The 144,179-nt window shown below is 40.2% G+C and overlaps 4 protein-coding genes and 1 non-coding gene across 5 annotated transcripts in view; 4 read left to right on the top strand and 1 right to left on the bottom strand.

Moving 5' to 3' along the window:
* Nucleotides 1-9,833: 9,833 nt before the first annotated feature.
* myrip (myosin VIIA and Rab interacting protein) lies at nt 9,834-111,033 on the top strand. Its single transcript, XM_022766265.1, has 17 exons — nt 9,834-9,943; nt 52,637-52,858; nt 82,559-82,695; nt 95,101-95,187; nt 96,955-97,052; nt 97,368-97,448; nt 98,237-98,398; nt 100,273-100,441; nt 100,925-101,451; nt 102,581-102,730; nt 102,930-103,709; nt 104,013-104,075; nt 108,501-108,692; nt 108,800-108,961; nt 109,199-109,282; nt 109,500-109,603; nt 110,853-111,033. Exons 1-17 carry the CDS (start codon nt 9,834-9,836, stop codon nt 111,031-111,033), a joined length of 3,309 nt encoding a protein of 1,102 aa, XP_022621986.1.
* A 4,512-nt stretch (nt 111,034-115,545) lies between these two features.
* On the bottom strand, nt 115,546-118,065 carry prlh (prolactin releasing hormone). The gene is made up of 3 exons (XM_022766338.1): nt 117,917-118,065; nt 117,158-117,341; nt 115,546-115,946 (listed from the first exon to the last, which is right to left on the bottom strand). Exons 2-3 carry the CDS (start codon nt 117,318-117,320, stop codon nt 115,741-115,743), a joined length of 369 nt encoding a protein of 122 aa, XP_022622059.1. The 5' UTR covers nt 117,321-117,341; nt 117,917-118,065; the 3' UTR covers nt 115,546-115,740.
* A 2,826-nt stretch (nt 118,066-120,891) lies between these two features.
* trnar-ccg lies at nt 120,892-120,964 on the top strand. Its single transcript has one exon. It is a non-coding gene; the product is annotated as a tRNA-Arg (tRNA).
* Nucleotides 120,965-121,920: 956 nt separating this feature from the next.
* On the top strand, nt 121,921-133,376 carry LOC111237288 (ranBP-type and C3HC4-type zinc finger-containing protein 1). The gene is made up of 14 exons (XM_022766325.1): nt 121,921-122,603; nt 124,061-124,235; nt 125,255-125,329; nt 125,570-125,711; nt 125,827-125,917; nt 126,037-126,358; nt 127,231-127,331; nt 127,449-127,619; nt 129,049-129,209; nt 130,092-130,203; nt 130,714-130,893; nt 131,237-131,335; nt 131,611-131,754; nt 132,012-133,376. The coding sequence occupies exons 1-14, from the start codon at nt 122,328-122,330 to the stop codon at nt 132,090-132,092; spliced, it is 2,130 nt and encodes a 709-aa protein (XP_022622046.1). The 5' UTR covers nt 121,921-122,327; the 3' UTR covers nt 132,093-133,376.
* A 7,207-nt stretch (nt 133,377-140,583) lies between these two features.
* The window catches only part of oplah (5-oxoprolinase, ATP-hydrolysing), a 34,814-nt gene continuing 31,218 nt past the window's right edge, over nt 140,584-144,179 (top strand). The window contains exons 1-5 of the mRNA XM_022766238.1: nt 140,584-140,690; nt 141,526-141,745; nt 142,342-142,533; nt 143,140-143,254; nt 143,863-143,986. Coding sequence (XP_022621959.1) covers nt 141,575-141,745; nt 142,342-142,533; nt 143,140-143,254; nt 143,863-143,986 — 602 coding nt within the window. The 5' untranslated portion in view covers nt 140,584-140,690; nt 141,526-141,574. The remainder of the gene's footprint in view (nt 140,691-141,525; nt 141,746-142,341; nt 142,534-143,139; nt 143,255-143,862; nt 143,987-144,179) is intronic.

The raw sequence follows: 144,179 nt of genomic DNA on the forward strand, positions 1-144,179 counted from the left end.
ATGCAAGCTGAAAATCCTGACTTGGCAGCCCCTCTGAGTGGGTGTGCAGGCAGGTGAACTGGGCTCACTGCAGTTTATTTCAGTTGTTTTGTTCTGTGGTGATGACTTGTCACCTGTTGACAACAATACCTGGTTGGCTAATCTTGGGAGACTTTATAGGGAGACACCGGGAATACATTCACCCACATACTTGATGAATCAGTCTGCTATTCTGAGTAATTCATTCAAGGAAAATAGAGCTCACTCAGCCAGAATTACAACCCATTCTTAGTATTTGTGTTACAGTAGTTCTCAACACTGTCACATGCACAGTGACTCAGAGGCAGATTCAATTAGCATCTGTTTTGATTTTAACACCTCGGATCAAAATGTGTTTGCATGTACATTATGCGGCGCGTGTGTGTATCAGCTGCAGCATTCTCACCTTGCCAGCCTCCACTCTTGCTCTGCATAGAGTGGTAATTGGGCAGGTAGTGATGGATGTGACACAGCAGGTGGATGTCAAACAGTGACAAATGATCAAGGGCTCTTCCTCATACTGAGTCTCCGGTGAGGATTTTAAATGTTCCCACTGTCTAATATTTGGGTACAGCAGTGGAAGTAAGAGTCTAGATTTGGTGTGTCTTCACCAAATATGATGTCTGTCACGCCATGCAAGTTGAAAGGCCCACTGATGATGATTTTTGTGCATAACCTAAGCTTGTTTGTCAGCCACACGTATCCATTATTTTGTAGTCCATATTGATGTAAGATATACATTTTTGGATTTTGGTACATCTGTAGATGCAAAATGTTATTTTTTTTTTTAACAGCAATCATGTTAAGTTGCAGTAGGAAAAGCACAGGTGTACGTAATAACATTAATGGGGGGCTCTGCTCTACTCCAGTGACCCAGTAGGCGATGACAGCGTGACAGTGGCCTATTGTTCAAATTTTAGCAGTAGAAATTGTATAAAGGGCGCCTCCATTTGTGGAAATTGCCACTCACACACATTCAGTGTCTCAGGGTACATCGACATACGACAGCTGGTACAAAAAATTGGATTTTGAATGAGTCAATTCTTTTGAAAATGCTTCATATAAACATGTTGTCTTTAACTCTGTTTATGATGGTTTCGTGTACTTCCCATGTGTTAAAATAAGGTGCAGGCTATAGTCCACTGGCTGTCTGGTATGTAGTACAGGTCAACAACTGCAGTAACTAACTTTAAAGGAGCTCTTTGGAAGTTTTGCTAGTGCTACATAGCCAACGTTAGCGTTAACAGCCCTTCACTTAACAGTCTAGAACAAATGTTGTAAGTTCAGCATCAAACTTCATTCCTTTACTCACCAAGAGCTTTCTCCAGCGATGGAAAACAAGCCTTTTGTTTTGCTTCTATTTCTATCACTTCTTTTCTTCTACTGCAGTTAGCATGCTAACCACCTAGCCCTGTCCCGGTTGTCTTGTCACTTTTCGATACCAAGTCGCTAGTGTCCTGTCTGCCCTGAAGAAGTGGTACTGCTCAGAGGATGTATTATAATCTCTTGTCTTGTAAATGCAACAAAGGCTGAAGCTCTCAGTAAGACTGTTAACTAGATGGATGGTAATGCTAACGTTAGCTGCGAAGTAGTAGTAAAACTTTCAAATAGCTCCTTTGACCGTTTTCAATACATTTCTTGTTCTTGTTTTTATTTCCCAATCCTTTGAAACCATTGCAGGTTTGTTTCAGTGATGATAAAGAAGTAAAATAGTGATGTCAATGCATACAACCTGTTGGACTGATACCAAAATTGCTTATTTAAAAGGGATATCAGCCATCATTATACTAAGACTGCTCTAGCCTCAAGGATGTTAAGCGTGAATAAGGTTCCTTGGCTAATTGATTATTCTCATAAATTCATTGCTCATGACTGGCCTGTTCACACTATGTGCTGTGCTTCTTACTTTACAGGCAGTCAGATGGTGGAACAGTTGGAGGAATAGAAATCTTGAATGCAGTATATGTGCCCTTAACTGAAAGCTGAACTGCACCTATAGTCCACATTCTTGTTGCTTCTCTTTTCTTTTGTGAATCCCCCTGATGTCATCTTGACAGATAGTGGTCCAATCCCAGATTGTGAAAAACTTGAGCGCCTATGTTTCTGCTGTCATGTGGTTGTTGGAAGACAAATGACCAAAGACTTACGATAACCTATTCCCACATATTTTCAAGAATGATATATGACAATATCACACACACTCTCCAATGCAGAATACCACAGACAGTCATAAATGCAGATATGCAAAGTCAGTTCACTGTATTCACCTTTAGTTCAAATAGTCATTTCAGTGAAGCCGTTCTCAATCTCCTTCCCTCTGGCTGTGACGAAACGCTGATCCAATGGAGAGTGTCTAAAACAAGCAGTTCATTTAGCGCTTGGCTGCACCTGCCCTTTTAGTGCTCCAACAGGGCCTTGTCCTCAGCTTGCACATCCTCTGCTACCTCTCTGAGGTGATAGACAGCAGCAGAGCCAAGTCCTCTGTAGCATGACGTAGGATGTGGTGTTTTTATGAGTGTTTGAGTGTACTTTGGATGATTTAGTAAGAGCGTATACGTATTTTCATGGAAGTTGTTGTTGATTGATACATGCTATGTCCTTTGGGGAAAAGACAGGTTTCTGTTATTCCTCCTGAGAGATGCATCAGTGTGACCTATTTTCCCACTGAAGCCATTCTCTCTTTCTCAGCACTTAGAGTGTCAGTCTGAACATGTTGCTCTTGTAATCTGACAGTATTACATTGGTAGGTTTCATTGTAGTGCCAGTCAAAATGTGGCAGTAGTGACCGAAGTTAAATTTTTTAAATTTGTAATAGTTGTTGTGTGTGTTTCAAGTTTTAAGTAAACCGCTTGTCTGCAAAAGAGCATTTTACAACTCTCATTTCCAGTTATCTGGCTGATTGGTACCTGTAGTTGAGTGTAAATTTACAAAGCGAATCAAAATCGTCATAGTTCCCTGCATGCAGCTCTGAACTGCCAGACTGAAATACCAGATCCTTGTGGAGAAAATGAGTTGTTGCAGCTTTAACTATCAGAAAAGTTTACATTATTATTGTATTGATTATAGAATTGTGGTTGTAGTGAACCTAACTGAGACAAAGAAAAATAAAATGAAAAGAAAAAAGTGTATCTAGAATCACAACTATGTGAAAATAATAATACCAAATTATATGTGTAAGAGTCATGTCATGTTGAAATATATGTTGTATCAGGTTTATCTTATATTAGGGCAAATGTGGTACAACACACAATATTTACATGCAATGCCAAAATTCTGTGTCAGTTCAAGAGAAAATGTACCCTAAATTTAAGGTGGAAAATGGGGGTTTGGAAATCTGTGTTGTGGATGTGTGGAAAGTGCATACAAGTGTTCTGCGGGTCAGTGACAGGTGTTACAGGTGTTTGCCTCTGGTCATTCTTCTTCCTTGTGAAAACCTGGCACCTACGTTACCCACAATGCTATAGCCACAGTCTTTTTCTAAACCTCACTGTACTGTAGTTGCCATGTGCAGATATTTGAGAATTTGAAAAATGTAGAAAATGTCAGCGCTGAACATAATGAAGGTTTTGCAGAATTGTCCAGAATTTATATTTTTTGTCTGGCGATAGAGTTAAATGTATTGAGACATGTTCACATGCAGACAAAGTGTACTGATCAGAGACTGTGTGATCAACAGTAATGTAATATTCCAGGGTGTAATTCATCAATGTGAAGCAAGGCTTCTGTGGCTAAAGTTATGGCTTTTTGGCAGTCATGTACTACACAGTCCACACAGACAGCTTTAAACTATGAGAGGTAAATGTGTAGCTACAGCTTATTTTTACATCACTCTACCAAGACAGTGTTCAGTTAAGCTTACAACTTGTCTCCACTGAGAAGACTGAGCAAACTGGTGAAGCACTGAACCACTGAAGCAGTCTCAAATCAGCATCAGTTAAAGTGGATTTGTCTGTTGGAAATAGTCCACACTCTACTGTGTATAGACTGATAGCTCATCTGTGCTGTTGTTGAGGGAGTGTTAGTGATGTTGCAGGGTGGTGAAACTGTCTGGATTTGAGACATAGTGTGCATCTGTTTTGTGTGTGTATACATTCATGCCTATATGTTTGTGTGCATCTTGTGTGCAAATTGTCACAAGTGAAAATGGATTTGTTGTTGGTACAGTGTTTGTTTCTGCCCCCAAGTCTGTATGTGACTGAAGCTTCTGAGGCAGACACTCTCACAGACATTGAGACCTTGACACTATAAAAAGAAGGCCTGAATAATTGCCTTCCCTTGTGGCTATACAATAATGGCCACTCAGTAATGGTGCATTAATCTCCTCTATACATTAGGAGAGAAACGGGGACCAAAGACAAATACTGTGTTAGACTAGCCAGTTGCAGTTGGTGTTGTAATATGTTACAGAGCAGATATGTTGTTGGATTATTCTAAATCCTTAAAGACATAGTTCAATATTTAGATGTTATGAGAATGATACCACTCTAATATCTGATAAATATAAGGCTACAGCCAGTAGCTGGTAATCTTAGTTTAGCATAAAGATCAGAAACAACTAGCAAGTCATTGCTTCTGGCCAAGAAATACTCAGGCACATAGCTACTTATAAAAACTACAATGTCGTTTTTTCTTTGCAGTTTTTGTATGAATCCAACAAATGAGATATAAAGTAACGTAACTAAGCTAACAAGCTGCTGATTTTGGCTTAATATGAGAGTGGCAAAGACATTATGTTTTCGGGTTGTCCGTCTGTCCGTCTGTCACATTCACTTGGACTCAAGGATGAAGTGCACTTCGGTACTCAAAGGTCAAGTTTAAAGTGATCTCACAAAAAGCGGTTTTGGCCTTGTGAACTTGATATCTTGGGAACTCCTTGAAGGAATTCCTTCAAATTTGGCACAAATATTCACTTGCACTAAAAAAAACGGATTCGATTTTGGTAGTCAAACACTAACAGGACATTGATCATCTTACACACCAAACAACTGCAAATGCACCAAATATTGACATCATTTTGTTCCTCCTGTCTAATTAATATGCTTTTTACTATGCAAAGATAAGGAACAGGGAACAGGTTTCAGTCAGTTGAATGAGACATGAAAAAGCCTGAGCCTTAAATGACTTTTTTATTGTTAACAACCCTCAAATTTTAAGTGTGTGCACTGAGAATAATATACATCTTCCTGTTAATGAAAGTGTCATTATTACACTTCATATGAGCACAAAGGTGTGCCAACACACAGCTTAGGTGATACAGACAAATCCATTGCATGTGATATGTAGAATGATTTATATGTGGTAAAAGTAGAGGATGGGCCACCCAGAAGTTTAAGAGAGCAAGGGACTGATGCATTGCATAATTAAGAATAGGGTAAATAAGTAAACAATAGTACAAAAAAGGTGAGAGCATAACTAAAGGAGGAGAACAGGGCAAAATGAATGCTGCTTAAATCTAAAACAAAATATAGCTAAAAGAGGACTCTACATTATATGGAGTTGCAAAACTCAAAATGAAATGAAATGAACCAAAAGAGCCTGTCAACGCTCATTCTAAAAACCAAAAACACATGAAGCAGCACCCCTGTCCCTAATGCATCTTACAGTGTGTAAATCAGTATTCTTAAACCTAGCCCAGTCCCCAACAATCAATACTAGTACATCAGACAAAATCACAAAGTACACAAAAGAGGTACAGAGGCGAGCTGCCTGTCTGAGTCAGCTGCCAGGAATGACATGCTGACCACGCTTTTAAACTCTTTCCTCTTCAGAATGCCAGAATGGCTGCAACTGTGGTGTGGACTGGCAGGATCATTGCCACACCAATACGGAGAGCCGACCACGGAATTGGAGGCTCCTCCCCTCGGCTCTAACCGATCCCGTCACGGGGTCCACGTAGCCCGATTTGCATACTCTCAAAATGGTTAACAGACGGGGAGGACGAAGGCAGCCGCAACGCGATTACAGATATTGCAATTCAGATATAAGGCACGATTTCAGTTGGAAGGGTAATTTTTGCATTTCAATTTCAGTGAAAAAGTAAAAAATTATGATAATGTGATTTTTGTTGGGGCTTGTACCAAATAAACATGTTCCTTTATGTCTGGAGAGTGTCGGATATGAAGGCTGGAATCACGATGCTTCATTTATGGTGTGTTGCGACGCACTTTACTTTTATCATATCAATTGCAGCTCATGCGATTTGGATATTGCACTATTGCTATTTTGATAATGCTTTGATTAATTGTTCAGCATTAGTGCGCACATGCTGGCACATACACATATGCTGTCCACATGTAGTGTGTGTGTATTTTAACATTTTGTGTGTAAAATATGATTCTGTCAGACATGACAGCAAGGTCTCTTATCACACTGGCTCAATGAGGAGCGTTTGTGAATGGTATTGTGACAGTCTGTATTGCACTGTGTGATACCAGATGTCTTAGCCTGGGAGATTTTACAGCTTTTTCCACTGTCGCTGAGAATGTGACAAAAGCTCTTTCTCACACTTACACTTGTGTGTGTAATTGAGTGTGTGTGTGTGTGTTTGTGTGTTTGTGTTTGCATCCCACTGATACAAATGACTCTGCCAGCATCTGATGGAGATATCTGTATGGATGAAATCAAATGATAATTTAAAAAACAATATTACTCTGGTTTCCCAGAAGCTTTAAATCAAAACGACAACCACCAAAAAGTAGCATACACATGCAGCAAGACAAACATGCAAGATCAAGCAAGCGCAGCAACAAACTAAAATAAATAAAAAATAAAACAAAAACGCAAAGCAAGAAGCAAGCAAGGCAAAAAACAAAAAAAACAATTGCTTCCTAATGTTTGAAAGATAATACATAATAATTCAAATGTAAAATTTGACAAAGTTGAACAGCAGTCTGGTACATGGCAGTATCAATGAGTGATGAGCTGAGCGAGAGGAGAGGTGCTCTGTCGATGAAGCTATTGGCCCAATAATAGAACAGACATAATTGTCTGGCCTTCTGAGTCATCATTGCTCACCCCACTGCCAGTGCTCTCCCATCTTGTTTAGATTCTGCAGTTAATGGACCTTCTCCTTCTGTCCATCTCTCCATCTTTGTCTGCTTCTCTCCTCCTCCTGTCATCCCTCTGTTTTATTTTTATGGGCCACCCTTCGATCTTGCTCTCTCCATCATCCACCATTCTTTCTCCCTATCCTTTCTTTACCTCCTCCTCTGTCTGAATTTGCCTATATTTGTCACACCCCACAAATAACAGGTGTCAGGCTTGTTTTTAAGTTGGTTCAATCGCAAAGTAAATGTACTGTATCTATAAAATATGAAACCACTGTACTGTACTGCAAAACTTTTATTAAATGGGATTTACAGTATGGTCCATTAAAGTCGTTGAATATCTTCTGTGGATAAAGAAAACGCACCAGTTAATGTTGGATATGCAACTGTATGCAACTGTATTAGTTGTGTAAACAGTATGTTTATGGTAGAAAACTCATGGTGTCGCACGCCACACAAGATGATGGATTTAAAAGAAAAAATGCTTGTAAGTTACAGGCTGCTGCACAGAAGCATGACATTTGTTATCATGTAAATATCATGTTTGTGTTTGTTGACAGAAGACAGACTTGTGCTCTTCAGAGCTGTCTGCTTGCTTTGCATGTTGCATGCAAAAATAAGATCTTATCACGCTAACGACGGTTGGTGACTCAAAGAATTGGGCAAGACAGGATGAAAAACAACCCACAGTGTCATGTTGGCTACTTAATGAAAAATTAAGCAATAAAACAATGGCTTACAAGATTTCTTGTGGGCTCTGGATGGGAATGAACCTGTGTGTGCACAAAGTATCACTAGAAAAACAAAGCAAAAATAAAGTGTGTTATAAGTTCTTCTGTCTGGGAGATTATCTCCATACCTGTTGTTGCACTTCTTTACCTGATCTCCTTGCACTTATTGAATAGATGTAGTAATTAGTTCTTACACCAAGGTCTCTTACAGCACTAAAGCATAGGGTCATTCCTCATTTGTAAGTTGCTTTGGATAAAAGTGTCTGTTAAATGAGTAAATGTAACTGTAAGAGAGAAATAAAGGCTGGCTGTCTTCTTTTGATCTTGTAAGGCTGACTTGAATGTCCTTCATGCCGTGCAGCCCGTACAGCAGTTTGTCAACCGTACTGAGAGCTTGTATATTTTTTTAAACTGAACTCATTTGGAAAAATGATAGCCCATCGTCCTCTGCCCCATACCACCACTTCATTACAGACTGCACTTGCCCCTCTTACCTGCCCTGCAGGTTTCACTGTTGAATCATTTAAGCAGAATTTCAATAATGAATGACAAGAGAATATTATTTGTATAAATGAGATTTGTTTATGGTTTTATTGCAACCAATTATTCTTGTATATATTTGATCCCCTTCTTGTTTCTCAAAAATAGAGGAGGAGCAACCTTGGACAGATACAAAGGTGTAATTTGAATGTCTACGATCTGGAAAATAAAGCTACTTTACACTGCAATTTGTGGCAATGCTGAAGTGTATTGCATTATGCTCAGACATGTTTCTAATTTCCTCTTTTTCTTGCCACTAGGTGCTAACCTGCTACTAGTGCTCCCCTTCATCTAGCGCAATCATCAAGTCAGTTTGTCCAGGCACCATCATTGTACTTTGTGTTTGGTGCTAATTATGAATAGTTAACATGCAAAACTAATACGGTGACCATTACAGTGTGTCTGCTAAGCATCAGTATGTTAACATTGTCATTGTAAGCATGCTAACACATTAAATTAAGATGGTGAACATCAGCAAGTTTGTATTGTCATAGGGAGCATCTTAGCATGTTAACGTTAGTATTGGCTTATAGGGAGTGTGTTAGAATGCTGACATTAGCATTAGCTCAAAACATTGCCTAAATAGAGCCTCACAAAGGCAATAGCACGGCTGTCGACTCATATAGTATTGTTTATATATCACCAGAAAAGGGCACGTCTCTAAAAACAGGTTGAACAGGAAACTAATCATTATAACCTTCATTATGGTAGAATTAAATGCAGGGCTGTTGTATTAGACTTCAATCACATTTTAAAGATCATGTTTATAGCAAAGAAATAGCCAGAAGGCACCCTACAAATATCAGAACATTTTGAATCTATTTACTCTGACAGGACAGCACAAGTAACATTTTTACAAGTTCAGTTTATTTCCTCCTTCCGGGGCTTGTTCAAGTATCAAATTAGCAATGACCTGAAACAGTGAAAGGAAAAAATCTTTGCAGGCACTACACTTTTGGTTTGGAAACAAGCCCTCATCCAATTTTCAGCCGCTAGGATATGGAGGTTCATGCTGCAGGCAGGCAACTGCATGGCGCCACAATATATTTTGTGCACAAGTCATAAAAGCAAACATTGCAGCATTATTTGCATGGTGAAATAATGCCTTTCAGTGTACCTTTTTATGTTGGATCTGTAGTCTAATGGGCTTGCTGCCGTGAAAATGTGAATGTTCATTATATTATAAGCTGTTCCAGAGACCTATTGATGTTGTAATTTCTCGGCTAATAGAGGTTGATGAAAGTCATAAATTACTGAATGTCAGGTGTATGAGAGCTCTTTCAGACATACTGACAAGTGAAGTGTCAGACCTACTAATGTTTAGCTCAAAAGGAATGAATTGATTCCACGAAACCACATGCTGAAATTTCTCTATCTGTGTCTCATTCTCCAGGGTTTTCCCAGCCTCGGCCCCCAGAGCAGCAGAGCCCGTGCCTCTCCTGCTCCTCCTGTCTTGGACCACCAGCAGCAGAAGCTCAGTGTGGTGAGGCCGGGAACAATGGGTCGGAAACTGGACCTGTCGGGCCTGACGGATGACGAGGCGGACCACGTCTTGAAAGTGGTCCAGCGGGACATGAAGCTGCGAAAGAAGGAGGAGGAGAGGCTGAGGTGAGATGGGATTACCCTGCCAGCACTTTTTTCTTATACTTTCACACATTTGACACACATGGTGATTTGAGAGGAGATGATGACATTTGCCTGTGAGCAGAAATGACCAGATATAGTGGTGTACAGCTGGCTCAGCTGTCAGAGGCACCTACCATGTATTGCCAGTGTTGTTTAGGGTTCAAATAAATCTCCTGCATGAATATTTTATTACTTGAAGTGATCTAATAAAGCAAAATGATCTAATAAAGCAAAGACCTGTCAAGCTTTGGATTTCTCCACATGCCAAAACTGTGTGTATGGGGTTATAGGGCAGTGCGCACCTGAATGGCAGGCACACAGAAAAGGCTGGCAATTAGCCAGTGAATTTGTGACTCATGACTAAAAACATGTCTTGTTAGGTCACAGGGACCTTTGACCTTTGCCCACCAAATTTTAATCAGTTCATTTTCGAGTCCAAGTGAATGTTTGTGCCAGATGTAATGAAATTCCCTCTGGGTGTCCCTGATATATGGCATTCACAAGAACGCAAGGACACCGTGACCTTGGACTTTGACCTTTGACCTCGAAAATCTAGTCGGTTCATCTTTGTTTCCAATTGAATGTTTTGCCAAATCTGATCAAATTCCCTCAACGTGGTGTTGAGATATCTCATTCAAGAGGCCAAAAGTGAATTTTGTGAGGTAACTGTGACCTTGACCTTGGACCAACAAAATCTTATCAGATTGTCAATTATTTGCCTGTCCAAAATTTGAATAAATGCTCTCAAGGCGTTACTGAGATATCGCGTTCATGAGAATGAGACAGACGGACGGACAACCCAAAAACACAATTCCCCAGGCCCTGACTGTCGCTGGCGCTGAGGCATAACAAAACATCTGCAAGCATTAAAAAGTCAGCTGATGGAGTTTACAGAGCCAACTCACTGAATTTTAGAGTTAGAATTATCTGGCCAGTCATTCTAGCAACAAATCCAGCAATGATTATAATGACATCTCCATGGATTTGTAGTCAAGATTTCAGTGAGCCAAAACACTCCTGTCTGTAATAAGTTTATTTATACTATAGGCTCTGGTTGCCATTTATAATTCATAATATTCCATTTATTTATAAGAGCTTGGACTGGAATTCCGTTGTTGTGACATCTGATTGAAAGACGGAAGCATCTAAATTAAGCTGCTATGCAGGTTTGAACTGCAGTGAATTCATGGTTTATTACGACAGGCTCTGACGCTGTAAAGAGGAAGATGCTTGTCTTGTGTTTTCAGCTTGTGGGCTGTCAGGTCTGTAGGGTTCAGCTGGGCCAGGCCTCAGGGCTCTACTCCCGTGTCACAGCTTCTTACTTAACATGCGACAAGTGCTGGCTCATTCCTCCTCCTCACCTCCTGTCCTTCACTCCCTCCATCCCACCCTCCCTGCCCCTGTCACAGCCCACAGTTTGGCTGTGACAAGACAACGTGGGGGTTTGGCCATCAAAATTAGTGGTGATCAGCATCTCTGCCTTGTGTTGTTTGAGCAGGACATCAGGGGGAATTTTTTTGTATTAAAGCTCCAGTGTATCTAATGTCACAAAATCCAAAGTATGTTTTTAAGTGTGGTTGTACCCTATAATTTTGTAAACGCAAGTATGCTCCTCTGTGTACTTACCAGGCCCCCGCATCAGTTATTTTGTTGTGAAGTTTGATGTCTTTCTTCAGATTTGAACGGTGATCCTCAGTGGTTTTGTGTTCTTGAGTGGATGCCATGAGTGATTAGGCTGCTTTACTTCGAGCGCAAAACATCTTAGCTGTACTCTGAGGACCATAACAAAGTTGCTTCACGAAGCGGAAAGCAGCCATTGGTCTGTGATGCTTAAAAGTAGACTTATTTTCCCAGAATCAGTTTTCGAAACAAAGACGGTGTATTCCCAAATTACTGGGCTGTAAAATGTTCTCCCACCAAGCTGTCATGAATGATCAAAAAGAAATTTATGCCTCTCAGGCTGTTGTTACTGCTGTTTACCGCAGAAAGATGAGCAGATTAATGTTGATGTAATCACAACAGTTCTTCATAAAACCAATCATGTTCCTAATTTGCAGCCTTTTCAAGCTTTTATGTCTTATTAGATGCTTTAAAGGCAAAGTTTCCAAAGCAGCTATTAGATGATGCAAACTGAAGTGATGTGCAAGCTGATGTTTTATTTGATGTTCTTACTGTTACATTTCATTTGCTTGAGGAAATATGAGTTTCCTCAGCATCAGTGTTTGTCACACTTCTGCTTTCTCACTATTCTGCTTTTGCAATTTATTCAACGATAAAAGAAGTAATCTAATCCTTTTACTAAGTATATATAACAGACACTCAAGTACAAGTTCTGCCTCCTAAATTTTACTTGAGCAATAACTTTAAAAGTAAAAGACCCCAGTGAGAATATGACCAGTTAAATCAAGTGGGATTTGTGTGTAAAATTTTTATCTGCATCACTTGTGACTCTGGAAAATTATGATGGGCATTTTTTTTAAACTGTTTTCTGATATTTTACAGACCATAGGATTATAATTATTCGTAATAAGGAGAACATTTTGATTGGCACATTAATCAATAATGACGTTAGAAGTTGAGTTGAACTTTCCATCAGTTTTTTTTTCAGTATCACAAACTGAAATAACATTTTTGTAAGTATTCCTATAACCGCTTGGCAACCAGAATCAATACACTGTGTTTTAACTAATGACGCTTTCCTAGTGGAAGAGCAGTGTATGCCTGTTCCATCTCTGATGTTATAACCTCATTTAATTCCCTTGCATTCAAATGGATCACTGGACTAATAAGCTCAAGTGCATGAGATTCACTTGGAGATTTGAAGTAGTACCAAGTACTTGGTACTACTTAATATTCGTACTCCATTTCATCTTCAGAATAAGGACATGTCCTCGGTCAGTTTCAGGCTTCCTGTGAATTCTTTTCTCTTTTTTTTTTTTGCGTTATTCACATTTTTCTAATGTAGCTGATCAAAGGGAGAGTGTTTGTGTGACATTATGCAATGCAGCTCGTTAGGACAGCTCAGAAGAGAAGAAAATTGCTTACCTCTCAGCGTACACTGCTCAGCCACAACTGGTCACGTTACAGAAAGAAAAAGCGAAAAACCCATTTGCCTTTCATATGAAATGCAAAGTGCTTCACAGTTTACAGTATATGAATAGGAATATGAAGGATGTTTACAGCAGATGGTAGTGGAGCTTTTCAGCAGGTAGCGCTCTCCCTATGAGGTTTTCTCTTCTATGCATGGCTGACATTTGTTTTTCTTCCCTGATTGAAGTCAGCCCTGCAGAGTTGTAAATTAACCTGTTGAAGGATTCATGGGATAATTTATAAGCCTCAGCTGGCACTTTAAATGCTCCATTTTAATTTTACCCCATGCTGAATAATAATAAATATTGAAACACTTAACTGATATTACCTTCTGTCTCATAAATAATGCAATAAATATTTAAATAAAATGATGCACATAGCTATGAGCCTTGTTAAGGACAATCTGTTTTTTTTTTTTTTGTAGTTCACCTAAAGTTTTAATGAGGGCAACTGCAGCTTGTTTATGATGTTGCTACACTTTAATGCTTCTATCACTGTGTGAGGGACATTTTATCGCTATGCTGTATATTATTATTATTATTATTATTATCATTATCATTATCATTATCATTATCATTATTATTATTATTATTATTATTATTATTATTATTATATAAACTGTACAACAAATAAAAAAATTTAGCATGACATTTGAAAGATCAATATTCCTCCATGAGAACATGCATTAACGGGGCAATACAGGTTTAAAGGCTTTAGTGGTGTTTGAATTTTCTTTTAGAGATTTGGATTTTGCATGATTAGGCTGGTACAGTATTATATAGTGTTTGGACAGTTGGCTGGCCTGTCTGGAGCTGTTTCTAATTGGTCTGATCTGATGTATCAGACGGTCCTCTTTGGCCACTAGCGATGAGCTACCTGATTTTGCTGCTCATCTTCCATGTTCCCACTGGGTCTTTTAATTTGACATTTAGTCTACTTTTTTACTTTTATGCTGATAACACACCGCTGTACTCTACTAGGTTTTCTGTTAAACCTAAATGATTCCTCTGTTCTATGGGAGACCAGAAGTTATACACTTTTTTAATTAAATGATGAAAAGCCTTTATTATTGGCCATAAAGCAATTAAAAGACACTGCAGCAGGGATCCTTAGCCTATAACTTCAAATGTTAATATAAGAATATAATTGATATATTTGGTTCTTGTCTCAGTTTTCCTCATATTAAAATGCCTTGCATATCGTTGATGCACCAACAGAGGTGTTTTCACATACGTTCCTCGAATAACCCTCCTCTTAGGTGTGGGTGTGTAAAGGCTGAGCTCGACTTTCACCTTTTGAGGGCTGCTAGCAAGCAAACATGTATGTAATCAATGTAGATTTGTATGTTTCCTATTAAAATAAAAAATATAATAAAAAAAAATAACAAAAAACTAGGAAAATAAATCTGCACTGAAAATGTTTTATGATGCATTTAACACTTTTATTAGGCGTCAAAAATACACAGAATCAATTTTGCTAAAAAACGATGACAGTAAACATGCACTTGTTTACAAAAAAAAAGGAAAAAAGTACATTTCTTCATTGTTATGTCCATGTTCACACTCGGTGCATCTCATCTTTGGATGTCTCAAAAGTTTGGCTTAAAAAAGAATGAAACTGTGCATGAGCTCTCTTTTCCCCTGAAGTTGGAACAGCACCTTTTTTCACTTGTAGTTCATCAGATTTTACAGACTGAAGTGTTGGCTCTGTTCGTTATGTTTTGTCTTGATCAGTTCTCCTTTGTTGTTTTCATTCGTCCCTGTTATTATCCTGCATGTTTGATGTTTTCTCCTAATGGCTTTAACTGTGAAGCACTTTTTGGAATATAAAAATCAATCTTTAGGAACTTTAGTAACTCTTTGCACCCGTGTTTGCTCTGCAACTGAAGGGTGAGAGCATGATTCAGCCAATTAGAGAGGGTGAACAGCTCAACCTCTGGCCTCCACTGTCTCAGTGGCCATCCAGCTGGAGAGGCTCATTATGAAGCAGCAGGAAGCTCAGGGGAGCACAAGCGTGGGTCTACTTAACAAACAGCACAAGCACTCCCAGGGGAAACAGACAGGGAAATGCTCATAGACAGAAATAGCTACCCACCATTGCCTCTTTGTGAGCAGTGACAAGATGGCTGGAGCTCCAGCTACTGGTGGCTCTTATGGGTAATTTGCTTTCAGTGTTAGGAAGGATTCCCTTTACACATGTGTCTGGCAAGTCCTTGTATGGATAAGCCAATTACTGTTCCTGTAAAGCTCACTCCAAAACTCATGTCAGTTGCTGCTGTGACAAGTATATCCTTCGTATAAAAGGCCAAGCTTCCTTGTGAGTGTTGAATAAGGCAAAAAAATTAAATAATAATGATTTGGACACCGAACAATGCTCCATGGTTAAGTTTCAATTATTTGGGAAGCTGTGGGCCGGTACACTCCGTAGTCGTTCTTTCTCTATTGTAATCTTTCTCTCTTTCTTTGTATGTGGAGTAATTCCTGCCCAAGAATGCAGCTCTGCCTCCTGTAACAATTGTACCCGATTATCAGAGGGTGATATATTGCATCAGCCGTTTTAATTTGTCAGTAAAATGTGAATGTTTTGCAAATAAAGTTGTGATGTTGTGTTCAGACAAGTGAGGCTGAGCACTAACCACAGACATTTTTTTTTTTTTTTTTTAGATGTTATAGCTTTAATCAAACCATTTGCAGCCGTTTTATCATAAGACTGACTTGTACATAGTGTTTGAATCTGTACGCTATTTATTTTATCAGTTTTCTCCAGTGGGTCTAATTTGTCTTATGCATTCAAAGGCTTCAGCTTTTTTCTTTCTTTTTCTTTATGTCATTTCTTGTTTATTTAAGCTGGTGAAATGTGACAGTGGCAGGCAGGTACAGGGAGCAGGAGTCGCACCAGGAGGCCAGGATCTTTTTTGAAAGAAGGTGGCAGAGGATGTCACTCTGTCAGGAACGGAGCTGACCTCTATTTCCCTCCTGTATTTATCCTCTTGCTTTTCTGTCTGGAGACACACGCACAGAGCTAGCAAGAGGGCGACTTTAAAAAAAAAAAAAAAAAAGAAAGAAAAGGATGATTTTTGAGCCGAGGTAAAAGTCAATCAGGTTCTGCTTCGGCCCAAATGGCTCTTTATTCACGGCGATCGATAAATTGGTGTAATTGAATTTCAGAGCAGAAGCAGTCGGAGGATATTGCCCTTTGTTGCAGGGCTGTCCCTTTGGGCTGCACTGCCATCTTCTCTATTAAAGCAGCGCTAAATGGGGACAGATCAACCTCCACTTTCAGGTCTGAGGTTATGTCAGGCCGAAGGTCATGTCCTTTCATAGTGTCAGCTCAGATTTCATCTTGGGGCTTCATTTATTAAACAAATACAGTCAGCAGACAACTGCAGAATGTTTTATAATCTATTGTGTTTTGGTTCGATGATGTGTTTCTTCAGTGAGGCCGGTTTCCCAGACTAGTGAACTAATGACCCCAACTTCTCTCTGAGGGGAAAATCCAGAAATCATGTAACTAGTCCAGTGCAGCTTTATGGGTGTTGAATAGCTCCATTGTTTTAAACAGACATGTATTATTCCTTTCTTCACAGTGTCTAAGGTGTTTATTCTGTGCCATAATCCAGTGTCGGTCGGGTCCTATGTTAACATGTGATGTTCTTTCACATGAAACAGGCCAAAGCTGCAGGGATGTAATGTGCAACTTCACTTTCACAGAAGACCTTTTAACCATAAAACAGCTTTGTATGGCTAATTGCCTCACCTCCCTCCCATCTTTAGCATGAATGTATCTTTATGTCAGGGAGAGCAGGTCTGGATGGAGTTAACTTCAGCGTGCCTGTTGTTGTGGCAGTTGTGATCTCTTGGCTGCGGTTCTGTTTTGGTGGGGATTAGATGCGTGGTGTGTTTGGTGTGGGTTATTTGTCTGAGTCATGTTGATGTGGATTGTTTTTGATGTGGAAGTGCTGTGTACGTACACACTGATCTCATCAGCACTGAGTGTGTACGTGTGTTTGTGCACAGTGAGCAGGAAGGACAAACCTTTCTGACCTTTTTTTTCTGTAGCCACATTGGCAGGTGTAGTACCAGTATGGTGAGTCATCACATTTTATGGTCTGCCAGGGATAACATTATAATCGATACAGTACCCATAATACCCATTTACGCTCACAGTGTGTAAATGGGTATTATGGGTACGTAACAGCTGCTCGGCTAATTCTGCTTTATTTTTAAATCTTGTTTAGTTGTTTCGACTTTTGACAAACAAAGACAACAAACAAGGAAAACCTTCATAAAGAGTTTTATGTGAAAACCTACAGCAGTGAATAGATGTTTTTATTATTTCATCAGAGCTGCTGTATGACTGTCGTGACATGACTTTGATACATGTGATGTTTTAATAATATCACCCTCTCCTGTGAGACAGGACCGAGTATTCTGGCGAACAGGAAGGTGAACTGATTTATAAAGGTCAAAGTAAATAACCGGCAACAGGAAATGTTTATTTGAAGTTGTTGGCATGTTTTTTAATAAATCATATTTCAAATGACAAAATAAAGAAGGAAGGGGGAGGCCCTTCTACTCCCTTCGCTGTTTTGAAATGAGGATTTGAAATCAAATGGAAACAGAGTGAGTTTCCTTGCTGACTTGTGATCAGCGCGGTTATGCTTTAATTTGCTTTCATGTGTTCAGGGCTGTTGAGGTGATCTGTACAGCTGCCACAGACTGTGTGATTTCTAATTAGTTTTTAATATGGCCCTTAGTAGATGATATTTGATATAATTAAACTTAATTAGCAGACAGAAATATAGCCCCCCTGACCATGGTAATTATACATGGGCATGCTTACGCATACTGTGTTCAGTGTCTCAGTCTCAGTCTCTCTCTCTCTCTCTCTCTCTCTCTCTCTCTCTCACTCACACACACACGTCTGAGGTGCAGTAGCTCTTAGTAAAAATACATTTCTTACAGGAAGGAGCTAAACATCGTAACTCCTAAAGTTCAAACATATTTTTTACCATCCATGTATGAAATATATGTTCTATATGAAACAGCTTAGCAGTGCAGCAAAGTGTAAGTAAACTAAGCCTCTCGAGTGTTGGAATAATATATCTGATTAAATACTTATTTTAGTGATGTAGCATTGGTTTATTATTGGTTTATAGATGCTGTTGCAAATTGAGTTTCCACTTTATAGCCAACATAATCAAATTCAAGATACATTTTAAGATCATTTAGGCGGCATAATATATGTAAATGTGTTATATTAAATCTAACTCGCGGGGAGACGTTTGGTGGGGAGTCTGCACCAACTGTACCAAGCTTGTAAGTCCTGTGGATAAGTTGTCACACAACCCACTTTCACTCGGGCATAAAAAGAGGTTTGCTCCTCAAAATCCCTAAAAAACAAACGTGTGCATTGTGTGAACACATCAGTTTGTGTGTGCCTTTGACTCTCCCCCGAGCGAAGCGTCCCGAACATACGGTGCTTTACGGCGTCTGATGGAGGAAGATTCTGATTTCCCCTGAGTGTGACAAATCAGCAGCTGCACAGCGCCGCCCGTCCTCTGGAGCTGCTGAGCCCACGGGATCGGCTGATGAGATAGTGAAAAATAATCCACCCCAGCTACTTGTGGCACAGTCGCTTTCATAGCTCATACACCGCTTTAGCGTTTCCAGCTGACTGATTAGATAGGGTTCTCCTCAGTAACCTTGCCTGCGTGAATGTGTAAGTGGCGTTTTAGTCTTTGCTCACTGAGGGTCAAATGGAGGTGAACGGATCACTGCTTAACCTTGTCTTCCTCCAGATGAACCTGTGTACATTTCCACCTAGATAAAGTCCGGAGTTATCGTCAGGAAGACGACGACAGACTCAGAGAAATCATCTGAGCTGGTACTTTTGCATCTGTCCAGGTCTGCAGTGATTTCTTCTGCTGCTGGCCAAATGTCAAGTGCTGTTTTGAGTTAGAGGAAAATAGTTGGTTGGGACAGGAAGATTGTTTTATCTCACCCCCTACCTCCTGAATCTATCTAGTTTACCTCTCCCGCCTTTTTCTATCTACTCTATGTCAACGTCTGCTGTATCCTCTCCTTTTTCCATTCAGTTGTCATGTCCTACCTTTTATAGATCCTCATTAGCAGTAGCCAGGTTGTGTTGAGATTGAGGTCAGTATTGGATGAGCTGCTCTCCATCCAGGGGGAGTGAGTGATGCTTGGCAAAGCAGCAGGAAGACTTTCCTTTGTCTGAGTAATTGCCGCACTTTTCTCGCCCAGTCTGGCTCGTCATTATTGCCCAGGCCAAGAGACACAAGACTCATTCATCCCGTTGGCCTTATCTTCCTGCGTGATATTGAAGTGAATGAACTTCGCCAGCCGTGTTAATTTGAAGGGTTTGTGCTGTTTGCAGGGGTTTGGCAGCAAGGCACGGTTCAAGTGCGTAGGCACAGTCATTTACCCACAGCCTCAGAGAGGGACTGTCTTTGTGGGAGAAAGTGAAGGATCCTCTGTGGGATTACAGTATGGGGGGGGGGGCAGAAAGTACACTCTGTACAGGTGCAGTCGGGCTCATTACAGAAAATGAATCCTCCTCTACCTTTTGTATCACCGGTGCACTGTGGAGTTCTTTAAACCTCTCTGTAATCTCAGGTAATATTCTGTCTCTGTTCCAGTTGTCTTGTTCTTCCACTCAGGTGTGTTTTCTGGCGTCATTCACTCCAAACATTTTAGTATGGTAACGCTGAGGAAGTGTGTCTCTTGTGGGGAAGGAGAAAATGGAAAAAACTTTGCATGTAGCTGTATCAAGAGTTTTAAGATATTTGTTTTTATTAGCAAATAGCCTGTGTGTGTGTGTGTGTGGGGGGGGGGGGGGGGGGGGTTCATATTACTCTCACTTTTTCATTACCTCCACCAAGGTTATGTCTTCAGCCATGTCTGTTGATTTTTCAGCAAAAGGATATGCACTGAACTCGATGGAAAGATGGGGCTCGGGCAAATTTGGAGCAGATCAAGATTGTTTACTGTGAATTAGAATTTTTTTTTCTCTGTAACTGGTGAATGTTGTTTGACATTGGCCTTGGTGTAGGTCTGCACTCTGAGTCTCTGCAGAGATTGGGTGAAGAATCTGACTAACTGCGGAGAATAAAAATGCATAATGTCATCAATAAAAAGTTGTATATTTACAATTTTTTTTAATCAGCTTTTTAGGAATATTTTGGGCATAGAATGAGGATTTGTCAGTTGGCAGAAAAGTAATTTTTCAAGCAAAAATGCCAAACATTTGTTGGTTTCAGCTTCTCAAATGTGAGGATTTGCTACTTTCCAAATGGAATATCTTTAGCATTTTTTAAAGCAATCTTTTTTTTTTTTTTTTTTTGACAATTCACAGACTTTCACAGCCTAGAATGTATTTGTAAATTTGTTTATTTAACTCCTAGCTACCGCCTTATGAAAATTAATTAGAATGCAAAGAAAGAATAAAGAATTTGACCTCCCCAGTTACATTTGCTTTACGTTTGCGATTTGTATCGTATGTAAGTGTGCTGCAGATTTGAACAGATTAAGAGGCATTGTCCTTACTAACGTGGGTTTACTAGCGTGCCTCAGTCTGTGGAGCAATTAACTAGAAAATGCTTCATTCCCAGTGAAGGCTCTTGAACTATGCAATGCATCAGCTGAGGCTTGTTGACAGCAGAGGTAATTTGTTTATATCACATCACATCATCAGTGTTGGAGCAGCAGAGAGATTCTGCAAAAATGCTAGTGTTAGTAATACGTCCTGTCCCGTTGAGCTTTCCCATAGTCCTGTGCTCCAGCCACTGAATTGCTCCAGCATCTTTAACCCTAAACTTTAATTTAGGAGATGACTCTACGTACTGTATATAAGACGGAGAGGCTCACTTGTAGCAGTGGTTAGCAGTTGTCATGAAAGGGCCAACAGATGAAGCTGAGGGTGGATCAGGGGGATGTTTTGCTTCATGTTAAAGACAGCTCTGGTTTATTTTGGACTGCCATCGATCCTCATTTACTCTTCTGCTGGATCTAGTGTGTGTGTGTGTGTGTGTGTCTGTGCTGTCGGTTGGCTCTCCTGTCTTCTTTTGAGGTAATGGGCAGAATCCAAATCTCCCTCAGGACTGTTCCTGTACTCCATCAGTCAACACAACACAATGACTGACACACACTTTGACACACTCCTTTTCTTTTCTTTTCTTTTTTCACTCTCTCGTCTTTCTCTGTCTCTGTCCCACTTGTTTACTTGTCATAAAGTAGAGAAGTGTATCTGTGTGTTTCAGTCAATATTGTCATGGCAGCACTGTGTGTGTGTGTATCTGTATCCATCCCCCCTTCTGCATTTGCAGGTCGAGGTGATGGCCTTATGTAGCTTATATTAAAACACAGTACTTACAGAAAGAACCTCACGACACACATCCAATTAAAACAAAGCCGCTTGATTTTCTGCTTTTTTCTCACCCTCATGAGGATTATGAACCATACTTAAATCGCCTCTTAAAACATTTTTATGATTTAGTCTTGCTTTTATGTACAGTTATGGGTTTTGATCCTGCCCACTTTTAATCTGCTTTTTAATTTTATGCATCTTGTAATTCCTGTTTTACTATTACCCTTTGCTTGTGCTTATTTTTAACTCCTTGTGTGTTTCACAGTTCTAGTTTTATAAGCCATCCTGTAAAGCACTTGAAAGTGAAAAAGTGCTTTTAGAATCGAAGTGCTCTATGTTCTTATGATGATGCAACTTATGTCGGTGATAATGAGAATTATTTGTTTTGTTTTTTTTATTCCTTTGAAATCTTTTATATACAATGACTAAAAAATAATGGGCTCCTTTTAACTGCACATTTTAGAGTAAATGTAATATAAACCATTTAGTTGCATCACCCACTGAAGAGCTGGCTGTCTCTCTTCTGTCTTCTTACCCATAATTCCTTTTGAAAGAACTCAGAAGACCTAATGAGTCTCTTGGTATTTGTTAACTCTTCAAACGTGTGTGTGTGTGTGTGTGCGTGTGTGTGTGTGTGTGTGCGTGCGCCAGTTTTCTTGAAGCCCGACTGAAACGGTCCCTGTGAAAACTAAACAACTCTCCCTACACTTCTCATGACCCTTCAACCACAATCAGAATAAATACAGAGAAGGACATACCAGATCATTGCTACCTCCAGTTTATCCAAATTAAAGATGTCTAAAGCAAAGTGTTATTGTTAGAAACTTTACTAACCACTGTCTTTCCCTCTAATCAAAGTAAAAATCCTTTAAACTTCAAGAAAAGTTATCTGAAATACACTGGAATCTGGATTTAAAGATCTATTTGTTATATGAACAATCATATCTGAGGCATTCAATGACATTCAGTAAACCAGACATTCATTGCCGTATAGTAAACAACATACAGTCTGACTTCAGTTGGCCAGACATGCATAAAGACTTTATCCATGACTTGTAATCAAAACAAGCCGATAATGACAGTATAATGCCGTCCAAAGGATCTACATCACCACCATTAAGCATTACTGCGGTCTGAGGTGAGAGGAGGAGGCGCCAACCTTTATGGCACAATATGATAGGTTAAGTCAGTCAATATTATCTCGTTAATGAGATATATTTAAAGCATGCATTAGATAAATGCATTGACTTTGTATTTCAACAGAGAAGTTGAGGGTTTCCAGCTTCATTTAGAGAAGGAATGAAGTTTCTTTACATTTTTCACTCTGATTGAAGGTGATTTAAACCTTCTACAATCTGTTTAAATTTCTGCTTTAAACCTTCATTGCAATGACCCCCTGGTTTGTTTGAATACCTATAATTTTTCTGAACATGCTCACTCACTCTCTATTGTTTCCTCGTTTTGCGGGGTGCCACTCTGCCACCGGTGGCCGTTTTTCAAGTAGTGTGTGTGTTTCCCAGGGGAACCATCGCTGGTCGAGCGACTGGTTTCTGGAAATTATGAGTCACAGCCGGGGCTGTGGTTGGCTCGCCCTCCTCTGTTTAATGACTGCAGGAGTCGTGTCTTCTGATAAAACTGTTGGTTTGGTAATAAACCAGCAGGCTGAACACAGATCCTCCTTTTTCAAGTGTTTGCCGATGGTGGATTGTTGGAAGTCAAATTTTAGAACCTTTTAACCTTTAGCCCAGATTAGGTTTTACAATTAGGTTTTATTGCAAAGAAAGAATTTACATCATGTAACTACATACAGCATTTAATTGTTATGGAGACACTCTATCTAAATTTCACCTGTGACAGTCACTTTACTAGTCATGGGAAGGACTACAGAGGCTCAAGCAGTTGGGTTGTTAGTAGCAACCACTACTGGCATGGTTCCAAAGCAGTCACACGCTCGGTTCAGCGACCGCATCTTTCGGAGGATTGCGGTTTACGAAGGTGCCTACTTTTTACCACATTTTGTCACGTTGCAGTTTAATGCTGAAAAGTTTGAATTCGTGTTTTCCCTCATCAATCTACGCTCAATGCCCCATCATGACAAAGAGAAAACAGAATTTTAGACTTTTCTGTTCTGTGCCTAAAAATACACAGGAGTCCAAAAGTCTGACGCTAATGAAATTGCATTATGGGAAGTGAATGATCCAGCATTTTTGGAGCCGTCTTTGTCTTTTTGATCTCCTTGCACTTATTGAATAGATGTAGTACTTAGTACCTACGCCAAGGTCTCCTACGCGCTGAAGCTTTAGTGAAGTCCATCACTCGTAAATCACTTGAGATAAAAGCGTCTGCCAAATGAGTAAATGTGAATGCAAATGTCATAAAACAATAACAAACAATATCTTGACTGATTCCAGCCTTTTTTCTTTTTATCCATCTGTGTCTTTCAAGGCCCCAAACTCTGTGGAAGTAAAATCCTAAATCATTGTGCTCACCAGTGCTTGACTAAACACGAATATAGGAGCTCTTACCCGCCACTCTGTAGCTATTATGTACAGTTTGACTTATATGTTATGGAGATCATTTTAGATAGGATTTCCTGCTTTTTATATCTCTGGAGAATAGGATTTCAACCTGCTTCATGTCATTTACGCTGCTAAATCTAGGCAGACATTTCTCACTCTAAATCCGGTTCTCAATGTTCGGACGTATTCTCTCGTTCACCTGCAGATCTGATGCAGTGTATATGCTTTTTAGCAGTCAGCTGCAAAATATAGACTTCCTCTGAGCTTTTCCACTCTGCCGTCCGTCTGAAACTGTCACTAGAGGACAGGAGATAAGCTTCAGCTGAAATGTGAAGTCTGTGATGTGATGTGTGGTTTATTGAGGAAGAATGGTGGCGACTGCAAGGACGGGCAGGAGGAGGGATGGATGGTGAAGAGTTGGGGGGGGGGTAGTATGGTAGAGAGAGGACGCACAGGAGAGAGGAGGAAAGACAAACTGTTGGTGGATGTTTTTCATCCGCCCTTGATGAGACACAGGAGATGCAGATGCTGTGAGCGCAGCCCCATTAGCTGAGGCTGCTGCTGGTTTGTTACAGCAGCTGTGTTTGTACGACAGAGGAGAAGAGTTGCTGATCAAATTTATGCTTTATATGTGTGTTTTTGTGTGTGTGTGTGTGTGTGTGTGTGTGTGTTTGCATAAGCACATGTGTATTTGTATGAAGCATCTTGGAAGGGCTCAGGGAAATGTATATGGTTTTCATCTTCTGCCTGATATCAAAATGAAGACGTACGAGTAGCATTTATCTCTAACTATGATTAAGTGCACAGTGTGAAGTTCTTTACTGGAAGCATATTGCATTAGATATAGCTGCTGCTGTTTTATCATAATGTCTTCACATACTTGTGGTGATTGATTATGGAGGACTGATTAGGAGTCGCCTCCTGCTGTATAATTTATTGAGGTTGCGTTTTAGGAATGCAGCTCTGGTGGCCTGGTTGCAGAAACCCAGTTGAAAGACAAAGTGTCTGCTGTCGTCCTCTGCTGTCATAATCCATCCGGACGCATCTTCTTCTCTCTTTTTTTTTTTTTTTTTTTTTTTTTGGGGAGCAGTGGGATGTAGTAATGTGGCAAAATACCACAGTAAAGAGCTCATACTGCAGCTGGGCTTCTTTCGGGATGAAAAGCACACCATTGCACGCTTCTGGTTTTGTCACCTGATCACTATGTTTTCCTCTCTTCCCTCCTGCTTCTCTATAAGCAACTTTCCTTGTCTGTTTTCACTCTTTCCATCTCTCTCGTTGATGATGGTGGTTTTGGCAGGACTGCTAATACCTTCCCCTGACATATATTCCATTTTTACAGGCTGAGTACCTTGTATTGAAGCCGGTCCAATATCTCTCGCTTTCACCTCTGTAGTCCATCACCCCCCTTGTAGTGTTCGGCCATCGTAAACACTTGGGGCTGTGCAGTATATCATAGGGTATGTGGATTAAGCCGGGGGTGCTCCGCTCATCTCCTGGTACACATGACTTCAGCGCTGGATCCCTGCAAGCTCTACATCTGCAATTACAGTTGTGGCCAGGTGAAGGAAAGCAGGGGTGTAGTCGAGGACATCTGGAGACATGTGGACTGCATATACAGACTTCTCTTTTTCATTTAGGGAAACCCAACGTCTGTAATTGCAATCGAATATAAAGCAAGCCTGATTTTATTATTACCATTCCTGTGAGACTGTGTAGGGTGAGCAGGAGTCAAATTGACTCTGTCGATTCCTTCTGTTTTATTGGAGGCTGATTGTGTTTTATGGCTGTGTCCTCTGCATTGAGGGTTTTGCACAGCTGCACTGCTCAGTTGCCAGGTTGTGAGAAGCTAACCCAAATATGTTAATGGAGCTCTGCCGCTGCTCGCCGAGGGGGTTGCCAGGCGCGACCACGAGCCGGATTGTGAAAATATAATAGCAAAGAATATGTTCTGTAAGTGGGTTTATGATCTGAAAAAAAAAGAAAACATGCAATAATAGCATACAGTTCAGTGTGTAAGTATTCAGACAATCTTGTTTGGTCTCTGACTCCAGCACATTTGAGAGGAAACAATGTGTACAAGTGCTGACTTTCAGCTTTATTTTGAGGGTGTTTACATCCCCATCCTATGAACTGTAAAGAAATAGTAGCCCTTTTTATGTATACATCCTAAGGGTATAAAGCACTGCTCCTACTGTTCACCCAATATAGATGTGAACACCCCCAAACACCCTTAAAGCTGAGAGTCAGCACTTTAAAGCCATTGTTTCTGTTGAAATCCAGCATGCTGGAGTAGAGCCAAAACAATGAAAAACATATCACTGTCGTAATACTTGTAGAGTATACTGTTGGCAGGACGGTACTCAGTGAAAAGTGGCCTATTTGTGTGGAACAACACATTTTTTTCCCCCTCCATTTTTAAAGTTTCCTTGATTAAGGAACAGCGAGTAGGAAAGTTAAACTCCTCTAAACAATTTAAAATTCTCTCTTCAAACCCTCTCATCTGAGTGCAGTCTTGGAAAATGACCTTCTCTGGTGGGCCCATAGGGAGCACTGTTGTCCATGTTGTCAGTGCTGGCCTGGACTGTTTTCACATGGCTGCACTTTGTTGGTCCGACTGGCTGACCACAGGCCTCAGCCCAGACTGAGTGACACGCCACACTTCTGCCAGTCTCTTTTTTTTAAACCGCAGTCTCGAATCAGATTGAATAAAAAAAAAAATAAGAAAAACTATATTCAAGGCTAATGAAGTCCAAGTCTGTCCCCAGAAGAAAATGCTGTCAAGATTTGATGTCAAAACAATTCAAATAGTTAAGTTATATGAGGAAAAAGTTGCTGTTTGTCAACGTTGTAAATGCACTGAAAAAAGACTTTTCTCCCCCCTGACTTTTCTCTCCCTTTTTCTCTTTCGCATTTTGTCACCTCCTTGAGATTAAAGGTCAAAAATGTGTCATTCTAGACCTTTATCATTTCTCTATGAGAGAACTGTGTATAGTTTATATCATCATTTTAATGTTATCTGTAATTAATAATATATTAATTACAGTTTTTGATGAGTTTTTTTCACTGCTTTTAGTGCCCTCCTCTGGAATCAGGTGTCATTGCACATTTGAGTGTCCTCCAGTGCCCTGTTTTCCTCCACTTGGCCTAATTAGCTTGATGTTTGTTCATGTCTTGGGTTATTTTGTGATTATACTATTTTACTGGAAGGCTGGTTAATAGCCCATGCTATCAGTGTTGTGTGAAAAATGCATCTGTACATTGTGATTAGGCTTTAGTGGGGCTTTTAAAAGCATATTTTTGGGAATTTCAACTGAGATGTCACCCTGAAAAATGAAAGAACTCTGTTTATAATCTTAGCAATACTCAACACTCGTGTGTGTGTGTGTGTGTGTGTGTGTTAGGGGAGGCTTCCGGTGGATATTGTCCATGTGGAAGCTAATAATGCCTCCCTACTTTTCATTTCCTATCTCTCCTGAGGATGGACCGATGCACAGGCATACACGTACACATACACATACAATCTGTTGCAGGGATACATTTCTAAAATCAAACAGGCTCAAGGTTTCTCCTGGTTGCATGCAGTTTTTGATCATGTGAGTTTGAGTCTGGGCGTGTGTGTGTTCTTGCTGAAAGCCGACAACAGAAAGACGGATTCTTAAATCTGTGAGGAATTTCAGTTTTGTGCTGGAAAGATTGAATTAGAAATGCTCTTACAATAACGCTAACACATTAAAGCATTTCAATCCCATTTGTGTGTAAAGACAAACTCTAGCAGACATCCAGTCAAACTTGACCATGTTTTTACTTGCGCCCAGCTATCACAGCACAGACAGACTGTATTGGTTTTGCTCAAACTTAAAGCGGCAGTGAGTCGTATCTCTGAGCTGTACAGGATGATCGTAATAATTAGCCGGCCGAAAGAAGACACCCATATAACATAGCTCCAGACGACAGCATAGCTCGAAATAGCCAGTCATTGCCTGAGTACTTGAGCAGGCAGCACACCGCAGAAAGAGTTGACAGAGGAAGAGAGCGGGGAGGATGTGGGTGAGGAGGATTGGTGGAGGAGGAAGAGAGCAATAATTAGCTGAGCTTGTCATTCTAGTGATTAAACACTGATTTAGCAGCGTGCTCAGTGGGTGCGTGGAGTTAAATTGGCTGTACTGCTGTTAGCGGCGATGTGACATGTGAGGCCTGGGTCACTGCACTGCAATGCAGCAGGATTCCCTCCGTGTAGGTCTCACTCTTGTTTATTTATGCGCCAGAAGTAATGTGAACACACAGGACCAGTTCGCTCCTGAGAACTGATCCCTTTGGTGCTGCTGGTTTTTTTCCCCCATTGTTTCTATGAAGAGCTATACTGCACCTCAGTTTGTTTGTTTTTTATGATGATGAACAAGTTTCATTAATGCTGCTGAAGGAGTTTGTTGTTTTTCTGTGTAATCTTCACAATGAAAGATGAATTTTCTCTACTCTCGTACTGTAAGTGTATTGGTTTATACCTGTAGGCTGAACACTCCAATAAATAATGTGCCTGTGTGATGGTTATTAGCAATATTATCCTTCTCTACATACCCAACCTTGTCTGATATTGAAAAAAACAGGCAGCCTTTCATAATGTTCACATTAATAACTACTGACATTTAACTCTGTGTCATTGTATCCTTGAATAAATGTACAACTTTGAAACAAGAGCTTTTATTCAAGCACAGCCACGTTGATGAATATTACAAGAGGGCAATAAATCAACTGTTCTCCTTATTTTCTCTTACAGGGATGTTTAATTTCCTCCTAATTGGGAGGAAAATCCCCTGATTTTATTTTATGCATTGCTCTCACCGGACAAATCACAGGGTTACTGTTTAGCTTAGATGAAGCAAATATTGTCCTGTCATCCTGGTGCGTTTAGGGGCAGTGAATTCTTTCCCTTATGGCCAGATGCATCTCCTCTCTGTCTGTTAGTCTGTTAGGCTTCTTGTTGTAGGCGGCACAGTATCACTAATGGCAGATTTTGCTATTTAATGAGAAGCCCAGTGCACTCAGCAAGCCTCGTGAGACATCATTTATGATGAATGCCAATGAAAACAAAAATGATATCCACAAAAATAAATAGCAGATGCTAGTGGGAGGGATGGATTTTAACATCTTCTGATATAAAGAGCAGGGGATGTTGTGATTTTGGTAGAATTTAATTAGTAGTCAGATGTGTTTAAATCAGCACTAATCCATGTTTTTATATAATACTTATAATGATAAATCCACAGATAATTACCACCTCAGCTTATTGTTTTGGATTTGGGTGGCCACAAATGGGAAATTCTCTTTGATAACAACATTAGAAGGTGATAGTATATCAGTTATAGCCCCCCCCCCCCCTGTTAGAGCTGTTCTGGGCAAGTCCTGTTCTGGACAATCTCATTTCTCAAAAAAAAAAAAAAGATTTCCTCTTTAACCTGACTTCTGAGTCTTACGGTGTAGGATGTCAGAGTTTAAAATCAATAAGGCTAGAGAGTTTTAGTGTGGAGTCACAACAGCAGCTTTGGATGAGCTGAAGGTATGGAAAATAGAAAATGCCAGTTTCTCCTGGAGATTCTTTTACAAGATAGACCCGAGTAGAAGGAAAGGTGGTATGTTTCTTTAAGCGCTGCTTTTTTGTTGTTTTTTTGTCTCCACTCAGCAGGTTTCAGACATCGATTGTGTCTCACGGGCTGGTTTATGCAATTCGTCATTGAAAATTGTGCTTACAGCAGTGACACTTATTCACCACTTGAATTTCTTGTTGATGATCTTTTACTTCTAGTTTGCTTTTAGACCTCTGAACAACTAATGCAGAAATAATGATACTACTCCTCGTTTGTAGAACTGCTTTTTAAAATAGTGCGAGTACTATAAAACCAATATGTATAAATATAAATAAAGACATGAATCATTAATAAATAATATTACATAATGACAGGTAAATATCAAGTAGGATCAAATCTGTTAAAAGGAAATGATGTAAAATCTTTGAAAATGTTTTTCATTTTTATTTTACCTCTTGCAAAGCCTGAGGGTCCCTGCAGCAGAGGCCTAGATATTATTTAATAAATTATGAATCGTGGTCTTGTTTCTGGTTAGTCTCTACATGACATGAGGACTGTTGAAGTTGTAATTTTATCATGCCAGTTCCCAAGGTAACACCAAGCAAAGTTATAACTTCCACCTGAATGAAATCTTGCTGTAGAGGATCAGATAGCTGGGCTGCACTGTAATTTATGGCCCCACTTTGTACTGGCAACTACACCACCTGATGTTGTAGCAGCAATAATTATCCCGACCCCCCAGTTCAAGGTGGATATATTTATGAAGTCATTTTAATAAGAAATGTGGTTTACAGAACATTCAAGTGATTTACTGAACAGTCAAGGGTATAACACTCTCAAAAATGAGAAAAACAAACTTTGTGCAGCTGAAGACATGATGCTGCAGCACTGACTGTTAAACACTGACTGGTATTTATATGAAGGGATAATGATTTGCCTTGTGCTTGTGCAAAAATATCAGAGGACATAATGTGATGTGTACAGATTAAATGCATAATAAAGTTGTCCATCCACTCTAATAGACTCATGACACTCCGATATTTGTCCACCCTCTCTGCCCTTCCTCTTCACCTCGCTCCTTCCTTATCTCTCTTTGCACCTGTTAGAGTCCGAGTTGTCCTCTGAAATCATTTCCCTAAATTATAGTCATATTTTACGACCTCACTTTGGGCTAACTGCTGATACTTTATTGTTTTGTACTTGCTGGTAGCTGCAGTGGCACAAATTGTGTTTACCACAAGATCCTGTGGGCCTCACATACCCTGCCATACATCCATAGTGACTTACATTGGGATAGCTATGTTACATCCTTTATTGCAGCCTGGGGATATTGTAAGCTCCAGTACAATGTAATGTTATAGCTTTATTGCTACTTTGTCAAAATGTCAAGGAGGTGTGATATGTTTCTAGCAAGCTTCCGTATAAATATTTCACATTCTTTTCTTTTGAATGTACATGTAAATATGTATTTCTACATGTAAATATTAAAGGAATAATTTGACATTTTAGGAAATATGTCTAATCACCCCCGGCTGTAGTTTTATACCGAGCAGACAAAATATGATCCCACTAGCAATGCATGGTCAAGGAAAAGATACGCATTTTGGGAAATATGATGATGATAATATGGTAAATGATTTATATTTGGTAAATATGAAGTTCTGCAGCTGGTTATCTTAGCATAAAGACTGGTAACGGGAAAAAAGCTAGCCTGGCTCGGTCCAATGGAAACAACACCACAACACTCGTTTAACATCAAACCTACATTTATATCTTGTTGATTTGTTGTTTGTTGCTGCCATTCCTGTTGAATACAGTTTCATAGTGTCTTTTATAGCCCTTGAAAAGCTTTGTCAGCTTTGGGAAATTTTCGAAATAATGGTTTGAAAATTACACACATCCTGTTGTGAATGATACAGTGAGAGTCTAATGAAATACATTATTATATTGGATTTCGGCTCAGTGCTTTTGGAGCTTGAGCCATACTAGGGTCTAAGCCAGGATGTCTCAGCCTCTGCTGCTTTGGTGCTAAGTGTTGATGCTAAGCTAAGATAAGCTAATTGGCTGCTTGGGGTAGCTTCATATTTAGCATACAGACATCATTGGTTTTGATCTTCTCATATAACTCTCAACAAGAAAGTGAATAAGTACATTTCCCAGAATGTCAAACTATTGTTTCCCTGTCAATCCAATAAAGACAACCGTTGCAATGGCCCTCGTTGGTTTGGTGAGAATAAATTTGGACCTCACAGTTTTGGTGTAGAGGTGTGAGGGGTGTGAGGGCTCAGAGGTGACGGTAGAGAGGGTTACGGGGGCTATTAGGCCTGCAGCTCTGTGTGAATCGAACTGTGTGGGACACAAGTGTAGCTACAGTAGCAGCAGGATGCAGCAGTGATTCATAGAGTAATAACAGCCCACCACTATGCAGAGTTTCAGGCCTACAGAACGTTTGTGTGTAGGACCGTGTGTGTGTGTGGAAAAATCCATGAGACAGAATGAAAATGATATTGAGTGAGGAATACAGAGAGGGCAGATTGGATATTAGGGGAAAATCCTGGATACATCAGTGCAAGACCAGAGTAGGGAGAAAATCCAAGTCAGTGTGTGAGTGTGTGTAAATTTTAGGAGCGTAATCTTTAATTACCCTCACTTCATCTCCAACTCTTACCTCTGCCACCTTGTCAGTCATTTCCTGTTGCCATAACGACAGTGGCACCTGCTAATGAGATTGGCTTCGTTTCCATGTGTCAGGAGATTTAGGATTAAGATTCATCAGCATGGCCGACACGTATGAACGCATAATGCATTTTTTCCCTTTACTGCATTACCAGTCCAAATGAAGTCTCCCTGCCCTGCGTCACATCCACCACATTTGTAACCACGATTATCTCAAACAATGGACACACTATCCTCCAGATACTTGACAGAGAATTTTTCAGAAGTCTCACATTGAAATTACTTGTTGGATTTTTCTGTCTTCTCGTCAGCCTGAAATTATACTTTGACATGCTCATACCCAGCAAGGTATCATTACACAGCAGCTAAGCCTGTCTTAATATAGGGATTAATGTCTAGATAAGGATTTGTTCAGCATTAAGCTGCAGTGCATGGATGCTCATCTCTGCATGTTATCCCCACTACGTGTGCACATGTCTGCTGATACACAAACAGATGTACACAGATGCACATATGAGCTGGTGTTTAAGACAAAGGCTGTGTGTTGGGGGAGGGTATACGTTAAAGCATTAAAACATTACTCCCTTTGTCGAAATCCAGATGTGAATCCTCAAATGTAGGCTAAGTGATACACTACAGTTTTGGATCAAAATTGTCGGGCTATTTCTCAGTACTGACTGGTAGCGAGCAGCATGCGTCCAGCTATGAGTCATCCATGTGTGTTGCACACTTCCTGCACACACACGAACACACACAAACAGAGACAAATGCAGTCTTTCCAAATGATAATCCATTTTCTTCTGTGCTCTCTGCCCACTTTCATCTGGAAATCCCTGTTTGTTTGCTCCAATCCACAGTCCCCCCCCCTCTGTTCACCTCTCTATCATCCACCCTCTCCCATCCCCTGTTTCTCTCTGTCTACTTTCTTTTATCTCACCGGGTCCTGCTGTCTCTCACTGTCTCCTGATGATTGTCCCCTGTCATCCGAGTCTGTCATCCTCTGTCTGTTGCAGTGTGTCTGTGACTCGAGGCAGCAGTGTTGTCCTCTCATCACCTGTCATCACACTGATACTTTAAGGACACTAGAAACCCTATTCCACCCCATACATTATGTTCAGACCAGTGCAACAATATAGGTCATCAGTCAGACAGTCATTGACGATCTTGCATTATTACATTTACAGAAAGTTAGATGATACCATCTAATGATAGTTACCACTGTCTTGCCATTCTGTTAAGAATAAAGCTAGAACCAGGGTACAATTAGCTTAGCTTAGCTTAGCTTAGCTTAGCTTAGCTTAGCTGGACTGGAAGCAGGGGGAAACAAATCTGTCCAAACTTACCTACCTACCTTTTTGGACAGAGCCAAGCTAGCTTTCTCTCCCTGCTTCCAGTTGTTATGCTATGCTGAGCTAAGCTAATCGCCTCTTTAACTTTAAACTTCACAGACGGACACGAGAGTGGCATCAATCTTCTTTCCTGATTCTTGGCAAATCGTAATTGTTATTTCCCAAAATGCGGATCTTTTCCTTTTCCTTGCTAGTAGGATCATATTTTGTCTGCTCAGTATAAAACTACAGCCGGGGGTAATTAGCTGATCTTAGCATAAAGAATGGCAGCAGGGGGAAACAGTTCTGTTCAAAGTTTAAAGAAAATATACTTATCAGCACATCCCAATCCAAAGTAATTAACATTTTAAAAAAACTTTTTTTTTAATATATATTTTTTAGGATTATACAGAGCCAAGCTAGCTGAGTCTCACTGTCTTTATACTATACTAAGCTAATTACCTCTTTAAAATTACCCAGACATTAGCATGGTGTCAGTATTGACAAGAAAGCAAAGAGACTATATTTCCCAAAATCCCACTCTATTCTTTGAACCATGAATTGTTAGTAGGATATTAGATTTATTCTATTTTAAGTATAATGCCACAGTCAGGGTATAATCTGTTTATCCCTGTACTATAAGCAGAGAGAAACGGCTCTGTACAAACTTCAAAAATACACAATTTTCAAATCTCACTCATTTTTTTTTTACATTGGACAGGGCCAAGTGGTTTTCTCCTTGCTTCCAGTCTTTATGCTAAGCTAAATTTATACTCAACGAACATACGTATGTTATACTAATGTTCAATAACATGCATCGTCCCTATAAATAAACAAATAAAATAAGATGACATCACAGTGGCTATTGAGCTTCTTATTGAACTCTGGGGTAAGACAGCCAATAATCCTATTTTTCTAAAATGTGGCTCTTTTTCTTTAACCATGAATTGTTATTAGGATTTCACATTTTGAAGAGAGGTAGCATATAGGAAAGAAAACGCATTGATTTTTCTTGCTAAGTAGTTGACAACATGTTAAATGGCTGATAAGAGCTTGAATTATCTGCAGTCATGCTTCAAGAGACGTGTCCATTTTTGAACCCATTCCTGGTGAGATAAATCAGAGGCTGATCCATACACTGTGTCTGAAACCATTTTGAACTTTCACGCAGTGGAAGCCCATAATTCTCTCAGTCTGTGTCTATGCCAGCCAGGTTAATCCTCATTAACATCTACAAGACACTCGAGGGAACAATTTGTCATGTACATGTGTGCTGAGTGTGAGATAACCACACTCTTACACACACTTTCAATCTACTTTAGGGTCATGTGGTTTTTTTAATGAAGATTTATTTATCACTGCAAATTAGGAACAACTGATAAGTTCAGATACAGGTCACATGTCATAAAGAAGAATCAGCTATAGCTTCAATGATGGACTGTTATGTTTGGTAGAAAATAATATAGAATATAGAATAAAGGGGAGAAAGGAACAAATACAGTACCTGCTGTCTTGCTTTTCAATTTTAATTCACAACAATTTTTAAATTTACAATGAGCCCTGAGTAATTTTGTTTTTAAAACTGCTATTTGTAAAATGACACCCTTTTATTGCTATAATTTGTGCTGGGATAGAAAGTGACTGAACTTTCTATGGCCATGGAACTGTCTTCCCATTCCTCCAGGGAATAATTAAGGCGAAACACCCAACTGTTATTGAAGTTACAGTTTTTAATGAAGTCAGACTCAATGAATGCATTAACTAGACAAATAGGCCTACTGTTAGTTACTGTCTGTTTACAAGCTGTGCTGTCTTCTACAGCTTTTCTTCTCTGAGGCTGGATCATAATGAAAGGAAAAAAGCTCTCATCAGTTGTCACTGCAATGTCATCCTCAGACACAACTGCATTATTAGGAGGATCAATATACACAGTTTGAAATTGCAAACAGCTTTTTATAGGTGAGTTATTTTTCTTCTGTCAATGCCTGTTGTTGCCATCCGCGACAGCGTGTGGCTGGTATTGTTTTCACCTTGTGTGTGTGTCATCATGACAAAATGTGTTCCTGGAGACACCTGCTGTAGCGGGAACTACCACAGAGCCAGTTTTGAGTACTTTGGCAGGTGTTTATATGTCATATTTTTGTCAGTGGGATACCATCACAACTGTGGAAGATAGATACGGAACTGAATGCCGAATTTAAGGTGTGGTCGAAAATAACACTAAGCACTCATGAGACTGAACGTCAACATTGAGAGGCGTCACAACTGGTGTGATCCCATCGCAAGATGGGCTCTAGTTTATTGTGTGCTTAGTTGTTTTTTTTTTTTAAGTGTAGCTTCTCAATCTTAGGTTTATTTATTATGCCATTATTGCGTCAAAAGTGAGTGTAAAATGACCCAATGATCTGTGTCAGCCTTAAAAAGAATCCTGTATTAGTTATATTACTCATCTTAGCTCTTTGTTCTACCTATTTCCTAGGATGATGCATTTTAGCTTGCTAGATGCCTCTCTTTCTTTACTGTCCACTAGTTTACTTTACTACAGATTTCTGCCTTTTTGTACGCTCAAACACTTGTTTGCTTATCTGAACTTCTTCCGTAGCTTGCTGCCTACCTGGTTGTCGTGAGCAAGCCATAAAGTGACAGTCCAGCCCAGTGTGTGGGATTGTGAACCAAAACAATGAGCTAAAACAAGCTAAAAGAGGCTAATGGGAGTTGGGAAGGTTTGAGACAAAGAGGGGACTTTTCACAGCACACCAAGTCATCTGATTTCATGACATGTTAATTAGCTAATGCAGGGTTAAATATTTTTCTCACAGCATGGTGATGATGTCATCTCTGCCTCCCTTATCTGTTATACTTAAAAGCAAGACATTTAACCCTACAATCTAAGTAGTTCGTAGCTCCTTGATATTATTTTTTTGCCCTTCACTGACATACCCCTGTTTTTTAGCTATCACTTACACAATGATTTACAAAAGCTGTTTACGTTACAGTTTGTAATCAGTTGGTCGTATTTTGCCCTTTTCGAAGGCAGCCCCATTCCTTGGCAGTGGGAGACAGCTAACGGCAATCAGATGGGGAGATAAATGGCTGCCATCGAGCCTGTCTGTTCATTTGAGAGTTGGGGTTGTGAAGGTTGTCACTCGCTGATGGTGAAGTAAACACACAGCGTGCCCTCGCATGCAGACTAGAGTAGACTGCCTGCCAAGTCTCTGATCTGCCAGTGTTGGATCTCATCTGAGTGTTCAAGAGACGTGCCATATCAGCGTGAATGGAGTGTGAGAGTTTGCACGAGAGAGAAAAATTACATCATTACCAGTCTGCGAAGAGATAGAATGCATGGTTGTGCTGCAACTGAGAATATTGCTATTGGTTATTGTAATAACTGTCAAAATATATTAAATATGTTGATTTAAATGGTTAAAAAGCTTATAAATCCCAATTTTTAGATAAGGTAATGATATCCCATTACTGCATTAACCAGGAATTGTTACTACATAAAAAATGTAGCTGACATTTAACTTTTAATGTCATTTTAAAAGTGCTTTTAAAGGAATGTAATTACACTAATTAAAATACATTACACATCTACAGTAAAAATCCAGGAATTAGATAGCAGTTATTGCATTTATACCTTTTATTGCATTCTCATCAGATGTGCAAGAACATTTTATACCATTTTGACAACTTGCTGTACATTAACACATTAACACCCACTATAGCATCGGCTAACTAGGCCTACTTGTTTTTTGTTTTAGTGTGTATGGCCTATTTCTACATTTCTGTTATACTATTTTGTAAAGTCATCTTTAAACGCAACTGCTAACATTGCCCACGCTGCTATTCCCTCCTATCCACCACTCTGAAAAGCGCACTCAGTGACACCTGTATGCAAGGAGCCGTCCATCTGCTCTTTGAGGCCATAAGCTACTGTGCGACCTATGAGTCAATGTCGGGTTAAAGATGAAGGTGGAGTGGACGGAGTGTCAGGGCTGTGTCAGTCTTTGTCATCGCTGTCACTGGGGTTTGTTACTTCATTAAATTGAGTTATTGAATGCATGACTGGCCAAGGATACCCTGGCTCTAGGGCTTCAGTCTAGATCACCTCAGTCAAGTCCAAGACTGACCCCAGTCAAGGCTGAATCTAAATAGACTTTAAATGGAAAAAGGCCAAATAAACTTTTAGGTATATATTATTTGATGTATACACAGCATCTTCCACCACCACCAGAATACCACTCATACAGTATGTATAAAATAGATAGTAACATGCAGAACTGCACTTCTCATTTCAGCTTGATTACAAGTCCTGCCTTCTCTGCATACCCTGACTGCACATCACTGATGACTCGTGCTATAAGCTGACAGGCGTTTATGCTTTTATGCAATGAGGCAGTTTTCCTCTGTAGCTGAACGCCATGAGAAGTGGCTGTCTGACTGCCCTGACCACGCTCTAATGGATGAGCATATTCTTGCCTCCAGCTGAATGCAATATCATTGTTATTCTACGTGGCTTGTAGCTGCAGAGTGTGTAGAAAGTGTCCAAGCAATGTGACATGCATGCTAGGATGAATGTATATATGTGTGTGTGTGTGTGTGTGTGTGTGTGTGTGTCCACATCAGAGAATCAGTGTGCATGTCTTTGCTACAGGTCCACTCTGAGGGGAATGCAGTGAGTTAAAATGCAGTAACTGCTGGAGCAAAACACTTCTAAGTCTCCTTTCATGTAGCAGTAATGTCCCGGGTAGCACCGGTCATTCAACCTCAGCCTCAGCTACACCTGTCCAGCTGTGATAAATCTCTCGACCACTCTCAGTATTTTCCTCTCTCCTTTGCCCTCTAACTCAACTGCGACCAGAAACCCAAGGTAACCAAAGCAAAGACATGATGTGTGAATTTTCTCCATAAAGTCTCTCTTTGTCTTTCTCTAACTCCCAGCGGCCTCACTCAATTCCACTGTTTGCTGCAGAGTATTTCGCGTGCACGTAAGCATGTGTTTTGGTTTTGTTGAACACTAGTGCCTCCGTGTAAATTGTTGTGTAACTGCAAGATTACACGCGAGTTTCTGTCCGCACACTTCCATCTAAGATGAAAAAAAGCCCTTTTATCGGTGAGAGTGCCTCAGGAAATAATAACCGCTCTGGAAATGAATGTGTATTGCTTGAAAGGACAAGACCACAGTGTGGTCTGGACTCCCTGTAGTGTAAGCTGTCCAGATATCATAAATAGAGTATTATGTGTGTGTGTTTGTGTGTGTGCATCTGTGTTTGTGTGTTTGTGTGTGTTCAGGCTGAGGTCATTGTATTTATGAGTAATTCTTTTGGGTTATCTAAGGACGCTTGAACATGAGCGAGTTCACTGCAGCTCACAGCCGCCATTATAAGAACGCTTTGTTACAAGGTTAAAGCCAGTTCACTAGAATTCAAAAAGACTATGTGATGAGAAAAAAACAACTTTATCAAATAATGCTTGTACGCTAGTTCAGACTCTCATAAAACTCAGTGTTACAATCTGATTTTATTTGTATTCTAATTTAAATTCAGTCTGCCAATGTAACAAAGATCTTCAACTCCTGCCAGACCTCCTTTTGTTAGATGTGTATTATAGCTTTTAAAAAGCTGATATTTTGGAAATATGAGCTTCCTTATCTGTGTGTGTATACAGGCTGTGCTCTGGGGCCAGGTTTGACTGAGCCACTGAAATAGATACAGGCAGTCCCCCCCCCCCCCCAATTGGATGGATAGAAAAACTGAACAAAAATCTTTTTGCTTCCTTGTGTACTGCAGGTGTAAATGGCCTGCTCCAAGTTCATAATGCCTGACATGCACAGGGTGAGTCGGAGTCTGTTGTGTTGACTCTATCGATTTGCCACCTGCACTGTATTATCATAAAGCCAATATGCATGTCTGTTAGCTGTGGGAAGTGCATTAGGTTTGTTATTAGGTTTGTTGTCTACACTGATTCGTTAGCAAGCAGGGCTTCATGGGCAGACAGCGGCTATCATTTTGGCATTTTGTTTATTCCTTTTTCTTCCCCCCCCCCCCCCCCCCTCTCTCTTAAATCTTTCTCACAGCATTTCTTTCATTGTACCTTCTTTATAAAGCACTCATTTGTAAGTATACCATTGCCGGATTTACTGTTGTATTGAAGCACTCATGCAAAATGCACTTAGCACTGATAAACTGTGCTGCCTCCCTGCTCTTTGTCATTATCGGCCGTTCTGGTGCTCAAATCAAAAGTGCTGTGCAGTTACAAATACCCTCCATTCTCAGGCTGCAATCAATACCCTGTCTTCAACATTCAATACCGTATTCTGGCCTCTCTTTGCCCAAATCACCTCTGACAAAAGCTGCTCTCTTTGGACCTGAAAATGAACCACAGGCGGTGGGTGTCACACAGCCATCAGTCGCACTCGAGCTGTGTGTGTGTTTGATTCCGTCTCAGTGTATGTGGAGTCGACATGCCATCCTCCTGCTGTTGCCAGAGCGCGAGGCCATGTGTAACGGATTGATTTGATGTGTGTGTGGGGGTTTGAAAGACAGGAGGCTGTAAGAGTTGGTCCATGGACTCAATGTGTGTGTGTGTGTGTGTATGTGTGTGTGTGCACTACAATGTGACAAGTGTCAAATGTGTCACAGATGCATATATAGACTATGCTTTGGCTCATACACACACACACACACACACACACACACACACACACACACACACTCACTCTAAGCTACAGCAGGTGTTCTGTGGCTGCCACTCAGGCTACCTTAGAGTGTAATAGGGATCTGGAGTCGTGGTCACTATGAGAGCCTGGGGCCCCCATTATGTCAGAGCCACAGCCAAACCCCACTTCCCCTGTAATTGAATTGGCATCTCCCAAAAATAACTCCCTGCTCTCTTCTAGTTAGTTCGGCCCTAATTATTCCTCTCTGTCTGTCTTTTCCTTGTTCATTCCTCTTTATTTTCCCTGCATGCATCTCTTCTCTCATCACAGGGGAATTCAGTGAACATTGCTCTTCTGTAGCTCTGCGTCTTTGTTACCACAGAAATAGCCACTTGTTCCCTGGCGGCTCTCCCAGGCCTCCTCTTAGTATACAGCAGGACCATCCTCTTACACCCGGCATTCAGAGACCACAGCTAAAACAGCACCACGCAGAATATTGTGTAGTACACTTGCAGCTAATATTCTCACTGTATAGATAGATAAATGATCACAAGCTGCTGATGAGGATGCGATTTTAGGAGAATTTGAATTTTCAAAAGCACATGGCTGTAAATATGAAAATTAAGCTGTTGGAAGTAGACTCCTTGTAAGGTTTGACGCCACATTTAAAGTGGTTACGTTTTAGAGAACATGTAAAGGAACCTGGGAATGGGATCCACAGTGTGACAGGTATTACTTTAACTGCTGCCTCACTCTATATGAAACATGCTGTTCCATATTTGCAGCATATTGAAGGCTGCCATTGTTCCCTTATGGCAGCATAACAACAGATTGACTCTCCCATTCACTACAAACAGTTCATTCCCCTTTGATGGAGGCACTGGTGTTGGATGTGTGCTCTGTAGCCGCCACCCCCCCCCCTCCCCCCACTCCCCTCCCTCACTTGGCATCTCTTGGTGTGGTTGACAGTTAAGCTGCATTCTTGGCACATTGGCTTCAGTTTTCCTGTGTGAATAAAGATTATTCAGCTGAGGAAAGAACAGCCTGCTCCTGCTACTGTGTGCTTGTACAGGCTACAGCTGCTAATCTGAGATACAGCTGGAGACACGGGATGAAGGGATGAACGGGAGGAGAAGTGGCATGATGGAGCTTCAGTGGATTGTTGGATGAGGGGAGTGAAAGGGGCTGAGGTATGGATGAAAGGGGGCAACAGCATGTAGGGAAATTCTGATTTGATACATAAAATAATTTACTTGCGCTGAATAAATACTCCAAAATGAGCCTGTATTTGCTTCTGGACCTTAGTTTGTTTTTGCCAGATGTACGCATTTATCTGTTTGGCTGCTTTTCAGGTCTCTAACCATAAATTCAGTAATTGCAGTCGAGTTTAATCCGTCTTCTCTCTTTACACAGAGGAAATCTTATGCATTGCTACAGTTTCAATTTTCTGGAAAATGACTGTTCTATTGCAGACAAAGGATGGTCAAATTAAATAGGTATGGCTCTCTTTCAATTTAATTTGTCAATAATGAGTCATTGAACGGTCAAAACAATAATAGCAGAATGCAAACTTGAATTCCCTCACTTCTAAATTATCTCAGCACCTTGCTGAGTTTGCAGAACAACCGTCTATGCATGTTATTTTCTCCCGCTCTTTATCTCGCCCTCATTCTCTCACATAGTTGCCATGCAGGCAGGCCTTTCTGATTGGAAACGTTATCAGTGGAACACACATTTGACTTGGATTGTTTCCCAAAGTGAGGGCTCATTATTGGCCTGTTGGATAATCGTCGCCAGCCAAAGTTGGTTCAGAGAGAAGTCTCCCCATCGCGCCAAGGCTTCGTTTTAGCTCGGAGTTCACAGAGAGGAGAGGAGAGTGAGGGGGGGGGGGGGGGGGGGGGGGGGGGGGGGGGGAGGGTAAAGAAGCTCAAGATTCTCCATACGTATAGAGCTGAGTGGGGAAGTAAGCCATAGTGTATAAGGCACAAATTTAAGCTTGGGCTGATGGTATCACAGGTTTAAAAGTAGAGAAGGGTAGATGACAGAGGAAAGAAATTAAAAAAAGAGTGAGCGTGACATTATCTTAAATCACTGCAAGCCTGATAATCTGCCTGGAAGCTCTGTGTAATTGATTCTTTTCATGCATTTATCTTTTAATAATTGCTCTGACGTTACTGTAAAGCTGTGGGTAAACTCAGCATTAAAAATGCATTTGACCACGTCAATATTAACACTTCCAGTATATGCATATGTTTTCATAACGTTATTCTCTCATATATGCACAAACTGTAAGTGCCAAAAGGGAGTGTGGGTGCCAACTTTTTCAAATTAAAATCAGATTATACTAATGCCGTCAATTATAGCTCTAAGAGCTGTGAGTATCTTCGGATGCATCACCTACCTGTGTGAGAAAATTGTCGAGAATGCTTCCCATGGGAGTTAATTAGTTTAATACAGTGTTGAATGACATAGATAAGTGCAGTTACTGTATATCATGTTAATTAAGTGGACTGAATTGATTGGAAAATTTTATAATTATCCTCATGTGCAGCTTTGCATTATCTCTCTCGTCTTTCTTCTTCTGGAACACATCATAGTATTTAGATGTATTCAGATGCGCCTCAGTGTCCCTACAGGGAGAGCACCATCAATCACAGAATAGCATATGCACGCATGTGTCTTTAATATGTGTGCATGTCTGTGTTCATCCATTCATGTTTACTAACATGCCTCTTAGCTCAGTGGGCCGGAAAGCTTGCAGGGTTGATGTGATGTATGTGAAGAGATGGAGCAGGTCTTTATGTGTGCTAGGTGATGTTGCAAGAATGAGTCCCTGTGGAAAAACTTACCAAAGGGTGCAGTAAGAGAGGTTAGTGCTTCCATTCTGAGGCTCTGTAGGAGGAACCCCCACCCCAGGCATTACTTGCATGGCACAGGTCTCTTCTACACATTTAGTATAAGTTTAAGCTTGGATAGTGTGCTTCAGTTGGATGGAACGCAAACACGAGCTTGTGTACGCACACAGTTGCTTGGGATTCCAGACATAGAGAGCAGAAAAGGCAAGGAATATATTGCATATAATCATGTCACACATGCGCGTGCACGCACACACACACACACACACACACACACACACTGTAGGACTAGCATCAGCAGTAGGCTGTCACACTCAAGGAGAGAGCTGTTCTGACATTTAGAGTAATGGCATACTTCTGGGATTTTTATTCCTGCTGTGACAGTATGTGAGATCTGAGTGTGTGCTTCTGTGTGTGTGTGTGTGTGTGTGTGTGTGTGTGTTTGTGTGTGCGTGTGTGGGTTTAAGAGCTATCTTAGTTCATTTTAAGTGAGCGAGGAAGGGAGAGCAACACCAGCAGCAGCATCGCGTCACCCTCTACTGTGGTCACCTTGAGCTTCCTGTACACTACATGCAGAATGATAGGCAGGTGGTCTAAAAGAAAGAGAAGACATATTGTGCATAAAAAGCAACCACTGTGCCTGTTATTAAGAGTACACTGAAGATGAAAGAGAGGGAGAGGCAGCAGAGCCAGACTGAGTTTTCTCTATATTCATGCATTGGATGAATAAACCACACCAAGGCCACCACAGAAAAATGAACATGATTAATAATGTATGCTGTATAAATTAGACACATTCCCCCACAAAATACAAAGAAGTTTGAGCTCTATGTTTAAAACTTTGTTTCTAACCCTGTGAAATATATGAATAAAAATGCCTCATGACCCAAAAGTAGATTCAAAAGAGTAAAGATTGAGGAACCAAAAAATGGTTACAGCCACTTTTCTTTTTTTTTTTTTTGCCGCACTGACAGTGTAGCTCTAGTGATGGCAATGTAGAGGTCTGTCTTGCTGTAGATCACTTTGGTCCAGACTAAAATATCTCAACAACTATTGAATGGATTGCCATGAAATATTGTATAGATTTTCATAAACAAAACCCAGAAAATGAATACTACTAACTTTGGTGATCCCCTGACTTTACCTCTAGTGCTAACAGCAGGTTGACGCACGTGTCTCAACAACTACTGGAGGAATGACATTGACATTGACATGATATTTGGTACACACATCCACACCCATCAGGATGAATTGTAATCATTTTGGCGATCCCCTGGCTTCTGGTCTGGCGCCATTATCAGGTTACCTTTTTCAATTTGTCAAATACTTTTATGACTAAATATCTGCCAAACTAATGACATTTCCAACAGCCTCAGTTGGATTGGAGCTTTTGGCTAATAAGCAAATGTTAATGTTCTAATACAAGATATAAAAGTATGAAGACCACAGGCGAACTGTAAATAATATATTGATTGCTGAAGGGAACTTCTGTCTCTTTACAGCCTACAGCCTTTAGGGTTTAATGAAGTAAGTTTTGTCTTTGTCACCCACGATTCTGTGTTTTTGCTGAATATAATTTTGGATATTCGACATGTTTGTCCTTAATATTTAAATTGTTATGACACTGCTCTTTTGGTCAGGTCATTTTTCATCTCATGGGAATATATTTTCATTGAATAAAAGTAAACAATCACTGTTGCTACAATAAAAGCAACCACTGTTTTGAGAGGGTAACCTGCAGCACATAATGGAAAGGTCCTCCAGATGTCAACCATAAGGGTTTGGAGGAAGATGACATGCTGCGATCCATCATTTCAAGTCACTCAGCCACTCAGTTTTTCAGATGGCACTGGTCAGAGAAAATTACCTTATTGGTCAAACCTAATCTCAGCTCAAACCTCTCCTCTGTTGTCAGAGATATACTTACACAGATTTTCTGGAGATGGCCAGAACTGCTTTATTTATCTCACTGATGAGAGTGCTGATGTGCTGTTGTAGTCAAAAAAGTTGTACTGTGAAGTGAAAAAGGGATTTAAGCACAGATAATCTTGCAAGGTCTGGACTTCATTGGTGGCCTCTTACTCACATGATAAGTGGACAATTCATTTACCACATGGTATATTTTTTAAGTGAATAGTCGTGCAGATGAGAAGGATCTCTGCCATTTACCTACAAGCTATATGAATTCATCTCAGCTCACCAGCCTCCCTACATCTGCGCCTCAATCAACAGCTTGCAGACAATCCCAGTAGCCGAGCATCAGAAACCCTCTACCTTGAAAGTTATGACCCACGTGCCGGTCTGCCACTGCATTGCAGAGGAGAAAGAGAGTTGAGATTGTCTACAGGGGTTCTCTCTGCTCTCTCTTGGATCTGGCTTTCAGGATGGATGAACTGCGTAACTCGGCTTCACCCAGTCGGGGTCCAAATGCAAATTTTGCGCTTCGAGTGAGCCAAAATGTGCTCCGTTCTTATAGCTTTTTTTTTTTTTTTTTTCTTTTTTTCCAAAATTCCTCCAGCTCCAGTCTATAAAGATAGAAATGCATGCATACATGAACGCATAACACACACTTACAGGCACATGCACACCACCAGTGTGTGTTAATGTGTCACTTTAGGTCAAATAACAGGAGGAAAGAATTCCTCCAAGCAGACTTTAGCTAAGTACACACACACACACTAAATCACACACACATCTACAAAGAATTAGGAAATCCACATCTTTACACTTGAAATTGCCCACTTTCAATTATAAACACCTTAAGCGCTCGGGAAGCCCACGATCAATTCACAATTACCAAGTGCATTTAGCTATTATCGAGCCAAATGAATAAATTCACACACATGAACACATGAACACACTCATGCTCACTACACACAGTCACACTCCTGTCAGCCAGGTGTGCTCTCACATCACTCTGCCCTGGGGCTGTGTGATTTACTAGTGTAATGGTGAACACTAGACGCTGGTGTTGTGGGTTTCCACTGCAGCAGGCGGATCAAAGCGCTGTTCAAAGACTCTTGGGTATATTGTATTCTCATTCCCTCCAGGATCCTCTCCACAGCTGCATAGAGACTGGGTTAACATCACTACAACATGGCCCTCTCTGTCTTTACTATTGTATGCTTTTTATCCACCATAACTGTTCTGTATGGCACTACAGTCAGGAGCAAAGTCATAATGCAAAAAGAGATTCCCTGCACGTCTAACAGGGTGTTGTACAGTAAATCCACTGTTTGTGTGCTGTTATGACCTCTTGTGTACATAAATATCTCCACCATGCTGAAAAATCCATGTGCAGTGAAAAATCCATGTGCCATGCAAATCAATGTTAATAACTGCCTGTGTCGCATTCAAACAAGGTTTGATTTATATCATTTCAGGTTTTAATTGTCCATCAGTATTTGCCCAGTAATTAATTCCCATCCCTTATGCATTAGAATTGATGGAACTGCCCTTTAGGGTCATTTGGTGCATTACAAAACCTAAAGCTATGCAGCAATAACCTGCTTTTAGGAATGAAGATTTGATATCAGTGCTACTTATGAATTCAGCTAACTGCCATAGCCATAATAAGACTACTGATTTCTGTTGCAACAGCCTTGTAAACTCAGTGATGGATATTTTCATGCTATCACTTTTTCAGCGATACTTCCTTTCAGCAGAGTATGAGCTACAGGTAGATCTGCTCTATATGAAAAGTACCCTGAGATACCTTCTGTTGTGTTCTGGATTTGGCACTGTATAAATAAAATTGACTTGACTTTAAGAAGGGAGATCCTTTAGTGTTTTACAATAAATCATTCAACCACAGACATCATACTGGTGATATTTTAGCATTGTTATGGTTTGATGTGATTACAGTGATGCAATGACCCAGATATATTGGAATCAGCGTATGTTGGCTGATAAGTAACCAGAAATTACAGTGCAGCAATGCTAAACTAGGTCACACTATTTTATTGAAAAATAAATGAATAAAAATCAACGGAACCATGCTAAGATTGCTTGTTTATGTTATGTGTTTATGTAAAAAAAAAATGTATATCGTTATTGGAATTTTAGAATATCTATAGCAGTATTGGCCTCAAAAATGCAGTATAAGTCAGGCAATACCAAATACCTTAAAGAAAATGACTTTCCCACCAGCTTTACTTTTTTGTTAAGTGCTAATCAAAGAATGTTAGCATTCTAGCACATTAAGCTAAGATGGTGAACATGGTAAACATTATAGTACCTGCGAAACATCAGCATCTTTGCATTGTCACTGTGAGTTATGTTGATGTGCTATCATTAGCATTTAGCTCAAAGCATTGTTCTGCCAGAGTTGCTAGCATGGCTCTATGGTTCTTTGTGTTGTTTCTAGTTGTATAAAGAAATTAATTAGTTGTTTAATCAGTCACAGGTACATTGTTGTGTAATGAAACTACACAGCCATAATACATTCCCCTCTTGTATAGCATTAAATAAATACATAGACTATCACAAGAATGAATTGGTTTCTATAAATACCTACCAAGTCCAATAAAATTACTAATTATAAACACAGTGGTGTTTACTTTGCACAAAACCTGATTCATCACATTGCGTTTCAGTTGTGTGTTGGGTGGAAGTGCATCAGTTCTGAGAGCTATAATTCTTAAGCGCTGCACTGAACAGGAGAACAGCTACTGAGAGGGCGATACATCATTTTAAAAAACTGCAATTGTTTTTGTTTTCTAGCCAGTCGGCAGCTGGACCTCAGAATACCATTATCTTGATTACAAATCTGGCCGTAACATAATTCAACCTCACCCGTAAATGTAAGCCTAAGCCTGCCTGTCTGTCAGGTGAACGAGAAAAATGGACAGTAAGTAGAAGGAGAAATGAGGGGACTCTGAAAAATAACAATGTTAATAGATGGCTAGCAACGGAGAGAGAGAGAGAGAGAGAGAGACAGAGAGAGAGTGAAAAGGAGTAGCAGGGCAGAATTGATGGAAAATGAGAAATGAGAGAGAACCGAGTTAATAGATCTTCAGCACAAACAATATTTGCCAGGAGAGACAGGCTGTCAGAAATACACTGCATATCATTAAATCCAGATATCATGCTGCTGCCCTGATTTTAAATTACAAAATTAATTGGCATTCAGCTGTGTGAGCTCTGCTCCCCTCTCAAACCACTGTACCCTCAACACATATGCTGCAGTGACTCATTTGCATAATCAATTGTTTTTAATTCAAGAGTTTGGTTTCTTGTTAACTTTCAGTAAACTTTTGCGGTTCCTAATAATATCCAGAGCTACAGCAATAGATCATGCTGACACTTGAGTAAACTCTTAGTAGTCTAAGGGTTATTTTGACCATTGGTTTGATCACGCCGCCGTGAGGAACTGGTCTAATAAACATGTTAAATCCCATGAGGTGGCGTACTGGAGCTCTTTACCCGATAAACATGCTGTACCTGGAAACGATCTGCATATGCTTGTCTGATGTCTGAAAGCTTTTCTCCTGTGTTACAAAGTCTTTGTTTGGAGTCAACCTTGCACTGTATTCTTGTCAAGCATTCAGCAGACACACAGCAGAGCAAGCTGGCTTTGATCTGAGGTTGAAAGTAAATTTAGTCCCAATTTTTCATCGTCTTCACTCTCCCTCTTTGTCCAAACATCGGTAGCGTCTCAATAGGTAAAAGGTTTATTTTTCCTTGTCTTGTACTTTTAGTTTCCCTGTGTACTTGTTAATGTTCCATTAGGGCAGTGTTGCTCACAAGAACAGAGATATTGATTTGGTGTTGAACTGGTCAAATGTAGCTTGAGTAAAAGGTGACTACAGCTGAGAAGACTAGTTGATTAATACATTAGTTAATCAACAGATTCTCCATTTACAGTTTTTCCAACGTGAGGATTTGCTGGTTTTCGGTTTTATATGATTGTAAATTCATTATCTTTAACTTTTGGGCTTTTGGTCAGACATAATGAACCATCTAAATCCGTCACCTTGGGTTCTGGAAAATAAAGGGCATTTTTCAAAAAATTTTCAGACATTTTATTGACAAAGCAATTAATTGATCCATCCATGATGTAAGTAATCTAGCTCTAAGGCTGACAACTACCAAACTATTGTAACAGAATTCAAATACATGTCTTGAACAAGCTTTTTTTAATTGAATTACTCACCTTGACTAACATTATGTGGTTTTGCCTTGACTTGAAGATGAAAGTGTGAATGTTAATGAGTTCAACGTCCTTATTAAATTATATATGACTCACTTGACAGCGAAGGTGGCCAACACCAGGCTCAGCTGGGGTGTATCAGTGACTGACTGAGTGAGAGTTCGCTGCTGCTTAGAGTTAAACATTGCATAAGTCGGAGTAACCTTCCCACTTAGATAAAGTATATACGTAATGTTACTACAGTATGTGACAACTGTATTAATACATACAAATATGACAATGCTTTGAGTGAATAGTTCAGTCCATGTGAACCCTGTACACCCAACAATGACCTCAGATGTATGTGAAAATAAACCAAACAATGCACTCCATATAGTCCATTTAAGACCTGTTCCTGGAACTTTTGATCACATCACGTGGTCTTCATCAGCAGATGGAGTTTTGGTATTGAAGATGTTAAAATTTCCATTTTTATGCACATCTCTCAGCCATGTTTGCTTAAAAGCTGAGGTTTGTTAATGAAGAGTCATCAGTCCATCAGTAGGTCTTTAGGTATCTTAGCTTAGCTTAGCATTTAGTAGCATGTACTCTTAATTGATAGATTTCCTATATTTACCTCCAGAAAATGATCTGTATTGAAGCTAGTTCTGTCTGATTGAGTGGTAAATGGTAAGTATTAGTATCTTAACTGTAAGTCCTTGTTAACATTACACATTTTCTGTATCTTGAAAAGCCACATTGCTATTAAAGAGTGACTTGTGTTACAATGATGTGAGCTAACTGTACCTCACTGGCACCTGCATGACCCACATGTATCTACAGACATGGCTGCTAGATGAGCAAACGTTTCCATGTCTCAATAACAGAGATGTGAGTTAATCTGGAGGACGGTCATGGCATGAAGAACCACTGTTGTCCTTGGATATAACTGTATATTCACCCACTCATTTAATTAAACGGCCAGAGCTAGCCGTCATCTAAGAGGGCTATTCATTAAACCAGTATCACAGACACACACAGAGAAAATGGATCCTGATCCTAATCAGGTCTGAAGGAAATGATTTCCAGGCAACAGCCTCTTCAAATTATTAGCACAGAAATGTTATGCTGCATATACTGTATTTGACTTGCTCTGTTTGATGGTGTGTAAACTCTACGTTTTGGATCTATTGTGAACCAGAAGCTGCAGCTCAGATAAGAAAAATCTCTTTCATTTATACGAACTGCTTCTTTTCAATTCTTTTGATTTGGTTAGGGCCACGGTTTCCCAGCAGCTATGACCTTGCACAAGTTTGCAGAATATGAAACCACTTTTGAAGTGTGTGTGTGTATCAGTATCCATGGATATGCGAACCCACCCCCCACCCCCTACCCCCCACCCCACCCTACCCCCCCACTCTCACATGACACTGTATATGAAATGGTTTGTTCATCTTGGTAATATGCTGTGTCTAATGATGCAGATGAAAAGCAATCAGTGAGGCAGCAGAGGATCCGCTTGAGGAGCAACGTTAATAACTTAGGGAAGCGGGAGATTGCATTGCCCCCACTAGCTCCAGACGCACAAGTACACATATTACACACAGGAAATTCACAATATGCTGCATTCAGTACCCTTTTTTGCTATACATTTCATTTTCCTGGGAACAGTAGGAGACAGATGTGACAGGAAAAAGTGAATGAATGAGAGGGAACAGCGGACTTTGACGGACTCAGTGCTGCAAGGATTGGTGTTTTTTTTTTGTTTTTTTTTTTTACGGATTTTGTTTTACTGCTGTTTTAAACATCCGACTCTTTCCTCATTTGTAATGTTAAACAACTGTTTCCAGCTGTGTTTCCTGTCTTTTTTTGACATCACTGCTAGTTGTACAGCAAAGGAGAGAGAAGATATGGGGCCATTAATTGCATGACTTGATGGTGTTGTTGAAGTGGGGAAACCTATACGCATGTTTGGGTTGGCTTGTTTTCTCTTTATAAAGGATATTTTTTGTGTTGCGCTCTGTTAGCCTATGATATACATGGCGTCTGCTGTGTGTGTCTGAAGGATCAGTGAGAGCACTGCAGGCCATAACCCTGGGTGTGTGTAGTGTATAGAGGAGCAAGCTTAAATAATTTACTCACCGCGCATTCGAGCTGAACTCACTTTCACACTTTCCCAGCAGCAACAGTTCGATCTCTGCGTCTCAGCCTTCATTCACCCCTAATGACAACTGATGGGCCATAATGTAAACATGGATAAATGTGTTACTTTAGCGTTCCTCCCCAGTGTGTGTTATTTAAAATTATAATTGGCACAAGTGTAATATGCACTGATGATGATAGGTTTATGATATAAATGCAAAACATTACATAATTTATTGTAGCCTCTGCCTGTGGTGCATTGCCCAGTCAGCACAAATCCTACAGAGGAAAAAAAAAACATGTAGCTGCATAATTTATGTGAACAGTTGAGATAGCAAAGCTACTTTACCGGTTGAAACACTGATTAACAGCCCACATTATCTCTCTCTTTTCTTTTTTTATCAGACCTCGAATAACAAAACCTAACTTAAAGTTAATGAGCAACATATGGGTGAATTCACATAAGATGATGCACAATCAGCTGTATGCAGCTGCTGGGATGCCAGTGTCCACTGTGGCTGTAGATTTTATTAGATTTTTAAAAACGCTTTGGTCAAGTATTTCAGTCTATAATCCTAATAGTTCATTAGTGTGAACAATTCTCCGAGGCGTGAAGATTAGTGCGACTGTACTGCTCTTTAGTCCTCCTTCACTTTTGCAGTTTTAAACTGTAATTTTTGGACTGGAGCCCAAACAGCTCTCCAATATGACTGTGGAGGCTTTTCATTAATGCTGTTTTCTCTCAAGCTAGTTAGTGTGTGTTGATAGTGAGGTCTTCAGCAAGCGACCTTCAACTTAGCGCTATTTATGCCAGTTCCTTGTCATTATTCTCATCCTCGTAACGCCCTAATCAACAAAGATACAACGCTTTTTCATTGAAGGATGTGGGAGACGTGCGCGCAGTCCTCTCCTCAGCTGTGTTTTGACTGATGTGGGCAAACAAGGCATGACAGGTCCTCCCAAATTGAAATGTCAGCCATCACGTTAATTCCACAGAATCAGTGTAAAAGAGGGGGGGGGGGGGGGGTTCTCACCAAACCCACGACCCCTCCTGCCCTCCCCCCTCTCTTGTTTTATTACCACCCCCCCACCCCCTACCCCTCCTTTTAATCTTTCATTTGCCACAGCTTCTTCAATTATTCCACATCACCGTCCTCTGCCGTTTTCACGTTTCTACCTCTCCACCGGGCGTTCACCACCCTCTCGCTCTCTCTCTCTCTCTCTCTCTCTCTCCCCCTCCCCCTCCTGTCCTCTCTCTCCCCCCACTCTCTCTCTCTCTCTCTCTCTCTCTCTCTCGGTTTCAGTGAGATGAAGCAGGAGCTGGCGGAGGAAGGCAGCAGATGCTCCATCCTCTCCAAGCAGCACCGCTTCAACGAACACTGCTGCATCCGCTGCTGCGCGCCCTTCACCTTCCTGCTCAACCCCAAGCGCCAGTGCCTGGACTGCCAGTACAACGTCTGCAAGACCTGCTGCACCTACAGCAAGAAGGACAAAGCCTGGCTCTGCTCGGCATGCCAGAAGGGCAGGTTAGTGTGTTCACACACACATTCACATGCACACTGGCGGCGGAGATGGGAGAGATAAGAGTAATAGCAAAAGGAATGAATGGGGATGAGAGATACGGGAGAAGCTGCGAATTGGTTGATTGGAGGACACTGAAGTGAGGGGAAAAGTGGGGTGGAGAAATATAAATAGGGCATTTATGGGGGGAATAGAAGAGACTGAGCAGAGCAGCTTAGGGGAATATGGGAACAGTAGGAGACAGATGTGAGGGGAAAAAGTGAATGAATGAGAGGGACTTTGACGTACTCAGTGCTGCAAGGATGGGTGTTTTTTTTCCGGATTTTGTTTTACTACTGTTTTAAACATCCAACTCTTTCCTCGTTTGTAATGGAAAGCAACTGTTTCCAGCTGTGTTTCCTGTCTTTTTTTTTGACATCACTGCTGGTTGTACAGCAAAGGAGGGAGAAAGATATGGGGCCATTAAGGGAGAGTGTAATAAAAAAAATGGGGGCAGAAGAGGAGAAGAAATGGAGGGAAATGTGTGAAAAGGGAATATATATACGGCTATAAAGAGACAGACAAAAAGATGTAGACACAGCAGGGCATGGAAGATGAATGATTAGGCAGCTCCTATTTCTTGTGGGAAATATTTGCTTTCTTGATCTTTTTTTTATTTCATTCAGCTTGTTTTGAGTCCCCTGGTCACATGCCTGCTTACAAAAGTAAATATTGCAGTTTTAGAGAAAAGAAGAAGAGAACTAACATTTATGATTTATAGAACAAGAGGAAACAATCTGAGGAGCGTTAGAGGCAAGGGAATGCGCTACAGCTTGTTGTGTTTGCAAATGAGCTCCGTGTGTGCATGTGCATGTGTCTGTTAAGGTTGTTTATGCATGCATGTCTCTCCAAAGCCTTGGGAGTTGTTCTAGTGCCCCGACTCACCATTGGATGAATATTAAGCTCTGTCTGTCTGGGAAGCAAGGGTGGGGTGTTGGAAATACTATTACACTGGAGTGTGTGAGTCAATCTGTCTTGGACTTGGATTCATTGCAAAATCTATTGAGAGATTGGAATATTATATATATGTGAATATGTGTGATGTGTATATGCATAACTTAAATGATTTGTTGAGGCGTAGCCATTGCTTATAGTCAATTTGTCATGTTTTTTTTTCACACCAGATCTTCTGCTTTCAAAGGCTAATGCCTTCCTAAAAATATTACATGATACTCCACAGGTCCACAAGTGTGATTTTGTACCTTTGCTGTGATATTTAGAGTGCGCTACTACAAGAAATACAGCGGAAATATAGAAATGGTATGATGGTGGTGGATATTGGAGTTTCTGCCTGTTTGAGTGCCTTAAGATGGAGGTGGACAGGATTGCAGAGCATGAAAAAGCTGTCCAAAAATGTGTTGCCCCTCCACTTGGCCTTATTTCATCCCCTCAGTCCCCCTCGCTCCGTCTCTTTCTGTCTTCCATTGATTTTCGCTGCATGTTGTATTGAGTTAGACCTGCTGCCCTGAGTCCTGGTGTATGAGACAAGAGGGAGGAGGAGGGAGGAGTGGGAGCAGGAGAGGAGGAGGGAAAGGGATGATGGCAGTCAAAAGAGGTGGCAAGGATTGCATCGATCATCTCTCCTCTCACATTCCCCTCCACTCTTTTCTGTGTGTGTGTGTGTGTGTGTGTGTGTGCCTGGGGCTCACTAATGTTCTCATTAGGGGTTTAGACTGAGTCACAGATGGGCCTGATGTCACAACATTGCTGACTACCAGCTACATATAAATACCGCACTTTTCATTAGCGCATTAAACAGGCTTAAATCTGGTTTTAGCATGAATTACTCTCTCTGCGGGTGGAGTCATGTCATTTGGAACGGTGATTTGCACAAGAGAAGCCTCAAAACATTATTTTGGAAATGGCTATTAGTCTCCTGTTGGAGTGCATGATTGCAAAGAAAAGGAATTGATTTGATGCTAAATAGCCGGGAGATTGGGTGTTGGGAAATAACTACAGCAAAGAGGAAAGCTCTCTTGTTAAAGAGGAGTCATTGTGCAGTAAATACAAGACTAATTAATTTGTCGGGTTTTTTTTTCTTATTTATGCTCTGTTTAGCAGAGAATACATGAAATGAAATACAGCATCGGTCTACATTAATTTAAAGAATCACAAGTTGAGGAAAATGTATGTGCATTCATTCATAACAAATCAGCTTCTCAGTATTTTCTCCTCTTGTATGTCAGTTTTTCTTAACAATTTTTTGAAGGAATTCTGCTGAATATTAATGCTAAATCAATCCATGCGGGAACAGACTGCCAAATGGTCTCACTCATATGCACCGGCTGTCCATCAACATTCACAGTGGCACGGCCACGCTGCTCGCCAGCGTGATGCGTCGAGGGAAAGCAGATTTGTAATCATCACACACATGGACACACTCAGAGACTAAAGTCACCCACTCCCAGATGGATGGATGCACATAAGAACGTATGTGTGCGTACATCCAGGCGAACACATGCTTACACACAAACAGGCATGTGAGCACATGCATCGATTATATGTTGGGTAATTACATTTCTACTTGAGACGGACGTTGCTATTGAGTGGTTGAATGTTTTGTTAATGAAGACACCCGCTGGTATGAGATGTGGTGATAACAGATGGTATATGAAGAAGAAAAAGACGAAAAAGAAGAGACGTGATTCAGCAGCTTTGTCATAATACATTTTCGAGTCCTGTAAAATACACACACACACACACACACGTCCGTACACACACACACACACACCAAACACAGCTTTCGAGCAAGTGGGACAAGCATGACTATTTGCAGTCTGGTGGGATTAATAACATCCTCAGCCCATGGTCCATAAGCCGTACACAAACACTCTGCACCTAAGCACATACTTTGTGACACACACACACACACACACATACACAGCACACCGATGGTTTGATCAGAGAGGTCTAAACATTTTTGCTGGAAACTGAAAAGTAATTTTTTTTCTTGTTTTGGCTTCACACCCAACACAGTGGAGAGAATGTTAAAGGGGAAGAGCAGGAGACGAAGAAAGATGAAGGTCAAGAGAGAAAGGAGGGAGGGAGGGGGAGGGCAGGAGGAGGAAAAAGACATTAAGAGAGGGAATGACGGAGGAGGAAAGTACCTGTCCCAATTATCTGTGAATGGAAATGCCATTCAATTCTCCTTTTGTTTTGACTCTCAAATTGCATTGTTCCTCTTGCCTGCTCCTCCCCTTCTTTTTCTTTGTCTTTTTCTTTTTCTTTGTCCTGTCCTCTTTCATGTTCTAACTCTCCCTCTCTCTGTCACGCCCCCCCCCTCTCTACCTAATGAAATCTCCATTTTCCACATTTACATTTGAGCTACTGCACCTCTCTGTGCTTAATCTGCAGAAATGGACTACTGGGTGCCTCCCTACACCGTCCTCAGGCCATAGAATGATGTACTTGTATATACAGTGTGTGTGTATGTGTGTGTGTGAGTGTGTGTGCACAGAAATAGCAATACACCAAAGTGACAGACTGTTCTTAACCACTTTATGGCTTTCATAATCTCATCCTAAAGCATGGCTGCAAGGAGATTATGGCATCTGCTGTAGACCTATACTGTTCTGTACATATAAACAAACAAACAGTCTTACACATAAACACATGCACATTGTGACCTAAGTGCACACATGAGCACACACTCACACAGGGAATTTTAATTCAATTTAATTAAATTTTTTGCCATTAAATACATTTTGAGATATTTTAATCAGTGCAACCTAATTCTCCATGCATGGAAGCACATGAGCCTGCAAATACACATGCAAACACAAACACAGAGCAACGCACAGCCCTTTATCCTCATAAATGCAGACACTGCTGCAGTTACAGGGCGACATCAACCGTCTGTCGTATTTTAAATGTGAGCCTAAGCGATCTCTGGTGCTGACATGGTGGTGTAACCACTGTATCTGACAAACGGCTGCACAGAAACAGCCCGCATTTAATCACTTGGTTCTTTGCGATGACGCTGGCTTCCTCTAAAGGCCAAGCAGGAGGTGATTTGCTCAGGGGCATCAGGACAGGAGCTAACAAGCATGTAAAAGCACTCTGAAATCTCGCTAGCAGTAATAGTGGTTTTAAGTAGTGGTTTGTTTAAATGCAACCACACAAGAACACACACATTCATGGATGTCAGATCCATTTATTGTTACAAGCAGCAGCAGCAGCTCCTGTCACTTTCTCAGGAGCTGCTACCAGAAGTATGCTGTTTGATTTTTATATGTAAGCAGAGGTGAATGGGGGTTTTTCACCACATGAAGGTGATTCAGATACTAGCGGACAGGTTGTCAGTCACAAAGCAGAATGTTCAGTGAGGGATAATCCAGGTGATGATCAACATCATTTACAGCCGCAGAGATGTACCACTTCTGATCTGATCATATAAATCCTCCCTATTTATTGTATGAAAATTCATCTTTTTAATTTCACAAAGTGTGCATCAGCAGCTATGGAATGTTTTTTTATGGTATTTTATATATATATATATATATATAGACGGTATATATGCAATTTTGTAGTTTCCCATTAGTTTAATAATTGACATTTGACATCTTGAGGCTGTTGCTTCCCATTCCCATTTTTACAAGAGGTTATGCTTTTACCCGTGTCTGTTTGTTGGTTTGTTCGTCCGCAGGATTACGCAAAAATGTACTGAACCGATTTGCACTGAACTTGGTAAAGGGATGGGGCATGTGCCAGGGAAGAACCCCAGCTGATATGGATCATTCACTATGAATTTGAATTAATTTTTTTCTCTGAAGTCTGGTGTATGTTGTTTGGCATTGGCCTTGGCGGAGGTCTGTGCTCTCTTAGTGCCCTTCTAGTTTTACTCTATTATTGATTTCACTGATAAATATTGCAGATGTTTTATCAGTTGAATGAAGCTCCTTGTGGTTACATGTTGTGGTCATGTTGTAATATTGTTAATATTGTAATAGAGTTTAATAAAAATAGATCTCATCACTATTTACCTGATATTCATTAACAAGCTGACAAAGCCAGAGCTATTTTTGTCAGACTGAAGCAGGCTGACTTATGTACAACTTTATATTGTATTATTTTGTACGGTGTCTGTCACATTTGCTTGTCAATACACAGTATTGAGAGGCATGCAATGAACCTTGAGACAATTTTCTTGGGCTGCACAGCATTTATGACCTCTCACCTTTCTGTCTGCTTCTATTCCATTCAGCAGCCGCCATATTAAGACCTCCACACAAAAGTCTGGATTTAGGCGCGTGTTTATCTTGTTTCGATGTGTATTTCGTGCACATGAATATAAATTGTAATACCTCAAAATAATCCCACAACAACAGCAGTCAGTGTGTGTATATGAAGACACTGGTGCTGTAAACTCCATGAACTGGCTTGCTGCTGCCAGACAAGCACCTGCGGCTAGGAGAGGCAGAGAATCACAGTGTTATCTTTTTCTGTCCTCCTTGCGGGGGTATTTTTATCAGTGCGGGTGAGCAAGACCAGTCTTCGACAGGAAGGGTGTTGCCTATGGCACCAGGCTGCATATGAAACATGTGTACACACCGCCGCTTTTAATAAGGCATTTACATGTCTGTGCCTTTTGCTGCTTGTTTGCTGTTGTGTTTTTGTGAGATTTTTAGCAGCTGGAGGGACAGGACTTATTCTTGTTTTTTTTTTTTCCCCAATAAATGAAGAATGGAAGTCTCCCCTCTCATTCGTCACACCGCAGCGCTATCAATTTGCAGTGTGGAACTTTTAAATCACAAAAGACAACATTAGTGGAAAAGACAGTTGATGTGTGTAGCCATATTTCATGCTACAGTCACAGCTACCTACGTGCAAACATGCTCAGAATCTAATGAGCACACAAAACTGACTACATCACGTGTGCGAACATTTCCATACTCGCAGGAAGCTTTTCATGAATTGAAACGGCTTGAAGAACGTCGAGCGCAGCTGAACCAAGCTGCAGGCACAGGAAGGAGAGCCACTAATCATCCTCTCTCCTTTCATCTCCTCCACTTCTCTACGGCCTTGTCTTGTGTCCAGCCCAGCTGACACCGGAGCCACCAGTCGATCATAACTCTTGATGGTGTTTTGCACTTTATGCACAGTCAGGCACAACGGCGAACGCACAAACGGAAAAATCTTGTAAACTGCACGCACAGACCCCACTGGTGATGTAGGTTCAGACATCCCCTGGTGGTCCTGAGTTAGCTATTTAAAAACTTTGCTCACATTAACTGAAACATTGCCTAAAACAGAAACCTGCTTGAGTTTTACTAATGCAGAGCTTCCTTTTAAAAATACTTACTGCTGAGTTTTTCAACCTTGCAGCAATCCCAGGGTGTATGCAGTACCTATCTATGAGTGTCTATAGAGTGCTGTATATGTGTGTGTACTGCGTGAGTGTGTGTGGATTCCTACATTGTGACTGCTCCCCATTGTGTGACCCTTGTGTTCCATGAAAGCATTTTTCTCTGTAGGGGATGAGGTTCTGTAGCAGGTGATAAATCACTGCTATCCAGGTAAACATGGCAGTACACACATGCGCATAGATAGACGCATACACAAAAAACCTTGAACGTTCCTTCTTGTGGATGTGTTAACTCCTGTGAGTCGTGGGAATATACCACTGTGCGTTATTTTGCAGTTATTGCTCTGAGTCATTAATGTCTCTCTGACTTCACTGGTCGGCCTACAGCTCCCAGTCTTCCTCCTCCTCCTCCTCCTCCTCCGTGTGTGTGTGTGTGTGTGTGTGTGTGTGGGGTGTGTTAGACTGAATCAGTTACACCTCTGATCTGAGTACCACTCCAGGTCAGTTGTGAACTCTGTTACAATGAAGCAGCTCAGTCTGCAGTTTCTGTGATGTACTGTATACCTGCAGGTAATTTCTGGCATTTCGTGATTGAAGTTACTGGCTGCCATGCCAGAGCGCTCCACGTGAATGGGGTCATTTGTGGCTCAAAGCGCTCACGCAGCAGGCCTGAGGTGATTGGAAATCTCATGATTCCTAAATCGGGTTATGCAGTAAGTTGGCTAGTGGATCAGAACAGCAGCTAAAGCTCTTGTTGTTTTTATTGTGGGTTAGTGGGATTGGAGACAGAAACTGTTTGCCACAGAGTGGAGCAATATGCAGGTAACACCCAAAAACACTTTCGCTCTACAGCTTGTAGTGGCCTAACACCCAGTAATGCTGCTTTATAGTTGTCTGTCTTGTGTGTTGCATTCAAGGCTCAAAATCTCATTTTGCGTTGAGCCTAATTCCTTTCTAGATGGGTGGTCTTACAGTGCCTCAAAGTTTAGAAAGCTACAGGAACATATTTGGATTATTCTCTGTAACTGACAACTCTTCTTAATTTATTTTAATTGTCTTAGAGTTGAACTGTAATTCAAAATTATTTTGTAATGAACTTACTATATACAGTGGGTACGGAAAGTATTCAGACCCCTTTAAATTTTTCACTCTTTGTTTCATTGCAGCCATTTGCTAAAATCAAAAAAGTTAATTTTATTTCTCATTAATGTACACTCAGCACCCCATCTTGACAGAAAAAAACAGAAATGTAGAAATTTTTGCAAATTTATTAAAAAAGAAAAACTGAAATATCACATGGTCATAAGTATTCAGACCCTTTGCTCAGTATTGAGTAGAAGCACCCTTTTGAGCTAGTACAGCCATGAGTCTTCTTGGGAATGATGCAACAAGTTTTTCACACCTGGATTTGGGGATCCTCTGCCATTCTTCCTTGCAGATCCTCTCCAGTTCTGTCAGGTTGGATGGTGAACGTTGGTGGACAGCCATTTTCAGGTCTCTCCAGAGATGCTCAATTGGGTTTAGGTCAGGGCTCTGGCTGGGCCAGTCAAGAATGGTCACAGAGTTGTTCCGAAGCCACTCCTTTGTTATTTTAGCTGTGTGCTTAGGGTCATTGTCTTGTTGGAAGGTGAACCTTCGGCCCAGTCTGAGGTCCTGAGCACTCTGGAAGAGGTTTTCTTCCAGGATATCTCTGTACTTGGCCGCATTCATCTTTCCTTCAATTGCAACCAGTCGTCCTGTCCCTGCAGCTGAAAAACACCCCCATAGCATGATGCTGCCACCACCATGTTTCACTGTTGGGATTGTATTGGGCAGGTGATGAGCAGTGCGTGGTTTTCTCCACACATACCGCTTAGAATTAACGCCAAAAAGTTCAATCTTGGTCTCATCAGACCAGAGAATCTTATTTCTCATAGTCTGGGAGTCCTTCATGTGTTTTTTGGCAAACTCTATGCGGGCTTTCATATGTCTTGCACTGAGGAGAGGCTTCCGTCGGGCCACTCTGCCATAAAGCCCCGACTGGTGGAGGGCTGCAGTGATAGTTGACTTTGTGGAACTTTCTCCCATCTCCCTACTGCATCTCTGGAGCTCAGCCACAGTGATCTTTGGGTTCTTCTTTACCTCTCTCACCAAGGCTCTTCTCCCACGATTGCTCAGTTTGGCTGGACGGCCAGGTCTAGGAAGAGTTCTGGTCGTCCCAAACTTCTTCCATTTAAGGATTATGGAGACCACTGTGCTCTTAGGAACCATGAGTGCTGCAGAAATTCTTTTGTAACCTTGGCCAGCTCTGTGCCTTGCCACAAATCTGTCTCTGTGCTCCTTGGGCAGTTCCTTCGACCTCATGATTCTCATTTGCTCTGACATGCACTGTGAGCTGTAAGGTCTTATATAGACAGGTGTGTGCCTTTCCTAATCAAGTCCAATCAGTTTAATTAAACACAGCTGGACTCCAATGAAGGAGTAGAACCATCTCAAGGAGGATCAGAAGAAATGGACAGCATGTGACTTAAATGTGAGTGTCACAGCAAAGGGTCTGAATACTTATGACCATGTGATATTTCAGTTTTTCTTTTTAAATAAATTTGCAAAAAGTTCTACATTTCTGTTTTTTTCTGTCAAGATGGGTTGCTTAGTGTACATTAATGAGAAAAAAATGAACTTTTTCGATTTTAACAAATGGCTGCAATGAAACAAAGAGTGAAAAATTTAAAGGGGTCTGAATACTTTCCGTACCCACTGTATATCACCGGTGTTTGTTTTCACTTATGTGGGCTATGGCTCAAAATTGTAATTACCAAAAACAAGAAATTCAAGTATGATTTATTTTTTAGCAGTGATAGCATCCACTAAATTAGTGTTCAGGCCCATGAATTATGGTTCCAGCTGACAACATTGGTAATTTGATTGGTGCAATATCTGGGTGGGTTAGCACTAAAATAGCTCTTTAATAATACATCACCAGAAAGTTAAAGGTGGAGGAAGTCATTCTGGAGAAGGACTGTTGCTATGTGAACTCAACAGCAAAATATTACATCCCTCTCTTCAGTGCCAAGGCAATGACACGATGGCAGAATCCAGAACATCTTATACAAGGTGGAGGTGGATACTCTTTCTCATAGCTGAAGCAAAACAAACCTTATAATATGAAACGTCATCAAACAAACAACATGCACACAAAAGCAGCATCCAAATCACAATGGTGTAAAAACAAGCAAGAGTTGTTTTTTTTCATGGTGACAGAGGAGGAGACTGTACGTTTGTAGTTAAGCTAACAAGAAAGGTAACGTTACTCAGAATCACATTTTGTATGCATCCAACCAAATAAATCCACTTAAGCAAACTTATGTTTCTAGGTCTATATATGAGGGGGCTATAAAACCCCTCATATGTTGTAGACCTACGGATGAATACCATGATACAGAGCAAATAACAAGACAACAAATTGTTGCTACAGTTGCTGCTGCAAAGCTAATAGAAAGCAAACTGAATCTCGGTGGGCAAGTACCTTAATGTTCCCAGACACACTGGCTTGCTAACTAATCAGCTGGGATTAACTATCACAAACATTGGCAAATGGGACAAAACAATACTGACCTACTGTCCATAGCAAAACTAATGTTGCCCACCTGTCAAGCAGAAAGACATCAAATTCTGCATTGTCTTCATGTCTTTCAACTCATGAAGGTCTCTACACCATAGTTGGACTGGTCATCTGGACTACTGGGACAATGCTGGTGGGCCAGTGGACCCTCAAAACATCCATAAAGTTTTTACTGACCAGAGCAATGTCTTTACTGGCCCTTTCTGTGTGCCTGTCATTCAGGGTGTTGGCCGGTCCCTCTGGATAAGTCTGGGATGTTAATATTTTTCCCAGTCCAGCCATGCAGTCTCCACCGTTGGAAAGCCTCACTGATGTTAACCCTGCTCTTCAACCCTTGCCTGATCATAGCACTTCAAATTTTGTTCTGCTAACCTTCTCATCTTTAGCTGTTCCTAAGCAATCTCTTTTTCTTGACAATGCGATTATGTTGTGAAATATAGACCTCCACCATGCCAGTGTCAGTAGTTGTTCCTCCCATGCACTCGCCTTAATGTTGCCACCAGTCTCTTGTCTGCAGTTCCAATGAATCCCATTTTAAACAGTATGTCCGCGACAAAAGGGTAGACTGCTCCTTTCCCTGGTGATCCTTAAATTAGGACTATCTGTTAACAGGGACGGTGTTTTGAATCAGCTACATGATGACAGTGTCCTCAAATGTCCAAAAAATTGTGTAGCTGCAGAATCATTATAATTTATATTTCCATAAACAAAAGTGAGAAGAATTCAAATTTCAGTTTGACTTAAATGTGGTAAATCAAGCCAACTTTATCCTCAACAATAGTTAATACAGATGTTACAGATTTATTTGCAGCTATGGGCTACCGTTTGATCCAGATTCAGGTTATTCCTGCAGCTAAAGAACATAAGTCAGTTATGTTTCAATCATGGCAGTGGAGGTCACGACTTTTAATCCATCTACAAACATTTACAAAGGAAAGGCTGTGTATCTCAGTAACCACTGCACACTGATTTAGTCAAATAGAAATTTTAATGTCCATATTGACTCTCTATTCTCCCCGGAATCCTCCCCTCCCTACACTACTGGCTCAGGGCTATGACGGCTGTTTCTGCAGATGTGATCTATCAACAACATTTCTAGCATGGGAGACGCCCCACAGTGCAGATGTGTCTCATATCCTGGTGAGCTGGCAGGAGATGATGTGAACTGCATGGTTGGCAGATCAATGAAGTGGATCTCTGCTCTCTGATGAAGAATTGAGTTTAGTGTCTTTTGCAAAACTTTTATATCACTAAATTATAATCCTTGTCTCCTAGATAGAGACCTCTCTAAGGTGCTGCATGAATAGTAATCTTTCTTCCCCTGCTTTAACTTCACCCCTGACTTATTCTCTCACTCTCTTGCGCCCTCATGCCTCCCTCAGGCAGATCACACTGTCTGATCTGCTGCCACAGTGAACTCTCTGTAGCATGAAAGAAATAAGATATTGGCACCGCAGGATTTTCATACACATTGCACATTCCTTGCCTGTCAACCCAAGAACCCCCTTTAATGACTGAGAAATATTAGTTTTCTTTCCACGATCCCAGTATTTCCATAAATACTGTTAACATTGGATTACTTTTTATCAAGTATTGTTTAAAGATGTTGATCCCTTTGCCACTGCTTAAATTAAGAGTTTCCAGAACATAGACAGAACTGTGGCTCAGTTGACTGATTATAAGATGGGGTTAGTTCATGCTAAATACAGACTTTGCCAGATGTGGCTAATCTGAATTCTATATTTATCATGACAGGCATTATTTCTTAAAACCGCAAAACTACAAACACTCATAATCATATCACACCTCGATGAAGTCATGGATCAAAACTTTGGAGCATGTTGTTTTGGCAGTTACTCATAACTCACCAGCAGGTGGAGATTGATAATGGGGCCTGTGGCTGTCACAGTACTCAAATTCATTCATGTGGATTACTTTAATGAATTGTTGTACTGTATGTGGTCTATAGTTTTTTTTAAGTTCATTAATTAATTGATAACTAACCACTAAAAGTCTGATTGTTACACTATGCCACAATCCAACCCTACCATAAACATGGTTGTGGGAGGTTTTTATCCTTATTTCGTTTTTTATTTTAACTATTTGTTCCAGATTGTATGACTGTCTATGATAGTGCACAATTTCTTTGAAAGGTCCTAATAGGGCTGGTGTGTATTCACAAGTTGTCTTTGAAGCATATGCACATGCATGCCGAGAAATATAATACACACATCTCACACTTAGACTTAATGTTCTGGGAAATAGAGCCGGTGTAAATGAATAACAATTAGCAGAATATGCTAATGTCAGTATCCCACTTTCCCTGTACCGCTGGAGTTCAGAGGGACTTCAGATGGTGTGTATGTACGCAGCCTTATTGCTCCCTCTCTCTCTTTCACTCTACTGCATATCAATGGTTGTTCATCGCTCCAGGCCTCTGTCTCATTGCACCTCCTCTCCCATTTTTCAGCGCTTTAAATGAGGCTTAGCCGGTGCTTCGCTGCAGAGCTGACTGCACTCCACTCACCTTGTTTAGTCATGATTTCCCACCTGAATGAGGAGTGCTGTTTGATCTCATTTGTTTAAAATCATCTGATGTTATTAAGTCTGTACCTCCTGAGCTTGTGGGACTTGCAGGCTGTTTCTGGCCAGCTCCCTTTATGCTTGTATTCTTGCCCTCGCGGGCTACAGTGAGAGTGTTGTCTGCATATTTTTCTTGCCTTAGTCTTAGTACTTTGTGAATAGTGTTTTTTGGTATTTGCTGTGGCAATACAGCTATGAAAGTGACTATTTTTAATTAATCAATATATTCATAAATTCTCCATAAAACCATCTGTTTGCTGGAGTAAGTGCAGAAACATTTGTCATAATTGGAGACACTCCATAGTTGGAGACACCTAATTAGGGTGATGTTGATCGGCTTGTCATGATACGTACAATCCAAACCAAGCAGGAGAGATTTCACACCATGTTGCTACTTTCATGGCACTGAGCTCAAACATAAATCATTTATCAGTTTTCCAGTAAACAAATAAACGACAGATAAGCTTCCATGACTCTTCCACCATCTTTGTCATCTTCTGCAGCAGAAACAGGTCTACAGTGGCAAAAGTACGGATATGTGTTTTCATTTGCTGTCCAAAAAATGTGTATGGAAAAAAAAAAACTGAATGCTTTATCGCATAACAAATATGGACAGATCAGTATTAAGCTGTTGGAAGCTTAAATTTCATAGGACATCTTCCCTCAGGAAGCTGCTATTCAACCGAAATGCCCAGTGGCCCAGAGCGACCAAAGCGACAGGGAAACAATAGCAATCCTGGATTCTGTCCCTCCCTCTCTCTCCCTCTCTCTGTCTCGGTCTTTTGGGCTATTTGTTCAGAGCGGTAACAGAGGAACTTGGGTGATGCTGTCTGATTCAAACAGGATCAAAGCAGCCGTTCATATCAGGGCTGCCAATAGGAGAGATATCAAAGCAGAAAGCAGACACACATGTATGCATATGCAGTTGGCACACACATGAAAACACAAAGTGAGGCACTGTGTGCACACATTGGACCTGGGAGCTTACATACGCACACAAGTGCACAGATACACCAACGTGCACAAATGCAACCACTGTAAGTGTTTCTGGTCTTGTGGTAATTATTCACAAAGAAAACAGGATAACCAAGAGGTAAGACAAATGTGTGTACCTGTCTTATTCAGTAGTGTGTCTTGTGATTGTTGAGTGATGACATGAACCAAGTCTGCGTCCTAGAAATGACATTTATATAGTACTAAATTGGTTTGTCAATTATGTTGACAGCAAAATACACTTTGCTGCCTTTTTTTCCAATTTACAACATTATGAATTTCGTTTTGGTCAGTAAGGAAAAAAATAATAGACATAGTGTTTGAATTTATCTTGCAAATGGTATTTCTCACTGATTTTGACATTTTAAAAATTAAGTGATTAAAAAATGGATGCTGATCCCAACTGAATCATTTACTGAATTTCAACCTTAATATAGGTTAGTGCTGCACTTAATCATTGCAGTATTCATGTGTGTAAATGCCATTTGTGTCAAGTATATCTTCTCTCACCTGCAGAGGTGAGCTGCAGAAGCCCTGCAGCTTCTGTAGTGACTGCCTGACTTGTGGATTCATGCATTTTGAATGAAGGTCTCTCTCTATTTTCTCCAGTCCCTCTATCTCATTCTGACTGTCTCACTCTCTCGTTCTATGTCTCTGCTTTCCTCTTTCTGAAACATTGAATCTTCTCCAGTCGTCTTCGGCGGGGGTTCATTTTTCACGCCACCAAACAGCCGCAGGATGCACATCTCAACACTCTGTTTCTGTTTACTTCAACACTTTCTGAAACATACACATCTTGGGTAAATTGGTTTCAGCGAACACTATTCCCAGCCAGAGTGAGTGAGTGAGTGAGTGAGTTTGACATCCTCTGAACCTGCCTGCCTCCTCCTTCTCAGTTTGTGTTGATGCACTCATGGTAAATATCAGATTGCCTGGCTACCTGCAGTGGACACGCACCGACGTAACGGCTTCCACCTGGTGTCAGCACCTCAAATACCTGCAGGCAGATAAACACCAATCTCTGCTGTCTGCAAACACACACACACATATCCTCTCTCAGACACACAGAGATGTAACACATCATGTAGGACAAAGTAACAGCGGCAAAAAGCATATTCAAACACAAATGGACGCAGGGATCTGAGTACAAAGACCGAATCAAACAAACACAAAGACAGACAAAGATACTAGGGGACAAACAAGAAAGGGAAGGAAGAAATGAAGCAGAGTGTAGGCTAAACACGTCTCTGGGTAAGCTTGTCATGCTTGCTAATCCTTTTCCTCACCACCTCCACATGCCACAAAACACACACTCACACACACACACACATCAAAACACCTCCTTCCATCGTGCCATTGCTTTACTCTTCTTGTAGACTCCTCTAGTATGAAAGACTAAGATTTGTTCATTACTTCGTCTCACCACTGACCATATTTACATCTGTTAAGTTGCTCTGTATCACTAAGAGAACCCCCGCTTCCTCCTTCAACATTCATTCAGTGGCACTTGTATCTAGTAAGGGTTGCCACAACACCCAGACAAGAAACCTGAGCTGTGCTGCATAAATAAACAAGAATCGAGCAGAATACTTCGATATTCCAGTCTGAGGTTGAAAGATTTTATGTTGCCACATCTTTAAACTCACACATGCAATGTCTACTTTATAAACATGCACTGAAAATACACATCTAGAAATGTATTTCTATGTGCACATCAGTGCAGTGTTGTAAAAATATATATAAATGAACCTTATCCAGCTAAATATGCTTTTCAAGATTGTTGCACACAGTTCTGTATCTTCAGACATACACCTCATTTTGTTAATGTCATGGCGGTTTTACATGTCATGTCTGAATAAGCGGCCAAATCTCCTTTACTTATAAGTCACAATGGCAATCTTACGAGGTTGGACGTAGTAACATTTCAAAGACGCATTCAGCGTGGCTCAAGTCTGAATCGACTGCTGTCAGATTAACAGTATTGACACAGCAGCACGTGGTTAAATATGCATTGTAAGAGATTAAATGCATGCCATAGTAAAAGCACTTCACTCGAGTATCATTTCCAATGCACAAAGAAAACTGAAACCATGACACACTGGAATTGAGTCCAGTTGAAGTTGTTGAGGAGATTCCTCTCATGACAGATTGGTATATAAAACCATTTTTTCTCATGTGCTTTTTGGTCAAAAGAGTTAAACAGAAAAAAAAATCGATTTGAATATCCAGCAGAATGCTTTACATAGATCATATGAGCAAACAGGATGACAAATGACAATCCCAAATTTCACATCTTTTTATTCTATGCCTGTGCACTGTCAGACATTACAATACATACATCTGCATTCACACCAAAATAAGAAAATTTAATTAATGAGAAGGTTTGTTAGAAGTGTAGTGAGAAACAGCAGCAGGTGTCCCTCTCTGTTACTATAGTCCTTAATTAAGGTTTTAAGAGCAAATCAAGTTTTAAAATTCCTCAGTGATGCAAGATGTGATATATATAATATAATGTAGAGGAAGGGAGTGATAGTTCAGATACAGAGGGGAAATAAAGGGAGAAAGAGACGGGTGACATGAAACAAAGGTCCCCAGCCGGAGCCAAAGCAGGGAAGCTGCAGCTAAATGATAGGTGTCCCAAACATTCAGCAACCTGATAACCCATCATTACTTTTCAACTGTTGAAATGCTCCTTCCTGGGTACCCAATGCCAAATGTTGTGCAGGAATTTTGTCTCTTTGTGGTCTATAACTAACATTTAGGTAATAGGTACCTACTGTGTGTCTGAACGACAAAAAGCCATTCCTTCAATATGGAAATGAAGCCAGCAATGTTATGTTTTCCAAGTCTGGAAAGAGTTTTATTTTCCCAGTAACTGGCATCATCACTAGTCTGCAGTGCAGCTACATGTCTGTCCACACACTGGCCTCCCCAATCTCTCTCAGTATTGACTTGGCCCTCAGTTGGAGAGTATCACCTTGATGTCTCCGCTGATCTCCCTCAGAGGTCATTGATAATGATCAAAACAATTTCTACTGAGAGGCAGAGAGAGAGAGAGAGAGAGGGAGAAGGTGCGTGTACACCCCCGCCCTCCACCCCAGCTAGCCCTCCCCCCCTTCATGGCTTCAATTACTCAGTGTGATGGCATTGATATGAATAATGCAGTGGTCCCCTGCCCCAGCCGGGAGTACTATGCACGCCTGTGTATGCACACACTGACATGAAAGAGAGAGGGCAAAGGTTCTTATGAGTGATCAAAGCCGAGCTGGAATAAGAACAGCAGCAATGCAGAGGCTGTAACAGCAGTGTGTTATATACTGGTCATCCAAATGAGCTTAATCACTAAACTCATACCTTGCCCTACAACATGTAACCCTATGTGATCTTTGTTCCTAGCTGTTATTATTATCCAGAGTTTCTGTATCTTATAGTGTTCTGGCTGAGCTTCTTTTGCCCTGAGATGTTTTTGCTTCAGGCTCCTCTGATGCTGTTGAGGGATGTTTTATCCTAATGAGGCTTACACGGGTAATTAAAATGCTAGATAAAATATACTGCACATAAAGATTATGGTCCGTCCTCCTGGTGAAATAGGTTCATGGGCAACTTTTGTCCACTCGCACCGAGGCAGACTCCTCCCAGGGTGGTGTTGTGATCGGTAAGTCATGCATGGAGTCGACTGTCACGGGAGACGTCGGTTGATGGATGGCGCTGTATTTCGTCTATATGGCACCCATCTCCACATGCAATCTGTTATCCTCACACCTACTTCACACCATCACCCCTCTGCAATACAGTCTCTCTCATATGATCTCTGGCCTGATTATACATAAGACAACTGTGCAGGACCACACTGTTAGTCTGAGTGGCATCATTTACATCAAACATAAACACCATGTTTTTGAATATTTGAATTTCTACACTAATGAGACTGTCATAAACACATTCAACACCGCTATTTGATTTATTCTGTCACATTCTGCTGCAACATTTTGAAACCGAAAGCCTCCCTCCAACTTTTATGAGCTACAGATTCTGAGGTAAAACAAAGACAAAGAGGCTTGAGTGAAAGCGAGGACATAGAGGTGACAAAAGCACAAAGGAGGATGGATGCAAAAAGGCAGCAAAGTCCAAGCCAGAAACACAAAGGCCAACAGCAGCTATTAATGGTATTTTCAACTCAAAGTAAAAAAAAAGGCAGAGGGAGATTTCTCCTCTTCTGTTGGTGAGCCCCCTCAATCCCTCCATCTGTCTCTGTCAACACAAAATCAGTGGTGGCACAGGGAAAAAACACCACGCTGTAAATGGGAAAGGAGGGATGAGTAAGATAGAGGAGATAAATGTGTGTGTGTGTCCGTGTGTGTGTGTGTGTGTGTGTGTGTGTGTGCGTGCGTTTGCCTGCATGCATCTGGTGTGTGTATGCATTTGTGTTTTGTTTGTGATCTGTGTGCTTAGCATCAATGATTCATCGTCGTCCGTCTCCCACGCCCTGTCTGCCAGGCTGAGCCGGGCAGAGTGGCGTTTGCTCTTATTCCAGCGTGTATGTGTGTCATGCGAGAGCTCAAGGTATATGGTCACAAATGCCCTCAGTCCAATGAAACTGCCCCAGATTCAGCACAGCAAATGGATGTGATGTCATGAAATGAAATTTAGTGATATTGAGCAGAGGTGATCATAAATTGTAAACACTGTATGAGAGTGATGTCGCAGTTTGTATCCCAGCAGTGTAATTTACAAAACAGGGTGACGTCACATCACAGGAATAATTACCCTTCATATGCATCAACACAACACTGTATCTTTTGGCCAACCATGCAAATGAGCATGATGAATAATGGTGAGCTTTAACCTGCTCGTCATCTGGATCACCGAAACAGGAAACGCATCCTTTAATTTCTCAGCTGCGTGAAAGACGGATGTAAATGTGTAAATGCCTTTTGCAAGGAAAACACCCACCTGTAAACACATCCAATTATGTTCACATTGGGTCACATAAGTACGCTGAGGGAACTGCTGCCAGCGATACACCTGAACTGCCCACGAGATCTGATTGAGAATTGCCGGACCAGCTCATCAGATGCAGTTGTATTTACAGCTACCTTTTTGAATTCAAACCATCAGCAACTTCGTCCTTGTGTGAGGCCAAGTTGCTGAGTAGCTGTCTCTTGTTGCCAGCATGCCTGCTGTTGCGTGTAGGCGTTGTTGTTAGTGGTGAGCATTATTGAGGAAGTACACAAACCTTAGCCCTGTCTAGTGCTGTAGAAGTTGATTAATGTGTACATAGTGTGCATTAGGTCATGGAATTAAGGGATTTTCTTACATGTTGTGATTAGCAAACTGAAAACAACTTTCATAGCAGTATAACTAACAGTGGAAACATCTGCCATCTAATTAGCCATCACGCCTCTTTATCACTGCTAACTTGATCTTCAAATTGCAGAGAGCTCTCCAGCCAGTTTCAGTCTTTTCTCCCTGTTCCTTTTTGTGTGGTGCTGCTCATTTGAAATGAGTGAATATAGACTGTTGCATGGATCTATTAAGTAAACATCTAACTGTAGTTTTGAGGTTTTATCATTCTTGGCACTTGCACATTAGTTATTTTCTCTAACTAAGCATTTATTGGATTAATAGCAATTGATATACTGATAAGATTCTCGGTGCCTTTTATACATATATGTTTTTGTGGCTTCTCTTGTAATGAGTATGTTATGTAAAAAGCCTCTGTTGGCCAGACGGTGTAACACAATCTGCATTTCCGTCCACGGCCACTTTGCCAAAATCGCTGCACAAACTCCAGCACTGATCCAGGGAGCTTGGTCTTTTGCTGCTGCCAATGTGAGAGCAGTCTTTCAATCCCACGGCTCTACGCTTCACTTACATTCTGTCTGATTAAAATATTCATAATTCTAATGTGCATGAGACTGAGAGAAAATTGTGTTCAATTTCAGGCAGTTTTCTTTTTCTGTTATTAAAAAATATATGTACATATATATATATATATATATACTAAATGCATTCTATGTATGTGTATTTGTGAACACTTATTTATGGGAGGGTGTTTCAGCCTGACAGCAGACAGGCAGTGAGACTGACATCAAGTTGGAAAACAAAGACAGGAGTTGTAAGAGTAGCCTGCTGATCCAGCGATGATCTTTGTTTCTTGGTTGGTGTTGTGTGACTAACTCGATGGGAGGGCTGCCAGAGGCTTGTTTGGGAAAGCAGGCCGTTCACTGGTTTCCCAAATAGGTGGGAGTGCAATGAAATGGCTAACTTTATTGGTCTGTTTTTTGGCTGCCTTTCCTCCAATGAAACGCACTCAAGAGAGTGGAGAATGCAGTCCTACTTGCATGGTCACAGACAAAGCACTCACTTAAATGTAATAGGCGCTGGTTTGTTGTGGGCTATTAAAATGTCTTTATCTTTATCAGAGAAAAACAGAGGTCTCCTGGGGCAGCGCCATTCAAAGTATTCATAAATCGAGCCAGACATGCTGGTGTTAGTGATCAGATTTGTGGATATGGATTTGAAAGCCATGTGCTTCTCTGAGTCTTCAGACTATGAGTCTTTATTCCTCCTCTGTGTTTGGATTTCAGACACAACGCACTGCAATGTTTTAACCTTTGACAGGCAACAATCTGCACTTAAAACATTGCAAATACTCTGCGTTAAAGTGATTTCTCATCAATTACGCGTGGCCTCTCCTGTGCATAGAACATTAAAGCTCTGCTCAGGTTATAAATGACACTGGTGCATTAATGAGAGATGTATTCAAAGCCAAGGACGTGAGCTCTCTCTGCAGCACAAATGCAACCTGGAACCTTGTTAATCCGGAGTGTGTTTTTATTTCTCCTCAGACACAAAGTGTTTTACAGACAGTTTCCCATCATGCAAAAAGCAAGTGATTCAAACTTTTACATTTCCATTCTACTCAACCTTCCTGAGGTCACAGTATAGGTCATAGCTTTAGACGGACGCCTGCCACAAATGTCAAACCTTGATGTCTGGAGCTGTTCTGCAACCTTCTGTGAAACACTTCCCATGCACTAAGTTCTTCTTCCCTGAAAAAAAAAAAAAAAAAAAAAAACTCTTTCACAGCTTCCTGGCTTATCAAGCGCGCGCACGCACCCGCAAACACATATACACACACACACACACACACACACACACACACACACACACACACTCAAACAGATCTTAAAAGAGCAACTGCAGCCAAAGATGGTCTCACTGCTTCCCCCTCTTCTCGACTGAAGATAGATTCCCATGGATTATATAGACTGGGGATGTGCTTTGAAAAGAAACTTCTAAAAATAGATCTCAAGGAACAAATGCCCCATATGAAAGTGCTCATTGTGTCTCTCTCTCCCCTTTTGTCTGTAGTTCCTTTTCCCCCGTCCTCTACTGTCCTCTCTTTCCCCTCCATTGCTCTTCTCTTCAGTCTCTAACAGGTGACAGCAATATATGTAGTCTGGTGTTGTCTGGCTGGTTCCCTCTGCTCCCTAGCAGGCTGTTAAGACTGACACCTCAGTACATTGTGCTTTGGCAGGTTCAGTTTCTTCCCCCCGCCCCCAACCCCATGTCCTGTTTGTCCTTCTCTTAAAATGACCTGTGCACACTATCAAGGGTTTGAATCAGGTTAATGACCTTGACCCAGGGCCTCCTTCTATCATGACTGCTTTTACATTTTATATCGCGTACACATTCAGCTAATATTATTATTCAGCTGAGCTTAATAACAAACGAGCAAATGAGCATTTCTTTGATGGATATACTGGCACTTTCAACAATTTCACAACCACGTAAGGATCCCCTTCCACCCTGTATCAGGGGCAATAGAAAAAAATTGAATAATCAGAAGAAAAAAAAAAAGTTTTTCGTGCCCTCATTGTGTAATCTCTAAAATCCTGTTATTTCAGTGGATTTTCATTTCCTGGCTGAGGTGTTTGATGACATTAAGAGGATAAAACCAGGGTTCCCTCCCTTACTGTGACCTTAAAAAAAAAAACAACCCCACAAAAATCCAGTGATGCCACCTCATTGGGATTTAATTACCATCACAAGCTTTCTTCAGACATCGAACAAATTAATTATGTTTACATTTTGTTTTGTTTTGCCTCTTTCAGCCTCTCATCATATTGGCTCTGCATGATTTTGGTTCCACATAATTGCTCAGATAAATGCTGCAGGGAGCTGCAGTTTTCATTATCCAATATCCACACACAGAATAGCCAGATGGAGATAGACTTGAGTGGTGGAAAGCGTAACCGCACTCTATTCTGTCACTACGTTTCCCACATTGCTGGGCTGCTGCAGAGCTCTGCCTCTCCACATGCTCCCCTTAAAATCCCATGTGGTGCTCTGGCTGTGCAGAAGCAGGCAGCTTAGAGCAGATTATCTCACTTTTCCACATGTTCCATACATCCAAGCTGAAATACTGTATACTGTATGTTTATATAACACTGTATACTACAGCCTGGGAAAAACCTGCCTGAGAGGCTTGGTCATTTCATTAGCAGATTGCTTGGTCTCCATGGAGTGTCTCAAAGTGACCTATATCTGATATCATTTTCAAACAGACCTCCATTCTAAAAATGACCCACATGCGCAGCTGAACAACAACAAATGATGTGACATCTGGCCAGCTGTGAGGAGAACTAACCTAATTGTCTCAAATGGACTGTCCGCGCGGACACAGCGCTGACATCCGCACCAGAGGCTCGTGCATACCCTCCAATGATGAATTTTATGGCACGTGGACCCCCTAGCAGATGCTTAGCATAATCGCGGATGCGGAAAGTATAACACTGGCGTCCGTTTGCCTGAGCTCCAAATCAGCCATTGGGGACGTGTCTCACAATTGCAACCTAAGGCCACCGGTTTGGATTGATGAGCAAATATTTTTGTATTACATATATTATGTTTTACCATGTATCTCTCATGATTGTCAAATTTGGTCTCAGATATCCCAAAACCACATTAAAGGGGCTTTAAATCTTTTAAATGCAGTATGGATGAGTCATTACAAACTGGTAGCAGGACGCTCACTCTTTGTACTCAGTAGCTTTCTTGGATTCTAGTTATCTCACTTATGAAAAGTTACCTCTGGACATGATGGAATAAAATGTTTCACAAAATGACCTGAGGTGAGAATTCTCAAGAGCTGCTCTGAAGTAAAATGATAATGACTACTGTATTAGAGTACAAAGGTACAGTCTTAATAGTCTTATTACATGTATCTGTTGCTGTGCCAGGATGATACCAGCCTATCAAGTGCCATAATAATAATAAAAAAGGGTATTGTATTCAGGGAAAAGACCATTATGAAAGTTTTATGTAACACTTCTGTAATCAGATCCTGTTCTCTAAACTTTCTGCCTCGTCCACAAAGAGAATATTAGATGTTTCTAATGGGAAGAAATTGATTATTTAGACTCATGTTCGCTTTAAAAACTACAGTATGTAAGGGTCAAGGTCTCATCGTATTTTTATATAGGTGGCATACTGTAGGTTTGACAGTCTAACTCCTGAAACTACTGCTTTAGGAAACCAGACACCGTGTGAGCAGTTTGTAATTCACTTTGGTCCCCCCCATTCATGCTCTGTCTGAGAGCACTTTGTCCCGATATAACTCATTTCCAGTCTTCCATACTGTGCCACAGGCTCTCCCGGCTGCCGACACATTCATCTGTAACGCCCTGAAAGAATGAAGGTCTGACGAGAGAGTGGGGCATTAAAGAGGGAGAGAGAAACAGAGGGAAAGACAGAGAGAGAGAGGGAAAGAGTAAAGATGACAGCTTTAGGTCTCGAAAGAAAGAGCGAGCATGAGGGAGAGATGGCAGAGTAAATTGCCTGACCGCTGCCTAGAGCTGTGCTGCTCCTAAATTTAGACTTTTTAGAGGCGTAGGTTAGGGAAGTGGATGTAGCAGAATGTAGCAGAATACCTCACGGTGAACCTGCAGTCGCTCTCCAGGTTAAATGTTGCAGTATACCAGAAACACAATCGGAATTTTGCGAATTTTAACTGCTGTGGAGCACATGCTGCATTCAAATGTGTGTCCATTCACAGAGGTCTGTCCATTTAATGACCCCAGCTGCTCTGCATAGGAGAACCTGCCAACACCCAGTGGTTTCTATAGCTCCCGCTCTTATGGTCATACACTGTAAGGGCACACATCCTCTCTCGATAAGAAGTCTCATTTAAAATGAATTGGTGAACGACCGTCATGCAAAGCATCATTTTGGTCGCAGCCTGGCCATGTTACCTGCAATTTACATTAAGCTGAGATGTGTGTTTATACTGAGTGCAGAACAGTTGTGTGCAGCAGGAGCACAAACACACACATAAAAGAAAAAAAAAAGAATAGAGCAGACATTCAAGAAAGACCGTGGGAATATAAAAGAACAGACAGAAAAAGGTAGAAGGAAAGTTAGAGGAGAGATTGCATGCAGTAAAATAAGGTACATCTCTACCCACCTCATTATACAGTTCTTTTTATATTCCTGTGCATCTGCCGGTATGTCCATCACAGAGGCCCAGGCAGGTGATCAATATTCCTGCTGCTTTCTAGAAAGGTTACGTACAAGACGACTCCTGTAAGAGAATTGTTTTCCTGCCTCCTGCAAACTGCACACTGTTTTAAATCATGCCGACAGGTTAGGACGGCTGTGACCAGGTTTGACCCACGACCCTGTTCTTTGTCCTTCGGCCTATTCTGCCCACACTAAATATATTTCGGAAGAGAGCATTTAGTGCTGCGGTGTGGCCTGACAGATGGCATCATTCAGGGAGAATCTCTGCAATAAATATGCAAAACAATGCTTAAAATATGCAGATATTTTCACTGTATTTTATGCATACAGTACAAGACAACCTACACAACTTAGAAATAAGTACTTGAAATTTATATAAAAATGAATGTAGTTTGTGTTATCAGTAAACTCACATTGGGACGTAAACATCAAAGTATCATGCTGGTAAAGATAGCTGTACTCACACACCGATTTTCTTGGTTTATGTTTTATTTTCTCTAAGAAACCACAATTTACAGCAATTTAGAGCCAGTAGATTGTCTTTTTCCCACTTCTCCCTCTTGCACAAATGTACGCCGACATGTACAAATAAATAACCACAGAAGTGGCAAGACTTGTGGATGGAGGCCATTAATTCTTGTTTGGAGTTAGATTTTCTCAGAGTCCTCATCACAGCAATTAATCGATATTAATATCCCCCCACTTTTCGACTAGCCTGTTTTCAGCTGAGAACATATTTGTGGAAACGATGTAGAATAGCGATAAAGGGAAAGTTTCATTCAGTGAGTAGGGCCGAATATGATTCTACACCATAGCTTGCACCCCGTTTAAGTTCCATTGAACAAGACACTGAATTAGTTAGAGCTTGGTACCTGGCCATGACCTTTGGCCTCCCTTTGGAGGGGGGTAAGAGTACAGATGCATTGTTCCCTCAGGGATTGGCAAATTAATAAAGTATTGTAAAAACATTTTTGATTTATGTTTAGTATGCATTTATATTGCTACATCTCATCCATCCATGCAGAGGGTATGGCAGAGGGTATGATAGTAGATCTTGACTTTTTAAGTCAGTGCTTGGACGGAGGAAAACTAGGGATAACTGGGGATCTTGATGGAACAGTAACATATGATCTGCTCTCATAAAGACTAATTTGTTTGCCCTTGATGGTTGTGTTTTGATAGATTGCAGCTGCTAGTGTTCAATGAATATTGCCAAGAGTAGAGTGAAACTATGTGGAGCCATCCCATTGGTGGCCATGGGTGATATGTATAGGGCCTTATCCAGTTAATAAATTATTCACTGAACCCATATTTTTGTACATTTTGGGTGCTTGAAAGCTGAATTAAGCTGAATTATGGTTTTAGCTAATTATCTTCCTCTAATAATACTTTAAATAAATAAAAACATACAGAAGTATCAACTAAACCTCTTTAGGTTTCAGCTGGTATCGCCTCAGTTTTTCATTGCTCTGTTTTCCTTCATAAAACTTGGAAAGGTTTTATCTGTTGTACACAATGTTAGAGTTAATTTAAAGAAAGCAAGAACTAGATACAACTCCTCCAGATTTTCACTCATTAAGACGTCACAACTCGAGGGTTTTAACTTCCCAGACATCAGGCGCTTTGATCTAACCCTGGAGTTGAGAACAATCTCATTTTTTTTTTCTTATTTTCTTCTATTAACAAGAGCAGTCACTCTGCAAGTCTTCAGAAGAGAATAGGGTCTATTTGATGTTCTGTTATAGTCAGCCCCCACCCTTCGTTCTTCTCCCTTTGCTCTTCTGTCCCGTCTCTACAGCAGCTTCAACAGAAGCTGAACCAATTCATTAGAAGGCTCAGAAAGTCAATTATGGTAATAGTTCCCTTTGCCAAGGGAGGTGGAAACTCAGCAAAGTCAGATACTTTTTATTGCACTCCTTTGACATAATCTTCTATATATTTTATTTAGACCTCATTTAGATGTGCAAATTGTTTTTCTGAAGTATAGAGGGCAAAAGGGCTGGAGAGAAGAGGAAAGGAGAGGGTAAGAAGGGAGGCACTGGTTCCCAGGCCTGCATGCGGAGCTGACCTAAGGCAAGTGAGGAGATGAAGGAGGAAGAGTAGAACCAGTGTCAGGAGACCATCCACAGGAATCCCTCTCACTTATTCATGCAGCAGCCAAGCATCAGGGAATCTCCCAACCTCATTATGAAATGCGTATTTGCAGAAGCTCACGCAGCAGTGCAGCTCTTGCTTGAAAGCCTCTGCTTATCCACTCCACTCTCCTCCCCTCTTCCTCTCTTTTTTAGATCAGATCACTCTAGGGAAGCAATGTCATGCTTCATTCATCGAGATGCCTCTCCCACTGTCCTAAATCCCTCTCTCTCTCTCTCTCTCTCTCTCTCTCTCTCTGTATTTCTGAGAGGGAAAGCTTGGCTAATTTCAACAAGTTTGTGTAGTTGGCATGCAAGGAAACAGAGGCCGACGCTGAAATTTGTATTTACTTATCATCTATTTTTGTGCCAATTAGATTGATGAGCAGAGTGGATTGAGAGCATTGCACTACTGTGAAGCTGAGCTACATGAAGTCAAAACATGTATGCATGCTTATAACAAAAAAAAGAAAAAAATGTGTATGTGATGTATACTGTAGATACTATAAATAGGCTTACCAATTGACCATGACTCCCAGACAGTAATTCTCCAATTAATATAGTTTAGCAACTGTAACTTTGGATTTCTCAAAAAGGTCGTCTGCATGTATGAGCTCAACTTGTAGGATTTTGAGCTTGTAAAATGATGTTCACAAATATTTCCAGAGGTTGTAGTTGGAAATGAACCTTTGTCTGCGCGTAAAATCTCTCAACAAATGATGTCAGTGCTGGGATTACACAAAGACGCTGTGAAAGAAGTGCTTTTGTGAACATGTATACACAGAAACAAAGCAGAAAAACTCAGCGCTCAAAGTTCCCACACTGTCTGTGGTGCTGAAGTACCAATTGACCCTGTTTTTACCGCTCAATCTGATTGGACAACCACAGTCCGATCACAAAGCCAGAGTCCAGTCAGAGGGCCGGTGGTTCTGGTACTTTCATCTCCACCGCAAATCCTGAAAGATGTACAGTAGTAGCTTTACAAGATCAATGACAGTACAGGCTGTTCCACAACACAGCTGGGTTTGCATACATACACATCGCGTTAAATGTTTACCGTTATTTTCTACAGCATCATCAAATATAATTAAACCCTACTGCTTGAGCAGCATGCACGGCCCCAGCCTCAGTTTAATTTGAAAGTCAATTATGATTCCACACGGATAACAATATCTCCACCATACCTGCTGCACACTTTCTTCAATATGTCTTTTAGTTCAAAGGTTGCTCCGTGTGGTTTGAGCTCATTTCAGAGTACGGATGAAACCTATTTGTATTTCCTCCTTGTATGATGCCTCCTCGGAGCTGCATTGCTCCTCGAGATTCATTTCTGTGCCTTCTTCCTTGGGCCTAGAGGGAGATAAAAAAAAAAAGAGCCAGGGCTCCTCACTGGTGCTCAGCATCCACCATTAGAATGACTAGATTCACCCGTGGCATGAAATTAAGGAGGTGAAGCCCATTGAGCAGCCCAGCAGATAGAGGCAGAGAATAATAAATCCACTAAGAAGGGGGAGGGGGGGGGATGTGGCAGCCCGTGCCGCCTCAGGGACACTTAGGACCCCTTTATTAGCATGGCTATTTTCACCCTCTCCTTCAATGGCCTGTCTCTTCACTGAGCGGAGGCATCAACATGTACACACACTCTGAAACACTCTGTCATGTACTGTGTGCACTCTCTCAGTTCCTCATTGCTCTTTCATAATCAGGGAGATGGACTCGACGACACATTTGTTACGTATGTAGAGTTCAAGTCTCCAGCCTCAGCTATCAGGGTCAGGCTAATCCATTCCTTCTCAAAGCTTCAAGCCTGAAGAACTGGTCATAAATATATAACTCTGTTTTTGGAAAAGACTAAGCAGTTTCCTAAATCAGCTGGGCACCGTAGTTTTTAGCAAACATAACTCAAATAGACGCACATAATACATTTGTTGGGAACTATTTTCAGCCGTGGATTAATACATATATGGCAGAAGGCATATGTTGGAATAACTCAAAATAAACAAACGTGCCCATGTTCATTGTAATGAAGGAACATGTCACCCAGTGTAACCGTGTGGCTTGTTGGAGTGTTTTTAAGAAAGGAATATGAGGGTTTAGCCACACTGCCAATACTTGTTAGTTTCATGGGATTTGTTGACCATAAGAAAAATATTCATTAGAGACAGAAATTTAAAAGAATTAACCAATTGCATTATATTCACTTGATTATATAAAACTTCTTCATCCGTAGTTATATACAAAAATAACAGAGTTAAAAACCGTACAGAAGTCGGTAACTCACAAAGAAATTCACTTACAGTAACAGTAAGTCCACTCATTACATTAATTAATACACTAATAAAGTAGTTGTCAGAGGCTGATTAATAAATGATTAATGCACAGTAGGTGCCACAGGCTTTCAGGATGCTGAGAGCTATACTTAGCTATAAAATGTTGACACATCCACAGAGAAAACACACATAGGTAACACTTACAAATACACTGCTTCTACTTAAAGTTGCGCACATAAAGCGTATGAATATAAAAATATACATGCCTGTGTGAGCGTCTCATTAGTTTTACTGAAGGTTTGTCATGTCATTTGAGTTGAAATGTATTTGTATAGCATCTTTCAACAACAAGAAAAAAACAGCAAGAAGAAATAAAGGCAAAAATGTGCACATGATAAATGGAAAATGAAAACAAATAGTGTGTAAATGAATACAGTGTGTTTGTGCGATTCCCTTAAACAGTAAATCTGTCTTTGTGTTGTTGTGTTTGTTTCTGCTCACTGTTGTGTATGACAGTGGCATGAAAAAGCAAAGGGATTGACTGCAAGATTAAACACAAAGTTGGCAGAGTTTCATGCAATCCGACACAACACCGGTTGCAAAGGGAGCACTTTTCTGAGGGCTTTTCATAACCCTCTCTGTTATGAATGTCTGCTTATGTAATTATCTGGTCCATGCTGAGGTCTGACTGGTTGGCATTCAAGCACCGACAGGCCCGTACATCAAGAAATGAGGAAAAGCCTGGAAAATTAATGTGACGTCATTTTAGAAAACCCAAGCATCCACTGCAGTAATACACACAGTACACTGTCTGGATTCTGCATAATAGTATTGTACGTAAATACTTATGATATCTTTAATACAACTTCCACAAAGAGGGAGAGGCACTTCTGAATCTCCTTAAAAAGCCAATATTTTCTTCATATCAAAGAACAGATCCTTATGTATGACAGTGACAGCAAACACAAACCTATTATTATTAAAAATAACACAGTCCTGCCTGACTCTTATCATAAGAAAGCCTTCAATATTTCTTAAAATGATTTAAAAAGTTTTCAAGTTTTGGTTATTTATGTTTTAATAATTAAAAGACGCACAAATTAAGCAGATTTTAATGGAAGTCTTGGCTTGAACTGTAAGTTATAATCCTGTTGTAATTATAATAAAATCTGATTCCAGTTTCCAGTTTCTTTGCCATCTGTTCTTTATGACTCAATATCATTCCTCTTTCTTCCTTCTTTGTTGTTTGTCTACAGGATTTTGAGGACACAGTCCCTTGAATGGTACTATAACAATGTGAAGAGTCGCTTCAAGAGATTCGGCAGCGCCAAGGTTTTGAAGACTTTATACAGGAAGCACATTATCGAGAGAGGAGCGCTCTCTGATCTCCCAGGTAACTTCATCCTCTTGCTTTTTTTTTTTTTTTTTTTAATCAGCCACACATGGCCTCTGTGTAGCTGCCATTCTTTAGCTGTTTATTTTTATCTTTTAATTATTGTCCTCTGCATCGTCTTTGATTGCAGAGCAGCCTTCTGTCTCTGTGCAATGTTGTGTCATGTTGTGATTAAAGCAATTCTGCTGATTTGGCCAGAGACATTACTCTTCCTCAAGTTAAAAATCAAAATCAAAATGGCCTTTTTTTTTTTTTGAGATACAAGGTTTTGGTCGAACAGAATAACTACAGACAAATTCGCATGATTGCTCATTGCTTTGTTAAATGATCGGTCACTTTGTTTCACACATTGTTTCCCCCCTGCTGACTGATTCACTTAATTACTTTCTCACTGGCATGTGGAGACAAAGATTTTTCCACAGACAAATACACACACACAGACACACACATCTCAAGGGTTAAGTTCATGGTGGGTGATTGAACCTTCTATTTGTATTTTTGTATTTTCCTAACATTTAGTTTTAATTAATTTCATAAGTGTTTATTTGATTTGAGACAACCACTTTATTCCATGGCTGCAGTTTAATTTTGAAAATAGTCTGTGCTGCTGGTGCACCTGTGGGTGGGATTTAAATGGTCTGTCTTGGTCCTTCTGTGTGAGAGTGCCAGTGGTGATGGTGACCGACTAGGGGGGCGCTGCCCCATGGTTTCATTCTGCCAGTTAATCCCTGCAGTGGCTCAGGCCACTTTGCGTCCTCAGTGAATTGTTCCTGTGTAGGACAGCAGCAGTGCAGCTTTCATCCAAGCTCCCCTCCGCCTCCAGATAACATTGTTTTGACCCGGCTGAAACAGATCGGTCTGCCTCTGTGGCTGACTACAAAGCATTATTTCAAAACCCTGGTACATGGGATTAAATGAATGAAGAGAGCACAGAGGGGATAAATCAGGTCAGGAACTGGATGGGATCGAGATGAGGGAGCGTTCAGGAATACACCGTGACCATAACTGAGTGAAGGTTATTTTGGACAAAGTTAATACCATCATAATCATAAGAAATGATGTCCTCTACTACGCAGGTAGAGGGATATAACTACAATATAACTAGCTCGCAATGCCAGCAAAAATTCATGTTTGTTATTACTGACACATTATTATATTTTCCTTTTTGCAGACAGCACGTCTAGCCATTGTAAAGCCAACAGGGCTATCTTGAAGGGCTAAAAAATAGCTATATCTGGCTTATGCTGATCTTGAAATATTGGTTTGAAAAAGCCAAATAATGTTGCCAAATAACATGCTCTGTCAGTTCATATCAGATCTTTATTGTCCCACAAGAGGAAATTATTTTGCAGCAAGACGGCATCAAAAAAACAGAAAACCTAACACATAAACACTAAGGCATTAAAAGTGCTTGTACTGCCCAGATTATACAGAGAAATAATGGTTTAGTTGTTTTTATAGGTGTACTGTATTTAACAAGAACAGTCTGCTGTGTACCAAAGCTGAAGTGAAACATCTAATATACAGTAATGGATGAATTTCCCATCGACAGGCATTGTTGACATTGTTTTCCCAGGCTGCTTTTCCAGGACAATCATGATTTTAGTTGTGACTGTAGTTTCTGCTGTGCTGTATGAGTGGACAAAATGATTCTCCTTCTAAACCTCCAGTTTTCTGATTTCCTCTCCACCCCCCCCCTCATCCTCTAAACCCCATCCCCCCTCCCCCCCCTCCCCTTTCCACTCCACTTGTGCTAGCTTTTGACTGTCCTCCATGTCCTCTCCTCTCCTCTCTTACATCATCTTGCGAAGAGGAGGAAGGACTATGTGACTTGGCTTCTGGTCTCACATGAGCCCAACAGATTAGACTGGTTCCAATTCTCAAATACTCACATCACCACTCCTACTGACGGGGCTATAGCTGACTTGCCATATGATTATGGATATGCTGTGGTATGTGTGAGCCACATATGTTGCTTGTGTGTATCTGGATATTAAACCTTACTTCAGATATCGTTGGCTTGCTGACAAAAACCTTTGATTTATTGGCAAAGACGTTTTCGTTTACATGAAAATATCTTGTCTTTTATATCCTTCATCCACCCTTGTCATCTTATGTATCAGATTAAATTAAAAAGGGATTGTGAAAATGCCAAAGAAGAAGCCAAATGTACAGCTGTCAAAATACAATTCATTGGAAAGAAAATGACTTTTAAAACCTCTTTTGCAGCAAATAATGGGATATGTCAAGTGTCTTGACAAGTATATAATGGCAACAGATTACCATGATGTATATCAAGACTTCTGTGCTTTCAGTTGAACAGAAAATAATGAGATTTCACTTCAGCAAGTAAATCAGCACTAGATTGGAAAAAAAATTCAATTAGATAAAGATGTTGCCCATTAACAAACTGATGTTACACCATCTCGCTTGATCTACTTTGCTCCAAGAAAAAGAGCTTTTATTATGTAGCCCAGAAACTCCGTGAGTGTTAATATGTGTCTCCTGTCTTCATGCATATAGAGAAGCAGCCACAGACATGTAAAACCTTCTCATAAACCAGTTCCCATCTATATGTGAAATACAGGCTGACTTTATATATGTGCTAGTAAAGAATGTTTGATTTTTTTATTTTTTTATTATTATTTATCACCGAGGGGGCCAGCGCTTGTGAAATCAACTCTATATGAGTGTGAAATGCCAGCTGACATGACAGTCAGTGAGAGAGATGTGACTGTTTTACATCTATCATGTCCCCAGAGAGAATGTGTGACCTTCAAACCAACAGGAAGAGAACATGGAGCGAGCGATTTGTACTTCCATCATGTCCATCATCTCCGGTGGAAGGGAGTAACGCTTGTGTGTGACCTGCAACAAATACCATACCATCCTCTGTGTGTGTGTGTGCGTGTGTGCGTGTGTGTGTGCGCGCAGGAGAAAGTGAGAGTGTTGCTCTGCGTGATGGATGTGGCCCCTGGAGAGTTTTTTTTCACATTAAACATGGATGAAGTGTCGGTCACCACGTGCTGTAAAAACGAACAGTTAACATATCAGAGAAGACAGAATGAAACCTTAATGGAAATCTTCCATATATATTTCTTTTTGCTTTAATAGCTAAGCTTCCCTTTTTTCAGAACTGATCCAAGTATCTTATCAAGAGGATCTGCAGATACCAAGCACTGATCCGAGTGTGTTAAATCAGCATTTAATGCCTTTGAAGGAATGAAATGAAACAAGCAGTATGTGTGCAGCAAATGTACTTACTCATTTACATTAGTCTCTGCTAAACACTGTAGCATTAAAACATTCTCAGCCTGTGGTGCACAAGAGGCTACGTGTCAAGAAACATAAGTTATTAAATGTGACAGAAGACAGTGCATCCACTGTGCAATGTCTTTGTAAAAGATTAGACAGGTAAAAACAGTTCTTTCAAGTAAAATAAGCAAATGGAGAATGTGACGCTTTTAAATGAAAGTATATTAACTGATAGAAAATCAGTTATTATCAGTTGAAGTTTCTAAATAGGTTCACTTGGGAGACAGAAGAGTGAAGGAAATCAATATGTAAGGTTATTATCTCAAAATACATGACATCCAAAGGAATAGTTTGACACTTTTTGAGACTTACTTGCTTTTTTGCAGAGTAAGGCCTCATTTATTCATCCTCTGTCCGTACATTTTGTGCTTCCAGATACAGGCTAACTGGAGCGGTACCAACGGAAATAATGGGGCAGTGTGGCCGATAGCTCGAGCGAGAAAGAAATTTTAAAGCTTTTCCTTCCTTTTCCCTTCTTCTCCGTTTCGCGATGCATTTAATGCCTCTCATAGTTGCTTGATTGTTGTTGTCAGAAACTTTTGACTCTGAGCTGACCTCTAGTGGATGTATTGCTTAACCAACTAGCAGTCGGTTAGCTTATTTTAGCACAAAGACAAAAACAGCTACACATTGTATCTTGTTTGTTTGTTTGTTGTTTGTTTAATTCCTACAAAAACCAAAGTGTAAAAAAGATTTTATGGAGAGTTATTAGCTGGACAACAAGACTTCAAAAGTCACTGCACTTATAGCAAATTTGTTAGAGGTGCTAGTCGGCAAACTTTGTTCCCTTTGGACAGAGCCAGGCTAGCTCTTTCCTCCTGTCTTTGATCTTTATGCTAAGCTACGCTACACAGCCAGCTGTGATATTTACTGTACGGACACAAGTGCAGAGTCAACCTTCGTCTCAATCTGAAAAATAAGTGTCCTTCCAAAAAATGTCAAACCATTCATTTGAAGTTTATTTGAGGACCTGTGTCAAATAGTGTTTCTTATCTCTTGCACTATATTCATGTGCTTTGCTGTGGCTGTGCATTTCTCTTAAAATGTACCTGAAGGGTATTATGTTTATTTCCCCATGATAAATGGGTGTAAGCACAGTGGCTAATATTTGTAATATTTATACGGACTCAGCTATTCATTCAATATCTCTATCACAGTATGATTTTTATACAGCACTTTCTACCTCTCTAGTCTGATTTTATGGCAAGGAATCATAAAATTTGCCATGAAATGCAATATGATGAGTCTGTTATGAGGTATCAAAAGCAGGAATGATGGATTTTTTTTTTTTTTTTTGACACTTAAATCTCATTCATTTCAAACGGGGGATTACTGTTGTCCCACTTTTTTCCTGCGCTTTGTGTTTGCTGTCACATCCCTCCAAATGTCTGTAGGAGGCTTCCTACCTACACCGTGAGATAACGGTGACTTGGGAAATGTTCAAACATATTGTGACCTTCAAATATTCCACTCTCTGGTAAAACTGAGAAGAGAAGGAGAAGCAGCACAGCATAGAAGTGAAGTGTTTTTTGAAGCTTTCTGTGGCTGCTGTCGCCTTTTCAGTAAGATGACGAAGGGAGAGTTCACGTCCTTGTGTTTGTGTGTCTGCACTATTCTGTAAGACTGGCATAGACAAAGACTTGCACTGCAATGATGCACTTCATGACATGGTAAGACAGCTTTCAAAAAGACATCATTATTTGTCTTTGTCTCTAATGTACAATTACTATAGATTTCTATGAGTAAGAAACAACAAAAAAGACTTCAGGGCATTATTTTTCATCGGACATGCTCTATGTGTGTTTGTGGTTTTCTGCTCTGCATGTTTGCTGTGAGCGTGTGCTTGTGTTTCTGTGTCTGGATGACCACACAGGTTAAAGCAGAGCTGCAGTAAATAAAAGGATGTGTAGAAAATTTGTCAGTAGGCAAATTACTAGAAATAAACATGTGGTGCGTCAGGGTCTCTGTCCATTCCCAGTAACTGGGAGATTATATTTATACTCCAGAGTTCACAAGTAATTCTGGCTAAAAATTGGCGTTGAGATTGTTGTTGGCTTATTCATCAGTTGATTGGATTTTGGTGGTGATTGGAATATGAACAAACATAGAGGATAGAGATCGAGCTGAAACGAGCTGTTAACAGAAGCTGCCACTGTATGAGTGGGATCTTTGTTCACTGTTATTTAAGGTTTGCCCTCCACCGACCGCCTTCTATAGCTACTGTATGTTCCTGAAATCCAACTTCCCTTTACCTTTATTTTGTGTAACTATGCTGGACACGCAGACCAACCGAGGTCAGAGAATGAATCTCTAATTCATTTACATTTTTCTAGCCTTAGGAATTTTTTTTATTTTTTTTTTACAGCTGCTGGGTGCAGCAAAGCTGTGGTTATACCAAGAAAATAGAATAGGAAGTTAGAATATTTACACTTGCCAAGTGAGTAGTGTTTGCTACGCTGGTGTGATCCATTTCTCTCCAATATGTGGTTACTTAGCCAAAAGCTGTCCAAGCCTTCAACACTAAACTACAGTGCAGAAGGTTAGATGTGGCTAATGTAGTGAGTCAGTTCCAGGACAATGCAAAGAGTGACCTTGGTTCTACTGCTGTTCTCCTCCGCCAAAAAAGCGAGGCAGAAACACATTGTAGCAACAAAAAAAACCACAAAAACCTGATGCACTTGGTCTTTATGAGATTTGTACTCACTTAAGGCTTTTCTATAGCACACTGAAAGATAAAGCTACTGTACTATGGCTCAAGTATTTCAGACACTCTGTGGTGTATTGTCGCTTTTGGAATCATTTCTGTTGTCTGTATGCTCTGAGATGAAGGCTTGGTGACTCAGAGTACAGTGCTCTGTCTGGAGGGATCGGAGGGCAGAATGTTAAACAGAGGCCCGGAGTCACTACTGTCAAAAAGCAAACAACCACAGGGTTCAGACCACATTGGTGTCAAGAATGCAACTGACTCCATTTGTGTGGTAATGACACAGATCTACACACAGTATGTGCATATGTTTATGGAAATATGTGTATATAAGGAGATGTGTGGAAAACTTAGTCTCTTCTGGGTTACAGGGGTATTTTGGGCTTACACTGTTTGTATAAGATGCTTTAGAAATTGGAAATAGTCATTAATTTTAAAATAAATAATGTCACATTTGCCCTTGATTTATGTATTTATTTGTACTGTAACTTACATCCTGCATTTATTTCTTACTGGGAATTACAAAAAGAATGAAAAAGAGTCCAACAGCCAACATTTTTTATTCAGTGGTTTGTATGGGGTTGGTATTTTCTTCCACTCTTGACGGCATGGTGAACATTTTCTACTGCTGCATGCTTTTTTCTTGGTCGGTTTCTGCAGCATTGTTCTGCACTAGAGGGATTAAGCCAAGCAAAAGGCTCATTTTAAGTCAGGTACGGTACCCTGCAGGTGACATTAGTTGCATTGTGAAAATGTAAAATGAAATACTCAAAAGTATTGCTAATTATTGCAGACATTTTGCTCCTTCATTTTGCATTCCACTTCCATTGTTTGAACTTTAAAGGCCGTGTTTGCTGTGGGACTAATTAATTTCTAGCTCACGAGACACACACACACACACACACACACACACACACACACACACACACTCACACATACTTACATTTGTGAATACTGCAAGCACCACCTGCATGGTCAGCAATATGGATAAAGATAATCATAATTTTGGAGGATTGCTGTTTTGTCATAAAATATCCTGTTTGATTTGTCTTATAGTTTGTATTTATGACATATGTAAATTAAATTGGCATCATCTCCACAATTGGTGAGTAAAACTCTTATCTCCCAAATTAAAGAGACAAATGAACTGGGTGCTAGTTTGTTTACTTTCCACTATTTCCTAGTGATGTAAACAGACATCCTGTCGGTTCAGCCGTTGTTCTGAGGACGTTGTTTATGAGACTGTGTGTGCTGCCAGATGCTTCATTGTAATTGAAAGGAAACCGTCTGGACTCTCTGTCCTTCTCCTCCTCCTCCTCCTCCTCCTCCTCCTCCTCCTGCTGCTGGCACTTCAGGAACCTTAGCTCTAAGTGGAACTTTACTGATTCATTTGTTTATACACTCTCACTCCTTCTTTTGTTTCATCTGTCTCTCTACACATCCTCTCTTTATGACATTCTATTTATTTCAACTTAGTTCCACTCTTTGCAAAGTTCGCAAAGTTTCAAGGTTTTTTTTTTTTTTTGGACAAAAGAGCAGAAGATTTTAGTTTGAGCTTCTTTTACATTAAATGGTCCCTTCAAACCATATTGCTCAATTATGCATACGTTTAACAAGTGGAGCTTTTGAGTCGTGGGAGATGTTAGAGCTTTGAGAGGACAGAGATAACCTTACACTCCAGATGGTTTATTGCACAGAACCATCTGGGAGGGCTTCGCTGGAAACTGCTTGGAAAAAGGGCTGGTGCTTTCCAAAAAAGCACTTGGCAGGTGATTGGATGAAACATCTGCCTATCATATGACGTAGTAGGAGAGTGCCGAACAGGAAACACAACACAGCAACAATCTGCAGCCTGAGGAGCTTTGAAAGCTAGTTAGCGTGTCAGTAGACAGTTCTTGCCATCTTTGCGAGGAAAATTTGTGCGTGCCTCAGTTTCCTCCCACACTGCAAAGGCGTGACGTCCAGGTGAATTGTACATGTCAATCAATCAGCTTAAAAAAAAAAAGAAGCCAATAAAAACATTTCAAAATAAAAGTCCTAGTGTAGGTGTATTTTGTAGTTGTCAAGTTAAGTTGTATTACATAAGATTGAATGATCAGTGTTTAAGGATAGCAGGGTTGTTGGAGACAAAACATTCAAGTTTAGTTCGCCAAAATGCAATGCATCACATTTTTTTTATCATAGATGCAAAAGTTACTGTCCGTAGCAACACAATCTGACGATGATTGGTGCAAAATCACACACTGCTCACAATAGTGAGAGTCTGTTATATAGATAGCAGGGAAGGAGTGAAGTGATTTTGGACACAAGCTATATTTCACTGTCCCACAGCACAAAATGACCATAACACACAGTAGGCAAGGATTCAGCAGGATTTCAATTAATACCAATGTTGTATGAAAATCACTTCACATCTGTGAACTTAGCAAATAGTAGCAAAATCCATCAATTCTTTAATTAAACAGTGACTGTGAAAATAGCTGGAAAATAATGCTGTTGTGTTAATAACAAGGAAAAGACATCCCAATACAAGCATACAAACATTTTAATAGAAAGGTAATGTAGCTCTCCCACTCATTCACACACACACACACACACACACACACACACACACACACACACACACACGCACATACACATACAAACACATTCACTCAGACACCCTCATAGATGCAGGCCACCACTGTCGTCTCTGCGGTTACTATGGTGATATCGATAGATATCATCCTTCATTCCCCTGAGTGGCAGAATGGTAAGTGGGGCAGAACAAAGGTGAGACGATGGTCACAGCGAGAAAATACAGAAGTTGCATGTGAGGAAGAATGTACTGGAATGAGACACACACACACACACACACAGACACACACTGACTTTCCATCAACTCTGTATTGACATGGCAGCAGTGCCATACAGGACCAGCTAATGACAAATGAATCATTCTGTTGTGTCTCACTAGTCATTGTATTGTAGCTTGTCATACATGACTCATGGATGAAGAGCAGGCATGGATGGAAATAACGACAAACAAAACAATGATGTCGGCATTAATCACTGACATCTTAAAAATGCTGTAAAGCCTAGAGAGGTGACGCATTTAAGCACATCTACTCTGGAGGGAAATATTGCATCTGAACAGTGATGGAACTATTGAGTTTCTTTACCTAAAGCTGCTATAATCAACGTTAAATCAATATTTAAATACTCAAATGACTGTTTAATTTGACAAGGCTCGCTCATAGTGACAAACGCGCAGAGAATAACTTACCCATCTCTGTAGCTCAGCAGAGCTGTGTGAGTGTTTCAGCTCATTGATTTGGTTTTTGAGATCGCAACCTTAACATTTTGGTTAAGTGTCGTCTCTCACATCAGCCTTGTTTCAAGATGCAGCAGCCAACTGCTTTTTTTTTTTTTTTTTTTTTTTACACACAAGCTCTTAAAAACCCAGCACACGGGATACCTGCGCAGTGCTGAACACAGACAGCGACTAGCTGGTGAACATAGTGGAAAATTGACCATCTAAAATCCAGATATTTCCCTCAGGCATCGGTGGAGAGCAAAGCAGAGCTGGTGGCTACAAACATGACTTCAAATAAATACTTATGTTGCTCAGTGTTGTTCTCAGTACGTGTTTGCTAACACGTTTGCCATAGCAGCTTTAAGTAAGAAGTAATTGTGATAATATGTCAGGTTTGTTTGTGGCTAATTTAACCTCTTTACTCTGTAAACGCTGTGCTGTAAAGTTTAGTCTTCCCCAGCACACCACACGAAGCTGATCGTATGTTTCGTGTGAATGAGGAAAAAGTCAAATATTTCTCTCTTGGATCTAGTTTGTAAAAGTAAAATTGCATTTGACCACTGCATCTGAGAAACTCTGATGAGGGAACAAGCAAAATGATGTTCAGACAGTGGTACACAGATAAACTTCCCTGCTTGTCGAGAATAAACATTAACATGCTGCAGGCTGTATCCATATGACTGACAGGTGACAGTAACGGCTTATTCTTTTTGGATGTCTCTCACAGATGTTATATTGACAGATATTGACGCTGTTGTGACAGAGGTTGACATTGGTATGTAACGAGTGCTGAGCTGGTGTTGGTGTGGCATGCGTTACGAATCCTCAGAGGTTTCGTAGTCTGCATATTTGTATATCATCTTCCCTATGTGTCTCTCCGTATGTGTGTGTGTGTGTGTGTGTGCTGCCATACCTGCTCAGCCGCCTGTCTGTGTGTGATCCTTGCGAGGCGGCTCACTTTCTCTGACAGCAGTCCTTTTGTGTCTACATTGTCCTGAGCTGCTGCAGGTAATTTCCCCACCTATTGTCCCCTTCCACACTGCCAGAAACTATAATTCAACTCTAACCAAGCGAGAACAGTACGGCTCTGTTGAACGCCGCTTCAGTTAGAATGAGACAACTCAGGGAGTGAAGCACGGCTGGAGCGTGTAATGGTTTGGGGACTTGTTATACCATGCTGCGACTGGGCGGACTGGGCCTGGAAATGGAGACACACAGGGCACACATTAAATCCAATACACACTCCTCAAAGTGGATGCTCACCTCACACTGTCTTCAGGCTGTGTGAGGGGAGGTGCTGCTACTGTAAAGGCGGCTGTCGCCTGTTTTTAGATGTGTAGAAAGCATTGTCTTTTTCGGTTGAGTTACAGCATGTCACTGCATGTCAAAGCAGAGTAATGTAAGAGTTTGTGATTGCTGGCGCGCCGGCTCTGCACTGAAACGTCACAGAGCTTTGACAAACAGCAGCACGTCTTTCAGTAAGGCTGAAACTGTGTAACACAGTATCTGACAGCTGACTGTATTCCTGCTGCTGTCATGGGAAAACAGGAGAAACTGTCAGCCTCTTTGGTTTTGATGTATTCGCTATTTGTTTTTCTTGGCTTCATATTTTTCATGGGTTGGACCCATTACACCCTTTCTGGAATAACTTTTAGGGTATTGCTGTTATTTGCAAAAATATATATGTTTACGCATGAGGGAAACGCAAAGTCTGCATCCAGCAGAAACAGTGTGGTGTGAAAGAGTGATGGCAGTGTAATGGCTGTGTTCTTGGCTGTATTACAGTTACCTATGGCAGAGATCGGTCAGCGGCTGTGGCTGCTCGAAGCCTGACTCGCAACCAAAACCACCGGGAGCTTTCAAGTGTCTCTGTTCATTCATCCAGAGACTGCAGCACTGTCCAGCAGGAGCAGCAATGGGACACTCTTGAGTAGATTAATGGCGGAGGCAAAGAGACGGGCCAAGGATGGAAGTCATACAGTTTGGTTGTGCTCGTGTTTTGTCAGCAGCGGGGGCTGAAGTACTGGAACAAGGCCTAGGTTTGGGTTTGGTTTTGCTTTGGCTCTGGTTAGAGGATGGAAATGAGCTAAACGGAGGAGCAGAGGTGGAACTTAAGCCAAGGTGCTCTTGCGTTTTGTCTGGATCTGTGTTTGAGAGGGAGTATGGGCTGTGACCAGGGGATAATATGTAGGTGTACCTGGAGCATGGTCACCCAGAGGACTTACTTCCCTTATCCAATAGCATAATACTCTACCTTTGTGGTCCGGCAAAGCCCTTTCCTGTGCTGTCTGACCTTTTGTCTTCTTAATAAGCAGCATGTCCAAGTACGCTCTCCTCATTTTTACAGCTGGAATGATGAGAAGGCCACAATACATGGAGAACTGCAGGAGAGATATCTAACAGGAGTTAATGGGCCACTAAGGGAATCTGTGATTTTGAAGGCGGGGATGTTGTAACCACTACACCTTCTCTGGGCTTTCACTGTTTACTTTCTCCACCCCCTTCTCTTAAAGTAGACATGTCTAAAAAATATATAATCACCAAATTTCCATTTTGGTTCACTGTAACTCTAGATTTCAGGGTTTGTTTGAAAAAGACACTTGCACAAATATAGCACTAACTCACAAGAGACTTGGCCTGAATGAGCTATAGATAAAACACAAAAAACACACAACATGGTGATGCCTCCACATGCTGAGAATATGCCTGTTTTAAGTTCCAGCACATAATTTGTTTGGAATGCAAAGGGAATTTATCAGATGATCAGATGATGATGATGAGAGGAGAGGGATTTTTCATTCAACTGTCACTTTGTGTTTTTTCTTTTTATATTCTTTTTATGCACAATAGGGAAAGGCACCAAGTACAAGAAACAAAATAATACACTTGACAAGATGACAAAATGGAGTTGGGAATACAGTTGACAAGAGTACAAGAAAAGGGGTTTAGCGGCATTGTGTGCGGTGTAACCTAATAAAAGTATGCAGCTACATCATTATATGGTATGATATGAGCAGGATATTTGCAATTCTGTGACAGGCGTCGGTTCGAAGGACGTTAACTGACGACTTTGTTTCTCTTTATCTTTCAGAAAGCAGTGTTCACGAGGGAAGCACCGGCAACGACAATGATGGCAGCGTCTGTGGCAGTGACTCCGCCTTCTACAAACAGAGTGAAGGTGAGCCATTAGGTGATGACAGGGCAGCATTTTGATTTAAGGCAGTTCAGATTAGTTATTTCAGCAACAGTATAGCAGGAATATAATTATAGTATAATGGACATAATCTTTTTCACTTTACAGTTCTTTCTTGCCCGATGTTTTTGCCATATTGATTTTTTTTCCCACCATTTGTCCTTTGTTCCATTTTCGTAAAAGCCTGAGCTTTTATGTTTATTACCCATTAATTGTTGCCTTAACAAATAGAGACCATTCCGTAAAGGGCAAGAGTGTGTGTGTGTGTGTGTGTGTGTGGGGGGGGGGTCTCATCGGTGCAACACAACACTGACATTAACAGCAAACGTACCGAGACAGTCGTATTTTCAACATTAAACTGCACACACATTAGAATTCACACACATACACAAACATAAATCCACAGCACACATAAAACCACTGACAGGCCTTCTCACACAAATGCACACATACGCAAAATTACAGCCTCCTACACACCACAGACAACACTTTTAGACCCACATGCTTGCGCCATTTACACAAGCACACACAAATAAATATTTAAACAACTAAACAGCCGCAATGTCATGATAAACCTCATTTCATTTATTAGGCAGTAATTACCTATGGGTTGTTTATGCAATGATCAAGATCTGCCATTTAGATAATGGCAGCTCCCACAAACAGACAGTCTCTATGTGTGTGTGTGTGTGTGTGTGTGGGATCTATGCTCTCATCAGATTGTTGTGTTTAAATGGACCATACCAACAGAAACCCTTTTTTTCTTTCAGCTAATGGTTTAAGGCCTGTACGAAATCTGCATTTTGATTTAAGTGTGGGTCAAATTAAGTGCTGTAATGCACAGCTGCTAAGCAGGTGCATAAAAAAATGAAATCATGCAGAAAAAAAGTTCATATTCCAGCTCAATTGGCACCAGTTTTATTGAAAATGCAACGTTCTCGTCATACACTTTCATCAGGCATCAAACTCACTACACTGTTGCCATTTATATCTTCAATCTTACCTTACCTAAAGTTATGTTCAAGCTCCCTCCTCCAACACTCTCCTCTCACCTTGAGACACCTCTGGACGCTGGTTGCTTGCTGTCATTAGTTAGCACTTGAGCCAGTCCAACTAAACCCAGCTCTAGGTACTGTGCATTATATTTTTAGAGTTTTTGTTGGGTGTCATTTTAGTCTCTGATGTTCTTAGTATCAATAATTGCTTCGTTTTGCTGCCTCATGTACCTTACTTAATTGCCTCCAAGAGCTGTTTTCCTCGGCTGCTGTTGCTACAATTGCTGACCAGGTTGGAGAGTGGGCTTAATTACCAGGCCAAATTCTAATCACTCAACATTCATCCTGAGGGAAACATGAATATCTGTACCAAGTGTCATGGCAATCCATACACAGCAGTCCATGAGCCATTTCACTTAAAAATAAAAAAAATGTCAAATTCACAAAGGCACTAAAGGAAAAGGCTGAAATCATTTGGAATCAGTGAATTCGTTAGCATTCATCCCCAGGGAACTATGAATGTCTGTGGAAAATTGAAGGGTAAATTCATCCAATATTTGTTGAGTCATTGCCGTTCAGAGAGCTTTGCCTCAAGCACCAGTAAACTTGGTGTTGGCAGCGTGCAGGAATCAAATTTGTCTTCTCCATGTGGGCAAAAAGCACGGGTATGCATGTGTGTTATTGAATTAAAGACGGTCTGTAGCCCTGTCGCAAAGGTGTATGTTTCACAGATGTTTATGTATCTGTGTGATATCAGGACACAGTATGGCAGAGACTCTCACAGTCGCCCTGCGTGTTGCTGAGGAGGCTATAGAAGAGGCCATCGCTAAGGCAGAGGAGTTCAGTGACAGCTTGGTAAGAATCCTTCTGTTCCTCTTCTTCTTCTCCTCTCTCTTTCCATCCCCTTCTTTTCTTTTCTTTTCTTTTTTGTGTTTTTTTTTTTCCTCTTTGCTTTTCATGCCTGTATTTTCTATCCCCACTGCCTCTGCCATAGCCTCTTACTTCTCCTCTCCTCTTGCCTCTCTCTCGGTGTCAGTATCAGCGGGATGCAGTCATGGTTTTTGGCTAAGACGTCTGCACAGACCCTCTCCTGGTAATTCACAGTCGCTTTGAACTGAATATATTTGTGTGTGTGTGTGTGTGTGTGTTTGTGTGTTTGTGTGTGTGTAGGAGAAGCAGAATGAGGCTCGGTATCTGCGGGACCACAAAGAAGAGCTCATAGAGGAACTTGCAACAACCATTGTACAAAAAGTAGGTTGAGTAAGAGAGAGTTTTATTTTGGCATGTTTACTTTCCCGCTTTTATATGAACACACTGAGTGTGGTTAACCTTATTAATAAAACGTATTCGCGCACTGAAAAGTGATGCTAGGTCCCATCTCTGTCTTCACTTTCTCTGTCTTCACTGTCTGACTGACAGATCAGTAGACCAATGTCATGTTTAACAAAAGCATTTGCATTGATGATACCTTTTAGAGGAGACATGGCTCAGGAACACAGGAAGTTTAAGTTCTTTTGAAAGTCCTTTTGAAATTGAGATTACAGTATTATTTGAGAAGAGAGCAGACAGTCTTTGAAAACGATATTTTAGTCTGTCGGAATCTGCATACAAGTACATTAAAATTCAAACAACTGCTTTAATTTTAATCATATCTCCTCATTTGCATACACATAATAAGTGGAGACAAAGTTTGCAGTTGTTTGATTGCTTTTCAGTTTTAATTAACTTTTGTTGGCCATCAAGTCTTTGAAATAGAAACTGTATTTTTATCTCTACTTTAACGTTGTTGGTGCATAATATCACATGAAAATTCAAATGAAAACTGGATTAATGGTTTTAGGGGTTTCATTATAACAAATTATTCATGGCTAAATGCAAAATACTGTTGTGGAATTTTATTTCCATTTTTGCAATTTGCATTTATTATTACAATTCATTATTTATATACGGCTTGCTACGTATATGCCGACATACCACAAACCTCTCTCATTCTGTCTTATTTCACCTTCTTCTTCCCCTTCCTGGCTTTTTTTTCTCAGATCATCCAGAGGAGGAAGCGTTCAGAGATGCAGACAGAGTATGACTTTGTCTGGCCTCAGCCTCAGTCCTTGATTCAGCCCAGTGAGCTGCCCTCTCCATCTCAACCTCACACTTCTTCACAAGCACCACAGGACCCCCTCAAGACCCCTAACTCCCTCTGGGTCAGTCCATACTGTCACTCAAACTGTACAAACTCGCAAAACACAGATGACACGACAACTGGCAACCATATGAAGTGAGGTCAAAACAAAACTGCTGCTAGTGAGTGTAAACTGCTGATTCTTGACCAGAAGGATTTGCTCTTTGATTGTGCAGCATGTGTTTAAAGAAGGGTGGTTTTTTTTTTTTTTTTTTCAGTGTACAAACTGTACATTCATCACTTCATTTCACAGTACATATAGTATAATGACCTCTGTCTGTGTTTTGGTATGTCTTCATCTGGGTGGACCAGCCGTTGTCTCAGTGTTTTTGCCAGGTTTGAAAAACACAGGAATGTGGTGGTTGGCAGAAAATGACTTCAACTTTTCAGTATCGCCAGCCACTTTGTCGATGTGGTCCCATTTAGCATTGTATTTTGTAGTCCTAGCGAAAACCTGTGGTCATGAGTCTGTCTCACTTATAATTAATCCTTTGTGCAAAGATGTGATACTTCCTGGATTAAAGTGTTCTCTAAAGTGAGGACCGTTTTTATTAGGATGTTGCAGAGCCAGATACAGATTTAAAAAACTTAAACTAATTTAGAAGATTGTTTGGACTTGGCAGAGATATGGTGTCTCCATGAGGAATAAAAATACACTATGAGGCAGTAAAGTAGACCCAAAGGTATATGGTTAATAGAACATTTTCCACTGTTTTGGAGAATTTTACAGTGGATTTTGTTTTTAAGTAGGCAAAAGGAAAGCATGAAAAGTATTGCAAATGTGATTTGTACCTAGTATGAATCAATTCTGATTCATATCTTGAGAGTGAGGAAGGAGAAAAGCCAGAGACGACAGCTTACCTAGCATTGTTTTGCTAAATGTTCCAGTTGGTATACAAGTACACATACGCAGCAGCAAACAGGTTGTACAGATACATAGTACGCACAGGAGCGCATTCACAAGAATCAGCAGTACACACACACCTGACGGTGGTTCACACTACTAGTCAGCAGGGACTCACAGAGATTTGTCATCGTCCCATGTGAGAGAGGCATCAAAGCTGCGCTCCCCAGGCCTCTCCGTTCTGTTTCCTGCTGTTTCACTCAGCGAAGATCAAAGTCCTGTGAAATTCGGAGGGATCCTCTTCAACTGCTCGGCCTGCCATGGGACGGGCTCTGTTTATCAGCTCTTTCCAAACACACTCAATGAAACACAAAGCGTGCACACTCAAATCTGTGCTTTACCTTAACATTGATCCTTGCTGTAATGGTAAATACAGTTGTGGGTGGTTGCATGCTAGCCATTATAATAATCACTTTTTTTTTTCTCTTATTCTTCTGTGTCCTGCAAGATCCTGCTTTTTGTTTTGATGTTAAATCAAGATCTGCTTCAGATACACTGATTGTTCACCAATAGGACTGCACCTGCATTCGATATCCCAATGACATAATGGCAGAAGCTCTCCCTCTTATACAGACACGCACACACACGCACGCACGCACACACACACACGCACAGGCACGAAGACAGATTTGTAGCGCTTCCCTTGTCCAGCTTGTTATTTAGTTGTTTTCTAGCTCCACCTGCTGTTGAGAATTATGACTCACAGCCACAGTTGTAGTCTTTTCCTTTACATCGTGTAATTACTTTATCACTCTACTACCATTATACTTAAAAAATAAAAGCATCTGCCCACTGAATAAATGTAAATCTACTTTATCTGTTCCTGGCTACTGTGCACACTGCAGTATTGCACTGTCTGGAGCTTCTTTGACTGAAAGTCTGTTGAGCTTTAAATTTCCAGAGCTGTCAAACATACCATTCATTCTAACAGTTTGATTAAATTTATCTGCGTGTGTGTGTGTGTGTGTGTGTTTGTGTGTGTGTGTGTGCAGCGGTCTCGGTCAGCGTTCTCCCTCACCAGTGACGACTCCCCAGAGAAGGGTCCAGAGGAGGAGGGCGCCGGAGCAGGTGGTGGCTTGCAAGAGTACGCTTCCCTGAAGAGGGAGGCCAAGGCCACGTCTCTACCGAGCTGGAAGAGTGTTGATCGCCTAGACAACTCCAGTAAATATCACTAAGGCTAAGCAGACTTCATTTGACTTCTCTTGCTGCCAAAGTTGTTGCAGCCACTAATGTCAATTCAATGAATTCAATTCAGCCAATATTCTGTACCCACTTATAGTATCTTTGATGTATGAGTTATGTATGAGTTAACTACACTCTTGTGTATAAACAGATGTATCTATTCTTTTTTTTTCATGTTAGATGCTGTATTTTCAGAACACGAATTAAGATTAATGCAACATTATGATTCATGTCTCCCTTTATGTTTGGGTCATATTTACTGTCTCTCAGCAATGTATTCAATTCTAATTAGCCTTTGTTTTACATTGCACTTTTAAGTGATACTTCACCCAACATCCCCCTTTTTCATTCAGCCTGTTACTCTAATGGGTCAAACTCTTGCATCCCCAAAGGCTCTTGTAGAAAGTACAGGTGGAGATACACTGTAAGACTTTCTGCTGCTGTCTGCTCATGTGCATCCAGGTGCATCCTCAGTGCTCCAGAGCCCAGACGGTAACTGGATCGCTCTGCACAGTTCTCAGCTGTCTCGGCCCAGCCTGCTCACCAAGAGGAAGAGCCTTGTGTTCAGTGTGTTGGAAAAGGAGTCAGGCGTCGTCTCAGCTTACGACGAGATGGGATCCGACTCTGACGAGGACAATGAAGGCGGCTGGGGTTCGGCGTTGAGACAGTTCCGGCGCAAATTGTCCGACGAGACTTACTACACGGACTCACAGCACGACCCGGAGTGGACGTACACCCAGCACCTGCCCATTACCTCACCATCCTCTGGCCAGTACACAAACACAGAGACTCTCAACTCAGACTCTGAGGCTTCGTCAGTGTTGTCCGCGTGTCCTCGCAAAACACCTCATAACCTGTTGAGGAAGAAAGGACCACCGGAAACACACCTGCATCCTCAGCACCAGCCCCTGTACCACCAACACCTTCAGCAGAACTGCTCTCCGTATCCTCTCCATTCAGATGCACTGGATGTGAACTTTAACCCTAAGGTGATTTGTCTTTAAATGTATAACATTACTTAGTCTACCATACAAAGTCTGGTGTAAACATAGTCTTTTATGTTGGTAGATAAGATGAATTTACACAGAAAATATGACGTATTGTGTCTCACAGGTTGGTCATGGAAAAAACAGTATATCTACATAAATACATTAAAAGCATGTGAAAAAGTAGACCATACAATATCTACTTTTCATAAGTTAATAATAAAACATATAAATTTATAGGCAGCAGTAGAAGAAATGTTCACATCCTTTGTTTAAAAAAATATCAATATGGGCCCCTCGGTGGCTCACCTGGTAGAGGGCGTACCATATGGACTTAGTCCTATCTGCAGTGGCCCTGGGTTCAAGTCTGACCCATGGCCCTTTCCTGTATGTCATCCCCCCTCTCTCTCTTTGACTCTCCTGTCTCTCTCTCACTGTACTATCAAAAATAAAGGCAAAAGTGCCAAAAAATATAACTTAAAAATAATATAAATAATATATATAATATATATATATATATATATTACTTTCATTCAAAATATTACTAATATATTATTAATATTATTATATTTAGTGAAAATAAAGAACTATTATTAGCAAATTAACTTAAAGTAACAAAGTAAAAATACTCATACTGCAGAAAAATGGTTCCTGTAGTAATGATAGCAATGATATTGATGATAATTATAATGATAACAATGATATGTAATAATAGTAAAAATGTGGTATGTTTTATCTACTTTATATACAGTTTGGTAGATTTTTTTGGGAGGCGGCCACAAGATAATTTAATAGTTTAATGAGGCAGGAAAGAAGAAAAAGCAAACTGTGCTACACAACTTTGTATTTGTGATGTGTATTTTTTCTAATCTTTGCTCTTTCTGTGAATTAACTATTAACTAAGAGATAATCTTTTAGCCTCTGACAATTATTTAAATGAAAAGGGAAATGTCTCTTTAGCCCAAACTAGACTCTTAATCTGAGAACTAGGTAGTAACTACAACTGTAGTGGAGTGGAAGTATTGCAACATCAAATGGAAATACCCCAGTAAAGTACAACGACCGCATAAGTGTGTTTAAGTACATTAGCATTGAGCAAATGTACTCAGTTCATTTCCACCACTGTTCCCAGGTGATGGGAGACAGCAGTGAGGCCGAGGAGAGACAGAGCGATCCTGTCAGGAGGTCACGGCGACGCAGGAAAAGCAAGAGGGAGTCCTCCACAGAGCAAAGCAGGCTTGGAGGCCAGAGCCACACACAGTCCATCTACCCCATAGTGCAGGTAAATTATCACAAGTATAGTTGATTATTAATAATGTTTTTGACTTGAAACTGTGCCAGAGAAAAAAGGTTCTGTGTGGTTGTAAAACATTGTTTTACCAGTTAGAGGCAGTATTTGTATTTGCAGTCCAATCTAATCTCTTCAGTAACTCTGTAGTCTTTAGCATTTTTGCATTCATGTTCCTCCCTCTTAATTCAAGGAGAACAGTGGTTTTCTGCTCAACGCCCTGCTGAAGAGGGGTTTAAGTGAGGAACATCCAGTACCAGACACTATGCCAGCGGCCACAGCTGCACCAGACGCCTTCAAATTAGATGCCATGACACCAGAGCCAGAAGACTTGGACACGGTGGCCCCGAATTCAGCGTCCCTGAGCCCCCCGCAGTCCCACTCTCTAGCTCCGGAGTCCCAGCTCTCGGCCAGCAGCTCAGGGCCCGGAGACCCTCTGGAGGAGGAACTACGATCCAGACTCAGCCAGCTGGTCAACCGTGCCAACAGCAAAGACAGCAGCTCATCTGAAGAGGAGTGCTCAAAGTGGCCTGTGGACAAGCAGACAGATAAAGAAAGTGACAGACAGAGAGAGAAGACGAGGCTGAAGGACATGGAGAGAGAAAGGCAGAGAGCAAGTGACAGATTGAGAGAGAAAGCAAGTGAAACAGTGGAACAAGTGAATGGACAAGAGATGAAAAGAGGTGAGAGACTAATAAAGAGTCTCTCTGTGAGAGAGGAAGGGAGAGTGAGGGAGAGGAGGTTAGAGAAAGCAGTGGAATGTTTGGAAGAGAAAGTAGATGACCAGGAACAAACGAGAGGAGACAAGAGAGAGCCAAACAGACAAAGTAAGAGACAGCATAAAAGAGATGTGGAGAAGGAAGCCGCACAGAGAGGAGGAGGAGGAGGAGGAGGGAGGAGGAGGAGTGGCTCAAGCACAAGTTCACCTGCTATTACACCTTCATCCCAGGAGGGGGTGCTGTCAGATAACCAGGTAAGGAGATTTTTAAAAAGTACCATGTATATTTGTGTCCACTGCTCGCCTTCTGCTTTTGTCGCTGCACTGCTAGAGCTGTACCTTCTGTCTGTCTGCCTTATGATACATCTCTTTTCCTTTCTGCTTTACTTCCCCCTCTTCATCTTCTCACCGTATCCATGTATCTGTGTGACAATCACTGCTGTCCCTCATCCTGTGTCTTCCCTCTTTGTGCTTCTCTTCTTTTTTGCTGCCCTATGTCTTTTCTGTGTGTGCACGTGTGCGTGCGCGTGTGCGTGTGCGTGTGCGTGTGTGTGTCAGGAGGGACAGAGTGACTTGGAGCAACAGCAGAGGCTTCAGTTGCTCTCCTCTCTCTTACAGCAGGTGAGATATCGACTAGAAAGCTAAGGCATCCTGTGATATCATGTGCAGGATGCTTGAGGACAAACTACTGTAATTAAACCCCCACCCAACCTCAGTGCACAAATACAGCGCACACACATGTACACACGCATGTATGCATGCACAGATGTGTAAATATCTTACACCTATTCAGACAACACATCCATTGTCACTAAATGCACTGTAATGTATTTACTTCTCACTTAAATGTCCAGGCATGCTGGTTGTATAACGGTTGTGTACATGTGTTTATAATGGTCTAACTTTGTGTACTGGTGTTATATTTCTGTATTTCTTTATGCAAATAATGTAGACAGTATCACATCAACATCCAGAAAGGTAAAGTTCAGCCCCTTTAAAGTAAAATGGCAAAGTCTATTTTCTAGAGTCACGGCTTTGCATGAATCATACAGGAAGGCATCTGACAAAGAAGAGCTGCAAATTTAATTATTCCATTAATAAAAACCTCAAAAGGTCAGAATGCAACCGAGCCACAGGCCCAGTTGTGTTTTGTGTGAGAAGCAATTTTTTACTCTTTTTGACTGGAAAAACTGCCTCTGCTCTGTTGCTATCACTTTCTTCATCTACAGGTTTAACCAATTCAACATCTTAGCTGGTAGTTGCGTTCTGTGAAATGTAAGAAACAAAGGCAGGCAGAGTTAAAATGGGTAAAGTAAATTAAAAATACTTCCTAAAATGCACAGAGCATGAGCATCCTAGATGAAAGTAAGTAAATTCAGTTTTAGTTTAGTTTAAGTTTAACCAAAACAAGTTCCAACAATAACAATTAAAATGTACTACACAGTGAAAAGAGACATCCATATTTCAAAGAAATGAAAATGACACCCTTTATATAATTTTTTTTTTATATATATAAAAAAAAAATCCCTAAAAAAAGAAAAATACAGAAACTCCCAAAGTCAACATCAACATCTGCTTTAATTCTAGTTCTGTTCTATTGAAGTCATTTTAACACATGAACGATATCACAGCTTTATGATACACACTAAATCTGAGCAGGTTTGGGAATGTAGTATGTTCGTTACAAAGTAGCAACAGTAACTGTAACTAGTATTAACCTACTCAACCTATGAAAGAAGAATGTCAGTATGCGTACTAACCTGTCTAACCATTCCTGAATGTGCTGCTGATCTACACTATTGTCCAGCAGTGCAATGTACAAAGGAAATACGGAAATACTAAGGCTTCTGCTTTTTCTTTGTGAATGTGAAATGGCGGTGGCATCCCAAAGTTGCAGTTTGATTGATGTCTGCTGGCGAACACATTGCATTATTTCCTTTTTAAATTGTTGAAGTACATTGATTCCTAGTATCCTAATGACACAAGCCTGTATAGTGTATATGTAGTAGGCTGCATACTGAATGTTGTTAGTATGTATTGTGGTATTAGAGGACAGTGTAAATATCCAAAAAATCAGACACTGCCCTCACTTCATCAACTAGATGTCAAACCTATATTCCCTTAGGTTAAAAGCAGTGTTGATATTTTCACATAGTTAATCCACTCAATTCATGAGTCTAAGTCTAAACCCACACAAACTCAAGCAAAGAAACACACACACACACACACACACACACACACACACACACACACACACACACACACACACACACACACACACACATTCACACACACACTTGGGCATGAACTTATGAGCTCACCTCCTGTACTATTATATTTGATGTGTGTGGGTTGATGTTGTGATGTTGGTCATTAGTCAGACGTATTATAAGAGCTGCTGTGAGTAATGCTTGTCTTTTACAATGCAAATGGCACATGTGGTGGGACCCATTTCTGCTGGTTTTTGAAATTTGCCAAGATGCTTCAGTTTGATGTGAATTGAAGAAAACATTTTTTTCATTACATACAGTATATGTATATACATACATATATATATATATATATATATATGTGTGTGTGTGTGTGTAAATGAACTGACACATACATACTGTATTATTTGTATAGATAGGTATGAGTCTGCAGCTACGCTAAAACCTCTTGTACTTAGGCGCAGCAGTTAAAATGAGAGAAATGAGCAGACAAAAGACAACAATGACCTTTACACTGAATCTATCAGACCGTGAAGGACTGTGAGAGTGTAAATGAGGTGTTGAACCTCAGGATGCTGAGCAGCATATTGCCTGTCAGGAGGAGAAGGTCAGTGAGTTCTCTACCGGGCTGAAAACGGAGACTAAAGAGAACGAGTCTCTGTCAAAACAGGGAGGAGTATCTTACCACCGAGCTCCAGAGGCAGCAGACCTGGAGACTGCAGAACTCATAGAAGCAGGAGAAGTTTGCATCCATCTAAGACTCCTACATCTCAGCCGCTTCCACTATTAACAGCTGTATGTACGCCACAGGGCAGCATGTATTTTGTTGTAGTTGTAAAGTTAAGTTGTTAAGTGATATTGCACACAACACTGAATGATCCATTTTGAGGGCAGCAGGATTGTTGGACACAAAACGTTCAAATTGTATTTATCACTGGCTCCCTATCCCTGTAGCTTCCCTATCTTGTGGTATATTTTTCCATTTATTTTAAGGGCATAATTGTGTCAGATTTATGCACTATATAGTGTTCTCCAATTCCTCACAGTTAAGCAAAAAGAGTACATTGCATGTACACTACTTTCTGCAAACAATCCCCTAAAGGTCTTGCATTTTACATGAAAGGTGCAAAAATTATTGCTGCATGACAAAGGAAGTGATTTCATACATGGCCTATATTTTACTGTCTCATAGCACAAATATCTATTTTGATTAATATCGGTGTATAGACGCTGACAAAAGTACAATACATTATATTTCTGTCTTAATATGGAACCACAATAGATTTTTTTTAGTTGAGTTTATCGTACATTCAGAGCATTGAGACATATATGTATCTGATTTTGATCTGCATGGTGACGGACCGGTTCTTTGGAGTGGATGAGAAGAACAGACTCTCACCAAACATCCATTTCTGCATTGACCAACCCAATAAGTCAATATCTCAGAACGTCCATCTCTGCTGCTCGGGCTCCTCTTAAGATCACCGAATGGTGATTAGACAAAAGAAAAGAGGTTTGGTCCTCAGCCTTTTAATTTCTCATCCAGTTCTGTATCTTGTCTTTACCAAAGCAATGCCCCTCATCTCTTACTTATCCCTACCTGCCTCTCTGGTCACCAGCTTAGACAGACTGTCCCACTGTCTGTCTGCCTGAGAGAGATCAATACACGTCCGATCCCAAGATTAAAGCTTTAGCCAGTGATTCATTCATTATTGATTTACATCTGTCTCTCTTTACTGCCCTCTCCTTTTCTTGCTCTGTGTTTTCATCTATTCAGAAAAAAACAGAAGCTTTCTTTAAAAGTCATGTCCACCACTGAATTATTATTTGTCACAGACAGCCTGAATTTGGAAACTATCTTGGATTTGGATGAACAAGCTGCTCTAGTTAATCAAAACATTGACAATGACAATGACTCACGTGGTTTTTCATTTTTCTAGTGGCATTTTCTCAAATTAATTAACTGACCTGTGATATTTAACGACCTTATTTTTTACTGATTATTTTTTATCAGCATGTTCTTATATATATTTTTTGCTTTTGCCCATAATGGACAGGCAATGGATCCCTGTTTAAAATTTATAGCTGATTGAATTCCTGATTCTTTAGCTGCATAAGCACCATAATTCCTATTCTAGAGATCATCGTACATCGCTTTTTGAAATGGGCTGCAAAGTAATGAGAAACATTCTGTCCACTGCGACATTTAACTGTTCAAAGCCCGAAAAACAAAAGATAAATCATTCCTCTGATTCGACCCTTCGTTGTTTCCCTCGCTCCTCCTCCTTCCTCACTACAGCATTTTTTGCACCGTCTGATTTGTCTTCCAGGTCAAGCATGTGCAGATGTGCGTGTTCACAAAACACTTGATTAGACGTCAGAAAAAGTGTGACAATAATGTGTGTGTGTGTGTGTGTGTGTGTGTCACCTGCACAATGTTCTTTTACACAACTTTGCAGCTTGAGCACACAGGGTTAACACGGGGTTAAAAAACACAAAATGTTTTAAGCGGTAAAGGTACATTAAGTTTATTTGCTCCTCTTCAGTTTCAAATGTTTGTTCCTACTCTAATCATTTTATAATATCCCAAAATTATCATTGCATAAATGTAATTTGTTACATCCCCTTCCTCATTATTATTTCATGTCATTACACTACATTAAACCCTTGTTTTGTCGTTAATGTGGTGTTTATAGATTTTATGTACATGCCTCCCAAATGTTTCCCCATACATTAATGCCTTTGTCTCTTAAAAGGTTTCTCTGTTCTCAGGATGTACCATGTAGACTAATGACAGTTCTACTGCGTGTGTGTATGTGTGTGTTTTTAAATGAAGCAGAAGTACTCGGCGGCCTCTCTCTGCAGCATCACTACAGAGGTGCTGAAGGTTTTGAATGCTACAGAGGAGCTGATTGGTGAGGCCGGAGGTGAGAGCTACACCCCGTCTGAGTCCATGAGCGCTTCTCCCATCTCCAGCAGCTCGGAGAACCGCAGGCTGGACCAGAGGCTGACCAAGATGGAGGAGAATGTAAGTCCAATATTTTAACCCCTCTACGGATTTCTACTCAATAGTAAAAGGACTTGGTGAATCAATCTTAATGGGAACTAAAAGTCTAACTCATCTTCTCCATGCAGGTGTACCTTGCTGCCGGTGCTGTCTACGGCCTTGAGGGGGCGCTGGGAGACCTAGAGCAGTGTGCCCGCAGTATTAGCAGTGGTACCACAGACACGGAGCTGGCCTTCCTGGAAGACCAGGTGGCCACTGCAGCCGCTCAGGTCCAGCAGTCTGAACTACAGGTACTGAAGGAGAACACACTTCTCGACCTTATATGCAACTGCTTTGATCTTAAGTTGGCTTTGCGCCCCAAAATATGGGGGCAATGTTCTTCCAGCTCAGATTCTGGGATTTTAGGGCATCTTTACACGCTATCTCCTGACTAAAACTAAATAAAGATTACAAGAAGTATTGCATGAATCATGTTGTATTCATTGTATTAATCTTTGTTGAATTAAATCTTTTTCTTTTTTTTGAAGATATCAAACATTGAGGCCAGGATATCATCTCTGAAAACAGCTGGGTTGAATGTGACTGTCTGCAATCGCTTCTCCAGATACAAGGTATCCCGCTGCCCTTCAAGTTTCCTAACACTGTCACACACAGCCATGCATACAGTACACTTAATACCAATATGTATATATATATATATATATATATATATATAAAATCAAGAAAAAATAGTAGATATAGAAGCATATATAGCTATGTAATCAGGATGATTTGCGATTTTTTTTAAAATGTGCTTTAAGTGTATAACACAAAATTCTCTGATTACAGCCTGAGACTCTGGACTCATCACGCCATCAACGGAGAAAGCTTCCAGCACCTCCACTGAAAGGTACCCAACAAGTTTATTTTGCTCTGTTCAGAAAAACCATAAAGTACACACACAAAATAAAAAAAAAATGTATAAGCAGAAATAAATAAAATGTAATAAACAGTGAGGATAAGTATCATTTTCACTTTGACAAATCTGCCCCCAAACCTAAATATTTATTGAAATAAATTGATGTGAAATGAGACTGTAATTTAGTGTTTATAATAAAAGAATAGTTTATTATGTGTCTTGTCACTGAGTATTAAATTTAAACCAAAATAAAAAAAAATAATATATTAGCATAATTAGAGTTATCAGCACTGAAGCAAAATTAAGGGGTTGATGCAGTCTAAACTCACACCAAATACAAGATTACTTAACATTTTCAATAATTACTTTTCAATTATTATTACTGGGGAAAACACAATCATCTGTTTCACTCCGCAGTAGTTGATGTAAGGATCCAAGATGTGGAAGGTGTGTACTGCTGTGATATTCTACCCACCTACTACTTAATACTTACCAGTCATCAGGTTAAGCAAAAGTAAAGTGAGTTATACAGTGCACCGCATCGATCCATACTCTCCTAACCACAAACACTGCTTAACAGGCTTGTACCCGCTCTCTAAGTGTGTGAGTGTGTGCATGAAAGAGAAACAGCTAGAGATGGACAGTGAGACAGAGATGAGGGGACACTTTTATTCACCTTTAGTTCACGTCACACATTTTGCGCTTTGTCCTAAAAGAAGAGATCGGCCGCTGAATGGATGCAAAAGTGAATACATCTGCTAGAAAGGGACTAAGGAACTGAAAAGCTCCATTAGATGTAACGCAGCCAAATGGAATCACACACAGCACAGGAGGATAAGGCTGTTTTATCAGACAACAAGAAGTCGGTTCCTTTTCATGTCAGTGAAAGCCTTTTTCTGTTGGGGCTTTTTTTATTTTCTTTTTGTCTTATTTTTTTCTTCACCAGCATCCACACAATAAGCTCTGATTCAGGGTGTCTTTTTCAGCGGCTTCACGGCTACAAAGACAGCATGCCGGACAATGGGGCAAAATCAGTGACCAAGACATGTAATGATATCATTGATTTCAGCTGAGAGTGCCCTTTTTATCAGTCCGTCATACAGCATGCTCTAAATTCATGGCCAGGAAAACTGTCCTGACATTTGAGATATAAGTCAGCTGTGTTCCTCTGGATCATATGTGATTGATAGTTTCTCTTTTTCTGGACAACCCAAGCTTTTTTTGCAGGAGATTTCTTTTTAAAATGCTGCTTTTTCTTAATGCTGGGCTATCTTGCATTTCAGAAAAGTTGGAGCCAGAGCAGCAGGTGAAAGTGTTTCGGCCATAGTGACAGTCAGGCAGCACAACGAGTCCCTCAGGGCCACTTCAGAACCCCAGGGACGGGGGCCGTTCTCATCCAGTGCCTTGACCCAGCGTCCGCCTTCAGCTCAAAGCCGAGCAGGGACCAACACCTGCCCTGTGTGACCCACCAAGCACTGGCTCTTTCCCTATTTCCACTTTATCCTCCATTTTCCCCTCACATAACGCGTCAAGCACGGATGACTCGACAGCTGGTGTCTCTGCCTTAAAATCTGCAAACACTCCTCATGACCCAACTCCAAAAGAATACCTGTACAGACAAAGAAAAACTCTCATTTCCTTTTTCTATCTGTTTGCAAGAGTATTGTGGTTTAATGTACAATGAAGATGTGGAAAAATCATGTGAAACTTTCTGTGATTCAGTGTCCCTAAAAGAGGCTGAGCCGTGTTTTATACTGCATCTTCTTTCTCACCAAATGATATGTCATGAGGAATTTTATCATACTGTAAGCCCCTCCCCTTCAGAGCTTTTTTGGATGATTGTCAGTTCACACACACACACACACACTCACACACACACAAAGCTATCATTTTAGGGATGATTGTAAAACCTTTGACATTTTAACCATTTTAATGCACTTACCAGAAAATAGTGTTTGATTGAAGAAAGTATCAGGGTCAAATCATTTTTGTCCTTTCCTGCCGGTAAAAAATACTAAACGATAATAAATGAAAATAAAGCACAGTTGAGAAATATGTCAATCATGGTGGACAGCCTAAAACAAACCAGTTAAAAGAATAATGCAACATTTATATAATGTCCTTATTCACTTTCTCACTGAGAGTTAAATGAGGGGATCCAGACCACTGGATTGCACACTAAATATAAAGAAACTACATTATAGCTATCTGATGGTTAGTTAAGATTAGCATAACAATGAAAAACAGGGAAACAGTTAAAACAGTTAGCCTAGCTCACAGAAAAGGTAAAAAAAAAAGCCTACCTCCATCTCTGTAAGTGGCAATAACTGATTTTTTAAATCTTTTTTTTTTTTTTAAAAAAGCAGCAGAATCAACGAACACAACACTGATCACATATTAAGTTGTTGCTCATTTATACATATTGCAGTTATGGATTACTATAGTGATGGCTATCATTTGGATTTTGCCACCCAGTGAATGTAAGTCCAACATACACTTTACTTTTAGCCCTGTTTTTAGTCTCTCAAAACTCTTGAGGGAAGTATCTGGCTCTTTAGCTGCTAAATGCTCCTCTATTTTCACCAGCTAGCCACTAACTGTGTCTGTCTGATGTTTGGTGCTGGGCAGGTAGTGGTTTTTTAGAGCTTTTTTGCTGAAAACAGCTCCATGCTCTAACGGCAGTGAGAGTGAACTGAAACAATAAAGTTGTGGGACTGAAAGCCAAACAAGCTATAGCTATATAAAGCTAATAAAGCTCCATAAAGTCGAGGGAACCTGCAGATTTGGGTGATAATGCTCTAGGTTCATCAGGAAAAGTGACTTTCACATTGTCATTTCATACACTGATATAAAATGATAAGTTATAGGCACTTTAAATCATACAAAAAGACATATTTTTGGTACCTTTAGACAGAACCATGCTACCTGTTTCCCTGTTTTGAGGATTTTAACTAAGCTAAGCTAAGCTAACTGGCTTCTGGCATTAGCTGCTTTTTTAGTGGACAGACATGAGAGTGGTGTTGGTCTTCTCATATAACTCTCAGCAAGAAAGCAAATTAATGTATTTTCCAAAATGCCATACTATTTCTTAAATAAATGCCAACTGTAATGAGGATTTTTTTTTTTCCCAGGCAGCGCTCTCCCATTCATTTAGAAAAGGAAATATTGGTAAGACCTGATCAGTAGATATACGTATGCTAAAGCCTTAATGTGGAAGCTGTTGGCTTTTACAGTGAAATTAGTTAAAATAAGGTTTGAATAAGTCTGAGTGTCAAACCCATATTGGGCTCAACATAAACCTGCATAGGTCTGACATTCAGGTCTGGTTTGAAAGAGTTTTTTTTTCTTAATTTTATTTTTATTTGGAAAGGACAACATCAAAGAATATACAAACAACTGCAGTATTTTTACAGGAAGCCCTTTTCCATTTTTTATATGTATGCATATGTATGAAAAGAAGCAACTCAAGACAGAGTAGAAATTGTGGGCCATAATTCAGACTTCAGGTACATTTCCATTCACCTCCACTTCACCTCCAAAAAGAGTTTATCTACCTCTTTATACACTTGTCCTTATATAGGTGTTAATATATACTGCATATCTGCACCCACCCACATACCCGCAAATAAACAGCAAATAAATACGTGGCCCTTTTTCCTCTCTCCATCATCAAAGTTTTCAATTTTACTTTCTTAGATATGTTCCTTCCCCCTCTGTTAGAAATGTATTAGAACCATAGGAGCTTACTTTATTTCTATTCCCATAATGAGGAGGAAAAAATAGAATACAAGATATTAGTGGAATCAAATAAAGGCTGCTTGCATTGGGGTTATAAATTCAATCCATTTATTCCAAATTTGGTAGAATACTTTTGGATTGGAGTGTCAACTTTTTCCAGTTTAAACATTTCTAATGTGGGTGATACTTGGTTTAACCGCTTTCTAGTAATCAATTTTTTACTTGCTGCCAAAAGGCCCTGTAGCGGCTTTATATCTGTCCTCTGTTTAAAAACAAAACATGACCCAGATAAAGTGTCCCCAAGTTCAGAAGTATTTGAGTGATGAATACTGTACTTAATGTTTTGTGAATAAGCTCATTGTAGTGCAGTCCCAAAATAACTGAAAATGATTTGCATCCATTGATCCACATTGTCTCCAACAAGCCAAATTTGTGTTCTTATATTTTTCCAGGTGTGGGGTCTTAAAATATTTTATAATATTTTTCCAGCATTGTTCTCTCTGTTCTAGAGAGTTAGGTGAGGACCACTGAAAGCTGCCAATTCTCCCCCACGCCTCCTCAGAAAGCATCATGCCGGCCTCTCTTTCCCACTTTTTCTTTAATGAACAAGGTGTTTTCATTTTTAGCAAGAGAGCAATGTACAATTTATCATTGTACAATCAATGGACTTGAAAGCTGATTTCAGGATTTAAAAAAAAAAACTCATATTCTGCTATTGATATGTCTGTAGATTTAAAGTTCTGAGAAAGCGTTCTCATTTTTGATACTTTTTTTTTTAAATTCTTTTCTCAATGCAGTATTCTTCAACCCAAAGTTATTTTCTTCCTCTCTGTCATTTTCTTTGTTTACTTTAAAACATTGTGGCCTTTTGTTTGAACAAAAAGGTATCTTCATGTTCTCCCTTTGCTGGGTCATGTCTGAACTTTTTGTGTTGCATTCAGAAAATCTTGTAAAGATTTTTACAAAATGAAGTCTGATGGGCTTTATAAACAAATGCCATGAAACCATGATTTTGTTACAAGCAATTTATTTTTGTACTTAATGAACGTTTTTATGCAATACCACTGAGATAAGTACTATTGCAAATTAAAGGCTTTATTCCCTCCTCAAAGGAGCCCTCCTCAGTCAGTCCTATCATATGTGATGACTCAAAGTGCTTTCAGTGTATGTCTGCATTTACCATTTGATATTCTGCAAGTAATGACGATGGTAAATGCTACAAAAACACGAGTGACAACAGGCATTTTAGGAGCGGCTGGTACGGTTCATACTGTGTTTGTACTTCTTAAATGCTAGATTTGAGAATACTGCCTTTTATTTTTTGGGTTCTTTTACTTTTACTCTGTGACCACTTACATTAGTTTGAATATCAGTTAGCCATGCACATAGTTGTCAAAGTTTTTGCTTTGGCTACAGCTTAAGAGCAGGGTTGGCTTTCCTGCTGGACTGCTTGAACTAAAAGGTGTGATGATCTTCTGTATGAATGCTCTGCCCCTTCTATTAGTGACCTTTTCATCCCAGCCTTTCACATCTCTGGTTTTGCACACTGATCCTGTACTTTTGTCAATCTTGTTCTCCAGAAGTGTCGATGTATAAAAAGCATGTTTCTGGTTTTATCAAATTGATGTAAAAATTTCCCATGAGAAGCACAGCCACAAGGGTCCAATCATCGGTGTCCTGTATTTTTCTAATGTAAAAAAAAAAAAATATTATCTCACCACAGAATTTGTTAATATATGTATATGTGTGAAAAGATGGATATGATATAGAATAATGTGTGTATTGCCCAATCATAGTTGACCAATCTTTCAGTGTTGTGTGCAAGAGACTGTGTATAATTGTTATGACTGGATTCACGCAGGAAATCTAATTTTCTACCGTAACTGTGTCCCAGATAATCAGAAATAATGAGATCCACACAGCTAAAAACAATATGACTTTTGTTCCTGTTTAAATCCAGTGTGAATGACTATGAAGAGGTTCACTGTGCACAGCTCCACAGGCGGGCCATCCACTTTTATGTGCAATTGTTTGTTGCGATCCATATGACATGTTGGGGAAAATATTAACGTGCAAAAAATACAGATTCTCTATGTGCCACAGTACTCTGAGAAAAAATGTATAATGAAATGAATAAAAATTTCAAATGTAAAGCTTCCTCTTTTGAAAGAAAATCTCTGTTGTGCACCTGCAAATACAGGAAGGGGGTATCAACACATGTAATCACAACATCCTTATTTATTAATCAATATAGAATACATTTTTATGTACAGATACATTTGGAGAAGGATTACATCAAGGATACTTTCAACCAAGGCCTAAGAACAGACACCAGAGAGAAATACAGTTTAGAGGAAAAGAGTAAATAACCTTAATCAAGATAAAAAATAAAGACAACTCGGCGTTTGTGGATGGGAGGCTGAGGGCTCGCTGTCACGGTAACCAATCTCTGTCTTCCCCATTCAGCACTTTCCCGAGGTTCTCCTTATTCCTCAGGCTGTTGAGGAGCAGCTCCAGCGTCCTGACCACAGGCTGCATCCCCCCGCTGCCCAGAGCCTCCACGCTGCTGTGTCTTTTCCCAAAGCGTCCGATGGGTCTGACCCCGCGCCCCACGTACCAGAAGGGGTCTATCTCCGGACCTGGACCGCACACAAGTACATCACCATCATGTATCATAGCATGTGTTCAATATCATCTGCTCAGTTTGGGGACAGAATTCACGTTTGAAAAAGTGTTGGTGCGTACTCAAAAATCATCTCAATAAGTGATGAAAAGACCAAAATTACTGCCACAACCAATGACTTTATGATGGGTACATTTTGTAGTCTTAAAATACAAAATACTAATAATAATTATCATTTTGACAAGAAATTTAAGAGATATTCTAATCCATAAAGTCAAACATAAAGCAATTTTTAGAATCTCAAGTTTGACTTTTCAGGTTGTCTTTTTAAAAATTATATAGATGTAAATATTATTTTCCCAGCTGGTTTAATGCTCCAAGAAAAAAGTATATGGAGAAATTAGTTATTGGTTTTCCATATTTAATCTTCCATTTATTCGTTTAAATCAGAATAGGAGAGATCCTGCTACTAGATCCTAGGTACTAGAACATGATTGTCCTATTCGTTCTACAATTTCTTTGGTATATATAAAAGAATTATATACTGTGTAAAACAGCAGAATTATAAAGTATATAGAAAATAATATACCAACAAAACATTCACTCTTCATACTGTGTGTAATCTATGCAAGTCATTCAAATTATGTGAATATATAGATTTAAATACAGTAACAGTTACATTAGCAATTTAATAATGACAATCAACACCTCAATAATGCTACCATTTTTGTGAATTGTGACAAAATATGATACATTGCAGATTAGATAATAAGATACATTATTGGTAAAAGTGTACCACAAATTACCAGACACTGCTATGCCCTCATTTTTAGCTAAATACAGTCTAATAATATTAAGATTCTGTAAATGCTCCCATTAGTTAAAGAGAGGTTTTGTAACTCACTGACAACATCATAAAGTTTAATAGTAAACACTTTGTAAAGAAGGATATTATTCCCCATGTAAATAATAGGAATATTGATGGGAAGCCATACGTATGAGAAAGTAGTAGAAGGTCACTGTAAACTCACCACTTAGAGTCAGAAACAGACCATAAAAACTTAGGAAAAGTAATAAAATATGAACTGTTTTTTTTCTGTCCTCTTCATATCTTCACACTTAGAGACTTGTCACATTTCCCTCACAAGTGAATTTCCCTCCCTAACCAAGTCTGAGAAAATCCAGCAAATAACCAAAAATAATATATTAAACAAAGCCAAGTCTTACTTCTGTTGTCGACATTGTGTACAATGTGGAAGTCGTGCTCCACCGTGGTGCTGTGAGCACTGCTGAAGCTGGAGGAGAGGAGGAGGAGCAGCGCCAGAGCTGCAAGCAGCCAGCGGCTCATCAGGACGCAGTGCCGGACATCAGCCACTCTCCCAGGCAGCATGCTGTGGAGTCACTCAAGGAACTGAAGAGGACAGAGGGACGGACGCTGGTGAGTAACAACGTCACTCACTGTTAGAGAACACAAGACAAGAAAAGCCTGAAGAAAGCCGAAACTGATGTAGTTAAAGATCAAAAAATATCTCTAAATCAGGTAAGATTATTATAAATTCAGTTTTGAATAAGATAGGAACATGGTTGAACATTATTGGTATGAGAAGAAGAAAAGAAAAAAAGTAGATTTAGTCATCTAAACCTCATTGCTAAGCACCACAGGAATATTATGATATATACTGAATTTACTTGGGTTTGAAAAACACACTGTGATGACCATTAGAAACTCAAATTTGTCATCATAGCTCATTATATCAATCTATCAATATCATATTATAATTATTCACCCTATTTAGTGATGCAGTCACACAGTTTTAATTGTCAGAGTAGATAACACAAATCCACCTGGAGCATGTAAAGATCATCAGATAATTGTCTAAACACATAACCTAAGGTATCCTTATTATCTCGCATTGAATAGAGTGAATTGTCAGGCTTTAAATATATATAAATACATAATGTAATCTCCAAACAGCAACCTCTTACCCTGCACTTTGGTAACAGGCTGAGGTCAGTTGGCGGAGGTCTGAAGTCGTTATTGTTGAGCAGGTGTGCTCCAGCTTATATATCCATGCTGCCCGTGAGGTTGTTGAATGATGAATCAAGAACGTCAGTCACACACAGTGATCCCAGACTACAGGATGCATCACCCCCCTCGCTTCTTCTCCTCCTCCCACTCTTTAAACCCCCTCATCCCTTTGACAAAGGAGGTCTGGTTTTGGAGTTTTCCTGATGTCTGTCACGTAGCAGAGCAATCCATCAGGAAGTGGATGACATGCGGACAAGTTTAAATTAGTGCACATGGGGAGACCCACCATCTCGAGTAGGTCTGTCAGACAGTGACTGTGGTGGGTGGTTTTTGATGAGTCTTTCATCAATCAGCTTCTTTACAAGGGACCGAGCAGGACCAAATCAGCAACTGCAAAAACCTCAGTGTATTCTTGAACAGACTGTCTTGTCACCGGAAACCAAGCTTTTGTAACTGTCTTTTTAATTTGAAAGAAAGTCTTTTTAATTTTTTGGCTGCATCTACTTTCACTTTTACAACTAATGCGATACATTTAAGACATTTAAGAAACAATCTCTCATATCATACTGAAATACAACATTAGAGCTTAGTGCTGCAGCTGGAACAGTGACGGAATAAACAATGGTATCAGTGAGTGAGAGCTTTAAATATACATGATACATAATATATGTATGTACATGTTGAATTTTGTGTTGAGTACATGTCACCACTACATGTGCTGAGAGGTGAAAGCAATGAGTCACAAGTGAGAGTTTATGTTGAGGAGAACTTCACCCGGTTAAATGTATTCAGGTGTAAAGTCGCCCTCAGGCCTACAACAATGACTGTAAAGGTCAAGTTACATGACAATGCTATTCAAAATGCAACACTAAGATGAGAGTGACACACAGCAAGGGGTTTTGGGTATAAATACATTATTTTCAGCTTAGATATTAGTGGTTTTTAGTGAATTATTGAAGGATACCTGCTTGTTCATTCTGACATTTTCATGAATAGAAAACCAAATAAATAAATTCTGAGAGATGTAGAGCTAAAACAATGCATTAATAAGTCAGTTAATCAATCGATCAATAAGAGGTTAAGCTGTGAACCATCAAGATCCAGCTGAAATAAACATTTTCCATGTACGATACTCTCAAATATAACTACACAATTTATTAGAAGGATATCATTTTCTTATGTAGCGTGTGATGCAACTGCATGTGTGTCCATGTGGGTGTGTAGAGTTTCACCCTGCAGCAGCACTTTGGTTCTCCTCCACAGATTTGGGCAGGCATAATTTGTCACCGACTGAGATCAGATTGTATGATGCAGACTATGGCTGCTATAATGAGAAGATAACTACCCGAGGATTTGTAATCACACCGCAATGTGGAAACACAGGTAAATAATAAAGCAGATATGATTTATGACAGCTAGTTCTTATTCGAAAATGAAATTCGTGATTTGTTGTTTCCAGGTGTCCAGTAACAGGTAGGTGTGTGAGGTTTGGTGCTCTGCTGAAAATACATTCAGGAACAATTCATACGGCCCTGTTGGTGTTATGAATGTATTTTAGGGAGAAATTAGGGAGAAATCTAAAAAGTCTTCTTATAATTGACACATATGTAAGTAGAGTATCTATCTATCTATCTATCTATCTATCTATCTATCTATCTATCTATCTATCTATCTATCTATCTCTCTATGGTTACACCACTCTTCATATAGGGAAAATATGTCAAAGTATAGTATACTAGTATATGCATAAAAAACGTCATAGTATAGTAAGGCATAAAAAAGCCATAATATACTAATACATAAAAACATGAGAGGCGACAGTTCTAACCACTGCGCCACCCTGCCGCCCCACAAATGAACTATAGTATAGTTAGGCATAAAAACATTATAGTATAGTATGACATAAAAAAGTCATAATGTAGTAAGACATAAAAAACGTCATAAAAACATCATAGTAGAGTCAGGCATAAAAAAGTCATTGTATAGAAAGGCTAAAAATGTCATAAAAACTTCATAGTATAGTAAGGCATAAAGACCTCACAGTATAGTAAGGCATAAAAAAGTCTACTGAGGTACCCGTAATACATAGTTATATGTTCTTTCTGTCTCTGATATGTGATTGAATTTCCTTCTCTTCATGGTCTCATTAGCACCTGATTGAATGGCTTCATCTTGCCTGTGTCATCTGTGTTTCTGTGAATGGAGGCACAGAGGATCAACAGTCAAGTCACAGCATGTGGTACCTACCTACCTCCTGCTTCATTACACATGGTGTGTAAAATCTCTGACATTGGATGAGCAAGAATATTGTTTTTAGTAAGAATAAAGGTATTTAATTCATAAAAAAAATAACAGTAACAACATATATAAAGTTAAAAGAGATTCCCTTGGTATTGTGGGACATGAGAGCACTGAAAAATGTGGTATTGATTGAGAAAACCCTGCTTGCAGACTGATTAACAGCTTGACCCAGCTCCTCTTTGTGGTCTAAATCATTCCCCTTTTGTGCTACAGTATATTTTGTTAATTGCCTCACAATTCCCACACAGTGTGTGGGCTGGGACATTCATTGACCATGTTTGGGTTCCTCTCTCTCCTAAAAAAGCTTCAACTGGGAAGTCAGCTTGAGTCAGTTACACTGATGGCATTTCCTGTTGAGCTTTCACCCAGAAAAAAAGGTATCTGGATGGCAATTTTACAAGTTCCCCAAACATGAACGCTTCACAATACAAAACAAACATCTTAGTGGTTACACAGATAGTAAAAGCATTGCCTGCCCGAGGATTTAATCAGGTTTTAAAGATTTGAATAGTAGACTCTTAAATTTGGGGAGCATAAATTTGCACACTGTGCATACAGCAATACATCAATCAATCGACATCCAACTAGGAAATAGTCAGAAATAAAAAGACTGAATTTTCAGTTTTATAGTGGCCCAGTGGCCTAATGGATAAGGCATCAGCCTCCGGAGCTGGGGATTGTGGGTTCAAGTCCCACCTGGGTCATGTGATTATCACCTGAATGGAGAGGAATTAATAGTTATATGACTGCGTCCTTCCCATACTCAAAAAGGGAAGTCCCAAGTCAAGTGGAAAAGAATTGCATTGTGATTTACATTTGTGAATACAGATGCAGTGCAAATGTAAATAATACAATTAATAACAGAGGAATTCCATTAATATTGTAATTGGAAAAATCTGACAGGTCAGTGTCTGCTGTGGAGAAGACCGATATTATGTGAATGATAACATTATCCTAATATATCTCCATAGGTTTGTGTCAGCGATGACTGACGAGCCAAGAAAAGTGTATGAGAACAGTGTGGCAACTTCTAAGTCTGATGTCTTGTTTTTTTTTTTTTTTTTTTGATAAACATTAGTACTAGAACTATAAAGTTTTATTTGTATTTTTATGTTTAGTATATATGAAAGATATAAGTTATATCATAAAAAATTATGGTTCTAAAGTCATAAAAATTGATTCTGAAAAGAAATGCCACAAGATGCAAAAGAATGATTTGAGCAGAATTTTTAAAATGAAGATGAGGGAGGACACAAGACTTTTTCTTTGCTTAAATAAAAGTAGCAATACCACAATGTAAAAGTACTTTGTTACAAGTAAACCTAAAAATGTTTGCGCTACAAACACATTTCATGTAAGTTTTTATATGGGATCACTTGCTGCCCCTTTGTGGTCAAATATGTGCACTGTATGCATCAGCACAAGGTTTAACTGCATTGCACTAAAACCACAGACTGATAAACAGCATATATGCCTCCAATTTAAATATTACATTTCTTAAACATTAAGTTAGCTAATATGGAAACAAACCGAACTCCTGAGGGTCATATCGCAAAAAAAAACCAAGACAAAAAAAACCTTCATAAATATTACAACAGCGTACGTCACACATACCCCCCACCACCACCACCAAACAACGCATGCGCAACACGGAGTTAAAGCGTACGTACATAAACACACTTCAGTGTTACTAGTATCAAACTACTTGAATAACCTTGACAGTAGGAAGATGTGGGGTGCCCCTAAGGATACTCTTAACGCTTGGCAGTCTAAAAGAAACACTAAATCTGCCTGAAACGGAGCTTTAGCGACAACGGAAGAAGAGAGAAGTGAAACCTTTAGCTTGAGCTGTAGTTTTTTGAAGTCGCTCAAAACAGTTGTCAGACTCTACGCACTTGCTTCCTGTTGTCAAGTGAGGCTATTAAATATCTAACAGTGAGATACAATGTGAGGCGTATCGCGAAAGAGTACTCAAACCAAGGGCAGGAGAAAACGTGGGAAAAGAGGTAAACAACCCAGCGGACCCCGTGTGTTTGTGTTTGCTTTCTACATGACTATGTTGGCAGGATGTCGCTGAGTTCAGGCGGTTGGACTTGCACCCCTGGAAACACACCGGATCAGTCCGCTGCTCTCCCAAGTCACTATGGGGCCTCGCAGTCACAACCAGGCTGCCAAACCGTCCTCATTTCAGTTCGGGTGTCGGTGTGCCATTCTGGTATTCGGCCACTGTGTCTTCCGGGGGCAGGTGATGAGTCACTCCGCCTGCAGCTCAGCATGGACCCGGGGAAATCCGGGGAATTCCGGTTGTCGCTCCAGGACAGCAGCGGGACTGGCCGGAGTGTGGTGAGTTCACGGCAGCACTAGTGTTGGGCTTGTTGTGATGTGTGTCTCAAACACTCTGTTTTATGAAAGATTTTTGATTAATGCTAGACATGACTCCACACTAACTGCCATCAATTGCTGTATGAAAATTGGTGGAATAAACCCAAAGTTCAGTTTATATATAGCACTGGCTCCTAACCTCTCTGGCTTCTGACCAGGGCTGCATCACGAGGTTAAAAAGGAGTTGTGGACCCCTATTGACCCCTCTGCTCCTCACGTCTAATGTGTATTGTATGTTCCCTGTTTAGGCACCCATCAGTTAGCCTTCACAAAACAAAGTGCACAACCCTTGGCAGCTTTATTACGTTTCACATTTATATTTGCTTAAATCTTGTCTTGTTTTAGTTTGTGGGAATTTTTGTCATTAATCATAACTTTTGGCATATGTGTTAAAAGTTTAGCACAGGACCCCTTTACAAGACAGGGCCTCAACACTGATTAGAAGTGTTTTTTTTCTTTCTTTTTTATGTATGGAATATAAATACTTTTACAGGCCTAAGGAGGTACAACTGTCCAGTATTTCACATGAAAATAGCAAAGAAGACAAAGAAAATACAATAGTGCAGCTACTGAGCCCTTAGAGGCTCCTGACTCTCAAGTTAGAAATCACTGGCTGAGAGGATGAGGGTTTAGGTCACTGTGTTTACCAGTTTACCACTGTGTTTACCAGCATCCAGCCTTTTTAGGAGTCCTTGAGTTTAGCTCCAAGGGTGCTGATATTTAGAAAGTATTTAGTACAAACACACCATCAATTCTGAAATCAACTAGTCCTTGAATAGTGGTCACTTTTGACAGTTAAATGAGAAATTTACATACAGAGCCTTTATTCTTTTCAGTCATTGCCTTTTTGAAACAAATGTTGATTATTACTCAGTACACTATACTAAGCCTGTTGTAATATAATACAACAGTTCTACAATAAATTTTACTTTTCTGAAATTTTCTAATGTTTACATTTTTCTAACAGTTTCAAATTAAACTTGATTGTCATTTTAGAGAATGGAATTTGTGGTACAGCTGAAATGTACTGCATTCCTCTAAAAAGCTTTTTGCATAGTTTGCACTATGGGGTGGAAAATATATGACACACCTCTCAGTATGATGCATTGCAATTCAGCAGCTTGGGAAAGTTTCATGCAAATCCGTTATTGTTTTCCATTAATTGCATTTTAAACTAATTCATATTTGTTCTGTTGTTTGATATTTTCTTAATTACATCCAGTAACAATGTGTATCTATATTTCAGTTTATTACAGTATAATGGAATATTAAAAGTAGGTTTTTACCAAACCATGTGCACACATGCAGTGATGCACATAGTTGCTATTTTGGAATAACATAACCTATGATTCATTTGCCTTCCCCATTCACCCTGCCTCATTTCATTTCATTGTTGCTCGCTCTTCCTCTTGTTCCAGACCATCGCCGAGTTTGATTTGAGGGCAGTACACTATGAGGTGAAGTCACCAAAGTGCCATGAACTAAGTTTGGCAGCACCGCCACATGACCGCATCAGCTTTAACTTCCGCTGTGAGCAGGAGGCTCATGAGTGGGCTACCGTGGTGATGTCATCACTGAGAGAAGCACATAGAGGTCAGTAACCTATCTTACCAAGTACTTACATTTCTGTTTGAGAGCAGCCACAGAGGAACGATGGTGAAAAACATAGATATTTTCTTGCAACAGGGTCATGTGAAGATTTTCAAACCCACTTTCAAATATTGAAGGACGCTTTTGTTTTGTATTCTCAAGTGGTGGAATTCATTTGAGGAAAATGAGCTTGACTTGTCAAACAGAAGACCTTTTCACTGGCTTGGTCAATGCTTAGTAACATCACTAGCGTCAGTCTCAACCACTGTAACCAAGCTTCATATTTTGGCTCCGAGGGAAATTCAATAAATTGGTCTGTGCTGACACACATAATATGCCTTTTTGGCATTGCAAAGTGTATGTAAGTAATAAAGTAAAAGAAAAGAAAGATGACAGTGAAAAACATATATTTATTATAAATATAAGTGTAGAATGCTAAAACTGGTAATAAAACAGCTTTTATAACCTATATAGGCTAACATCATAATGATACTTAAACAGAACTGCACAGTTTACAGCCATGGATTATCATTGAAGTCAACAGCTGTAGCTGTAACACAAACCTAGGCCCTTATTTTTCAACTATCTTAATATAGCAGAAAGTGCTGATGTTGGAACCTCCCCTGGGAATCTCCCTGTGTAGGTTAACTGGACTTAACCAGCTGAGAAGAGACCTTAAAATAGATGTAGGACATGCATAAAGGACTATATTTCCTTCCCAGTCTGGAAGGATCATAAAATACTACTTCTAAGCCATGGGGAAGTGGTCTGAGAAGTAGAGCGTTTTTTTGGGACTGACAAAACATTCAAACTGACATAAAGAATGTGGAGGTGACGGTGCGATAGACAAATTATCCCTGTGGCACCAGACAGAGAAGCCTTTCTTTCAATTGATCTCTGATTTTTAACGCTTTGTAAGTGAAGATAGAGTGGGAGTTGAAAAGCTGAATGTTTCCTGTTGGTCTCTTGTGTTTTCTATTTAAATGTTTTCACTGGTTTTCAACATTTTTCATTGGCTGCAGTTCCACAAGATAATGGTCCTCAGCCCCCCCTGGATGGTCTCCATCTCCAGAACACGTTGGCCTTGCAACGAACAGGTGTGTACACTGATCATTTTCCTGTTAATATAAAATATTATATATATATCTTTTAGATGTGATTTAACTAATTCACTCATTTGGTCATTCACTTTACTCATTCATTCACTGAACCATTGTTAGCCCCATAGTGACTCTTTGGAGGTGTGGAAACATCCTCTGCACAGTTGCCTGTACTGTATGTTCACCTGTGTGGGCTTGTCTGTTTCCTTGTGCATGCATGTGTGTATCCATCTGTAGAGGAAAACTGCATAGAGTTGACCCGAGCCATAGAAGCAGGTGACATGCAGTCTGCTTCTGTCATTGCGGTCACACTCGCCCGACAACATGCTGCGCTCAAGATTAAGCCCTTGGCCAGAGACCCTGAAGACACTGAAATCAAGTAGGAACATGATTTTTAATATAACTGATGCTCAGTGATTGTTTTACGTTGTAAAATGTGATATAAGGTATAATATAGATTTGGCTGATGGTTTGTGTTTCATTTTATGTAACAGTTTGGCTGTTGTAGTTGAAGATTCTTCCTCATCCTGTTGTGTCACTGTGAAAGTTTTTCCACATATGACGACCGCAGCACTGAAACAGCAGGTTAGTCTGAACCTCCTAATTTATTTCTCTCACAAAACCACTATTATTCTGCCTAATTGTTTCTTTATTTCACTGTTATTCTCTGCTAGTTGCTTCCTTTCATTTTTTTACCACTTCAGATGTTTCTTGAATATGGCTTTCACCCGCGGGTGCAGCGCTGGGTGATTGGCCAGTGCTTGTGCACCAACCAGCGTTCTCTTGCCTCATACGGTGTTCGTCAAGACGGTGACACCGCCTTCTTGTACCTCCTATCAGCCCGTCATGCTCGTTTGACGCTCCAAGTCCTGCAGCAGGACCAGGAGAGTGCCCTCCTCCTCAGTCCTCCATCATTGTCCCTCCCCACCTCTCCCCTCCCTTCTACCTCTGCAAACGGCCCCTCATCTCAGGACCAGAGGCCATGCACCACCCTGCCCCCTAGACTCAATACCGGCAGCAACATTGGTGAGTGAAGGCATTAATATGTTGGATTGATTGATGCACATGATGAACAACAAATGGTAATATCAGTGTAACTTGTTTCCTGTCACAACACTCATGAAAACCCTAATCCACTGGTTTATTTCTTTAAGTTTACTATAATACTCTTTAATTCATCGAACTCTTCTTGGTTTTTAGGATCCACTTAAAACAGCTTGCAGATGAATAGTGTACACCAGACTTAACAGGATTCTGTTTCATTTTATATATTATTATGATGTCACAATTGAATACATTTTTAATTAAGAAGAAAGAAGAAGGTATTAGAAGAGAATGCTTCCATTTTTAGTTCTAATATACATCTATACATCAAACATGATATTTGAGATGAACTGTTTGTTATTCTAGCATGACTTTATAGCACCACAGTCACACCAATTTTTAATTGAATCAAAATACTGAATGTAAAGAGATCAGTGCTCCAGATCGACATTGCCTCCTGTATCTGTTCCTTGTGCTATCACTGACTATGTAGTGACAATATAACAATGCACAGTAATGGAATGTGTCAGAATAGACCAATTTAAATGTGCTTAACCGTGTATTAAAGTATTGTTAAAAACAAAAAATTCGATAATCTAATATTATTCAAAATGGTGTATTACTTTCCATAATGCAGCATTGTTTCCTTTACACCTAATAAAGAAGGTCAGTAGAACAGACAGTGGTAACCTCTGTAGGAGGATTTGCACTTGCATGCAGTGCTTGTATCAAAGCTTATGTAACACATACAGATACATAGACATTCACATACTAGTTGAATGGGTACACGCATTCACTTGCAGACATTACCAGTTGCTTGTTATTTACTTTTTTTCCCCCCTTAAATATTTCAGGTGGGTCAGAGAGAGGAAACATCAGTGAGATCAGAGATCTCATCAACCTAGAGATGCCTCAACTCAGTGAAGCACTGAGCGCCAACACGTCTTCCTCCCAGGTAATACACAGGAGCAGTTATGGTGGTATTGTAATTGTAGTATGTTTAAGTGTTTCATTATTCAAGTTTATCTAGGCAATTGGAAGCAAAAAGTAAAAGTGCTAATGTGTGTTACAGGGTTGGTCATGCCCCTCTTGCACTTACATTAACAAACCGACTCGGCCGGGCTGTGAGATCTGCAGCACAAACCGACCTGAGAACTACATCATCCCAGGGGGATACAGACCTGATGCGCTGGAACTTAGGCGAATCCAGCAGGAGAAGGAGGCTATCAGACAGTACCAGCAGGTAGGAAATACACACACAACTGAACATACTATGCACCCTTACATATACAATCATACACCTGTATGCATGCAACAACAGTTTGTGTCACCCATATATACTAAACAAAACCTTATTTTGGGCATATGCTCCAAGGGATAGAGATATAATGGCTCAAACAAACACTTTGCTCAATATGAAAAATTAAGAGTAGCATACCTTTTAGTGACAATTACAAAGAAGGTTTCCATAAACGGGCCTGGATCAAATAATATTTTGTAAAAAAAAAAAAAAAAAAATGTGCTAGGCAAAACAGGGTTCCAAATTGGACAAGATACTCAAAACTAATAATGAAAGGGAAGTATGAAACTGATTCCAAGCTGACATTTGAATACAAACTTGCAGGCTCTCTCAGGTTGACTCTCTTCTCTTCTGTCTCTGTCTTTTTGAAGGAGAAAGGGAGAAGAGAGGTGCTGAGGAGTGCTGGGGCTCAAAACAACTCACTCCTGTATAACCTGGACCAGGACTACTGAACACACAGAGACACAGGCATACACACACACACGCACTCCATGTTCATTCATGTTTCATTCACAGACAGTTTGAACTTGTAGCACCAGTTTTGTTGCACTCTTCAATCGCTTACTTTTAGATCAAGTAATAAATCATCATTCACAAGCCTATGTCTCGATGCATGCCTACAGATATGCTTGAATTGAAAGCATATGGTATTTCTATAATGAAGTTTGAATGTTGACTCATTTGAGATGCACAGATTCCACTGCAGACTATTTAAGCCTTATTTCTGCCTAGTATTGGCCAGATAAGCAATATGAGTGATGGTGTAGGTGCATCTCCGTCTCCAGTGTTTTGCATGTTCATGATACCCCACCGTAGAGAAACTGTATGAGAACAGATGATTTCACATTTTATGAAAATGTGCAAACACTGTTATGGTGAAAGAAGAACAATATAAATCTTCTGATGCCATTATTTACATTTAATCTGAGGAAAGATGGATTTTTTTGTCACAAATATATAATAATGAACTTGTTTGGCCCTGGTGATAATTATCAATCAGGCTTTGATGATAAGACTATGAATGAATATTTGTCTTTGTATTGACCCATCCAGCTGGATAATCATGATCACTGTTGACCTTTTTACATCAAGTGGCTTTTTAATGGACAGAGGTTGCCACTAAATTGAATGTAATATTTGTTAATTTAAATTGTCTTATTGTATATACCCTGTGAAACAGATAATAAAATGTTTATACACAATGTGTGTGTCTGCATGTATGAGCATGCCTGTACATGTGTGTGTGGATGAAAAGTTGTAAATTTAGCCCACAGTATTTTTTATGCATTACCAGTCTCATTGTGCCCCCTGAGGGGAAGTTGTTTATGGAATATACTTTTAACCCTCCCAACAACACCGCTCCTTGTCTCAGGCAAGGGAAGAGGAGCGCAGGGAGAATTTTGCTCGACTGGTGATGATGGACGGCCAGGATCTGGTGCCTAACCCAGGGCCTGTGGACTGCAGGATCTGCTATGTGGACCTGCAGCCTGGAGAGGGGGTCCTGCTTAGGGAATGTCTTCACTGCTTTTGCAGGTAAGAATCAGGAGGTTTGGAGGAATCAAAAAAAAAAAAAAAAAAGTGACAGTACTGTGTACAATACAATTGAGTTCACCCCTGGTCAATATCACTAAAATGTTGAGTAAATCTTGTCAATTTAATGCAATTTTATTTATCTTTAGCCAAAGCCCAAGAAGAATGAAAAGAATCAACTGCAACAAAAGTCAGTACACCCCTCATTAGTGAGATTCCATTCTTGTATTTATTTTTTTATTGTTTGTATATCTGTATTTATTTTCGATGATGGATTTGGTCGTCTTTGCTGGAGGGGTTTTGTTGCTCGAACTTCTGCTTTAAAACACTCCAGGGATGTTCTATTGGATTCAAGTCAAGTAACAGTCATAGTCATAGGTTTCACTTTTCGTGGCATCTTTATGAAGTCTCACAATCTGGTTTACTTGTTCAGGCAGTTCCTTTTATTGTGGAGCCATGTCGTATTACACACAACCCAGGCCAAAACTGAGAAAAGGAGTTATTTATTAACATTGTTTTATAAACTTGTTTATGTTAGCCTTAATTTGAAATCACAGGAGTACTCACTTTTGTTGCATTGAGGTTTTACTCTGGGTCCCATGTTTTCAATGTAGTACCCTACAGTGTAATACCCTACACTTCAACTTTAAAAATACAATCATTCTAAGATGATACAATTTTTAATCATTTCATGTTTTGGTGATATTGAACAAGGGTGTACACCGTTTTTTTGTGGTGTCACATCAAAGGAGGGAGCATAAGGGTAAAAGGGAAGAAGCAGTTGTGTAGCCGGGAGAGCGGCTTTTTTTAGACCGATAAAATATCCTGGATGTTTCTCTTGATTCAAACAATTCTTTGTCTGTATTTGTGTGCATCCCTGCCCAGAGAGTGCTTACGCTCAGTCATCATGTTGAGTGAGGAGCCCGAGGTGCCCTGTCCCTACAGAGATGACACATATTCCTGTACCTGCTCCCTGCAGGAGAGGGAGATCAGAGCTGTGAGTTACATCAACAAACATCTTTGTTCTGATACAACAGGTTAAGATACAGTACCTTTTGTAACTGGTGTATTAGCAGTCAATATTAGCATCCTAAAAGCATCAGAATGTTTAAATCAAACTGTACATGATGTTTCAATTTAGCAAGAAAAGCTCCATTCAACACAGTCAGTTCCAGCCAAGAAGCTGGAGCTACTGCTCTGCTACTTGTTTTTAGCAGTGTTTGGCCTCTCCCCCTGTGGAAAGTCTAGCTGCTCCAGCTGTGATGAAGAGACAGTTGGCCATATGGACATAGCTGCTATGTGCTAATCAATAAACTGTGATCCAACCAGGACAGGCAGTAGTTTTAATTTAGCCTCTGTGTGAAGCGTAAAGTGGGTTGTGGGAAAATGTGTTTGAAATGACAACCAGTCAAGCTGGATTGGCACTACATGAGGATTGTGTAAAAGAAATGTACAAGAGAAAAAGTCCCACTCTTCACTATGCTTTCTTTCCCTTCCTGCTTTACAGTTGGTGCCAGCAGAGGAGTATGAGCGCTGGCTGCAGAGGGGTCTGTCAGTGGCTGAGTCTCGATGCGAAGGCAGCTATCACTGTGCCACTCCAGACTGTCGGGGCTGGTGTGTGTACGAGGACACAGTCAACGTCTTCCACTGCCCCGTCTGTGGGAAACACAACTGCCTGATTTGCAAGGTATGAAATATATAAAGTATATACACAGTGAATTGTCTTGGTGTGCTCAGGGTTAACACATGAGACTGTGTGTTAAATGTGCATTTATGAATATATGCACAACCGTAGTATAACTGGGGTAAAGCTTGAACCTTGGATTAATCAATTAGTAAAAAATGATTGATAACAAGTCCTTTGAAAAAAGAAAGAGAAAGTACACAGCTGAAGGTAGTCACAGTTTTGTAATTAGTCTGGTCACCTCGGGCTAACTTCTGCTTAAAGACAGAAAGGTTTCTATTTTTGTGCCTCAGACTTCCACTTAAGTTGAATACCCACACATCTTTTTCTGTTCTTGTTACTTCAGTCAATTCATGAGGGAATGAATTGTAAGCAATACCAGGATGATCTTGCAGCCCGCGCTATAAATGACTCTGCTGCAAGGAGGACAACGCATCTACTCAAGGTGAGCTGTAATGTGATCTTGTTAATATGTGTATACCAGGAAGAGAAAAGAGATATCTCTTCTAAACAGTCCATCTGTTTTTGGAACTGTGATTACTAGTACAGTATTAGTCGAATGTATCTGTGGTATAGCCAATCCATGTCGAAGTGTAGAGGTATGTCATAATCCATTGATAGATGGCAGAAACAGAAACTGGCATCTACGACATCCTTTCATCTCATATTCTCTCTTTCTTCCTCTTCCTCTCCATCATACACCTTCTTTCTGTCTCACAGACTCTTGTGCAGTCAGGGGAGGCAATGCACTGCCCCCAGTGTGGCATCATTGTGCAGAAGAGGGATGGATGTGATTGGCTGCGCTGCACTGTCTGTCACACTGAGATCTGCTGGGTAACCAGAGGGCCTCGCTGGGGACCTAGAGTAAGACATATTTCTTTTCAATTTTTTTTTTTCCAAATTAACCTACCTTAGCTCCTACATCCTCTGGATTTGTAAACAGTGATTTAGGAGCCAACAAATTATTGTTGATGGTCTACTTCTTGGAACGGTGGCATTATTCATTCCTCATTGTCGACAGATTCTCAGAAAGACTGAATATCTATACAGAGTCCAAATCACTAGTTTTTCACATAAATGTGATTATCATCTTTCCACTCTTATTCTTGTTCCTTTCCAAGGGTCCTGGAGACACTAGTGGAGGCTGTCGCTGCAATGTCAACAATCAGAAATGTCATCCTAAGTGTCAAAACTGCCACTGAGAATCTCTTGTGGTCAGATTGAAGAAAGGAATGAGAGACTGAACTTGAAATAAACTATTCTCTAAAACAGGGAAAAGAGCATTGAGGCATATAAGAAGATATATTTAAGCCAAAACTGACTGTGCGGGATTGTTACATGCAAAACATCCCACTGGTTATAACTGGAGACATTCTGAGCGAATTTCTAACCATCACTTACTGCCAAAATAATCTGTGCCCTTGGCTTTTCAGTGTAATCAGAATGGCAGGAATATGTTGACATTTAGCTCAACAAGGAAATGCAAGCTGTGTGAGTTTAACAGTACAGTGTTAAGCATAATTTCATTGATCACATTTAACTGTAATGATAATAAGTATGGTTAGAAGTACGCAGGAAAAGAGTATTTACTTTTTTGTGTGTGGTGCCTTTTTAAAATGACTGCACTGCAGATTTAGCAATACAGGGGTGTTTTCTGTTTTGGTAGTTACATACCAGGATGCATTAAACTGAAGTGACCTTATTCTTGTGCACAAAAGCTGTAGCAGGGTGTTTATGATGACATTTTCTGGGAAAAGTCATGAAATCCTTGTTGTGTCCTTGATATGCAATTTTCTGCATTGAGATAGATTTAAACAAGTGTAAGTTATATATAGTGTATTTTTTTGTGTCCGTGTGATAATGCAATTGCATGTGTTCCTCGTCACCATACACGTTTGAAATGAGAATGTGTCTGATTGTTGGACCGATTCTGATTCGCTGTTTATGCACCTGACCTAGAGTGGAACAAGACTGTGTTCTGTTTGGCACTCACAGGCTTTCCGTATTTGACAAGAAGTGCAAGGATGCAGCATTCAGAGGCAGTATCTCTCCTGCTGACAAGCTGAGTATTGTATGGTAACATTCCCGTTTAGGTACTCAAATATAATAGGATGTATATGGTGATATTAGCTCGCATACTTAACTGCTTTTTTTAATGGTTTGTGAAAACTTTGTATCCTTATTGATATTTGGAATATTTTCTAATTCATGTGTGCATGAATTTGTTATTCTAAGACGACAACAGATTTTCACATCATCACCTTAACTAGGATAAGAGCAAGTATCTTCACCAGCTGCACCATGTTCACCAGAAAAAAGATTTAAAAAAAGAATAATGAAAAAAAAAGAATACCACAGTATGCCCTCAACTACACTACTGCCCTGCACTGAGAAGCCATGAATAATTCTTCACTGTTACTTGTGTTCAAATGACAGCAGTGTTGCTGATGTTCTGCTGTGCCTTAATGATCAATAAATAACCTTTAAGCTCACAGACCCTTTGTGCATGTTTCAATGTCCAGTTTTGATGAATCTGAAAACCACCAAACTCAGTCATCATGTCTTTGTATTGCTGGAATGGCCAAATATGGAAGAGCGAAAGTTGGAGAACAAACCCACAGTATCAGGTTAGTGAATGTGAGACCTTCCTTTTTTTGACAAAACAAGGAGAACATTATCTCAGTTAAGTCATCAAATTCCCCTTTTGGGGGATTTTAGAAATACAGACCTCAGTGTTCCTAAAATCCTGACTACTACCCTAAAACTATCCTGTATTGTGACAGATGTTTTGCTTATAAACCATACATTTTAAAATGTTATTTCTTTTAATAAAAGGGACAGTATTTCAGTGCCAAATTCAGGAAACCTGCCCAACCATGCCCAAGCCTTACCTTTCTGGAACCTCCATTCAAATTCAAATGTGCTTTATTGGCATGAAACTTTCAAAAACAATGTCGCAAAAGCATCAAAATATAATTTAGCTGAGTGGATGACAATAACAGAAAAAAAGAACAATAACACATCATCAAGCTCAATATATACTGTGTATTAATATATTTACTATCCATTATGTATGTGCGTGTGTGTGTGTGTGTGCGTGTGCGTGTGTGTGCCCTGTCTCCTCCTAGGAGTATTTTTAATTTTGAGAAACTAAAGTAAATGTTTTACTGTACAAGTATATTTTTTGGGCTTTTTTATGCCTTTATTTGATAGTACAGTAAAGAGATAGGAAATGGAGAGGCAGTGAGAGGGGGAATGACATGCAGCAAAGGCCATCCGATGCGGGACTCAAACCGGGGCCAAGTGCAGCGAGGACTGTAGCCTCTACACATGGGGCGCGTGCTTAGACCACTACGCCGCACGACAGCCCCACTGTATTCTTAATTCAAATGCGAAGTCATACAATAACACTAATGTGTTATGAAGTGGTGACTAGTTGATAATAATTTAGATAACAATGTTAGATTCATAATTTAGAGTAGACTAGATTGTGCTAGCTAACACCCACAACTGTTATCACCCACGCTCCTTATTCTTCTGTTTGTACTGACTTGTATCCTTACTCAAAAACTGACATGGACAGCAAACACAACAAAGTATATTATATTGTGCTTTAACAGATATGTCCAAGTTGTTGAGATTTTTTTTTTTTTTATCTGTGAAGATTCTCTGTCAGGTTGATGGATATAAGTCCACAAGAGGCATTTGCATTTCATGAGCAACCATTTCAAAAATTTTGAAATTAGTCATTAAATAGTTCAAATCTTATAAAGTTCTAATCTTAGCATCCTTGTCTTGCAATAATGAATGAATAAGCTACAGTAACAGCACTTACATGAATTAAAATCCATCTTTACTGTCTTCACCTCTCATGCGGCTGGTGAAACACTGGAGCATCCCCTGGCTTCATCTTGTCTTCCTTGTCTTGTTATCATCTTTCTTCCTCTGTAACACACACTCAGACACATAAAGACACACACACACACATACACCCCTTAATTAATAACTCTGAATCCTGTTTCTGTTTGTTATTGAAAACAATCTTCTCTTCTTAGCATTGTAGCCTGGCACTGAACAAAGAAGACAGAAGCAGCTGTTGAGACACTGGAGCATCTACTGGCTTGGGACAAAGTCCTTGCAGCATATGTCTTGTCTTCTCAGTCCATATTTTATGTGCTGTATGCTGCAAAGAGTGTCTTGTCCCATCCTGTTCCTCAGTTTGGATTTGACCAGATCATCTATGAGAGCGGTTGTTCTACGTCAGCATTCCTTAAAGGCATTGCAAACAACAGCAGGAAGTTCTCTGAAGGTCGAGTCTCAACTGCTGTCAACCAAAACCGCCTCTGCCTGCCTGACTGACTGTCTACCTTGTTTGTCCATGGGAGAGATGTAACAGCCTGATACTAGTAGAGCTTCAGCACTGATACTGATCTGAGCAATAATTTTGCTTGTGAGTTTGGACAGATTGTCTCTGTCCTGCTGGAACAGCTAGTTGATCCTGTTGAATTCCTGTAGAAACGCCATTACAAACAGCAGGTACAATTTGTTAACAGCATCAGTGTATATGTGGTGCAGGATTTCAGCATCATAACATCTTTGGTGGTCTTTGGTTAGCTCAAAGTGAAGCTTCAGTTCATCCCCTGTATGTGCAAACAGCAGTCATGAATGTAAAGCCACCATGTACCAAACATCTGTACCAGCGTCAAAGGGATTTCACCAGGATTGTTGAGGTTATATATTTTTCCATATTCACAGTGGCGAAGAGCATTGTGTGAAAACCTGTTGTGACAATAAGAAACCAAGTGTTCAAGGTTGCGTGAACATCGACTATAGTGCTTACACACAGCTGTAAGGAATGGCACACACACTTTTCAGCAGCTGAAGATTTTGAATAAGAATTCTCATTATTAGATTTTTACTGATTGCTCTTGTAATAATGTAGTAATGACTACTGAGTACTCATTGCTGGTGTGATCCCATTGCAAGTCTCTAGTTTCAGATTGCAATAGATTGTTGTCATGTAAGCTTCTTATCATTTGATTTCAGGACACTCCTCCCCTTTTTTAAAAATTTAAATATTAAGGTAATATTAACAAGAGACCATCTTGCAATGGGATCATACCAGCTGCAATGCCTGTTAACATTTTGAATTCAGAAAGTATGATTTGTGCTTTAAAGAACAGCCATGCTCAAGTCACCGTACCCTGCAAAGAACCCAGTAACTATTTTTGAAAATATACCCACTTTCTCTTCATCTTCCTCCTCTTGATTTTTCTCCTCTCTCCCCTTCTCCTTCTTGCGTTTTATTTTTTCTTCCATTTTTTGTTGTTTCTTGAGCAGCTTCTTCCTCTTACCCTGTTGCCTCCATGTTCTTATCTCCTTCATTTCAGGAGTATCATCTGAAAGAAACAGAACAACAAATACAAGCCTGGAGTACAGCTGAACACCTGCAACCCTCCAATCATTTAAGTGTCAACATTAAGACCTTGTGAATCTGACATCTTGGAAAGACATTGAAAATGACTGTTTAACAACAGGCAGCAACACAGACATATATGAAATATATTGTACAGTATGGAAGCTGACTCTCTTACCACCAGCATCAATGGCCTCCTCCTTCTGGTAGGTCTTCGAAATGGCCTTGATGATTTGGTCCTTCTGGTGTTCGAGGTACAGTATTTTCAAATTTGAAACTAGTCCCTTTTTTCGAAAAGATTTATTTCTTTCTGTCTTCTCCTCCTGTATTTCTCCATCATCCTCATCTTCCTCCTCACTCTCCTGTCTTTCTCTCTCCTCCCTTTCCTGTGTCTCTCTCTCCTCCTGTTTTACTCTCTCCTCCCTCTCCTGTCTTTCTCTCTCCTCCCTTTCCTGTGTCTCTCTGTCCTCCTGCTCCTGTTTTACTCTCTCCTCCCTCTCCTGTCTCTTTCTTTCTTCCTTCCTCTCTTTTCTCCTTTCAATCTTCTCTTGTTCCATTTCCTGTCTCTCAAGCCTTTCTCTCTCCTTTTGCTCCCATGTTCCCTCTCTGCCCTTCTCCTTCTTGTGTTTTATCTTTTCTTCCGTCTTTTGTTGTTTCTTGAGCAGCTTCTTCCTCTTACCCTGTTGCCTCCATGTTCTTATCTCCTTCATTTCAGGAGTATCATCTGAAAGAAACAGAATAACAAAGATAAATCTGGAGTACAGCTGAACACCTGCAACCCTCCAATCATTTAAGTGTCAACATTAACTTCTTGTGAATCTGACATCTTAATAAAAATACTGAAAGTGACTGTTTAACTACAGGAAGCAACACAGACATGTATGAAATATATTGTACAGTATGGAGGCTGACTCTTACCATCAGCATCAATGGCCTCCTCCTTCTGGTAGGTCTTCGAGATGGCCTTGATGATTTGGTCCTTCTGGTGTTCGAGGTACCGTATTTTCAGTTTTGAAACTAGTCCCCTTTTTGGATATGATTCTTTTCTATCTGTCTTCTCCTCCTGTTTTTCTACATCATCCTCATCTTTCTCCTCACTCTCCTGTCTTTCTTCCTCCACCCATGCATGTCTTCTTCTTTGCTCTCTAAGTCTCTCTCTCTCCTCTTGCTCCTGGCTCTCTCTCTCCTCTCGGGCCTGCCTCTCTCTCTCCTCCCTCCTCTTCCTCCTTTTCTCTATCCTCTCCTGTCGTTCAGCTTCCTCTCTCTCCTGTCGCTCTCTTTCCTCCCTCTCACTCTCCTCCTGCACCTGTCTCTCTCTTTCTTCCTGTGCCTTTCTCTCTCTTTCCTTCCTCCTCCTCTCTCTCCTATTCTCCATCTTTCCTTGTCTTTCGTTCTCTCCCTGCTCCTGTCTTTCTCCCTCAATCCTTTCCAATCTTTCTTTCTCGGTCCTCTACAGCCTTTCTCTCTTCTCCTTCTGTTTTTCTCTCTCTGTCCACTTGTGTTCTTCTCACTGCGTTCCCTTGTGTGGTTTAATTTAATTGTAAAATAAATTTTAATTAGAATTTTACTTTTACTACATTTCTATAGTCTGTGATCATTTTAGTTTACAGACTGCTCTCTTTAAAGATGTGTAACAACAATTGTACCAGCTATAAAGCTCTGGCTGGACTTAAGACCCTCGCTACTTTTAAGTCATCAGGAATGGATGCACATTACTACAAAAATGTAATCAATTACGCATTATGTATTGCTTATTGAAAAAGTAATCAAGTTATACTTCTTCTTATGGAGAAGAAGCAAATAACGCCACACCCACACAGGTTGCATTTACTCAATACTGTAGACCTAGCAGCTAGTCTATGGTGGACGTTTTATTGACCACCAGAGCTAACGTCATGGTGACTGCACTCCACAAGTCCTGTCAGTCCACGCGGGTTCACACACCTCCCATCTCCTAGAAACTCCCAAACCCAAGTGACCCCTAGGTTAACTGTCACAAACTGCTCCCGGTCACCTCCAGCACCTGTGCCTAAGCTACCTGACAGGTACCGATCTTAATGTAGGGTATTCACTGTTCACAGCAGCAGTTAATATCAAGCCTCCAAACAAGTCCCGGTGAGACTTCAAACATACCACCTCTCCAAGTACGGTAAGTATTAAGTATAAATACCTTATTATCATTACTGAAAAATTTGGTTATTATTGTTACGCTTACACTTTATTGTTACTTAATGAATTGTTGCCCAACATTGTAAACTAAAATGTATGTAATGAAAAAAAATGACTGATAAAATACGACATTAAAATGATTTATTTTCCGACACCGAAATGGTTAGCTAAGATGCTAGTGCTAGGCTAATGCTAATGCTAATGCTAGCAAGCTAGCTAACCAAGCCTAGTTCGGTGATCTTAGAACTAAATTTGACCTACCTCTCCGAAGGTCTCGGTGATAGTGATGGATGCGAGCTCCACGCCTGTATTTATAATCCACCAGCATTCTGGAATGCAGTTGTTATGGGTGATCAGCAGGTGGATTCCATGAAAATAATTTTATTTTATGTTTTATTTAGTTTTACTTGGTTTTATTTTTGTTTTATCTGATTTTCGTAATACCTTGTAGTTCTGTTTTGTTTGTATATGTTTTTATGTACTGATCTCTAAATTAAAAAATGTTGTGGCGTTATGTTGTGGCGTTAAGGGAGCTGCTGGTTGCTATCGGTTGCTATGCACACAGTTGACGACCAATTTGTTTACATATATTATGCATGTTTGTGCACTTGTGTTAATAAATAAAGGTAATAATTTATTGAATAATAAATTGTGAGTGTAATATAGCCTTCATAAAAAAGATTTTGATGGTTGTCACTGACGATCTGACTGCAAAATATTAAATATTTATATATTTTAGATTTTACGATCCCCCTAGACATGTTTTAAGGCATAGAAATACTATTTTAAAAATAATTTGTTTTATCCACAATAAGTTTACTGACAAAGTCTTAAGATTAGCCTACATCTAGCTACTACTTTGTACTTCATTAAATATCCAGAATAAAAAAAAATAAAAAATGTGTAGAGAGAGACAAAAAGAAATATTGGTGAGGTTAAGAGGTATTGCAGTCCATATCTTACTTATAAATGGCCAAACATATTTTCTCTCTTACATGCTAATCCCCATGGTAACACGGATTAAACGTTCATATAAATCGTGAAATAACCAGAATTAATAACTATATTTTCTATCCCTTCCAAAACTTTAGTCAAAGCCTTTAAAACAGTTTATTTAAAATATAAACAATAGAAGGTAAATAAGAAAAGTAGGCCAATAGAATGTTTCTAACATTGTTGCAGTTATTAAACACTAATGGTGTTGCACAGCTCCCAAAATAAAAACGAGTCTAACATTTTAAAACATTGTCCTTAAAAATTTTGTCTTGCCATTCAAAACCATATTGGTAGTAAACACTGATATATGAAAATATGGATATCTAACGGTTAACATAAAATATAGTTAGACATTTGTTAAACTAATACATAGCTAATGTTATGTAGCTATCGTCCTAATATAAGGCTAATTTATGAATATGGACGTGCGTTTTGAAGGCTAAATGAATTCACAGAAAAATTATATGTAAATAAATAAAGGTTTTATTTTCAAATGACATTATATCCTCTTTTGAACAAAACCCAATGTGTTCCTAAATGGACATGCTTAATTTTATTTTAGCTAGCTAGTTGCAGTCAGTAGCCTGCAACTAAATAGTTGATTTTGCTGCGTGTTGGAAAATGTTTGGCAGAAAAATAAGAAAATAATCTTTCAAAACTGAAAATCTTGCCAGATATCACTCACTGGATCAACCTAATCAAAGAACACATTTCAATAGAGGAAACAGCTAAGTCGTTAAAAAAAACATGGATACCTATCATGTGATTTACATGAATCTAGATCTGAAAAGTAACTATAGTAATGAAAGCATTAGGGTAAAATGTACAAAATGTTCTCGCTAAATTGTTACATTTCACCACTGCTCCCCACTCAGTCCTATGCAGCAAACTTTTTAAAATTTATTTTGAAAACAGCAGACAGGAAAGGGTTGTTGGCAGGGAATCAGCTGTGACCTCTCGCTGCGTTATCGTGGTGGAGATCCATGGATACATCCATGCGTATGCGCCAGGCGCACATTGTATGATCCAGAGCTACTCAAATTTCAGACCCCCGGCTTCTTGCACCGGGGCGGAGTTTAAGCCCCAGCAAGCTGCACACAGAGAGACTGACTCCTTCGATGTGAGTTACGAGACCGAGCAGAGACGTAAGGGGAGGTGGACCTGACAGTTAGCGGATTATCAAAGATTAAGAGCCTGCCAGTGTAGCACCAGTGGACAGGTGGGTAAAAATATCGGTTGGGCTTCGTTGCTTCGGACTGGGGATGTGCATGCTCCCCTGCACACAGACAGTGAAGGGGTTGTAGCCATAGCACGCTCACAGCAGCTGAGCCGTGTTGGAGTAATCGGTGTGGAGATCATTTCGATTGCATTGGGGCAGTGCAGAGTTCTCTTTTATCTCTGGAATAACCCAATCAATCCACATTAAGGTTATCATGCACTTATCTTAACGGTTGCGGTCTGGTCAGTGACATTCCTGCAGGGTGGATTCTGGGGTTAGCATGTCCAATGCTCCTTTAAAACTGAACTGCCCTTTCACCTTGTTTTAACGTCACAGCAGCAGACACAATACTTTCCCCGTGTGTAAAAAAAACCCAAAACATACAATACGTAGACTCTCACAGTTATGTCTTATTTTGGAAAAGGTAACATTGAAAACGTATATAAATAGATACAAATGGTTTAAAGTGTGTGACAACAATGCAATTACAATGAACTTGTATGTAGATAAGCCTGAGATGTGGTTGTTATGATGCTTCAATGGTGATGGAAATGTATGGATAAGTAAGTGTGTGTGTGTGTTCTCAGTAGCAAAATGTCAAACTAGAGATGTGGAGCATAGGAGAGAGAAAGGTCAATAAGCTTGGTGGTTCATTAGTTAACGCTGATACAGGCTTTCAATTGCTAAGCGGGTTTGTTTTTGATTTTTGTAAATGAAAAGTGTTTCTCCCGCTCCCCTTCCAACAGGTATCTCGCCTGTTCCCTTATCAGTACATCATTGCACAGTTAGAGTGAATACAGTCTTTCTCTAACTCTGTCTAACTGTACCTTCTTAGACTCCACTCAGTCCAAGATTCAGGAGCAGCTTCTTTATCACTTCTCAATATGGCTGAAACTGAGGGGAAATTTGACTTTGCCATCGACCGGGGTGGCACCTTCACCGATGTGTTTGCCCGGCTGCCTGATGGCCGTGAGAGAGTCCTGAAACTGCTTTCGCGAGATCCCCAAAACTACAAAGATGCTCCTACAGAAGGGATCCGCAGAGTCCTGGAAGAGGTAACATGACAGGATCGATGGATGCATTAATACATAGTTTTCTGAAATATTAGAAAGTACATCATAGTTATAGTTCATTTATACAAAAGCCTTTGAAGGATTAGAGGTCACATGGAGGTTAATAAATACAAGGGTGGTTGACTTGAGGTTTTAAAAGTTCTGCAGGTTGTTACTGGAAAGTTACTACACTTGTAGTTAGAATCACGGGCCAGATTTTGATTGGAAAAACTGTAGTAAAAAGTGTGGTTGAGCTTGAGATGTTCACATTTTTGCTATTGCTGTTTATGTGAATGGAGCTGGTCATTTGGCAAAGAAGGAGATTGTGTTCATAACTAACATCCAGCACATGAAAAGTGATGTCATTGTCAGTGTAAAGCATACAGGAGCTTTTGTAGTTCACTAGAGTGAAAATGGAGAAGTTGTGTTTTATGTTTGATCATTAAATCAGTAGTAAAGCAGCAATTAGATAGATAGATAGATAGATAGATAGTAATATCATGTCTTGTCACGTCTTTTATAATATTACACATACATCACTGCAGTATTGTAATAACAGCAAATATGATATATACATATTTGTATGCATTTGTTGACAGGAAACAGGGCGGCTCTTTCCTCGCGACCAGCCTGTAGACACTTCACTTATTGGCTGGATCAGAATGGGCACAACGGTGGCAACCAACGCTTTGCTGGAGAGGGAAGGAGAGAGGACTGCGCTCCTGGTCACAAAGGGCTTTAAAGACTTGCTTCACATTGGCACACAGGCCAGACCAAAGCTGTTTGATTTGGTTTGTAATGATGGTTTTCTTAACACATGAATATGTACTTAAATGTTTCCATTTAAAGGGTAAAGCAAGTACAGCATATTTGAGCAGATCAGCACCATCATGTATTTCTAACTGTACTGTATATGGTGTTTACAAGTAGCCTGGATAAAGGGCTATTGTCCCTGCAACATAAGGTTGACTTATTATCTTGTATTACAGTAACTGAGGGCAGGTCTTGGAATTTGCCCCCAGACCAGTTGTACCATTAATAGTTGAAGTGGTCACAAATCTATGAAGCTGATGCTCTCTTACAGAGCAAACTGTCAGAAATGCAGCAGACGAGAAGGTTAAACAGAATAACATTTTAAAATTATTTTTCTCATTTGAAGTGGCATTCACATACAGTAGAGCATATGACAAACATGTGACAAACACATGGAGATTTACCTAATTACTGGCTCAATTACACTCATGCTGCCATAAACTGACCCAACCTCCCACATGCATGTTGTAATATGTTGTGTTCAGTCTTATCTTTATATTACTGGCATGTACTGTTATATCAGATGTTTCTCTTAATGGTACACCTGTTTTGAATTCACATAACACGTGTGTGTATATTAACAGGAGGTTGCCATGCCTGATGTGCTGTATGAGGAGGTAATAGAGGTGGATGAGCGAGTCGTCCTTAGGCAAGATGGCTGCCAGCTGCCCAGGAAAGATCCCAAACGTATTGTCACAGGTGTGAAACACAACTATGCTATACTTTTCTTTTATAGGAGTAACAGTGCTTCAAGATTTGGTCAAAACACGAACTTGTTCACTTTAGGTTTATTTTGTTGCTGAATTTATTTAGCCACATTAACAGAGGTCCATCACTTTCCTGACATAATACTTGCTGAACTAATTACATTTCCATCCGTCTGTGTTGCACTTTGTGCTGAGTAATTAGCTTATATTAACACGCTAAACTAAGATGGTGATGCTAAACATTATACCTGCTAAACATCAGCATGTTAGCATTGTCATTATGAAGGAGGCACCTGCACATACATTTTTTAATCAAGTCAAAAAATCAGTTTCTTTTCTTTTAACTCTGCTGCCCTCTCTTTTACTATGTCCACTTTCAAATGTCTCCCTGCATTTCATTGTGTTTCTGTTCTTAACACCTTCACATAATATATCGGCAGTGACAGACATACAACAAATGCAACATACTGTATTTTTTGGTTGGTAATGGACGAATGTAAGCTCAGTCCAGTGGCACACACGTGGTAAGCTGCTTTGTATGATAGCATTGCCTCAAGGCCTTAATGTGTGTGTGTGTGTCTGTGTGTGTGTGTTTCTCAGGCAGTACTGGGGATTCTCTGGAGGTGTGGAGGGAGCTGGATCTTGAACGTGTGGAAACAGACCTGAGGGGAGTTCTGTCCCGCGGGATCACAAGTCTGGCTGTCCTTCTTCTGCATTCATACACGTCAGTATTACAGCTTGTTTCTGTCCTTTCAGGCATGGAGGCATATTTATTCAAGCTATATTTACTCTTTACTTAGTTATCTTTCTTCCTTTCACAGGCAATCTCTCTGTGCCTAAACAAATGATAACTTTAAGTTAATGCCCACTTATACTGCCCTTTTTTTTGTCAATGTATACTCAGCTATACAGTTCAC

Source organism: Seriola dumerili, unplaced genomic scaffold, assembly GCF_002260705.1.
Source record: "Seriola dumerili isolate Sdu_G_001 unplaced genomic scaffold, Sdu_1.0 BDQW01000822.1, whole genome shotgun sequence".
In the NCBI taxonomy this organism is placed as follows: Eukaryota; Metazoa; Chordata; class Actinopteri; order Carangiformes; family Carangidae; genus Seriola; species Seriola dumerili.

Bases quoted from the DNA above. Each gene is read 5' to 3' on its own strand.
- myrip (XM_022766265.1), top strand. From the start codon at position 9,834: ATGGGTCGGAAACTGGACCTGTCGGGCCTGACGGATGACGAGGCGGAC. The intron at 9,944-52,636 runs GTGAGATGGGAT...TCTCGGTTTCAG, and splicing joins AAGGAGGAGGAGAGGCTGAG to TGAGATGAAGCAGGAGCTGG. The intron at 103,710-104,012 runs GTAAGGAGATTT...TGTGTGTGTCAG, and splicing joins GGGTGCTGTCAGATAACCAG to GAGGGACAGAGTGACTTGGA.
- prlh (XM_022766338.1), bottom strand. From the start codon at position 117,320: ATGCTGCCTGGGAGAGTGGCTGATGTCCGGCACTGCGTCCTGATGAGC. The intron at 115,947-117,157 runs GTAAGACTTGGC...TGTGCGGTCCAG, and splicing joins ACACAATGTCGACAACAGAA to GTCCGGAGATAGACCCCTTC.
- LOC111237288 (XM_022766325.1), top strand. From the start codon at position 122,328: ATGTCGCTGAGTTCAGGCGGTTGGACTTGCACCCCTGGAAACACACCG. The intron at 125,712-125,826 runs GTAGGAACATGA...TTTATGTAACAG, and splicing joins CCTGAAGACACTGAAATCAA to TTTGGCTGTTGTAGTTGAAG. The intron at 131,336-131,610 runs GTGAGCTGTAAT...TCTGTCTCACAG, and splicing joins GGACAACGCATCTACTCAAG to ACTCTTGTGCAGTCAGGGGA.